General features: G+C 41.8%; 2 protein-coding genes across 2 annotated transcripts; one reads left to right on the forward strand and one right to left on the reverse strand.

The window, feature by feature from the left end:
- The first annotated feature begins 14,972 nt into the window (after window positions 1–14,972).
- On the forward strand, window positions 14,973–95,474 carry LOC308610777 (uncharacterized protein). Its single transcript, XM_081259785.1, has 4 exons — window positions 14,973–15,481; window positions 16,487–16,551; window positions 86,519–86,664; window positions 95,399–95,474. The coding sequence occupies exon 1, from the start codon at window positions 15,011–15,013 to the stop codon at window positions 15,464–15,466; it is 456 nt and encodes a 151-aa protein (XP_081115911.1). The 5' UTR covers window positions 14,973–15,010; the 3' UTR covers window positions 15,467–15,481; window positions 16,487–16,551; window positions 86,519–86,664; window positions 95,399–95,474.
- LOC308610767 (NUT family member 2G-like) lies at window positions 72,624–78,326 on the reverse strand (the record flags this gene model as incomplete). Its single annotated transcript, XM_081259780.1, has 6 exons — window positions 72,624–73,593; window positions 74,114–74,230; window positions 74,625–74,894; window positions 75,411–75,543; window positions 76,584–76,712; window positions 77,671–78,326. 6 exons carry the CDS (start codon window positions 78,324–78,326, stop codon window positions 72,802–72,804), a joined length of 2,097 nt encoding a protein of 698 aa, XP_081115906.1. The 3' UTR covers window positions 72,624–72,801.
- Window positions 95,475–143,107: the final 47,633 nt, after the last annotated feature.

A 143,107-nucleotide genomic window follows, 5' to 3' on the forward strand; every position in this document is an offset into this window, starting at 1 on the left:
AGGAGAGAGGTCACATCCTGGAAGAGGAGAAAGAGTGGGAGGGAGAAGGGAGCAGGGGACGAGGAATGGGTGGTGCCACTTGGAGGAGAGACCCCCGTGTGGGGTGAGCCTGATTATTTGGGGAAGGGGAGAGGACAGAAGGTCAGAGTTGGCGGCGCTCCAAGGGTGGGAGGCTGTGGGATTGAGGGCGTGGACTTAGGGCCGCGGGCACAGGACGGTGTTCGATGAACCGGAGCCAAGGTGAGTCCCCAGGATCTGAGAGGAGAGGGGACTTAGGCAGCAACCACCAAAGGGGCACTCCTGGGGCTCAGATCCCAGAGGGGACCTCGAGGCCCCTGGAGGGAAGTGTTGACAAGGCATGAGGTTAGGAGGGGAGTGGAAACGTGGGTGTAGAAAGCACCCAGCGCGCCCACCTAGAACAGGTGCTGGAGCAGGAATCCATCTCAGTGGGTGACTTACCTTGTCAGATACTTCCAGGTTTTTGTCCCAGGCGAGGAATTTCTTAACGATGGGATCCTCTGTGAAAAAAGGGCAGATGTTGCCAGTGGGAACAGGGCTGTCGTGGGAGCATTCCAGAGCCAAGAGGGTGAACCGCGCCCCCCTGGGGAAATGCCAAGATGTGGCCCAGGGTGAAGCTGACGGAAAGAGGGGAGGGAAGACCATTCACTGTGGGAGGAAAGGGGGTGACTCCCCTTCTGGGGGGGCCGAGTGACAGGGAGTGATGCCCCTTCATCATGCATTCACGTACCTGCAGAGGGCATCAAGATACTCTCAGCCAATGTCTCAATTGACAGTCATGTCAGGGGGTGAAGATGGCTTGTCAGCCCCTCCTCCCTCCACCCTGAACATGCCAGTAAGATTCAAAAGGCCAGTAAGAGCTAGAGTCTCGGGTACAGTTGAAACCAAGGGAACCTAATCCTGTATCATTTCTAAATCTAACCTAGTCTTGTATCATTTCTAAGTCTAACCTCATCCTGTATCTTTTATGTGTCTCCCGTATCCTTTATCCGTAGACAGTCCGCCAGGGACGGAGATCGCACCAAGTAGCAGGGAATTCTTTTCCACTGGGAAAGTGTAGTCATGGGAAGTTTTGGTTTGTTTGTTTTTCAAGTATAGGATTGGAGGTTGCTGGGCAGGGCGGTGGGTCCTTACCAAGCATCCACTTGAAGACCTCGTGGTGCTCAGGCAGCACTGAAGACACCCGCTGTCGCTTGAGCTTCATCTTGAGCCCACTGAACGACTCCATGACCCAGGTGTCGGCCTCGTGGTGCTCAGGCAGCACTGAAGACACCCGCTCTCGCTTCAGCTTCATCTTGAGCCCACTGAACGACTCCATGACCCAGGTGTCGGCCTCGTGGTGCTCAGGCAGCACTGAAGACACCCGCTGTTGCTTGAGCTTCATCTTGAGCCCACTGAACGACTCCACGACCCAGGTGTCCTGGGCCTCAGCGGCCGTGTTGCCCTCCACCTCCGCTCTGAACGCCACTGACCTCTTCCTCTTACAGCCGGGGCGCTGAAGCGGGGGGCTGCAACCAGCCCAGGGAGCTGACGAAGGAGAAGAGACTGCAGTATGACGCTCTCGTCTTGGGAATCCAGCCACTGGTGACCACCCAACCCCACCCCGACTCCGCCTCCCCCCCCGAAGCACCTCCGTGCTTTCCAGTCTCACAGACCGCTGACCTTGCCCCAAGTCATCTTTCCATCTTTCTCTGTCCATATCTACCTATCCCTCCCCTGACTCTTTTTGTCATTTGTCCAGCTTCCCGTTCTCAAAACTCTTTCTCATGGTAGATAATTTCTCCCACCAGGAATAAAAAAAAAGAACCCTCCCCTTGTTTCCTCTCTCCTCTTCTCTCATCCTTGGATCTCATCTCCTAACCCTGTTTCTTGCTCCCCAGGTGTTCCCGTGTCCCCAGCTCCTGTGCTCTCCTCCCTCAATCCCTGGCTCTCTGAATGTCTCCTTTCTTTCATAGGCACCTTATGCAGGTGCTCCTTCCCGACCTCTGTACCCTTTCCTCCTTACTGGTCAAATCTCTGAAATTCCTTCTCATGCCAGCTCCCTCACCTGATGGTCCTGGGCTTTCTTCATAGACAGTCAACTCCATGGGGTACCCTGAAGAGCTGGACTGGGAGTTCAGCTCCTCAGCCTGGGAAGTCGGTTGACAATTGTCCCTGATGTCTCCCAGACTCTTCCCTTCCTCGAAGCCTAGACTCTGCTTTGTCCCAACTCTTCTTCTGGACTTGGGCTAAACACAAGTGGTCGTCCCTTCTCCAAGCTGCGGGGCAACTGTCAGTGGAGAGAAGCTCTGGCGAGATTCTGTTGTCTACTACTGCTGCCAAGCACCAAGGAGTCTGGTCCATCCAATCGGGAAGGTCGGAAGCCTCTGATGTCATCATCAGAGTTTGAAGGAAACAAGTTTGAAGGAAAACACAAGTAACTGTCAGACCTATGCGTGCACTTGTCCCAGGGATCGGGGTAAATGGTATCTCCTGCCACTGACCCAACCTCTGCCCGTCCTCCAAAACCCCCCTCAAGGTATCCGGACCCCTCTTTTTTATTGTCATAAATGGCAAAATTTTATTCTTTTTTTTTTCTTCATCTTTATTTTTTTATTATTTTTGCTTTATAACAAATTTAATCAGTTATACATATGTTCCCATATCCCCTCCCTTTTGCGTCTCCCTCCCACCCTCCCTATCCCACCCCTCCAGGCGGTCCCAAAGCACCAAGCTGATCTCCCTGTGCTACGCGGCTGCTTCCCACTAGCTATCTACCTTACGTTTGGTAGTGTATATATGTCCATGCCGCTCTTTCACTTTGTCACAGCTTAGCCATCCGCCTCCCCATATCTTCAAGTCCATTCTCTAGTAGGTCTGTGTCTTTATTCCTGTCTTACCCCTATGTTCTTCATGACATTTTTTTTTCTTAAATTCCATATATATGTGTCAGCATACAGTATTTGTCTTTCTCTTTCTGACTTACTTCGCTCTGTATGACAGGCTCTAGGTCCATCCACCTCATTACAAATAGCTCAATTTCGTTTCTTTTTATGGCTGAGTAATATTCCATTGTATATATGTGCCACATCTTCTTTACCCATTCATCCGATGATGGACACTTAGGTTGTTTCCATCTCCGGGCTATTGTAAATAGGGCTGCTATGAACATTTTGGTACATGTCTCTTTTTGAATTATGGTTTTCTCAGGGTATATGCCCAGTAGTGGGATTGCTAGGTCATATGGTAGTTCTATTTGTAGTTTTTTAACGAACCTCCATACCGTTCTCCATAGTGGCTGTACCAATTCACATTCCCACCAGCAGTGCAAGAGTGTTCCCTTTTTTCCACACCCTCTCCAGCATTTATTGTTTCTAGATTTTTTGATGATGGCCATTCTGACTGGTGTGAGATGATATCTCATTGTAGTTTTGATTTGCATTTCTCTACTGAGTAAAGATGTTGAGCATCCTTTCATGTGTTTGTTGGCAGTCTGTATACCTTCTGTGGAGAAATGTCTGTTTAGGTCTTCTGCCCATTTTTGGATTTTGTTTGTTTTTTTGTTATTGAGCTGCATGAGCTGCTTATAAATTTTGGAGATTAATCCTTTGTCAGTTGCTTCATTTGCAAATATTTTCTCCCATTCTGAGGGTTGTCTTTTGGTCTTGTTTATGGTTTCCTTTGCTGTGCAAAAGCTTTTAAGTTTCATTAGGTCCCATTTGTTTATTTTTGTTTTGATTTCCATTTCTCTAGGAGGAGGGTCAAAAAGGATCTTGCTGTGATTTATGTCATAGAGTGTTCTGCCTATGTTTTCCTCTAAGAGTTTGATAGTTTCTGGCCTTACATTTAGGTCTTTAATCCATTTTGAGCTTATTTTTGTGTATGGTGTTAGGGAGTGATCGAATCTCATACTTTTACATGTCCCTATCCAGTTTTCCCAGCACCACTTATTGAAGAGACTGTCCTTTCTCCACTGTACATTCCTGCCTCCTTTATCAAAGATAAGGTGACCATATGTGCGTGGGTTTATCTCTGGGCTTTCTATCCTGTTCCATTGATCTATCTTTCTGTTTTTGTGCCAGTACCATGCTGTCTTGATTACTGTAGCTTTGTAGTATAGTCTGAAGTCAGGGAGCCTGATTCCTCCAGCTCCATTTTTCGTCCTCAAGATTGCTTTGGCTATTCGGGGTCTTTTGTGTTTCCATACAAATTTTGAAATTTTTTGTTCTAGTTCTGTGAAAAATGTCAGTGGTAGTTTGATAGGGATTGCATTGAATCTGTAGATTGCTTTGGGTAGTAGAGTCATTTTCACAATGTTGATTCTTCCAATCCAAGAACATGGTACATCTCTCCATCTATTTGTATCATCTTTAATTTCTTTCATCAGGGTCTTATAATTTTCTGCATACAGGTCTTTTGTCTCCTTAGGTAGGTTTATTCCTAGATATTTTATTCTTTTTGTTGCAATGGTAAATGGGAGTGTTTCCTTGATTTCACTTTCAGATTTTTCATCATTAGTATATAGGAATGCCAGAGATTTCTTTGCATTAATTTTGTATCCTGCAACTTTACCAAATTCATTGATTAGCTCTAGTAGTTTTCTGGCAGCATCTTTGGGATTCTCTATGTATAGTATCATGTCATCTGCAAACAGTGACAGCTTTACTTCTTCTTTTCTGATTTGGATTCCTTTTATTTCCTTTTCTTCTCTGATTGCTGTGGCTAAAACTTCCAAAACTAGGTTGAATAAGAGTGGTGAGAGTGGGCAACCTTGTCTTGGTCCTGATCTTAGTGGAAATGGTTTCAGTTTTTCACCATTGAGGACGATGCTGGCTGTGGGTTTGTCATATATGGCCTTTATTATGTTGAGGAAAGTTCCCTCTATGCCTACTTTCTGCAGGGTTTTTATCATAAATGGGTGTTGAATTTTGTCGAAAGCTTTCTCTGCATCTATTGAGATGATCATATGGTTTTTCTCCTTCAATTTGTTAATATGGTGTATCACGTTGATTGATTTGCGTATATTGAAGAATCCTTGCATTCCTGGAATAAACCTCACTTGATCATGGTGTAAGATCCTTTTAATGTGCTGTTGGATTCTGTTTGCTAGTATTTTGTTGAGGATTTTTGCATCTATGTTCATCAGTGATATTGGCCTGTAGTTTTCTTTCTTTGTGACATCCTTGTCTGGTTTTGGTATCAAGGTGATGGTGGCCTTGTAGAATGAGTTTGGGAGTGTTCCTCCCTCTGCTATATTTTGGAAGAGTTTGAGAAGGATAGGTGTTAGCTCTTCTCTAAATGCTTGATAGAATTCGCCTGTGAAGCCATCTGGTCCTGGGCTTTTGTTTGTTGGAAGATTTTTTATCACAGTTTCAATTTCAGTGCTTGTGATTGGTCTGTTCATATTTTCTATTTCTTCCTGATTCAGTCTTGGCAGGTTGTGCATTTCTAAGAATTTGTCCATTTCTTCCAGGTTGTCCATTTTATTGGCATAGAGTTGCTTGTAGTAATCTCTCCTGATCTTTTGTATTTCTGCAGTGTCAGTTGTTACTTCTCCTTTTTCATTTCTAATTCTATTGATTTGAGTCTTCTCCCTTTTTTTCTTGATGAGTCTGGCTAATGGTTTATCAATTTTGTTTATCTTCTCAAAGAACCAGCTTTTAGTTTTATTGATCTTTGCTATCGTTTCCTTCATTTCTTTTTCATTTATTTCTGATCTGATTTTTATGATTTCTTTCCTTCTGCTAACTTTGGGATGTTTTTGTTCTTCTTTCTCTAATTGCTTTAGGTGCAAGATTAGGTTATTTATTCGAGATGTTTCCTGTTTCTTAAGGTGGGATTGTATTGCTATAAACTTCCCTCTTAGAACTGCTTTTGCTGCATCCCATAGGTTTTGGGTCGTCGTGTCTCCATTGTCATTTGTTTCTAGGTATTTTTTAATTTCCTCTTTGATTTCTTCAGTGATCACTTCGTTATTGAGTAGTGTATTCTTTAGCCTCCATGTGTTTGTATTTTTTTACAGCTCTTTTCCTGTAATTGATGTCTAGTCTCATAGCATTGTGGTCGGAAAAGATACTTGATACAATTTCAATTCAAACAAAATTTTTTTTTAGCTAAGTAGTATTCCATTGTGTGTATATATATCACATCTTCCTTACCCATTCATCTCTTAAGAAACACTTAGCTTGCTTCCATATGTTGTCAATTGTAAATAATGCTGCCATGAACATTAGGGTGCATATATCTTTTCAAATTAATGTTTTTTGGTTTTATTTTTTCGATATATATCCAGGAATGAAAATGCTGTGTCATATGGTAGTTCTAATTTTTTTTATGAGTTTATTGGAGTACAGTTGATTCACAATGGCGTATTAGTTTCTGCTTTATAACAAAGCGAATCAGTTATACATATACACCTGTTCCCATATCCCCTCCCTCTTGTGTCTCCCTCCCTCCCACCCTGGACCCCTCTTTACCGCTTCCCAGCAGGTGCACTGTCCTCTCCCTGCTGGACTCTCCCTCTCCCTCCCATTCCTCTTCCACGGCCTGGTGGGAGAGTGGGGAGAGGGACAAGGAAACTTAGGGGAAGCAGCAACGTTTCAGCCTTATAAGAGTGAGATAATGGCTTCCGTGGTGGTGCAGTGGTTGAGAGTCCACCTGCCGATGCAGGGGACACGGGTTGGTACCCCGGTTCGGGAAGATCCCACATGCCGCGGAGTGGCTGGGCCCATGAGCCATGGCCGCTGAGCCTGCACGTCCGGAGCCTGTGCTCCGCAACAGGAGAGGCCACAACCGTGAGCGGCCCGCGTACCCCCCCCCCAAAAAAAATAAATAAAGAGTGAGATAAGTATGTAAAAAAAGATCCCAGGTACATCGACTCAGTGGATTAAAAAGTTACGTTAAAACACGCAATTTGGCAAAGCTCTTTGGCTGAATGTTTACTGACACTGCGTTCAGAATTCTGTACTGGGGGAGTACACGTCCACTCCCCTCAGGCACCTTTGAGTCCAAGAGCCATTTGGAGAAGCTAAAATCATAGAAAACTACAGGTGCTCACGACCCTTCAAAGGGTGTCTACAAACACACACACACACACACACACACACACACACACACACAAAAAGGGCACCTTTGGATGTCACAAAGTCCATGGATTGTCCAAAGCCTGCCCCTTGATTCCAGTTAAGAAGTTCTAGTCTACTTATCAAAATCTTGAGAATGTGGTATCACTGTTGACCCAGAGATTTCACTACCTGAATAAAAATGTCACATGTACAAAATACTAAATGGAAAAAACTCCAGTTCAACACAGATTATTTTTCTGAATAAAAATGTCACATGCACAAAAAGACTAAATGGAAAAATTTCCAATTCCAGACAGGTTATTTTTCTATGAGGGTAGGAAGTATATGGTAGCCGAGATGCAGAGAAGAAAATAGCCAACTCAGGGTCATGCAGTGTCACTGGAAGCTTCTTCTGAACCTCCCAACTCGTACTTCCACTCCTCCCCTTGGGGTCTGAGTCTTGCTTTTTTTCTTGGGTTTCCCTGGTGGCACAGTGGTCAAGAATCCGCCTGCCGATGCAGGGGACACAGGTTCGAGCCCTGGTCCGGGAAGATCCCACATACCGCGGAGCACCTAACGCCCGTGCGCCACAACTACTGAGCCTGCAAGCCATAACTCCTCAGCCCGCGAGCCACAACTACTGAGCCCACGCGCCTAGGGCCCATGCTCTGCCGCAAAGAGAAGCCACCTCAATGAGAAGCCTGCACACTGCACCGAAGAGTAGCCCCCGCTCGCTGCGACTAGAGAAAGCCTGCGCCCAGCAAGGAAGACCCAACGCAGCCAAAAATAAGTAAAACAAAAATCTTAAGGAAGGAAAACAAGAATTCTCATTGTTGTGCAACCATCCCGACCATCCATCTCCAGAATGTTTTCATCCTGTCCAAGTGAAACTCTGTCCCCATTAAACACTGACTCCCCACCCCCCTCCCAGCCCCTGACACCCACCACTCCACTTTCTGTCTCTATGAATTTGACCCATCTGGGGACCTCACAGAAGTGGAATCATGTAACATTTGTCCATTTGTATCTGACTTATCCACTTAGCTTAATGTCTTCGCGTGTCATCTGTGTGGTAGCCTGTGTCAAAATTTCCTTCCTAGACCCCAAAGCCAGTGTGGACAGTACACAGTGAGTGAGAAGGAAATAAAACCGTGGGTCTGAAGAAGTTCAGATGTTTGCCAAGTGCAGTGGGAAAGCAGTGAATGAGAGGTGTCCTGATCCAGTTTGCACTGAAAGAGGAACAATTGATTTTGGCTGCTGCATAAATGGATGGGGTGGGGATTCAGTAAGAGTGGAAGTTGGGAGACCCACATAAGGTTAGGAATTTGCCGTGGTAGTCCAGGAAGACGATGTCTGAGAAGATGGAGAGAAGTAAACAGGTTCTCTATATTTGGAGGGAGAATCAGCAGGGCTCATCGGGGGATCAGATTGCGGGGAGGTAGCGGGGCGCTATTCTGTTTACTCTGTGTGCACGTGTGTGCTTATGCCTCTACTGCTGAGACTTAATTGTTTCTACAAAGAAACACTAACCTTTCCTCTTAAAAGTGGAATTGTTAAATTTTCACTGTTCATACAAAGAAATGTCAATCTTTGAAAAATACATAAATGGTCTTTGTATCAATTAGAAACTTTCCTTCCTGTTTGTGGGTGAATAATATCTGTTGTGTGAATATACACACTACATTTTCTTGATCCATTCATCTGTCAGTGAACACTTGGTTTGTTTCCACAGTTTGGCTCTGAATCTTGCTTTTGAATTATTGTTTGGACTTTGATGAGAAGTATCTCTGTTGTTCAGGATGTGCCCAGAGGTTTATTCTGTCTTCTGATCACTTCCATATTTCTAATTAGCCCAAGCAATGCATACGTAGAGTCAAATCAGTTCATCCAAGGTGCAGGGACTGAGTGTCTCTTTGGTTTGCACTCGTGGACTTTCTGAGATGTTCTAGGTCTCAGAGGCCGTGCAAAGAGTGTCTGAGGTCCTCCAGAGCTGCCACAGCCTGGCTCTCCTCAGGGTCTGCACTGCTGGGAAAAGCACTGCTGCTTGAGGACCTGTGTCCCTCTGCTGTAGACGTTGCATTGTTAGGAGGCAAATGAATTCAGATTTGCGTTCATCATGCTTTCAACCATCACAGCTGATTGGGTCCTTGTATAACAAAACAGAAGTTCACTCTCCCTCTTGGCTAACAGGCTTTCAAATATTAGAAGGTTGGTATTCTGTCCCCATGAAAATTTCTCTTGTATACTGTGAAATACGCTGATTGCTTTATCTAGTCTTCAGATCTGGATTTGCATAATCCCACCCCACTGCACCTTGTCCAAATGTGCAACAGTCGGGTGGGACCCATCTTAAGATGTGTTGGTATGTTGTCCAAAAATGGCGTAAGCAGCCCAGATTGAATGTGATGTTGTAAGTGAGCAGGACCTTGTGGGGCCTTCCTGGGACGGATTCTCCCCATGTCTTCTGCCTGCTTCTTGTCTTTAGAAAATTTTAGCCTCCTAGCCTTCCGTGAGTTGGAAACAAACAATTTAATCAGAGAAGGGAGAAAGTGCCAAAAGAAAGGAAAAGAGTCCCAGAAGACCAAATAATACTAGTGTAGCCATTAAACAAAGTCAAGGACCTTTAGTTCCTCCTCAAGGGCTGTAGATACTGTTCTGAGCCACGTCCTTGGAGCTGTTTTGCAGAGACTGAAGCCCCCAGCAGGGGGGAGGAAGGTAACTGCATGCTGCCCACAAGCATGTAGACCCCAGACCAGCTGGAACCAGCCGGTTGATGATGTTGACCTCAGATTACCTCACCACCAACCAATCGGAAGAATGTCCACAAGCTGACCACACACCCCTCAACCTCCTCTCCCTCACCCCACTCGTTTGTAATTCACTTTAAACATTTTTTAAATTTTATATTGGGAGTATAGTTGATTTACAGTGTTGTGTTAGTTTCCGGTGTACAGCAAAGTGATTCAGTTATATGGACACAGATATCTATTCTTTTTCAGATTGTTTTCCCATTTAGGTTATTACCGAATTTTGCTTTTTTTTCGTGGTGCTGTGTGGCTTGTAGGATCTCAGTTCCCTGACCAGGGATTGAACCCGGGCCACGGCCGTGAAAGACCAGAATCCTAACCTCTGGGCCACCAGGGAACTCCCTAGGTTACTACAGAATATTGAGTAGAGATCCCTGTGCTCTACAGGAGGTCCTTGTTGATGTCCTGTTTTATATATAGTTGTGTGCACATGTTAGCCCCAACCTCCTGATCTATCCCTCTCCCCCACCTTTTCCCTTTGGTAAACATAAGTTTTTTTTCTATGTCTGTGAGTCTGTTTCCGTTCTGTTCAGAAGTTCATTCGTATCACTGTTTTAGATTCCACATAGGAGTGGTAGCGTATGTTATTTGTCTTTGTCTGACATCCTTCACTTAGTCTGATAATCTCTAGGTCCATCCATGTTGCTGCTCATGGCATAATCTCATTCTTTTTTATGGCTGAGTAGTATTCCATCACACATATGTACCACATCTTCCCTATCCATTCCTCTGGCGATGGACATTTAAGTTGCTTCCATGTCTTGGCTATTGTAAATCGTACTGCTATACATATTGGGGTGCGTGTGTCTTCTTGAATTATGGTTTTCTCTGGGTATATGCCCAGGAGTGGGATTGCTGGGTCCTACGGTAGCTCTAGCTTTAGTGTTTTGAGGAACCTCCACACTGTTCTGCATAGCGGCAGCACCAGTGTACATTCCCACCAACAGCCTCACCCCATCTGTAAACACCTTTCCCTGAAAGCCACGGGGGAGTGGGGGCCTTTTGAGCCCTAGATACCTGGACCCCTTGCTTGTTGCCCTGCCGTAAACGCGGCACTTTCCTTCACCGTGACCCGTGTCCGTAGATGGGCTTTAGTGCGTGCGGGCGAGTGGACCCAAGTGTGGTTCCGTAACAGCGTGTTTGGAGATCAGCAGAACTGTCGCCTCTCCTCCTCTCTCTTCCTCCTGTGGATGCAGTTTAATATAACAACGGCTGTAGCTCTAGTGCAGAAATATCAGTGGGGTGAGGCAGAAGGGCTTTGTCAATACAGTCCTTTGGGCATGAGAGTCACGTGGAGAAAATATTCCAACACAGATGCCTGGACCCAGCCTCACAGATTCTAATTCCACAGCACTGAGCCAGGGCCTAATTTTAACCTTCTCAATGGACATGCTTCTGATGTGGAAATGACTGGGTGGGATGTGCCACCCAGGCTGGTGCAGTAGGGGGTCTTCAAGGCATCGTTGAATGCAATAAGCAGGAGGGAGGTGAACCGTGACCTGGATTTCAACCAGGCAGCCTCTGGCAGGGCTGTGGCCGGGCCATGGGTCCACAGCTGAGCAGACGTCTGTGTCAGCCTGCAGTCCTCCTGCCAACGGGTCCGTGACAAGCCCTCCAGCGGCCTGGTGCTGCTGCGGATGAGCAGCCCTGGGATCGGAGTTCAGCCCAGGCACCTACCTGCTACATACATAGTGCATGTGCTTGTGAGGAAACCGCCCTCTCCACCAGGAAGCCTGGAGCACATCCTCCCGTACAGCCCTCAGAGGGGACCAACCCTGCTGACACCTTGATCTCAGACTTGCAGCCTGCGTAAATGTCGGACAGTGCATTTGTGTTGCTTAAGCCCGCCAGTGTGTCGTATTTTGTGACGCAGCCCAAGTAAACTGCTACGACCTGTATTTTGAATAAGAAGGAATTCACATGAGACGGTCACTTTCCTGCTTCCCCTGCCTTTATTTTTTTATTTTTATTTGTAAAAAATTATTTATCTCTCTTAGGCTGCATCGTGTCTAATTGCAGCACGCGGGCTTAATTGCCCCGTGGCGTGTGGGATCTTAGCTCCCGGACCAGTGTTCCCAGGCTTTGAACCCACGTACCCTGTATTAGAAGGCGAATTCTTTACCACTGGAACACCAGGGAAGTCCCTCCCCTGCCTTTAAATTAAGACGTGTCGCTGAGCTTCAAAGAAGAGCCTGTCCTTTTCTGTTAGATTACAAACTTGAGTTTTCTTCTTAAACAGTGCGTTTCCTGGTTGTGGTAGATGTGTTAGTGTTGAAAAAAATGGTTGAGAGACTTTAAGAGGAAAATGATTTTACAAATCCTGAAGATGGGTGCCAGTTATCTTGATAAAATTGGTATGTTAAGAGACCCAAAATAAACAGGAGAAAACACAGGCAACTACTTAGGAAATGCAGGATGGGAAAGGCTTCTTCAAGTACAGTGTCCAAGCTGATGAAAAGTATGAAGTGAAAGTGAAAGATTTGAACACAAAATATCTTTTTAAGTGTCTGTATAACAGAATGTGAGAGTAAAAAATTAAGTTAAAAAGAGAAAGAACAGGGATTGACAGATACACACTTTTATATGTAAAATAGATAAACAGTAAGGACCTACTGTATAGCCCAGGGAACTATGTTCAATATCTTGTAATAACCCATAATGGAAAAAAGAACCTGAAAAAGAATACATATATTCTTACATAAATACATGTAACTGAGTCACTTTGCTGTACACCTGAAATATTGTAAACGAAGTATACTTCAATAAAAATAGATAAGTGACAAAGTAGGGAAAATATCTGTATTTAATAGAAATGCAGATACAAAAAGAGAAAGCTTTATATTGTAAATCTCCATATATATGAAGAGATCTTAATGAAAGCAAACTAAAAGGTGGCCATTGCTGCTTCTGGTCAAGGTGAAATCGCAGGGTCCAGGTTTACCCTCCTAGCTTCAACAACTTTAAAAAGGGGGAAATGTATGAAATGACAGTTTTTCGCCTTTTGGAGAGAGGGGTGAGTCGTGAGAGACATCAGCTCACTGCTGGACATCCTGTTCATTGGAATGACTCCGTACTTATTATTCCCTTTTTTAGAGCATTTCCTCAAGACAGCTTGTAATAGAAAGACTTCCAGAGAGTGTCCAGGGCAGGGGGCTGGGGAGCCCAGCATGTCTCTGGGCTGGAGGGATAGAGTGAGGTGTTGAGGTGGGCACAGCAGCTGGGGTTCACAGGCCACCCCAGTCTTCTGCTGAGACACGGTCAGCGCATGTGGGTGAGGTGAGAACTGGAGGCCTGGTGGCGTGCTCATGGGCGCACTGCCCTTCCAAGGCGCTTCCCAGCAAGGTACTCCGTGTAGCTGATGTCCTTACGTGGTGAACTTGGAAAATGCGAGAAATGCGCCCTGGAGGTTTGCCAGGCTCAGGCTCAGAGGAGGTGTGGTCGCTGTCATTCCCACACAAGCAGCATTTCATCGGTGAGAATTCAGGCAGAGGCCACAGTCAGCAGCAGCAAGAACTGGAAAAGACCATTCGTGGCTCTAAGCAGCCACTTCCAAGAGCAGTTTTGGAGAAGCACACATTTTGTGCAGGATTCATTTAATGTGGCAGTTCAGCTGGGAAATCAGGAATGGGTTAGGTGCTTATTCATTTGCATGAATCATCACTTCTTATTTCCGTTTTTAGAGGATTTCCTCAAGACGCTTGTAATAGAAATACTTCCTCTGTCCCTTTCGTAAGTATCTAAATCTTTTTAAAAGCTAAATCAGTCTCTTGCCAGCATTACAACCCAGGAATGTTTATGTTAAGGACCTGAGAGCTATCTTCTTTATCTCTCTGTCACCAGGGGAGTTTAGGCTAGGTGTTAGGCACTTTCCTCTGAGCTATAAGTACGTGCTTGTCCTAGAGATAGGAGAAGTTGTCTTTCTCCTTTGGATAAAGGGTATTAACTAGCATGGACAACCACCGAGATGACCAGGTGAATTTAGGATGTACTCTGAAAGAATGTATGCCATTTTTATGGTGGTGTCAAGTCTATTCCCATGAGGCAAGTTCCCGTTTATCTTGAGAACTTGTATGCAACAGATTTTATCTGCTGAGCTATAAATAAAAAAGGTGAGGTTGATTTCATTTGCACAAACATTAGTGGTTCACCTGTGGGTGCACAGCACAGTCTGGTTTAATGGTTATTCAACAGTAAAACCGTTTTCCTTATCTCTACATTTGTGGAGAGGATTTTCTCGGTTGGCGAGAGATTTTTTATTTTTATTTTGTGTGTTCGTTAATTAATTAATTAATGAGACTGTGCTGCACAGCATGCGGGATCTTAGTTCCCCAACCAGGAGTCAAACACGTGCCCCCTGCAGTGGAAACTAGGAGTCTTCACCACTGGACCACCAGGGAAGTCCCTGGAGATTTTATTTTTACCTTTTCCCCTAGCAGCTTTTAAGGAACAGTTGGCCAAGAACACAGTTATATTATTTCACCCCCAGTGATAAATAGTGATAAATCATTACCCTTCTGATTCCATTTTTGAAAAATGATATTTTTACCTAACATAAACAGTATCCTGTATAAGAGGTAAGATCCCAGGTATCTGTTTTCTGTTTTCGGTTTGTGTGTACGTTCTGATTTTCGTACAGTTTTTAATGCGTTGGTTGTGTAATCTAAACAGCTACAGTTTCTATTTTCTTTTCCTTCCGTGGGCAATATTAGTTTGTGTCATGGCTGGGCATTTATTGTATTCTAGGATTTGAATGAAAGTTGTAGCGTTTCAGTTAAGCGAACATGATACCCTCCTTCCCCTCTCCTGGTGGTGGGGGAATCTCAGATGTAACCCGAAATGTCCCAGGGCCGGGAAAGGACCAGGGACCCTGGAGACCATCACACAGCCCCCACTTGAGGCCACACCTTTCCTTGATCCCTAACAGGAGTGAAGACAAATGGGCAATGGAGTCCCTGGTCCAGGCGGCACACCCTCGCAGCACAGCAGCACTTGAGCGCCAGATGAGAAGGAGACATTTCATACGTTCACTATCTTGACGGCACGGAGACTTCGGGGAGGCTTCTGGAGTCCGGGTACTTGTCCCGTGCTCCTGGCGGGCTTTGGCAGGCGGACTTCGGGCGTCCGCCTGCGCAGGTGCGCCTCATGATTTGTGCGTGTTGGCGCACGCGCACCGTCGCCGCCCCGCCCTCGCTTCCTGTGCGGGCCCAGGTCGTCGCTGGCCGTCGTTCCCCCGTCTTGGCCTCTTGCGGGCGAGCATTTCGGGGCCTGCGGGGCGGTACGCTGTCCGGGCCGGCCGGCAGCCCGCGGGAGCGGGCTGTGCGGGCGAGGGTTCGCGTGGGCCGGGTGGAGGCTGGAACTGTGACCTCCGAGCTCGAGCCGCGGAGCCCGCGTTTGGGCCGGAGTGGCCGGGCGGCCGGCAGCGGTGCAGTGCCCGACCATGTGCAGCGCGGGGCCAAGCGAGGTCCCGGGAGGGACGTGGGCCCTGAGCCGGCTCCTCTGGCCCAGTGGTCTCGGGAGGCGGAGCGGAGGGACCCCGAGAGAGGAGCGCGCCCGAGGAGCAGCCCCCGGACCGGAGCCTCGGGAGCCCGGGGCCGGTGAGCGAGTCCCGACGGGGTAGGTGTTGCGTCTGCAGGCCTGTAGTTGGTTGTGGAGCCTGCGGCCCTTGAAGAGCAGGGCTTGGGGTAGCCCGCCCCGGGCCCCGCGGTAGAGCCACCTGGAGGGTTTGACCGCTTCCCGGAGGTGGAGGGGCCGGGCTGGAGGACAGGGCTGGCTGCTCCGGATGGGGCTCCCCTGGGACTTGTGAGCTCTGGGTGTCCTGGGGGAGCAGGGTCCACAGGCTCGGCCGGGACGTGCCGCGTCCTCCCCTCCGTCCAACCCCGATCCTCCTCCTCCTCCTCCCCCTCCTGTCTCCGTCTCGGCATCTCGCACGTGTGTCTCAAGGCGCGTCAGCACCTTGGTTGTGTAATGTAAGCGTCCGCCGCCCCCCTGGGTTGTGCCCTGTGGAGTCGCACAGTGTAATCGGTGCAGGATGAGTCTGCAGGGCTTCTGTCCTGCTGCCTCGGGTGAGGAAGGAAGCGATGGGGCCTGAGAAGGGAGATGACTTGTCCTAGACCCTCACCGGGTGTGCACGTGGGGTCGCTCACAGGACTCCAAACTCCTAGGGCAGGTGTTCTGTCCACTTAAAGTCAGCTTTAATAAAAGATGTTTTCGAGCGTCGCACTTAAGTTTGTAAAGTTTGTATAAATCATTGCAAGACTGAAACGCACCTGAGTGTGTCCCTTTATTCTGGGTATCCTGTGGATGTTCTGATCTAAGTTGTTAACAGACTGAGAAGAGATAAACTATAAGCGTTTTTTAATTTCATATTTAATGACGGAGGTTTATTTTAATAGGATTCAATGTACACTCGCTACGGAAAAATAAAGTATCCCCTCAGGTACCAGAGTCACGTGGGAGTTACAGACCTGAGGGTGGTTGCTCCCTCCTTATTCTCACAGGCCCTTCTGAAGGTGAAAGGACGGGTCTCCCACAGGTGTCTCTTGTGGAGCGTGGGGCGGGTGCTCGTGCACCCCGAGCCGCTTCAGTCGTAGCTTCACTGCCTGCGTTTTCCTTCTCCAGGTCCGCCTCCACTGTCACAGTCCTGCACGTTGTTCCAAGAGCAGCGGAAAATGAGTCAGCCTCTGGTGAGTTTTGCTGTTTACGTATTTACCTGCTGCTGTTCTTTTGTGATAACACCTTGGGAGGCGAATAGTTCAAAAGTTAAAATGGGAAAGTAGGAGTAGGTAAAAGATGTGGTTAGACAAAGTGTAGAGGAGCAGGTCAGCACCAAGTGTTTCTGGCAAGTTCTACGTGTAGATCCCAGGATCCTCTTAGAGCCACAGTACAAGCCTCGTGTTCTTGACATTTGTGTCAGAACACCATCCCTTGCTTGACTTATATGGTCCTGCCAAATCACTTTTGTTCTCGAGCGTTAAAAGGTTTCCCTGAGGATCCCGCTGTAGGCCGCGAGCCTTCCTGAGAGACAGCCCCTAACGTGTTGACATTGGTGCCTTCCTTGTGCTTCCTGTAAGCCGAGAGCGTGCTGTCCAGGGAGCACTCAGTGCATATAAGTTGTCTGTTCAGTAGAACACCGTTGTCACATAGGTACATTGTTTTCAGTGCTCAGTCGAGGGATTCAATGAGGATCATCTGGAAGAACAGCCTTGTCACCCTTCCAGTAAACTGCGCTCTTTGTCTCTTACAATCTCAGAGGGTCGCGCTACACACCATGCAGTGAGGTCTCTGGCAAAGATTCTTGTTTCCCAGCTGAATTGTCTCGTGCAGCCTGCGGTCTTGGTTCTGCCCCTCCACGGAACCTGATCCGGTTGAGGTGACCTGGCATCCAGCATACAAAGCGGTGGAGATTTGCCAGTCGTCACCTCAGACCACTGTCGCCTTGCCATCCGCAGAGTCTGCTCTGTTGGTTTCTGTGACAGATCTCTCCTTGCTGTCTTCCTGACTGACTCTGTCTTCCGCCCTCTGTGTGTGTTGTCGTTTCACCCTTGGTCCATGACTCTCCACCCCGTCTGATCTCACCCTCTGGTGCTTTTCACCTCCAGCTCTGTCAGTTCTCCCACCTGGACCCGACAGATGCCTCTGTCCAGCCACTTGCCAGCATCTCTATGGCGTTTGTCCAAAGGGCACCTCGGATGACTAGATCCAGTAGATCCAGAAATGATTATTTACAGCTCCCCTGCCCCTTGCCTTGTCCTGTTGTCTCTGGCGGCTCATCGTTGCATCATCCAGCCTGTCACCTGCCCAGAAAAATGAGTTCATTCTAAAGGCCTTCTCCATCCTCTGTTACCACGTTGTAGTGTGAGGCTTGTTAATGTCGTCTTCTGGATGGTTTTTATTCGTTCTCCTTCATCCCATACTTGCTACCATTAAAACAGCTTATCTGTTCATTTCTGTAGTTACAGAAACTTCTTTTCTGTGCCGCTACCTCTTTCCTCCAGCAGCTCAAGTGTATTCTCCACGCTGAGTATTTCTCCTAAAATATTAATCACAGCGTTTTGTCTGCATGTGGGAAGCACTTTAGAGGTTCCCTGGGTGACTGGACAAACGAGGTTGCCGTTCCGCGGAGCCATTAACCATCGAGCCCAGCACTGCGGGGAGGTCCTAACTCGCCGATGATGCGTTTGGATGGATCTGTGGGGTAAAATCCTGATCGGAGAGGCTTAGGAGAGATAGGGAGAACTGGGTTTGTTCTGGTCCCAACTTTTTCAAGACATTTTGCTGTGACGGGGAAAATAGCAACTGGACAGTAGCTGGGGTAGGAGCTGAGGTCCGGGGAGGATGTTGTGTTGTGTTGTGTTGTGTTGTGATGGGAGAAATAACAGTGGGAATGATCCAGTAGATGCGTGTGGGGGAGGGGAGAGCTGCTGCCCGTGGTCCTGGAGTGGGGAGGGGATGGCAGAGCTGGGTTGCAGGTGGGGAAGCCCTCCGATGGCTTCTGTGTTCTCAGGGAAGCAGCTCCTCAGCTGAGGGTGAGGGTGAGGTTGGGGGGTTGAGGGGAGAGCAGAGCTCTGGGGCCCAGCTCCATCGTGACCATCAGCACACACAGTGCATCCAGCTGGGAAGACTGTACTTGCCTTCCCTGCCTGAAAAGCCATCTCCTTTCTTAAATGTGGGAATAATTACTCTTTGGGGAGCCTATGTAATTACACGGGTGCTGCTCAGCTCAAAGCGAATTGAGTGCCAGTTCTGGCCACGGACATTTTCTTCTCTGCTGATGGAAGGGTCCCCAGAGGAAGTGTCCTGCTTGCCTGGCTCTTGGCCTCGAGGACCCTTCACACCATCTAGTGTTGTGTCTTTTATCTTTGACATAAGCATCAAATGTCTTCAGGTTGTGCATGTGATCTTAAGAAGCAATTCCCTGCTTCCAGGAGCTTCTGTTGTCCTCGGGAAAGGCACTTCACAGACGTAATTACGGGAGAGGACGGGAATCCTGCCCGTCGATACGTAGGGAACTCCAGAGTGCTGACAAAGCAGAGCCTGCTTTCATTTATTTATTTATTTATTCATTTATTCATTTAAATTTTTTATTTGTTTACTATTTAACTTATTCAGTTTCAGCTGCGTTGGGTCTCTGTTGCTGCGCGCGGGCTTTGTTCTCTAGTTGCGGTGAGCGGGGGCTACTCTTCGTGGCAGTGCGCGGGCTTCTCATTGCGGTGGCTTCTCTTATTGTGGAGCACAGCTTATAGGCATGCGGGCCTCAGTAGTTGCGGGTCGTGGGCTCAGTAGTTGTGGCACGCAGGCTCTAGAGTGCAGGCTCAGTAGTTGTGGTGCACGGGCTTAGTTGCTCCGCAGCATGTGGCATCTTCCCAGACCAGTGTTCGAACCCGTGTGCCCACCATTGGCAGGTGGATTGTTAACCAGTGTGCGACCAGGGAAGTCCGAGAGCCTGGTTTTAAATGCATTGTCAGAGCACGTGGCTCAGTGACTCGGGGAAGGGGGACGGCCCTCAAGTGCCCAGGACTTGGGTAGCTGCAGAGGTTGGCGAGGCTCTCAGAGCAGCGTGAGGTGGACTGGATGAGGCTCCTGAGGTGCTGGTAAGGACCTCCCTCCTTAGGATGTGGGCCTCCCGTCAGGAAGAGCGGGACGTGAAGGCAGGCAGACCCTGAGTTTGACTGAAGAGCCTCCCCTCTGTGCTGGTTTTGGTTTCTTCCTGTGGAGAAACTGAAACCTTGTAATTGGGACAGTGAGTCATCTGATCAAAAGATGTCATGTGTAGAGACTGTGGACGGCATGAAACGCGGGGTGGGGTGCAGTGGGTCAAGTCAGGGGGACTCTGGGCTCCAGCGCGATGCCCGACAGGAAGGGGCGAGGCCGCGGCGTGTTCCCGCTCATCCTAGGCCCCGGTAAGCAGTATGGACGTTCCCTTGGAGTTTTTCTGAATCGTGAATGAGGTTGAGAGTATTGTCACGTGCTTAGAAGCCGTTTCTTCTTTTTAATTGGTGGACAGTCTTTAGCGCAGCTTTAGGGTTACAGGAGACTCAGAATCGAGCAGACAGCGCTTTCCTATACCCGTCCCTCTGGGTTCCCCCCATTGGTAACGTCTCTGGCCTGTGTGGCGCGTCCTCTCAGTGATGGATCGGCATTGACACCTAATTCTCCCCTGGAGTCTGTAGTTTATATTAAGGCTCACTCTCTGTGTCCTACTGTTCAGGTTTGGACAGGTGTGATGACCTGCAGCCACCACTGCAGTGCCACCCAGAACCATTTCACTGCCCGAAACATCCCTGGGGGCCACCTGTTCACCCGCCCAGTGCCCCCAGGCCCCCGACAGCTGCTGGTCTTGTTACTGTCTGTGTATTTTTGCCCTTTTGAGAATGTCACGTAGTTGGACTCCTTCATTCTGTGGTCTTTTCAGACTGGTGTCTTTCTGTTTTTGTATGAAGGGCCTGTTCATGTCCACTGCCCGTCTTACTGCCCCAATGCTTTCCTGTGTTGTTTTTTTTTTTTCTGTGTGCGCGCCTCTCACTGTTGTCTCCTCTCCTGCTTCGGAGCTCAGGCTCCGGACGTGCAGGCTCAGCAGCCATGGCTGAAGGGCCCAGCTGATCCGCGGCATGTGGGATCCTCCCGGTCCGGGGCACGAACCCGTGTCCCCTGCATCATTTGGCACTGGAAGGCTTCCAGAAGCCTCCCCCTTCCATTGCAGCTGAGGAAGCAGCTCCTCAGCTGAAGGTGTGGGTGAGGTTGGGGGTTTGAGAATAGGCAGGTGGAAGAACTCCTCAGTCTGGAAGACACGATGTGGGAGGGAATCTGAGTAGCTCATGTAACGTGTGTATAGATTATTCACTAAATCTTGAGTTAGCTCTTAAGATTGAGAAGCAGCAGCATTAGGGAATAATAAGCGAGCTGTCCTCCACATCCTAAGACACGGTACCAACTGAGACTATAAATCTGCAGGTCCAGATTCATTCACAGATGGTAGGCTGATGGGAAGCTGTTAGCCAGAGTTAGGGGGTTAGGGAGCAAATCCCCAACTTAGATTCTGTAGAGGGTAACAACCTGCCTCTCTCATGCAGGGGGAGATGGAATTCTCAGCTCAATGCCTCAGGACTCCGGTCCATTATCATGGCTGTTGTAATCTGTTTCTGAAGTGGTCTTTTCTACAACATTGAAAAAAGTGACTGCATTATCCTGAACATTTTTATCAAGTAACAAATCAGCTGATATAAATGCATAAAGTTGGCTGAAAGCAGGCCAGGATTTCAAAGCCCCTTCGGCATGTCTAGGTTGGGCACACGTCATGGAGCCTAAGAGTTTATTTAGATGGGGAATCTTAAAAAGCTGCGACTAAAAGTGACCATGAAATCATCAAACTTTTAAGTTTGAAAAAGGCTCATTCTTTTTCATATGTAAAAAATCATTAACTGAGTCATTAAAAGAGCTTTTTAAAAAGCCTCCTGTCAAGAGAGTGACAGATACAGAACTTTAAACCCATGCCTCTGGGGCCAGTGCTCTTTCTGTCATAAAATGTTTCTCCCTAACATTTGATGAATCAACACACACACACACACACACACACACATACACACACACACACACACACAATGTTAAGACCCAGTGTTCACTCTTCAACTTGCTTTCAACCATATGGAAACTTTATGGATTGAGTCTTTCAGATATTATTTCAGAGCAGATAAGCCAAACGCTTTCTCTCACCTGGCTCCAAGCACTGTTTAGTCTTCTCCAACTGGGTGTAATTATTCACTAGGGATCTCGCCTGTTGTTCAACACTCAAACTTGTGATGGCCATGCTGTGGACTCCATTGTCTTGAGAGGAAAGTTTACACACCAAAACATTTGGGTGGGTGAAAGGAACACAGGAGAGGAGACTAGAGGAAAGGTATCGGTGAATATGTAGTGAGTTGTTGCTCTTCTACCTTGATTATGCCTGACTGGCTATTTTTATTAACATGAGCTTGTGCTACATGCTTGATGCATGACACACGCAGACTCCCTTAACTTAGAACATAATTGTGGCACATGTATCTCCAGCTACAAATATAGATACCAAAGAGCCTAAGGAGCTCTGAGAGTCACATACCTTCATTTATTTTTTTGACTTTTTCTTTTTTTGTGAGAATTGAATAGAAATAAAAGCTAAAAAGTATCCCTTATTCACCTAGCAATTTCTTCTCATCTTCCTTTTCTCAGGTAACATCTCTAGGAATCCTCCCATACCCAGGAAAAGATAGTTTCTCCTGCTCTTTACAATCAAAACCCCCTGGGCAACCCTTTCTCATACCTTTTATAGTAGAGTGTTGAATTGTGGATTTACTTGTCTGAATCTTCTTGAACCTGTGAGAAAATTGAGTGCAGGGTCTGAATCTTCCAACAGTGTATCTTCCAGTGCCAAGCACGAAAGAGTCAACTAACATGTAGCTTTAAAAAAAAAGTATCTTGTACATATTGTAAGTGTTCAATACATTTGTACATCAAATACATGAAATAACCAAGGCTGAGAAATATGATAGGAAAAAATTAATATTAAGGAGGATTTATAAATGAGTAGAAAGGGGATTTTAGAGAAGAAATCATGATTTAAGATTATTGTTTTTTTTTAACCTGGTATATGTTGCGGATTGCTATAGAAGAAAAGGCAGTTCAATACTTTGAAAATGTGTGAAGTCTATATTCATTAGTTCATCAGCTAAAATAAGGTGGTATGCCCATAGCTGCTCATCTTTAAAAAATTCTCATAAATGTCAACTTGTTGAAAATATTTATGAAACTAATTTTTCTTTACCTTTTAAATTCTCTTGGAATTAAACATGGTGATTTACCACTAAGACCTTCAAGATGTATTAACTTATTTAGGCCACCATAATAAATTTGAGAGAGTCTTTGTACAGAGATGCATTTTAAAAAACACAGTTAATCACCCAAAAGTAATTTATAAAGGAATTCAAATTTTAACCATTACTCATAAAAAAAGGTGAAAAAAGGAATTAAATTCATAAAAAGTTGAACATTCCTACATCTTCATCCCCCTACTCAATTTTCTTGTAGTTCACAGTGCTGCAGAATTCCTAATGCAGAAATCCTCAATTATATCCAGCACTTTTTGGCTTTTCCCTTTTCTTTACAAACCCTCCATTATTTTCTTTTTCTTTTTTTTAAATATCTTTTTTGGAGTATAATTGCTTTACAATGGTGTGTTAGTTTCTGCTGTATAACAGAGTGAATCAGCTATATGTATACATATATCCCCATATCCCCTCCCTCTTGCGTCTCCCTCCCACCCTCCCTATCCCAGCCCTCCAGGCGGTCACCAAGCACCGAGCTGATCTCCCTGTGCTATGCGGCCGCTTCCCACTAGCTCTCTATTACTCTGTGTTTGGTAGTGTATATATGTCCATGCTACTCTCTCACAGCGTCCCAGCCTAACCTTCCCCCTTCCTTGTGTCCTCAAGTCCATTCTCCACATCTGTGTGTTTATTCCTGTCCTGCTCCTTGGTTTATCGGAACCTTTCTCTTTTTTTTTAGATTCCATATATATGTGTTAGCATACAGTATTTGTTTTTCTCTTCCTGACTTCCTTCACTCTGTATGACAGACTCTAGGTCCATCCACCTCACTACAAATAACTCAATTTCGTTTCTTTCTGTGGCTGAGTAATATTCCATTGTATATATGTGCCACATCTTCTTTATCCATTCATCTGTTGATGGACACTTAGGTTGCTTCCATGTCGTGGTTATTGTAAATACAGCTGCAATGAACATTGTGGTCCATGACTCTTTTTGAATTATGGCTTTCTCAGTGTATATGCCCAGTAGTGAGATTGCTGGGTCGTATGGTAGTTCTCTTTTTTAGTTTTTTAAGGAACCTCCATACTGTTCTCCATAGTGGCTATACCAATTTACAGTCCCACCAACAGTGTAGGAGGGTTCCCTTTTCTCCACACCCTCTCCAGCGTTTATTGTCTGTAGATTTTTTGATGATGGCCATTCTGACCGGTGTGAGGTGATACCTCATTGTAGCTTTGATTTGCATTTCTCTAATGATTAGTGATGCTGAGCATCGTTTCATGTGTTTGTTGGCAATCTGTATGTCTTCTTTGGAGAAATGTCTATTTAGGCCTTACGCCCATTTTTGGATTAGTTTGTTTGTTTTTTTGATATTGAGCTGTGTGAGCTGCTTGCAAATTTTAGAGATTAATCCTTTGTCAGTTGCTTCATTTGCACATATTTTCTCCCATTCTGAGGGTTGTTTTTTCGTCTTGTTTATGGTTTCCATTGCTGTGCAAAAGCCCCATAGCAGTATTGTGAGTGTCACTGAAGCAGACTTGGGTCCACTTATCCACGTGCAATAAACCCAATGTACTGACACTGGGTTGTGGTGAAATAAAGTGCCGTGTTTTATTGTAAGGCACCATACAAAGAGTCCGGACAGCTAGTACTCAAAAAGCCTCATTTTCCTGATGGGTTTCAGCAAAGTGTTTTTAAAGGCACGGTGAGGGAGGGGAGTCCCAGGGTATGTGATCAGCTTGTGCACAGTTCTCTGTTTGGTTGATGGTGAGGTTTCAGGACAGTGTCACAGGGGTTAACGTCATCAATTCTTTGGCTCCAGTAGGCCTGGGGGCTATGTGCTCATGGTCATTAAGTAGTTAACCTTCCATTTGGTGGGAGTTTTAGCATCTGTAAAGCAGGAAATGTGCATCAAATACTGTTATCTATGTACTTCAGAGAGGAGCTAAAGTAGAGGATATGGGGGAGGGGTCTATCCTAGGAAGGCCCCATAGGGTCCTCCTCTGTTATATGAGCCCTGATGTTCTTTCCAAAATCCTCTTGAAGTTGAAGACAGACAGATTGGGTTTCCATTTTTTTGCTACCAAAAGCATCCTAACTTATACACTTGGCATAAAAATACTCTACTAATTTGGTACCTGCTCAGAGGTCTTGCTCAGGGCTGTACACAACTCCAGCTTGTGTCATTCACATTGACATTATTATGAATGGTACCCACTGGAGTTGTGCAGTCCCCAACTTTCATAGTTGTAAAAGGCTGTGCTGCTTTGTATCTGCTCATCTTTCCAGCTCCCCTTCAGTTGTCTTACATATGTGAGCTACAGTTGAGTCAGTTCCAACTACTTTTGCTCTCCAGAGGAACCATGGTATTACTTGGGGTTTTTGTGATCACTTTGTTCCCAATGCCAAATACAGATTCTTCACAGTTTGTTCATCTGACAGAGTCGTGTTTATTCTTTGATGGTCTTCTCAGATATCACCTTTACTCTAAAACTTTTCTGGTCACATCATTTTCCTGCCATAGACCCTAGGCACTCATAGTAAATGACTTTATCAAATGTAAACATAGCACTTTGTGTACATTTCTATCAATGCATCTCATGATGGTTTTTTTTTTTTTTTTTGCGGTACGCGGGCCTCGCACTGTTGTGGCCTCTCCCGTTGCGGAGCACAGGCTCCAGACACACAGACTCAGTGGTCACGGCTCATGGGCCCAGCCGCTCCGCGGCATGTGGGATCCTCCCAGACCGGGACACGAACCCGCGTCCCCTGCATCGGCAGGCGGACTCTTAATCACTGCGCCACCAGGGAAGCCCTCATGATGGTTTTTTATGTTAGTCTTCTGTACTGACCTATGTGCTTTTTGAGCAAACAGATTTTTCTAATTGTGGCCTAGTAGAGGAAACCCTAGCACACAGCAGATGCTTAAAGGACTCTCTCTTTGTGGACTGTTTAATGTATTCATTAACACTCATAATTCACTGAATGAACCAAATCATTTAATATTTACAGTTTTCCACAGCAAGATCTTTTTCGACCCACCGCCTAGAGTAATGAAAATAAAAACAAAAATAAATAAATGGGACCTAATGAAACTTAGAAGCTTTTGCACAGCAAAGGAAACCATAAACAAACTGAAAAGACAACCCTCAGAATGGGAGAAAATATTTTCAAACAAAGCAACTGACAAGGGATTAATCTCCAAAATACACAAACAGCTCATTCAGCTCAATATCAAAAAGACAAACAACCCAATCAAAAAATGGGTGGAAGACCTAAATAGACATTTCTCCAAAGAAGACATACAGGTGGCCAAGAAACACATGAAAAGATGCTCAACATCACTAATCATTAGAGAAATGCAAATCAAAATGACAGTGAAGTATCACCTCATACCAGTCAGAATGGCCATCATCAAAAAATCTACAGACAATAAATGCTGGAGAGGGTGTGGAGAAAAGGGTACCCTCCAACACTGTTGGTGAAACTGTAAATTGGTACAGCCACTATGGAGAACAGTATGGAGATTCCTTAAAAAACTAAAGATAGACCTACCATATGACCTAGCAATCCCACTCCTAGGCATATATCCAAAGAAAACCATAATTCGAAAGGATGAATGCACCCCAATGTTCACTGCAGCACTATTTATAATAGCCAGCACGTGGAAGGAACCTAAATGTCCATCAACAGAAGAATGGATAAAGAAGATGTGGTACATATATACAATGGAATATTCCTCAGCCATAAAAAGGAATGAAATAGTGCCATTTGCAGAGATGTGGTTGGAGCTAGAGATTGTCATACAGAGTGAAGTAAGTCAGACAGAGAAAGACAAATATTGTATAGTACCATTTATGTGTGGAATCTAGAAAAATGGTAGAGATGAACTTACTTGCAAAGCAGAAATAGAGTCACAGATGTAGAGAACAACCTTACGGTTACCAAGGGGGGAAGGGGTGGGTGGGATGAATTGGGAGATTGGGACTGACATATATAACTACTATGTATAAAATAGGTAACTAATGAGAACCTACTGTATATCACAGGGAACTCTACTCAGTGCTCTGTGGTGACCTAACTGGGAAGGAAATCTAAAAAAGAGCAGATATATGTATATGTATGACTGATTCACTTTGCTGTACAGCAAGAAACTAACACAACATTGTAAAAGAACTATACTCCAATAAAAATCAAATAAAAATTTTAGAGTTTTCAATCTCCCATTACCACACATATCCAGATGCAGCAATATTTACTTCTTCCATCAGTTGCCAATGTCAACTAAAAAAACCCAAACAATAGCAGCGTAGTAAGGAGAAACTTTACTCAAAAGGGTAAGTGCGAGGAGGGGCCTATTGCAATTGGGGGAGGAGAACTATCGCATTAGGGAGAATGCTGTGACCCTAAGATCTGCAAGCCTCTCAGTGGTTAGTCAAAAGGGGTTTTTCTTCTCTTGAGAGGAAGTAACAAGGGTATTAAGGGTAGGGTGTGGGCAAATGGGATAAAAGAGTAGCTTGAGTGGATGGTAGATCCGAGAATATTTTACCCTGAGGTCAGCCTGTTCTTAGGAGAGATTATCTGTTGACTCAGTCTGACAGTGAGTCCGAGTTCTGGAGCCTGGAGGAAGGAGTGAAACTTTACAGTTTGATTAATAAGCAGTTTGTTCCAATTGATTAGTAGGAATAAACACTTCAGATGATAATTTATGAGACAAAAAAATGGCAATTTGGAATATCTTTGTCTGGCATTGCCATAGGTAAACAAGAGGAGGCATCTGTGGTGGTTCTTAGGAATAAGCTGTTTTCCACAACACAAAGGGCAGAGGGATATCTTAACTTTTGCTGTTTTCCAGGATTCGAGGGCTCAGGTAAAATTCCACATTGTCACTAATAATAGTTTTCAGTATCGAAGGACACAATTAGACTATATAAAACTTTATTTTATTTTCCAGTGGTCATCACACAGCCAAGCAAATGTATCCACTTGTTAAATTTAATTACCTTTTATCTTAGAGAGTTCCCCCAAATTAAATAGGTCGGAAATTTTTATAAAGAATCAAATATTGCTTTCCTGTCTGAAAATTGTGGACTGAGTATCAGAGACTTATCAGACTCCTTTCAAGCTAAAGTCACCTTCATTCACTTGATAAGACTGTAGAGGGCACAGTTGGACTGAAACAAAGCTTGAGTGAAAGAGTGTGAGAACTTCATTACACCCAGCTAATACCCAACTGTGTGCTGTCAGTGATTCATATCTGCCTTTCAGAGCAAAGGTCTTTTAAAAAATCTTTTTGAAAGAGGGTTTTCTTATTTGTCACTTTACTTTCTTTTTAATTAATCCTGACAACATTTCATGTGAGAAAGTGTGTTTGAAGAGATAGAATTATAAATGAGTCCAGCATTATTGTTATAGTCCCTGTATTAAAATGTTACTGTAAGCTAAGGCAAGGAAGTCAAAGATAGTAGATTAAGAGAAAACTGCTGGGGAAATGAGCAAGCATTATTAAAAACAAGTGACAGGTTTGTATTACTCTATTGGAAGGAGCATATAGTAGTGGAAAGACTAAGGAATTAGTTGGGCTATCTGTAAGCTATTTGAAGCACAGCTTTTCCAAAGGTAAGTAAAGTTTTCTCTAATCATCAGCTAATTTGTGGTTTCAAAATCCTGTAGTGTTCTTGATGCAGTTACCACCAAAATGAAGCATGCCCTTCTTCCTAATGGTCTACTCCTCCCCTTCCTTGTACTATATGTGCAAAACAAATGACATATACGAACTCTTTATGTTCTCTTTTCACCCTGCTTTCATTCCACATTGCACCAAGATTTCATTTTCCACATCAGTAATGGCTTTATAATTTCCAAATTCAAAGGTTTTTCTTCTGTCTCATTTACCTTAAAATCTCAATTGCCTTTGATTTTTTGCTCCTCACAGATGACTCTTATCTTTTTGCTGTAATTGTGTTGACTATGTACTACCTGTTACTCTTTTCACATATTTAGCAAATCAGTTTGTTAGTTGGAGTGCTTCTTTTTGATTTTTCCCATTCCATTATTTTGGGAATTCACCATACTTCTGTATTTTGTGTGCTGGTTCTCCTCTATCAGACTATTGATTGAATTTTATGTTTCCAGCTAAAACCTGCCATTGGATTGGCTATTACCTCAGTGGGAAATGGCTATGGTATCCATGTAATGTACTCTCACTAAAGCCCCAACTTTGTATTGCTAATTGCCTTCTAAATATTCATAAATGGATGTCTTGCTGTTCCTTGAAAGATAGCTATTCAAAATCATTTTTCTCTCCAAACCTAGTCCCTCTTTCTGATTTTCTCATTCTTCTATCTCTGCCATAGCCTTTAGATAGAAAAAAATTCGACTGTTTTTTCAACTAACACTCTGTAGGCTCCTTGCTATCCTCCTAGGCCAGGTCTTTGGGCCAAGGTAACTAGTGTCTGGATCCATTAGAAAGTCCAAGGGGGCAGAATTTTCTTTATGCTTTGTTCATTAATGTAGCCTAATCACAAAGGATGATAACTAGCTCAATTAATATTCATTAATAAATGAATGAGCCCAAATACCCAAAGTTAGGTTCTCCTATTATTTATTTTACATTAATTACCAGATGAATATTTTTAATACCACTTTTGTATTGCTGCTTTTCTGATCAGAAACTTCATTGAGTCTATTTTGTCTCTTTTTTTCTGACTTTTAAGATTGTCCATTTTTCTATTCTAAGGAGGTCCTAAGAAAGTGAATTAATGTTGTGGGTAAGAGTGAACGTACTGGAGTTAAACAGCCTGAGTTTGATTATTGTTCTTTCATTTACTAACTGGGACAGGTATTTAATTTTTCTGTGCCTCGGTTTCTACGTCTTTAAAATTGAGATAATGATCAGTGGATTGATGTTAGGATGAAATAAGTTAGTGTGTCTTAAGCACTCAAACAGTGCCTGGTATTTAATGAATGCTCAATATGCATTATTATTATTATTATTATTATAAACCTCTACATTTGAAAAGCGTCTGTACAGTCAGTGACATCCAGATGTTTAATAGAACATATCCCATCTTTCAAACAAAATTTTACATGTAATCCCAATAACTTTATGAAATACAAAATAAGTGTGGCTTTGATTATTTGTACCCTCCGCTCTTTCATAAACTCATAAATGTCCTTGACAAAATCCCCAAACTCCAAGAACTACAATTTAAAAACCCCTGGTCTCAGTAACTTTTTTTCTTTTTTTTTAATATTTATTTTTTTGGCTGCACTGGGTCTTAGTTGTGGCATGCAGACTTCTTAGTTGTGGCATGCGGAATCTTAGTTGCAGAATGTGGACTCTTAGTTGCAGCATGCATGCGGGATCTAGTTCCCTGACCAGGGATCAAACCCGGGCCCCCTGCATTGGGAGCACAGGGTCTTACCCAGTGGACCACCAGAGAAGTCCCTGGTCTCAGTAACTTTTGATGTAAGTATTTACTGATTGACTAAGTCATGTTGAAAACCATTAGATTGTAGAAAGAGCAGGCATTTTAATAATACATCTATTATATTGCCTGTCTCAAGTGAGGGTATTGTAAGACAAGGAAGTTACATTTGAAAATATTATGTAACACAGACAATTTATATCTATTTTAGTAAATTTAGATCAAAGGAATAAACTTTTTTTTATAATAAATGAGGGGTAAGTTTGAATTACAAATCATACTTAAGGAATCAAAGTGTTGTGTTATTATAATTGTCATATATAGAATAAATTATTTGCCCTTTGAGCATTTGGAGATGACTTAAAACATTATTTGTTTCTGAACTAAACCTAAAAGATGTAAAAAGCATTTTCTAAATGATAATATTGATATTAACAATACTTATCCTTTTACTTTCAACTCTGTAAGCTTAGTAAAACTTCAGTCTTTATTGATATCCCCATATCTAAAAGATATTTATCTCTACTGCTTAACTGGAAATTTTTGAGAAAAAATTAATTGATGTTATTAAAAGAAAGGTGTCATCTAAAATTATACTGTCTTATTCTTAGAAAGAATTTGCTGAGTGATCCAATGAACATCTGACTAAGAGTCATGTACTCTTAAAGGGGTTGAGAACAGGTTCATGAGATATTTGAGTCCCTTCATTTTACAAATGAGAAAAATATGAGCCTGCTTAGCTAAGGAATTTACCAAAGATAGATGATTGCATATTAAGAAGTATTAAAATCTCTGTTCTCAATCCAGTACTCTTTCCACCATTTGGAAAATTAATCATAGAGTCTCAAACATCAAAATATTTTTTCCTGTATCCAAAAGAGAACAGAATGTCATGTTTTAGAATCCAGATGTCATATCAACTTAAAAAGCAACATAAAAAACAATTGTAAAGTAAAACTTTGGATTAAGCAGATGATGACTGCTTGATTGGTAGTGGCTTATACTGGAATATAAAGTAAATCAGTAAGCAGAAATACTGCAGTCATCTGTTTTTCTGAATGTCAATCAACAGAGCTGTTCTAAGAAGGATTGAGAAATAGCAAAAGGCTGGTCTTTCTCCAATCTGTGGTTGTCTTTATTGAACTCATTTTCTTTTTTCCTTGCCCTTTTTGGTGCCTCTTATCTCTGTTCTCTCCTTCTCCTACCAAAACTTCTTCTAGGAAACTTGTATCAAACTTGTACTGAAATGTAAATGGCTTACAAGCCTTAAGGTGCTGCCTCTCCCAGGGAAGTGTGAGGAGTGAGATTTAAGAGGGGCAAAGAAAGGTAAAGTTATAGAATGTATATCTAAATATGAAATTTTAAGCATCAGTGAGGAAGAGAATAGCAGTTTTAAATTGTAGGAGGACACACTTCCCAGTGATTTTAAAACCATTGTTAATCTCCCCAAAGAAATAAAAACCAAACAGACAAACAAATATGCAACAAATATAACAGCCAAACACAAAAACAAAAATAAAAAACCCCAAATTAATGGGACTTGACTATGTTGAAACTGAGATTAATATGTGGAGTATTGATTTCTCTAATAAGTTGAGTCCCTCAGTCCATGAACATGGTATATCCCTTTATCTAGGTATTCTTTAATTTTTCTCAGTACTGCTTCATAATTTTGCATATAGAAGTCTTCGTATCTCTCATTAGATTTATTTTTATGTGTTTCACTTTTTAGATATTACCATCAAGAGCATCGTTTTCTGAATATCCTATTTGCTGTTGGTCTGTACAAATACAATTGATTTTTAAAACTATTGACCTTGGATTCAGCAACCTTGTTAAATTATCTTATTCAAATGGCTTACCTGTAGAATTTGTTTCAAATACCATAAGGATTAAAAGATCAGTTCTCTAAAACAATGTAATAAATCTAAGATTTCATACAAACGGTAATGTTTTTAAAAATTCATACAGCAAAACTTGACAGGAAAAGAAGAATAAATATGTAAATCCACAATCATCGTGGGAGATTTTAACACAACTCCCTCAGTAGTAGGTAGAACAACCAGCCAAAAGTCCATGGAAGATTTTTAACACAAATATCAAACTTGATCAATTTGAAATATATAAAACGCTCTATGCAACAATGATGGAAATCACACTTTTCACAAGTATATATAGACTATATTACAAAATTACTTATATGGTTGTACATAAAGCAAGTCTCAGCATATTTCAAAGACTGAAATACAATAAAATATGCTTTCTGACCATTGAGATGTTGAGTTAGAAATCAGTAACAAAAATTATTTTAAAATAGATCCAAATGTTCAGGAATTAAGCATTTTACTTTAATAATCCACAAAGAAGAAATCACAATTAGCATAAGAAAAGCAAAATTTTAGCTATACTCCCATGGTTTATTACATATGTGTGTACTCTAACACCATCACAGTTTCCCCCACAAGCATATGCACTAACAGAGTTTGTATCCTATCTATCTAGTTTCCTTTAGGGTCTGATAAGGCCAGTTGAAGATGCTTACTAAATGCTAATTGGGTGTATCGGCAGAACTCTTGGTTTTAAGCAACATGATATGACTTAGATAACTTTAAGAAAATGAATTTATTACAGTGATACAGAGTAGCTCACAGAATGGTTTGGAGAGTCAGAGAACCGTGGGTCTAAACGATCAGCCAGGAGAAATGTCTAAACTTATTTCATGGTCTGATGTGGTGAAGGCGAGATTGCCGCTACTGCTGGATTACTTGATTACTCTGCAGATTGTAATGCTGAGCTCACAAACACAGAATTTAGATGCTGCTGGAAAGAGGGTATTGCTTCCACTAGGGTTCTTTTGTGTGACCAGTATAGACTCTACAATTACTGTTTTCCACTCACTCACTGGCAGCTTTTAATTGCAAATCTGGGGCATATGCATCCAACTGATAGAATTCCGTTTTTGTGCTAATGCCCTAGTTTCAAAGGAGGCTGAGAAAACAAGTACTTGAGATGTTTAGCTTCTATGGTGAAAGGTGGATTTGCCTCATAAAGGGGGAGATTCCTAAATCATAGGGAATGGACAAGGTTCATGCAATTTATCTATGACTTTCAGGCAGACATGGGTCTTGCCAAGACACTTTGGATAGTCTATTTACTGATCTGTAGGTTCTCTGAGCATGATGTCATTAAAATAGAGGATAAGTGTGATGTCAGAAGGTCAAGGTCTCTATGAACTAAGCTGTGATGTAGAATGAAAAAGTTGAGACAATACAGTGAAATTAATACTGCTGCCTTGTGATTTGCAAGCAAATTGTTCTGATGTTCTCAGCTTTTTAGAGTAAAGGAATAAAAGCATGTGCCTAATCAATAACTACTGATTACTTAGAAAGCAAAGCAGGTCCCTTAGAACCTTACTGATTTGTTCTAGTGAAGAGACCACATATAGAACAATGGTCTCAATTTGCTGTCTCTAGCTGATCAAATTTATAACAATCTTCTGTTTTACTCCTGAATACTCTGACTTCTACACTAGACAAATTGAAATTTTAAAAGGGAATATGATAGAAATCACCAACCCTGAATTTGTAAAATCTTCAGTAGTGAAACTAATCACTGTGATTCTCTTAGGGATTTAATCATGCTTTTGACATATTATTATAATAAACAGAGGAAGCTCTTGGGGCTTTTATTGAGCTCTTCCTAATAAAAATATTATTCCCTGAGACATGCAGCCAAGATGGTGATTCTGCTTGTGGCTGAGTGTACTACTTTAATGATATACTAAGAAACTAGTGAAATATTTATGGAATTTTGGGGCATCCTAGTAGTCCTACTGGGAGGCAGACTTAAGTCAAACTGCCATTTATCATTTCATCTTCATGTCTCCACCCTGACTAGTGGAGAATAGTGGTATCGAAGGTACCAAGAATCAATACAGGGAAGGGTAAAGAGGTTGGGATGGGAAAAATTGACTTCCATTTTCTAGGTAACTCTTCTTGGCTAAGTCATTACATGTCTCCAATCATGGCGAAAAAAATGTTACTATATGTCGTAAAATTGACTTCTCTTTAGAAAGATGGCAAGTGAGGGTTGGAGAGTCCTTTCTTTATTGGAATCTACCATTATATCCTCATCCCACTACAAAGAAGTCCAGTTCTTTTTCAGTCAGTGCCCCATTCCAAGATGCCAATTAAACTCTCATAATAAAGCAGTCATCAGAATTAAATGTTTAGTGTTATTCTATCTCAACCTGTGGATGCAAGAAGTAAGACTTTTATCACATTCACAGAAAGTTAATGATATTTGGCATTATCTTGAGCTGGGAATTTAAGACTGGAATATTACATTCTTATTACATTGATTTATCCTGTTGTCTTTATTTTTAATTTATTTTATTAATGTATGAAAAGAAATTTTATTGTGGTAAGAAAACAATATGTGATCTACTCTCACATTTTTAAGTGTATAATACATCCCAGACCGGGGCTCGCACCCGTGTCATTCTATTCTTTGTTTCTACGAGTTTGACTATTTTAGATATCTCATATAAGTGGAATCATGCAGTATTTGTTCTTCTGTGACTGGCATATTTCACTTAGCATAACATCTTCAGATATATCTATGTTACTGCACATGGCAGATTTTCCTTCTTTTTTAAGGCTGGACAATATTCTATTGTATGTATATATCACATTTTAAAAATGTATTCATCCATCAATGGATATGTACGTTTTGTCCATATCTTGGCTATCATGAATAATGCTACAGTGAGCATGGTAGTGCAGAAATATCTTTTAGATCTTGATTTCAAATCTTTAGACTATCTACAGAGAAGTGACGTTGCTGGGTCACGTGATAATTCTATTTTTAAGGTTTTCAAGACCCTCCATACTATTTCATAGCAACTGTACCATTTTACATTCTTACCAACAGTACCCAGTAGTTCCAATTTCTCCACATCCTTACCAATACTTTACTTTATTTATTTTTATAATAGCCATCCTAACAGGTTCAGGATGATACCTCATTGTGTGTTTTCTTTTGTTGTTTTTTGGGGGTTGTTTTGGTCTGTGCTGTGCGGCATGTGGGATCTTAGTTCCCTGACCAGGGATTGAACCTGCACCCTCAGCAGTGAAAGCACAGAGTCTTAACCACTGGACCACCAGGGAATTCCCTCATTGTGGTTTTGATTTACATTTTCCTGATGGTTAGTGATGTCGAGCACCTTTTCATATATCTGTTGACCATTTATATATCTTCTTTGGAAAAATGTCTGTTCAAGCCCATCATTGCCCATTTTTAAATTGGGTTATTTGGGGGGTTTTTTGCTATTAAGTCATAGGAGTTTCTTATAAATTTTGAATATTAAGCCCTTATCTGATACAGGGTTTGCAAGTATTTTCTTCTCTTCCATAGGCTGCCTTTTCATTTTGTTGATTGTTTCCTTTGCTGTTCAGAAGGTTTTTAGTTTGATGTAGTTCTACTTGCCCATTTTTGCTTTGTTGCCTGTGCTTTTGGTGTCATATAGTTAGGACATCATTGCCAAAATTAGTGTCAAGGATCTTTTCCCCTATGTTTTCTTCTAGGAGTTTTACAGTTTCAGATCTTATGTTTAAGTCTTTAATCCATTTAGAGTTGATTTTTGTGTATAATACAAGAGTCCAGTTTCATTCTTTTGCATGTGGATATCCAATTTCACCAACACCATTTGTCAGTTCTGAGAAAGAACAAAGTTGGAGGCATAAGAGTTTCTGATTTCAAAAAATATATTACAAACCTACAGTACTCAGAACAGCATGGTACTGGCAAAAAGACAGACGAATGGAACAGAATAGAGAGACTAGAAATAAACATATGCATATACAGCCAACTGATCTTTGACAAAGGAGCTAAGAATAGAATTGGGAAAGGATGCTCTCCCAGTGCCCTTAGAAGTAACCATGACACTCTACAGATTTGGAATATTCAGGGCCTCCATACTTTTTTAAAAGATAAATTTATTTATTTATTTTTGGCTCCATGGGGTCTTCGTTGCTGTGCACGGACGGGCTTTCTCTAGTTGTGGCGAGTGAGGGCTACTCTTCATTGCAGTGTGCGGGCTTCTCATTGCGGTGGCTTCTCTTGTTGCAGAGCACAGGCTCTAGGCTCATAGGCTTCAGTAGTTGTGGCACACAGGCTCAGTAGTTGTGGCTCGTGGGCTTAGTTGCTTCCCGGACCAGGGCTCAAACCCGTGTCCCTTGCACTGTCAGGTGGATTCCTAACGACTGCACCACCAGGGAAGTCCCAGGACCTTCATCCTTTTACATGTGAGTTACTACTTGATTTTCCCTAGTCAGGTCACTAGTAGGCTTTAAGTTCCAGGAGACTCTAAGGTTAATTTTTCTCAATTTGTTTCTTATTGCCAACTAGGGATTTACTGTCTTCAGTGCCAAGCAGGCTAGATAACTGATGGCAGTTTCCCCTATATCCTCAATGATCTGTTGTCTCTGTTCTCTCCTGGTATCAATTTTTATGTTAGAGCAATAGATGACTTACTCTGGGTTAATTAAGTAGAAAATAAACTACTAAAAAGATATTGGACAGTTTATGGAATCTCTAAATAAAAGATTCAAGAACCAGCATTGGTGTTTGGAAGTTTAAACTTATGCCTAGGAATCATGCTGTAGAATTGGTCCAGGGAACAACCTAGTGCAAGAGTCACTGGGCAGAGACACTTCAGCTAGAACTACAAAGATCAATGATAGGGGATGCTAAATACAGTAATATGAATCACTGATACATTTGTTCTGGATACTGAAAACTGTGTGTGCTTTCCACTTCCAGAATATATTCTAAGCAGTCTTTTCTTCTTGTCAGTAGCTTCTAGTCCAGTCTCCAGAATGGATATAACTGATTGTCAGAGCTAAGGTCATATGCTAGCCTATGGCCCTAAAGGTTACTCAGAGATTAAGTAGCTGGCATTTTCAATCTCAATAACGAGAGACAGATTCTTCCTCATAAGATGGGGATTTCCATAACTTATATATGGGTTCATACACTGGACAAAAACGAAGAGTAGAACTCTCCATTAGAGTTCATTCATGAATAAATACCACATAAGTCATAATTTTCTTTACAATAATATTTTGGAAACAAGAATAAGGAAGTTTTATATATATATATATATATATATACACACACACACACACATATATATACACAGACACACACACACACATACACACATATGTATATATGGGTGTGTGTGTTTATAAATTCTGACTTTATATAAAGTAGGCCTTTGTTTTTTACTGTTACTGTTCTGAATGCAGAATGGGGATTCTTTTAGTTACAAAGAGGAAAATGAAAACTTTTTTCTGAACTAAACTACATGAAGTGTGAACATGAAGATTAACATCGTCTCTGAGGCAGGAACCTCAAAATTATACTCCTTCTCAATCAATGTTATTGTCAGTTCTTAGTTTTATTAATTATTAAAGGAAAATATATATCCAAGACATTACTGCAAATAAATATTTTAGAATATGTCTGGCTTTTCCTGTACAGTGAAAACATTTTTATAATATGAAATGTAAGAACAGATATTTTTCCAACGTAAGTTCTCGTTGCACATTCTCACATATTATAACCATATGTAATTACTGTTAAGTGAAAAGCCTGAATTAGATGAGTAAATTGTTAGAGCCAGTGGTAAGAAAATTATTATATATATTTTTAGCACAGTATTTAAATTTTATATTTAAGAAACTTTTGAGGGACTTTTCATCTAGCTAGTAAGTGAGTTAATTAAAAACAGAGGAACGTTGTGAAGAGTGACACCATGGTGTTTTTAGAATCAGAGGGGTATGAATTCCAAGTATTCAATGATAATTTTTGAGATCCTACCACAGCCAGGTACATGGCTTTTACATTTTCTCTAGGAATTTCATTTTCATCATCTAAACAATAGATATAAAACATTTAACTAATGAAGTTTTTGAGAGCAGAACAAATCTTCAAGGCAAGACACAAAAAGGTGAAAACCTTTCCAAGTAACTTGACTATGTTCCAGAGCAAAACTCAATAATATTTATAGAAATACAAAAATATTCATCACTACTACAAGGCAAAATTAATAAGTTATGGCATCCAACCAAAGATTACCAGGCATACAAAGGGTCAGGGAAAGATGAACTATAATAAGAATAATCACTTGAGAGTGACCCAAAACTGGCACAGATGTTAGAATGAGAAGATAAGGAAGTCAAAATAGCTTTTATAATTGTACCACCCATGTTAAAAAAAGTTATGTCGAAATATAGAAGATATAAAAAAGAACCCAATTTAACTTCTAGAGATGAAAGCTACAGTTATTGAGATCAAAACAAAGCAAACAAATCATTTGATAGGTTTTGTGTGTTTGAAACTTTGTTGTTTGAAAATTTGTTTCATTTGTTCTACCAGTTAGACCTGGTAGAAGAAACAGTGTTTCTGGGTAAGAGATGATAAAAATACCAGTCCTCCAGTTAGTTCACTGTCACTCTCAGAGAGCTTAAAAGAGAACTCAGTGTGGTTGAACAGTAGCCCAGAGAATAAGTTGGAGGGGGTTATTGCTGGAAGTGACAAAAGTAAGACACGGCTTCCACTTTGGGGTGTCTTCTGTTGTAAAAGAGGCAAGAATGAGGATGAACCATAAACTCTTCCCATGCTGAAGCCACAGAGTGAACCCATCCCATGTTATTAGAGGCCACTGATAGCAGAGGCAGAAGACCAGGATCATAACTGCTAATGGACAGCTAATTGTGCTGTAGTCAGAGGAGGGTCTCCCTCTTTTCCCCTTTTTCTTCTTAATTCTAAACTCAGGGTTATAATTAAACAAAACAGGAATTTAGAGAAGAGCATGTGGGAAGCTTTTTGGCTATTTGGAGTTGTTGCTTTGAACAAATATCCCCCCAATAAAAATAATAACATAATAATAGTAGTACATGAAATGTCCATATATTGACTTAAATGAATTCTTTAAAATTAGATGTAGTTTTTGGTCTAGACTGCAAAAGCATTAAATTTCCCTTGTAGCAGTTACTGAAAAAAAAATAAACATTTAAATTTCTTTACTTCATCAAGATTGAATTTCTCAATCAAACCACATATGATTAACCTGGTTTTCCAATGTATCTTTTATAACAGACACATAATCTGATAATAAACATGGCATTGCTTTCTAAATTATTTTTAATGACATACATGATAGAACATGAGAGGATCTTGGCCCATTTAGCAACCCCCATACTTTTATTTTAATGGAACATATAGTTTAGGTAGAAAATATAGCCTAGTGGATTTAAAAAAATTATCTTTGGAAATGAAAAATAATGGGACTGAAAGATTAAGTATAAATTAGAGACTATAAGGATTTGATTTATTTGAAGTACAGAGTCCTTAAATTGTGCTTCTGGTTAATAAACTGGCTTTAGACATTGGACAAAGGTCTGTAATTTCTTCTACTACAGTCTGGTATTTCAAGAGCTACCAAGAAAACACTGCTGAATGGCTTTAGGTCTCAGAAGTTAAGACACAAGAGAAGTCAGATATCACCACTATGGTGGTAAATTCCCTCTATGCAAAACAATTTTAAAAAATTCCACTTCTCTCATTAGAATACCACAGTGCAGAACTTGCGTGGTGGCGCAGTGGTTAAGAATCCGCCTGCCAAGGCAGGGGACATGGGTGCGAGCCCTGGTCCAGGAAGATCCCACATGCCCAGAGCAACTAAGCCAGTGTGCCATAACTACTGAGCCTGCATGGCACAACTACTGAAGCCCACATGTCTAGAGCCCGTGCTCCACAACAAGCGAAGACACCGCAATGAAGAGTAACCCCCACTCGCCGCCACTAGAGAAAGCCCACGCGCAGCAATGAAGACCCAACGCAGCCAAAAATAAATAAAAATTAATTAATTAAAGAAGAAAAAAGAATACCACAGTGCAATGTCATCATCTCCTCAAGAAAAAGTGCCATATAATTCTGTTCTCTGTCTTCAGTGTTATGCAGTAAGACAAGATTTGTTTTCTCCAAGTCCCCCCTCCCTTTTTTTGGTCATTTCCCCCTCCTAGAAGAGAGCCTTAGCTTAGATGAGAAAATAAAGTTTCCATTATCATAACACCAAATAAAGGCTATCAACATTTGCAAGGGAAATTTTGATTGTAGATGTTTAACTGAAAGATTAAAACATATTTCCGTAGGACCTTCAAGGTACCTGACCTCTCCCACAGCGTATCTTGCTGAGAAGATGAAAGGAGCCTATTGACTGCTAATCAAGCCTTGCAGAGTAAGAAGAAAGCTGAAAAAACCAAGGTCATGGTGAAGAGGAGAAAAGTTAGGGAGAACCTACAGAGATGCAGCTTTAAGCTGAAACCGGTATAGACTTTAAATGGAAAAGAGGAAAACACTATCCGTGCTCTCCACTGTTCTCTATGTGTTTTGTATTGTAAAGTAGGCTTTTCTTCTAGTAACAGACCCACTTTCATGCTCTTCCAGATATTCAAGTCTACATAAATAAGGATTTATATACTTGTGGTCTTGTCTGAGATTACTGTACTGTGACATAACATATGGCTGTGCCTCCATCTAAGACTACCATAGAAATGAGCCAAGAAATACTCCACCGTTTATCTAAACTACCAGATTGTTGCTGAGGAAGGGGAGTGCTCACAGCTTTTGTAAATTGATGTAATGAATACTCTTTCAGCAGGGGAGTAACTTGAGAAAAGTAGTAATCTTGGCCTGGAAGCACTGGCGGAGAGAATGCATGGTTTAACATGAATGCCTAGGTTAATGCTTTCTTGTGAGTTTATTAGTTTCCCATAGGAAAATTTCACAAGCTGTTATCAGGCTATGAAGAGAGGGAAGAAGTCTGGGGAAGGTCATATGTGTGTCTGCATCATCCAAAATGGCTGATAGAAGGGAAATTAGATTGTTTATGAAGGCGGAGGAAAAGTCCCTGAATGATATGGCAATATTGATGGGGGCAATGCAGTTGATAGAGTATTTGGCTCCAGCTACATTTGAAAGAGGGCTTGAAACTAGTGAAAAGACAGCCAGTAGGTACGTGAGAAGAAGAATGCATTATTTAGGAATTCATGATTCTCTGCCATTCTCAAATAATTCATTGAATAATTAATTGAGAGGATGGGTAAGGGAAATTGATTAAGCTTTAGAGAAACTGATAAAAATTATTTAGTGGACAGTGTATGTTATGGTTGATTTAAGAGATTTTCAAGGGTAATTTTGACTTTACTCCCTTAAACAATATTTTCCACTGATTTTAGCACCTAATCAAATATCAGAGTAATATTTGACTCCAATTTATGGACAGATTTGAATATACAAAATCTTAAGTAACCTAAGAATGGAAGGCAAGTTTAAAGAGAAGTTATAAGGTATGGATACAAATTTTTCCTCTCAATAAGCAGTGCAAAAGGAGAACTACAGCTGTAGAACCCTAGAGTTTGTAGAGCTTTTCAGTGTGATTGAGCCATCAGAGATCAATGTTTTATGGTACCATAGTAGGAAATCCTATATTATGATATCGTAGTATCGAAGTTAGTGATCTTATTCAATTGTGATGGTATTTTAAAAGACTAAGAAAATTAGGATGTGTGTGTGTTTGTACTAAAGGAAGTTGAAGAAGAAACTATTAATCATTAATTTACTGTATCCCAAATTCAGAATTCAGAAGTTGGCATGGTATAGATTCAGGAATTTTTTTGTCTGTGTTAGATTTAAGGAAGGAGTGAATATTATTTGATACCCATAGGAAGACTAAACCTAAAGAGAATATAAATACTTTTTTCTAGGGAGATTTTTTTTCCTTTGAAAAAATGCTTCAGGGTAACACTAGAGTCTAAACTCTTTGGGGACAGTGGCTATTGGTGAGAGTATTTGGAAGTGTAGGTCTAGTTAAATAATAAACTTGATTCTTGGAGTTAAGGACTCTGAAAAAGCAAGAAAAGTTACTTCTCTAAGGGCAGGATCACCTTAAGGAAGTTAATTTGAAAATGTCATTTAACAGGTGTGAGTTTTGACACACTTCAGTGAATATGTGCACCATGTTGTTCATTGACAAGGGGAAAAAGAATTACTATGTCATTAACAAGACCACTTCTTACCAATCTGAAAGAACTAAAGATATTTGGAGAGTTCAGATGGTATTATAATTGATTCATCCAAGATTACTCCTAGAGTGAAATAAGTGGATTGGCATTCAGCATCTATTTGATCTATAGTCATTTCCCTTTATTCGAGGTTTCATTTTCTACTGTTTCAGTTACCCACGGTCAACCGAAGTCCAAAAATATTAAGTAGAAACTTTGAGAAATAAACAATTCATAAATTTCTGAGTAGCGTGATGAAATCTTGTATCATCCATCCACCCACCGGGATATGGACCATCCCTTTGTCTGGCATATCTCACCCCTTAGTTACTTAGTAGCCATCTTGGTTATAGAACTGACTCTCAGTATCACAGTGCTTGTGTCCAAGTCACCCTTATTTTACTTAATAATGGCCCCAAAGCAAAAGAGGAGTGATGCTGGCAATTTGGATATGCCAAAGAGAAGCTGTAAAGTAGTGTCTTTAGGTGAAAAGGTGAAAGTTCTTGGTTTAATAAGGAAAGAAAAAATCATTTGCTGAGGTTGCTAAGATCTATGGTAAGAATGAATCTTCTGTATGTGAAATTGTGAAGAAGGAAAAATAAATTCATGCTAGTTTTGCGGTCACACCTCAAATTGCAAAAGTTATGGCCACAGTGCATGATAAGTGCTTAGTTAAGATGGAAAAGGCATGAAATTTGTACAATAAGATATTTTGAGAGAGGAAGGGACCACATTCAGATAACTTTTATTATAGTATATTGCTATAATTTTTACATTTTATTATTAGTTATTGTTAACCTCTTACTGTGCCTATCTTATAAATTTTATCATAGGTATGTAAGTATAGGAAAAAAACACAGTATATATAGGATTCGGTGCTATCTGCTGTTTCATGCAACCACTGGGGTCTTGGAATGTATACCCTGAGGATAAGGGGGCTACTGCATTTTCTAGTATACCTTCCTAAGGCAGAGGTTAGAAGTTAAGAAAAAAAAATCCCAAACCCTCTTTCAGCTTGGGATCTTTATGTAAAAGAAATTCCACAAACTCAGTGCATTTACGTGAGACTTGGAATTTGAAAATAAGGAAAGGCAGTTATCCTGGTGCTTTAGCTTTTGTGGCCAGCAAGCATCGCTGTGGAGACATAAGTATTCATCTGTAGCATCATTCCTGTGTACTTAACTCCCTAGGTAGTAAGCACAATAGCTGTTTCTCTTTGTGAGTTTAGATGGAAAATCTATAGACTCTATGTACATTTAATGAAAATTATGAAGCAGTAACAATTGTTACAATCACACGGGTCAAGAAATGGAACATTGGCAACAACCAAGAATCCCCTCCATGCCTTGCATCATCACAAAACCCTCCCATAGCACAAACAATAACCACTTACCTAACTTTTATGTTAACCCATTCATTGTTTTTCTTTGTAGATTTATTACTTATGTGCACATTCCTGTAATACTGTTGATAGATATTTGTGTTGTTTTCTATTTATGGCTGTCATGAACAATGCTGAACAAGATACATGTTTATATATGTATCCTAGTAGACAGGAGAACACGTTTCTCTAGGGAGTGAACTACTGGGTTACAGGGAAGTTTCAGGAATGAGATGCTGAGTCACAGAGAAAATATGTCCTTAAACCACAAGATAATGACAAGTGGTCAAATCAACTTACACTTCCAACAGTGGTGGTGACTCATATTTAAATTCCTTGACATTAGTTGTTATCATTTATTTTAATATTTCCTATCTAATCTGTGTGTAGTGGTACCTCATTATGGTGTGAATTTTAGTTTTCATGATTACTATTGAAAATATAAATATTTTACAGTTTTAAATATAGTTATTGGCTTTTGGGATTTGCTGTTTTTTGCAGGGTCTATTGAATTTTTGGCCTACTTTTCTATTGGGTTATTTGCCTTTTTATTCTTGCTTTTAATAGTTTATTTCATTTTTTAGTTGAAGTATAGTTGATTTACAATATTATATTACTTTCAGATGTAGAACATAGTGATTCAATATTTTTATAGATTATACTCCATTTAAAGTTATTATAAAATATTGGCCATATTTCCTGAACTGTAAATATATCTTTGTAGCTGATTTATTTTACACATTTTATACCTCTTTATCCCCTACCCCTATCTTGCCCCTTCCTCCTTCTCTTTCCCCACTGGTAACCACTAGTCTGTTCTCTATAACTGTGAGTCTATTTCAGTTTTGTTATAGTCATTCATTTTATTTTTTAGATTCCACATATAAATGATAACATACAGTATTTGTCTTTCTCTGTCTGACTTATTTCACTAATCATAATACCCTCCATGTCCATCCATGTTGTTGCAAATGGCAGGATTTCTTTCTTTTTCATGGCTGAGTAATATTTCTCTCTGTGTGTGTGTGTGTGTGTGCGTGCGTGTGTGTGTATCATACCACATGTTATTTATTCATTTGGCTGTTAGCAGGCACTTAGGTTTCTTCCATATCTTGGCTATTGTAAATAATGTACATAATGCTGCTGTGAACATTGGGTGCATTCATCTTTTTGGATTAGTATTTTCGTTTTCTTTGGATATATACCCAGGAGTGGAATTGCTGGATCTTGTGGTAGTTCTGATTTTAGTTTTTGAGAAACCTTCATACTGTTTTCCATAGTGGCTGCACCAATTCATATTCGTACCAACAGTGTACTAGGGTTCCCTTTTCTCCACATCCTTGTCAACATTTGTTATTTGTAGTCTTTTTGATGATAGCCATTCTGACAGGTATGAAGTGATACCTCATTGTGGTTTTGATTTGTATTTCTTTGTTGATTAGTGATGTGCATCTTTTCATGTGCCTATTGGCCACCTGTATGTATTCTTTGGAAACATGTCTATTCAGGTCTTCTGCCCATTTTTAATTGTTTTTTTAATATTGAGTTTTATGCGATGTTCATGTATTTTAGATATTAACCTCTTATAGGTCATATCATTTGCAAATATTTTCTGCCCTTTAGTAGGTTGTCTTTTCATGTTGTCAGTGGTTTCCTTTTCAGTGCAAAAGCTTTAAAGTTGATTTAGGTCCCATTTGTTTATTTTTTCTTTGGTTTCCTTTGTCTTAGGAGACAGATCCAAAATAATATTGCTATTATTTATGTCAGAGTGTTTTGCCTATGTTTTCTTCAAGGAGTTTTATGGTTTCTGATCTTGTATTTAGGTCTTTAATCCATTTTGAATTTATTTTTGTATATGATGTGAGAAAGTGTTCTAATTTAATTGTTTCACAAGTAGCTGTCCAGTTTTCCCAGCACCACTTACTGAAGAGACCTTTTTCCTATTGAACATTCTTGCCTCCTTTGTCTTAGATTAATTGACCATAAGTGTATATAGGTTTATTTCTGGTCTCTCTATTCTGTTCCATATGTCTGTTTTGGTGTCAGTACCATACTGTTTTGTTTACTGTAGGTCTGTACTAGAGTCTGAAGTCAGGGCGTGAGATACCTCCAGCTTTATTCTTTTTAAGTTCTTTTCATATTTTGAATAGTAGTCTCTCTATTGGTTTTATATGTTGCAATGATCTTTTCAGGTCTGTGGCATGAGCTCTCTTTTAACTATCTTTGTGTTTTCTTTTGTTGGAAAATATTTCTTAATTTAATGTGGGTAAATACATCAATCTTTTCCTTTAAAGCTTATACTTTTTTCCATCTTTCTACTTTGTGGCTTAAAGATAGCCTCCTATATTGTCTTTTAAAATATATTTGGTACCATTTCACATGTAGGTCATTAATCCATCTGGAAATAATTTTGTTTACAATATGATACAATTTTAATTATTTTTTCTTTATGGATACCCTAGTGCTCAGCATTTTTTAATCGAAAAGTTTGTTATGTCTTTGTTGAGGTGCTGTGATACCTCTGTTATACAGAGGTGCCATATGTATGTGTGTGTGTGTGTGTGTACATATATATACATATGATTTTGTTTTAACAATATATGTTTTGGTTTGTTTTTCTGTGTCTCTATTAAGTCTTCTTTTGGTTCATTTGTTTGTCTCTATATCAGAACTGCACCCTCTTTGTTACTAGAGCTTTATAAGAACACTAAATATTCAGTAGAACAAGTTTTCCCACATTTATATTATTCTTCAAGTGTGTGGTGGGCTTTTGTAATCCGTATAAATTTTTAAAGAAGTTTTTCAGGTCCAAAACAAAATCTTTGGCATTTTCACTTAGATTTTTCTTACCCTATAACTTAATTTTTAGAGACTTAACATCTTTTCACTATTAAGATATCCAACTTATAAACACAAAATATATCTCTATTCATTTCTGATTTCTTCAAGGTCTTTGAAAAACTATTATAATGTTGTCTGTAAAGGCTTTGTATATCTTATTGGATTTATTGCTACTTCAGCTTTTTGGTGCTATCTAAAAGGATTTCTTTCCTTTTACTATCACTTTCTGTTTGATGCTATTATATAAAAACACAATTTATTTTTATTGATTTTTATCTAGAAATCTTAAGAAGCTCTCTTACAAATCCTAGCAATTTCCTGTACATTATTTTGTATTTTCTCTGTACACAACAATATCATATCTAAATAGAACAAGTTGTGTGTTTTCTTTTCTAATCCTTAGACATTTTAGTTCTTTTTCTTGACTTTCTCCACTGGCTAAACTCTCAAGTACAATACTGAATAGAGTGGTGACAGGGGGCATCCTTGTCTTCTTCCTGATCTTTAAATCTTTAATCATCTCACCTGTATCTATAATGTTACTCTATGGTAGATAGCTAATTTTCATTTAAGAAAGTTTCTGTTTCTAGTTTGATAAGATTAGCTGCAGGTTTTTGTAAAATCATACATGACTGCTGAAATTATAAGAAACTTTGGATTTAATTTTTTGTATCTTTAATTTTATTAATTTTGTTATGTAAAATAATTTTGGTTATCTGTCATGAAATTAGCTTTTTATGTTGGACTCAGTTTGCTTATATTATATTTATCATCTGTTTTCCTGGGTAAGGTCACCTCTAATTATCCTTTCTTATACTGTCCTTTCCTGTCTTGAAATGAAGAAAATATTAAAAAGTAGTTGAATAGTGTTCCCTCTTTCTATTCTCAAAGAGTTTGTGTACTACTGGAATTCTTCCTTTCTTTAGAACACACTAGTGAAAAATCTTGGATTTCAGCTTTCTTCATGGTGAGAGTAGTGAGTGCTGATTCAGTGTCTGTAATGTATAAATGTATGTATAAATTTCTATTTCTGTTTGAATCTATTTTGATATTATATTTTTCTAGGGGACTGTGATTTTTATAAAATTTAAAATTTATTTGAAAACACTTTGTTCATTTTTTCCTTTGTAAAGTCTGTAACATGTATGTGATATATGACCCTTTTACCTTTCTGATATTGGCTTCTTGTCCTTTCTATCTTTTTTTTTCTTTTTTGGTCTTGAGAAGACTCTCAAGTAGATAGCCATTTTTATTAGTATTTTCAAAGAGCCAAATGTTAGCTTTTGAATTTGTATTGTTTATTTTCTATGTCATTAATTTCTGCTCTTGCATTTATTATTTACTTCTTCCACTTTCTTTGGGTATGTCTCTTGAAGATAGCACATAGTTACATGTAATTTTATACAATCTGACACGTATTTTCTTTTCATTTGGAGCAGCCAATCCATTTGCATTAAATGTAGTTACTAATTTGGTTTAAATCTTCCTTTTTTTCCTACTTGTCTAAATTCTTTCATATTTTTCTTCTGGAATCGTGAAATATTTATAGCAGTCTACTTTGACTCTATTAAGTTTGAAACTGTAAGCTCTATTTTATTATTTAATGACAATTTCTGTCAGAATTTACTAAATATTTATAAAAATATTTTTATTTTTATAAATATTTTTATAACAAACCTTGCTGGGAACCTGTAAATCAGTACTTGTAATCTGTGTCACACACACACACACACACACATATTTGAAAGGAAACTTATTAGAAATTAATTAAGTTTGCAACATAAGAATTAAATAGATTGTGCCATAGAAGAAGAGATAATAAAACAAGTAGGACAAACAGAAAACAAACTATAGAGGGTATCAATAATCTCCAATTTGTAGGAGGACTCACACTTCACACTATTTAAAACAATAGTGGTAGGACAGTAAAATGGCGTCACTCAATTGAAAACCATCTAAGCAGTTCCTCCAACAATTAAACATGAAATTACCATATGACCCAGCAATTCTACTCCTAGATGTATACCCAAGAGAAATGAAAACATATGTTCACACCAATTAAACAAGAATGTTTATAGCAACATTTTTCATAGTAGCAAACAAGTGGAAACAGCCAAAATGTCCATCAACTGATAAATGGATGAACAGAATTGGTATGTCCATACAATGAAATATTACTTCACTATAAAAAGGAATGAAATACCGATGCATGCTATCACCTAGATGAACCTTCAAAATATTATGCTAAGTAAAAAAGTCAGTCACAAAAGACCTTATATTGTATGATTCTCTTTCTATGAAATGTCCAGAATAGTGAAATCTACAGAGACAGAAGATAGATTAGTGGTTGCTTAGAGCTTGTGGGAAGTAGGGTGGGAATATAAGGAGGTGATGCCTAAAGAATATTAGATTTGTTTTTTTAAGTGATAAAAATGTTCAAAATTGACTGTAATGATGGTTGCACTTATATGTGAATATACTCAAAATCACTGAAATATATAAATAGGTGAATGCTATGGTATGTGAATTATATGTCAGTAAAAAATGGGACCTAAATAGACAATAGAGAGGATCAGTAAACTTCAATTTTGTTTCTTTGAAAATATAAAGAATGGTATTTTTATATGTTCATAGAAGAGGAAGGCACAAACAAAACTATGAAAGAATAGGAGTTTTACTTATATATATTTGGAGTTTTACTAATTATAGGAATAAAGTAAAGAGTATTATGCCATTAATATGAAAATTTATAAAAACTTGAATTAAAAAATAAAATTAGCAAAATTGTCTTAAGAGGAAATAGAGAAACATAGTATACTAACAACTTTTACATGAATAGGCTAGTCTGGTCAAATGTCTAGAAATCAGCAAACAAAAACACCAGGACCAGACATTTTTAAAGTGCTTTGCAAATCCTTCAGGGATCAAATTAACTTTTATCTTATATAAAATTTTTCAGAGAGTGAAACAAGAGGGTATACTCACTTTTTCAATGTACACTAGCCAAACCAAAATAAATAAATAAATAAAATATACAACACATCCATTTATAGAGATCAATAAAACTATTCCAAATAAAATATTAACACAAGATTAATTTATATGTACAGAAGCAAAAGCCAGTGGAAAATATATTTGAAAACAAAAAAAGAGGTGGAAAATGTCTGCATACAAAATACAAGAAAATCTGTAATCTCTGAACTTGCTGGATACAAGACTGACGTACAAAAACCAATAAGAATTTAAAATATTAGCAACAACCAGTAAGAAAATGTACTATTAGTAAATACTATTCCATTAATACTTTTCCTATTAAGTAAAAATATCATTCACAATAAAATAATAAATATCAGGTATTTGAGAATAAATATCATAACGTGAGTCAAATATTCATGGAGAAAATGATGCTTTCTTAAAGGACGTAAAAAATTAAATGGAACACTTTGTAATATTCTTTGAAAACATGAATCAATATCTTATAATTGACCATGCCACTAACTTGTGTATGCATTGCTATCACAATGAAAATTGCAATAGATATTTTCATAAGCCATGACAAGCTAAATCTAAAGTTTATATGGGAGAGAAGTGTATTAGGCAGAGTTCTCCAGAGAACCAGAAGCAGAGCCAATAGGAGATGTGTATGTGCAAAACATCTGCAGGGCAGGGCAACAGGCTGGAGACCCAGGGAAGAGCTGATATTGCAGTGTGAGTCCAAAGGCAGTCTGCTGGCAGAATTCCCTCTTTTTGAGGGGACGTCAGTCTTTTTTCTATTAAGACTTTCAACTGATTGGGTGAAATGTTAATCTCATCTAAAAAAATTCTTCACACAAGTATCATGAATCATGTTTGACCAAATGTCTGGTTACCGTGTCTTAGCCAAGGTGACCATTACGTATAAGTAGGGAGTTGAAAGTAGCCAAAAAATTCTGAAGAAGATATGAAAACATTAAGAAACATGAAGAAAGGGCAACCTGTGCTGCCTGATATAAACATTGAAAGTCATATTAATTAGAACAGTGTGGTACTGGCACAGCAAAGGTATAGACAAACAAAATTGAACAGAATATAGGGCCCAGGAACATAGATAGATTAAAAAAAAGACTAATGTGGTAACATTACAGATTTGTGGAGAAAGGATGAACCTTTTAATAAATGGTGTTGAGATGATTGGAAATTCATATGGACAAAGGATTAGACCCCTATCTTAAAGAAATGAGAAAATAAATTCCAGTTCAAATCAAAAATTAAATATGAAAGAAAAAACATGAATACTTTAAGAGCAAAATATGGATATAGCTTTATGAAATCAGGTTAGGTAAAGGTTTCTTAAACACAACATTTAAAGAATCACAAAGTATGAAGAAAAGCTGAACAGATTATATGACATTCATATTGAAACATTTCCACAGCAGTATAGACAAATGGACAAATAAAAACACAAAAGAATAAATCTGGGTGGCCACGAAACTTATAAAAGAAAGGTCAGCCTCTCTATCATTAAGGAAATTCTTATTTATCTACATTAGAAGCTAGGTGCATTGGAATCTTAATGTAGTGCTGTTTATAATAAGGTGGATGTTACCTAAATTCCCTTCTTTTTTTTTTTTTTTTTTTTTTTTTTTTTTTTTTTTTGTGGTATGCGGGCCCCTCACTGTTGTGGCCTCTCCCGTTGCGGAGCACAGGCTCCGGACGCGCAGGCCCAGCGGCCACGGCTCACGGGCCCAGCCGCTCCGCGGCATATGGGATCCTCCCAGACCGGGGCACGAACCCGTATCCCCTGCATCGGCAGGCGGACTCCCAACCACTGCGCCACCAGGGAGGCCCTAAATTCCCTTCTTAAAGGTAATAAATAAATTATGGTTTGTTCTCAAAAGTAATATTATACAATAGGTAAATTGAATGAAATGTTTTTGTGTGTATTAACATGGGTGGATCGTAATAACATAATGTGAATTTAAAAAATAAATTGCAGTTACAAAAAGAGTATGTAGGTTTACAAATATATGAACTGAAGGGATGGGTGTGTGTGTGTTTGTGTATGTGAGAGAGAGAGCGAGAGACAGTGTGTGCATGAGTTTGTGTGTGTGTTAAATAAGAACATATATGTAGTCAGATATGGCAACATGAACATAGAAGATTCACATACCTTTTGGATAGAGATCTCTCTAATGATTGGGGATGATCTGAAGCGAAATGCAGGAATCAGATCTTTGGAAATACCCGTCAGGCTCCACGTGAAGTTTTGAAAAATTTACCACTTTAAGTAAACATTTTCTTCTCTGAGTCTGTTAAGATTTATTGCAAGTTCGATCTAATGAGCTGTATAGTAGAATGAAGTTTTCAAAGTATGCTTGGTGAGGGATAGATTTCAAATCATTGATTGTTCCCCTAAAGACTAAGGCTATTTGGTGAGGAGGCTCCAAAACAAGGATTTTGTCGATATATAAATCTGTTTTCTTGAAGAGCTAATTATTTGTAGTTATGGCAGTATAATTTATTGAAGCTTTAATTTGTGTTTGTTTTCCCCAATAACTCTATGACCACCACTTCAAGATGGTAGTCAACATTTGCTGTTAATTACTTCAGGGGAGATTTGTGTTAGGGTGAAAAGCTGGTGTTTCCTGGAATTGACCGATTTTCCTTTGTTCTTTGAAAAGCACAAATACTTTGAAAGAATAATGTTAGGTGAGAGAGAGAGAGAGGAAAGAGAGGAGAGCCATTGAGACTCCAAAGGAAGAGGGATAGATGTCCCCGAGGCTGGAGAGAGGGACATATCTTCATGTAGCAGAAAACTTAAACATTCACTATGGCAATGTGAAAATAGGGCATGTCTCCAGAGATACAGAAAGATTTCAGAAACAGTGGTTATGCACTTCATGCAAGTAATATGGGTTCAGGCACCAACTTTCCTGTTATTCCAGTTTATCAGTGAAGCAGTAGAGTCAGCAGATTTAAAGCCACCATGAAAGTTCAACAAGATGTATCTTTTGTTTAAGGCCCAAATACAGAGCCTCTACCACACTTTCTAGGGTTATTTTAAGCCTCTAGAATGTTCATGTGACCTAACGAAAGAAATGGATTCTTGAATGATGACAAATGGTAGAGTTTCTTCTTTGCCTGATGGGATGAGGGCTTACATTATTATTAAATTTGACATAAAAGAAGTAAATGAGCCTCTTCTTTTTTTTTTTTTCTTTTTTTTAAGATGTTGGGGGTAGGAGTTTAGTAATTTATTTATTTATTTTTGCTGTGTTAGGTCTTCGTTTCTGTGCAAGGGCTTTCTCTAGTTGTGGCAAGCGGGGGCCACTCTTCATCGCGGTGCGCGGGCCTCTCACTATCGCGGCCTCTCGTTGCGGAGCACAGGCTCCAGATGCGCAGGCTCAGTAGTTGTGGCTCATGGGCCTAGTTGCTCCGTGGCATGTGGGATCCTCCCAGACCAGGGCTCAAACCCGTGTCCCCTGCATTAGTAGGCAGATTCTCAACCACTGCACCACCAGGGAAGCCCGAGCCTCTTCTTGACGAAACACTTGAAATTCACTTTAATGAGAATACCAATATGGTGTTGTAGAATGACAAAATCTCATGCAAGAAGGGAGCCTAGTGATCACTCCATCCAGCCTACCATTTTGTAAATAAGGAACCTGAAATTGATCAGATGTGGACAACTTGCCTGAACTTAATATTCTGGTAATTAATCAAGCTGTGATTCAAACTCAGGTCTTTTGATTCCAGGTCTAGTTTATTTTTCCCATTATATTAGGCTTTGTTTAAATAAATATAATTTTAAAAGTACATGATACCTTTACTCACTGTGGGACAGTATTCCAACATGAAGGTTTTATTTCTATTTGCCTTTCCTTGAACCTAGGACAGTTGAGGAACACACACACACACACACACACACACACTCAGTAAATCTTCATTGCTTGGACTATCAATCCATTGGTATTTTAGCATTTCCTTCAGAGATATGATGCATCCTAAGAAGCTATATTTTCAAATAGCATATTTCAGATGAATTATCTAAATGTGTGGGGGTTAGTTCCTGAAAATCTATTTCTCAGGTAATTGCTAGTTAATGTTTTTCTATTTTTACCACCTTAATCTGCTGTCCCGTTACCTGGACTCTTAAAAAGGGCCTTCTAAAGTTTCTTCTTGAATCCTTGTTTACTTGTCTATAGGAAACTCCCCATAGATAATCTTTTTTTCTTTTTTTTTTTTTTTGTGGTACACGGGCCTCTCACTGCTGTGGCCTCTCCCGTTGCAGAGCACAGGCTCCGGACGCGCAGGCTCAGCGGCCATGGCTTGCGGGCCCAGCCGCTCCGCGGCATGTGGGATCTTCCCGGACCGGGACACGAACCCGTGTCCCCTGCATCGGCAGGTGGACTCTCAACCACTGTGCCACCAGGGAAGCCCTCCCCCCATAGATAATCTTTAAAAATTAAATTAGATCATTTTTCTCCCATGTTTAAGCCTCCAAACCCAACTCTGCATTGCACTATCCTATTGTAATTGAATAAAATCAATATTTCTCACCATTGACTAAAAAGCTTACATGATATGGCATCTCCCAAATACTCCTTTGTTTGGTCTGCTATGACAAAAATACCATAGACTGTCTTTTTCTGTCTTATATCACTTATATATGGAATCTAAAAAAGCCAAAGTCATAAAAGCAAAGAGTAGAATGGTGGTTTCCAGGGTCTGGGGGTGGGGAAATTGGAAAAATGTTGGTCAAATGATATAAACTTGCAACTGGTATTGATAGATAAATAAGCCGTGGAGATTTAATGCACAACATAGTGATTACAGTCAACAATACTGTACTATAAACTTCAAAGTTGCTAAGAGACTAGATCATAATTATTCTCACCACAAAAAAAGAAATGATAATTGTGTGACATGATAGAGGTGTTAGCTAATGGTACTGGTGGTAATCATACTGCAATATACAAATGTACCAAACCAACAAGTGTACACCTTGCACTTACATAATGTTATATTTCAACTATATCTCAATAAAAAATACTATAGGCTGGGTGGCTTAAACACAAATATTTGTTTCTTATAATTCTGAAGTAGTATTTCCCCCAAATACTACTTCACTATGGAGTTGTAAGATCATCTTACATATCCTGGATGCCAGTCTATGTTATGTATATATCTATATCTATATCTATATCTCATGAATATTTTCTCCAGTCTGTGTGGCTTGCCCTTTCATTTTCTAATGGTGTCTTTAAAAGTGCAGAAATTTAAAATTTTAATGTAGTTATAATTTTTTTTATAATTATCCAAATGCTATTTTTAAAATTCTGAGGTAACATGGTTTTAATTATAAATTGAAAAGCAGATAGTATAGGTATGTGATTTTGTATCTCATGCAGAATTTGGCAGTCTGGTAGCTTGTGAATATTTTCTATTTGTACTATTATTGCATGTATGAATTTATTTACAATAAATATACTTATGTGATACATAGAGAATATTTAAATTATCAGGATTTGCTATTTCTCCATAACCTTTCTCCTGTCAATACTCTGAAGACTTGAAATGTTTACTTTCTTAATTGGTACAAGGCCTTTGTTGAGGTGGGGGGTGGACGGGAGAGAGATATAAAGAATGTAAAGAATACAAATAATAGCCCAGGCTGTTCTCTATGAGGAAGAATGAAAGAGGGCAGAGGGGTAAGAAGGATAGGGAACAATAAAGGAAGGGTGAGGACAGGAGAGAAGAGGTAAAAGGAAAGAGCAGTCACTATCAGGAATGGGATTTAGGAAAGGGAGTGTGTAACAAATCTTTCGGAATCCTAGCTGTGTGCTGCCTGCATCTTTAAAACAAATCAACATGACCTTCAGTGCTTTCTGGAGGTTGGTTTCTGTTTGTGTGCATTATCATACTTAGGCTGTGATGTATTTGACATCCTAAATTTTCATGGAGTTTATTTCCCACTCTTTGACATCTATGTATCTTACTGACACAACTTGAGTACTCCCTACTTTTTCTCATGTCCAATCACCATAAACTCATCAATACAGTGGACTATCATAATGCTTTTGTGATATCCAGATGACTAATCTCCCTATGGACTATAATATTATAGACATCGGGAGACTTGGCATAGCACTCAAGTAAGACAGAGTTTGAGTGTACTTCTGTCTCTGTCAGATAGAAGTGAACTGCTCCATTACCTTTGCTGTTTGATGTGGAGACAGCTGTTCGCCAGATCAATAGCTGTGTATCAGGAGTTAGAGATGTTTTGATTTGTTCCAGGAAAAAAAGGCCCATAAAATCCAGCAGCTTTGATTAGAATTAGTACCTCATTATCTTATGATAATCAACAATCATTGTCCATGACTTATTTGCCTTTTTTACAGGCCAAAGAGATTATTTAAATGGGGCAGGTGATGGAGATTCCCATCTGCATGGTTATTTTAGTCTCTGCCAATTCCCCAGATATGTGCTATTGCTATTTTTGGGTATCGTTTTCATGTAGGGACAGTTCCAGGAGTTTCCACTTGGCCCTTCCTATGTATTTTTTTCCAGTTGTGGCAAAATATGCATGACATAAAAGTGACCATCTTAACCATGTGTAGGTGTACCATTTAGTGGCATTAAGTACATTCACGTTGTTGTGCAACCATCATTACCATTCATCTCCAGGACTTTTTTCATCTTCCCAAACTGAAACTCTGTACCCATGAAACAACACCTCTCCATTCATCACTGCACCCAGACCCTGGCAATCACCATTCTATTATCTGTCTATATAAATTTGACTACTGTAGTACCTCATATGACTGGAATCACAGTATTTGTGTTTTCGGTTCTGGCTTATTTCATTTAGCATACTGTCTTCAAAGTTCATCTGTATTGTAGTGTGTGTCAGAACTTTTTACCTTTTTAGGGTCATTAATATTCCATTGTATGTATATACTACATTTTGTTTATCCATTCCTCTGTTGATGGACATTTAGGTTGTTTCCATCTTTTGGCTATTGTGAATAATGCTGCTAAGAAGGTGAAATTACAAACATCTGTTCAAGTCCCTGCTTTTAATTCCTTTGGATATATGCTCTGAAGTAGAATAGCTAGATCGTATGGTAGTTCTGTTTAATTTTTTGAGGAACTGCAATGTAGAAGGGTTCAGATTTCTACACATCCATGCGAATACTTGTTCTTTATTATTGTTTTTAATAATAGCTATCCTAATGGATGTCAGGCAGTAGCCGTTCTTAATAGCACTGACCTTGGTTGAGAGTTCTGTCATTTTCCAAGTATGTGTACTCCAAAAATACATTCAGATATGGGGAAATATAGTGTAGGTCACTGCACAAGATTTCTAGTGAGGTGAACTTGTGTCAAAATTCCAATTATCACATGGCTTCCATAAGCCCTATTATGACCTGAAGACCACAGTGATGTTTTGGAACCTCAGGTGTGTAAATTTATCTTAATAATCTCTGAAAAATTCTGAGTTTTCCACTTTTCTTTCTAAACATTCCCCCTGGAAAACTGTAAACCCCTTTGAGGTAGACCTGGAGGAAAAAAATAATCACACTCTATACTTTTGACAGTGTTGCAGCAAAGTTCCTGAAGCTATTGTAGCCACCTGATCTCTGGTTTAGGTCTGGGCGAGGCTGTAATTTTCATTCCTGGAAAATCAATGCAGGTTTCTGCTCATTGTGCTTGAATTTTATTTTCATTTATACAGTTCAAGCCTGCTCATCAATGTAATTCCCAGTGTAAATGTGATTAATCTGTTACTGCTGGAAGTCACTTTGGGTCAAAATACTGCCACTCTGCCCTGCTGACCTTTATGATAATTGCACTCACCTTGTTTCTCATGTTAAATGCTACCACTTAACCTCTGCTACTTTGTAACCCAATGTTCCTGTTAAAAAGCACGGGGGCCATTTCATTGGTGCTATCCCACATTGTCATCTTTAGCCCACAGAAGACAGATGCCACAGAGGTTTAAAAGGATGCTTGTATTTCTCTCATCAAAGAATGTCTTAATGTCTTGAAGAAGAATGTTATCGGTGACCTCTGAGGGGGCATAACTATGGGATAGTTGAGTGGGTTTTACATAATTAATCCACTCCAACATTCTCATTTTAAGTACATGGATTCCTTTGTCTACATTCTGTCAGATAAATTATGGCATCTTGCCCTCTTTGAATGTTGCTGACTATTGAATCTATGTTTCAGTCAGCCAAACAAGCCAACGATTAGAGCCAATTCTATCAGCTAGAGCTAACACTTTGAATCTCAGGTAACGTCTTTATAATAAATTCAACCCCTTGCAACTTTATATTCGATCTTTCTCAGTCTAACACTTATAAAATATATGCCAGGGCTTCCCTGGTGGCACAGTGGTTGAGAGTCCACCTGCCAATGCAGGGGACACGGATTCGTGCCCCGGTCCAGGAGGATCCCACATGCCGTGGAGCGGCTGGGCCCGTGAGCCATGGCCACTGAGCCTGCGCGTCCGGAGCCTGTGCTCCACAACGGGAGAGGCCACAACAGTGAGAGGCCCGTGTACCGCAAAAAAACAAACAAAAAAACCCCAAAAAAAACATATGCCACACACACATTCTACAGGTTTCTGCTGATACACGTTAGCAGGATATAGCATTTCTTTTGATGTATATGCTAACTCCTACCAGGGTGGACATTATACTTGCCTACTGGGGCCTGGTAGAATCTGACTGTAGTTATTAGGATGCAATAAGTGCTGATGTGGGTGGGTCTTGAGAAAAGTAGAAATTTCCTTGAAAACTAACCTATTTAGATGAGGTCTTTAGAGATATGTTAAGTAAGTAAGGGAAGGTTAGTTTCCTCAAATGGGGAGGAAGGAGGGTGGCTTCCTTTGGCGAGGAAACCACAGGAAGATTTGGGTTAAAAATTTTCATATGAATCTGAGTCTGCCTACCTGCACTTATCCTAAATACTCAATATATCCTTATCTTAATACCCAACTCTTCCTGATCAATGTCCTGATATTAATCTGTGAGGCTTAGCACAGATGTACGTTGAACTTGCATTTTAATTCTGCAACCCACACTTTTAGATTTGAAACTTGATCCTCAGCCATGTCTGCTGTGTGGCTCTAAGACATGAGAAAATTTTAAGGCCCTCAGTGTGGCTCTCTGTGTCTTCCCATGCCTCGATCTGAGAGCTTAAACACCTAACACCTTTTAACATTAAGTGTAAACATTTTCATTTTGTAAGCTCTCTGGTGCTATAAGAAGCAGCTAATGGTCCCCATGGTGCTTGTAGGTATTACTGCTGTAATAGACAAAATCCTCTGCCGCTTGAGATGTAAAAGTATTGTCTTCAACTGGCAATATGTTCAAAGCAAATATTGCTGGTAATTTATTTATTGCTTCCACTACTCGGAAGAAGCACTTGTCTTTGCATTGGCAATGGAGTCACTATTACATTCAAGCTCAAAACCTTATTCCAGAGCCCCATCTTGAGCATCTTTTTCCTGGGATTACTCATGCAGGACAGGAAATCTGCTTCAGGAAGTTTAGAAAGTAGATTTTAATAAAAGGAGCTTGTTTCAAAAGTTATAAAAGCTGGAGTCAAATGAAATAGGAAGGCAACCTAGAGTTTGGAAAGACTGAATCCCCTAAGCAGAACTGGAATGAATGTAGAGACTGCTGGTGGGTGCTGGGAACATGGAGGGAGAAGCCCTTGAGCAGGAATTGGACGCATGAGGGAGACGAAGCCTCAGTTGTATGTACAACTCAAAGAAAGAGGGCATTCTGGGTTCTCCCCTATCCCCTTCCTCCAAACTCTCACCAGTCCTTCCTTTACTCAAAATTAATTGGAAGCTAGTTGTCAGTGAATCCTGGGAAACCGAGTTTTCAGGAGTCAGTCCTCTAAAATAAAAATCAGAGCTGGAAAAAGAGAAATAGTCTTTAAAAATTATTCACACAAATATGCCATCCCTTTACAATAACTTCTCACATTCCAGTTCACTTGTTCAAATACCCCACCACTATGATAGTACTTTGACGCAAGTCTGTTTACTCCCTTGCTTTCTCCTGATACTGCCTTTGTATCTCCCCTTACTCTCTTACATTCCAATGTCCATTATCTAATAGTGTGTTTGTCCCTAGCCCTGTTCCAGTGTCTTTTAATTATGCTGGATCAACCCAAACCATTGCTTTCTCTTTTCTTGATCTCCAGCTTTCAAAGTCTTCCCAAGTAAAGTGTATAATAGTTTAGATTGTTTCCTTTATAAATTCATGATCACTAACCTAAAAGGTCCTTTAATATTGCCCTTTAATTCTGCTACATTAATCTGGACCCATCATTTCCCACTCTTTACACTTTGTTCTCTCTTTCTGCACTATTCTTTTTTTTTTAAATCTTTATTGGAGTATAATTGCGTTACAATGTTGTGTTAGTTTCTGCTGTATAACAAAGTGATTCAGCTATTGCACTATTCTTAAATGGCATGTCCCCACCATTTGCTATAATATCAGGAGATAATCTCTTAATTCACAGAAAAGAAAAGAAAAAACATTAGAACTTTCCTGTTAATTAACATAATAGTGTTACTACATCTGCTGCCATCTTTATCTCCTTTGGTAATTTAACAGAACAGAAGCTCTATTCCTACTAAACCCAATTCCCTTACTCCTGATTTGGATTGCATCACCTTGCGCTCTCTAAGGATCCTTATTTTGTTCAATACCTTCTCTAATCTGGATCTTTTCCACTATCTTTTTTAAACATTCTAAAATCTTCCAAATTGGGAAAAATAATAAAGAAGAGTAAAGCAAAAAAGAAAAGCAAAACCAAACTCACCTTTCTCCACCTGACTTCTGTTATAATTACCACACTATCTCTTCTTCAAAGGCACAGTTTTTAAAATAATTCTTGAAAATGTTTTTCTATATCTTGGCAATTGTGAATAATGCTTCAATGAACATGAGAGTGCAATCTTTTTGAGATCCTGATTTCAGTTCTCTTATACATATATATATACAGACACACACACACATATATATACATATATATATACATATATCCATTCAGAAGTGGGATTGCTAAATCATATGATAGTTCTATTTTTAATTTTTCGAGAAGCCTCCATACTGTTTTCCATAGTGACTATATACCATTTTGTATTCCCACCAACAGTGTACAAGAGATCCAATTTCTCCATATTCTCCCCAGTACTTGTTACCTTTATATTTTTGAAACTAAGCATCCTAACAGGTGTGAGGTGATATCTCTTTGTGATTTTGATTTGCATTGCCCTGATGATTAGCGATGCTGAGTACCTTTTCATATACATTTTGGCCGTTCATATGTGTTCTTTGGAAAATGTATATTCAAGTTCTTTGCCCATTTCTTGATGGAGTTATTGGGTTTATTTGCTACTTAGTTGTGGGAATTCCTTATAAATTTTGGATATTTACCCCTTACCAGATATATGATTTGCAAATATTTTCTCCCATTCCATTGGTTACCTTTCCATTCTGTTGGTTGTTTCCTTTGCTGTGCAGGAGCTTTTTATTTTGATGTAGTTCTACTTGTCTATTTTTGCTTCTGTGGTCTGTGCTTTTGGTGTCATAGCCAATAAATCATTGCCAAGATCAGTGTCAAGAAGCTTTTCCCAAAATGTTCATCAACAGATGAATGGTTCAAAGCATGTAGTATATATTTACAATGGAATATTTTCAACTTTAAAAGAAGAAGGGGGTTCTACCATTGTGGCAACAGGGATGAACCTGGAGGACAATACGCTAAGTAAATAAGCCAGTCACAGAAGGACAAATACTGCATAATTCCATTTATATGAGGTATCTAAAATAATCAGACTCATGGAAGCAGAGAATAGAATGTTGGTTGCCAGGGGCTGGGGAAAGGGAGAAATGGGGAGCTGTTGTTCAACAGGTATGAATTTTCAGTTATACAAGATGAATAAATTTGAGAAATCTGCTGTACAAATAGTGTCTATAGTTAACAATAGTGTTAAGCACTTAAAATTAATTAAGAGGGTCAATTTCATGTTAAGTGTTCTTACCACACACAGAAAAAATGGGACACAAGGAAGCTTTTGGAGGGGACAGATATGTCTATTACCTTGATTGTGTTAATTGTCTCATGGGTTTATGCATATGTCCAAACTCATCAAATAGTATACATTAAGCATGTGCCATTTTTTGTGCATCAGTTATACCTCCATAAAGCTGTTTAAAAATGTTTATCTATATTTGATATCTTCACTTTATGCCTTCCTTCTCATGCTTCAACCCACTCCCAATAGAATCCATCTTTTATTACTCCAATAAAAAGGTACTTCATAAACTATTTCCAAATCCATGGATGCGATGTGAAAATTTTATCTCCTAGTTACTTGACCTGTAAGTAGGATTTGCTTCTGTCTTTGAGACTTGATTTTCCTTGACCCAAAAACTCCTCTGGTTTTCTTCTCATCTCTGTGGCAGTTCATTCTCTATCTTCTTTGCAGGTACGTATCCTTCTCCTCAGACATTAAATGTTGAAATTCTTCAAAATTCAGTTTTAGGCCATTATGTCCTCTCACTCTGGAACTCATAATATGATTTCACAGAAACACACAGCTTCAGTTACCAACTCCATCAAGTTTGGACATTTGTGTACCTGAGACCTCTAATCTGAATTCTGTAAATCCAGTTGCCTAATTAACATCTAAATCTGTTCATTTAAAATATACATAAAGCTAAATACTCATGGTCTCCCTAAACTGCCGAATCTCTCCTCCTTCATTTTCATTTGTCTTAGTGTGTAGTGACACCATTCACCCAGTTGTATAAACCAGGCACCTAACAATAATCCTTGAGTTCAACCTCTCGCATCAGCCACTATATCCTATCCATTATCAATCTTATCCATTTTACCTCCTAGATACTTCCTTAATCTATCTAATGTCCTCTATCTACTCATCGTTGTAAGTGGTAAATTAATGCATGAATATATATTTCCCTGATTGCTTTGCTTGGTACCTATAGTTTTTATGGCAGAAAAATTTATATTAAGAAAAATCCGTTCATCTTCCGTATATCTTCCCTTCTGTTCCTCCATCCTTCTGTCCCCATTTCAAGCAAGTATACAGGACTCCCTAGAAACCTCTTCCTCAGGAAATATGCCATTTCTAAGCCTCAAGGTGTGAAGGAGGAGATTACAAGGCAGTTGGAGGATTAAAAGCCAGTGAGTACAACAAGCACTGCCTGACACTACCTTGTTACTGGATAGAGCCTTGGAGCTGCACCAACTCATTAGAGGGATGTAGTTGAGAGAGATATAGGGAAGGCATGTAATAGGCATGAGGTATCTATCTCATCAAATATTTCAGCATCCCAAACATTATAGAGGAGCATTTATAAATGGGACATAAAGGTACAGGTGTCCCGGTCTCAGAAGACCAGAAGGACCTCCACAACACTTTCATGTTACAGGGTTTTTATACCACTTTGGTTGTATAAGGTACCTCTAATAATGGCTGAGTCTAAATTCTCTACTTGCTCAGTTATTTAAAGAATTAAATTCATTTAAATCAAGTAAAGAAACAGTAGGTTTATAGCAGCTCATAACTGCTTACTTTTTTTAAAAAAATTTATTTATTTATTATTTTTGGCTCTGTGTTGGGTCTTCGTTGCTGCACGCGAGCTTTCTCTAGTTGCGGAGAGTGGGGGCTACTCTTTGTTGCAGTGTGCGGGCTTCTCATCACGGTGGCTTCTCGTTGCGGAGCATGGGCTCTAGGTGTGCGGGCTTCAGTAGTGGTGGCGCATGGGCTCTGGAGCGCAGGCTCAATAGTTGTGGCACACGGACTCTAGAGCGCAGGCTCAGTAGTTGCAGCACATGGGCTTAGTTGCTCCGCGGCATGTGGGATCTTCGGGAACCAGGGCTGGAACCCGTGTCCCCTGCATTGGCAGGTGGATTCTTAACCACTGCGCCACCAGGGAAGCCCCTTAACTGCTTACTTTATGTAGAAAAGCTGCCACCAATATATGGCAAGAACTTTGCTTGTATAATTTACACTAACTGGTATAATACACCTTCTACAAGAAAACTGAACAAGAATGAACTAGGGAGCAAAACATTTTTATCCTTTGAGCCATTCTGTTTTTAAGGGTTCTTGTAAGCTCTGATGTTTTGTCTCTGAGAGAAAGAAAAAAAAGTTTTTTAATTGGAAATTTAGAGATTTTTTTTTAAAACTTAAAATGGAAGATCTTGGTAGTAATTGAGTGTATAGTATTGTGTCATATGTTTTATTATTCATTTTATAGAACTAATTGCCCATGTGTTCCTATAATAGGGGAGGAAAAAATAACGGTTTTAGTCCCAGTATAGATATTGCATGATAAAAGGAGAATGATGACCATCTCCATTTCCAAAGGGAGAACAGGAATTCAAAACATGCTATGCCATAAATCGTTTAATTCAGCATTTTAAAATATTTTGAGCATTTTGAACTCAATGTTTTGTAACTTCTAAAAAAGTATAATGTATATACATAATTTCCACACATTTAAAATGACTTGTTAAATTGTTAAGACCTGACTTCTTTCTCAAAATTAAGGTATGCTAGTCGGACCTGAGAATAGCCTCCAGAGGGCGACCGCAAGTTTCATCCCTGCAAACAACTGCATCAAAATGTAACATTGCTTCCAACAAAAGCAAGGACTTTCTAAAGTTAAAATTTGAAAAGCCAGTGATAATAGTTAATCCTTGAAAAAATACCATGACGCAAAGTCTGAATAGCTCTGCAAATATTGGTTGTTTCAGAAGGAGACCACCTCTAATTTGATGGTTTAGTAGAGCAAGGGCCTTTGAATCTAGACAAATCTCACAAAGCTACTAGATCAGCAAAACTTGTCATCAGTTCACGCATGCTCTGATTTTCCTGCTCACTGAAGTCTACCTCTTCTAAGCACCTTGTATTAGCAGGGTTTGGCTCTTGCATTTCCACAGACGTAAGGCCTTAAATTCAAGGGTCAGCTCTACAAATGGTTGATATATTACTTTGTAAACAGAGTTTCATCTATGGAATGGGATAAATATCTTCCTTATGTCTCATTGTTTTGTGAGTATTAAATTAGATAAATATATGAAAACACTTGACACAATGACTGGTTGGTAAACTTACTTTCTGCCCATTTCTTTTGCCCTCCCTTTTTTTCTCCTTAAATTGAGAAAGATAGGATCTTATTATGTCATTCACTTCAATGTTTTAGTGCTATATCACTCTTCCATTACTTTTCCCCAAAGTATATTTTTAAAAATCTCACAGAAATAAAGTAGTGATTAAGTTTAAATAATTGATATTTCTCAATCCCTAGACAGAAGTATATCTAATAAAAGTAGGTTTGTTAATCCTTGACTGATAATGACTAGAAAATAAAGAAGTATTTCTAATTGGGCAGTCCATCCAATTGGCTCTCACCGTGTACCAATGGATTATTTTTTTTCTACTTATTTCATCTTTATTAAAGCTACAACACAGAGAACATTAGTTGAGTTTACTTTGTAACTGCCCTTTCTCATTATTCCTGACCTGTATCTAACTAGCAGACAGTTACTTTTGATTCTTCTGAGAAAGTTCCTAAAGCATTGCTTTTCTTTATAAAATAACCTTCCTGAAGGTAATGCTAATTTTAACTACTGATCAAGATGGCCTTAATGTGTCCCTCAGTTTGGCTAAACTTCAGACAGGATTTTTCTTTACCATAGGCCCCTAACCTCCCTTTTCTGAAAACATTTACTTTAAGAAGCTTGAAATTATAAATTCTTTCCCTGCCCCTTTGAGATGTAAATTTTCTCCTAGTCACTTGATAATTTTCCAACCCAGAAATGTCTTTCTCAAGGACCTGGGAGTCAGCTCTTTGAAATATAACCTTCAAGAAAGGTATTGCCCCTAGTTCCCAGTCTCTGTGGGGAGTATAGGAGCCTAACTTTGATAAGAGCCAAAGCAAACAGAGATGGTCTAATTATATTGACCAACCTCTTCCCCAGCATCCTCTACTATTTTTCCTACAGCTCATCCTGACATCTAAAAACTTCCATGCCTTTTGTTTCAGCAGAACGGAGTTCAGTCTCTCTCCCCTATTACAGAATCATCTTGAGTAAAGTACTCCTTGCCTGTTTAACCATCTGGTGCAATTTTTCTTTGACATCACTCCATCACATACTCCAAACTGCCTACCACTTTCAGATTAATCTTATAAAACTTTGTATATGTGCTGCTGAAGTGAGCACAATCTTTATAGAACTTTGAATCACTCCCTATTTCCTGTGGCATGAAGCCCACCATTCAAACTTCTCCACAGTCTTATACCTTCCAAACTCATTAGTGTTATCTTCCAATTCCTGAATTCTCTCCTCCAATAATATTAGTACATTTTCTTCCTAAACGTGGCTAACATTTCCCCATTTTGAGATTTCATGTGTCTTCTAATTTTTTTAATATTTGGAAATTTTATTAGACTGTATTTGCCCATAACAAATAAAATAGAAATTGTTTCAAGTCTTTGCAAATAAATTTAATACAGGGTATTAAGAACACCAGTGATGAAACTTCTGAGAAGTAAAGAAGGGCCACCTAGATAATGGAGTGATTAGTAGGAATAGGAATTTACTTGTACCCCTATGCTGGAAAGGCAAAGTTAAGGAGAGGGTTGTAAAGGCGTCCAGGGCCAGGTTAAATGATCATCAATGTCAGACCATACCAGTTCTGTCTCATTGGAGTTGGAGCCGTGGAAGTTACACAGTTGCTGCTGGAGAATCTTCACAAAGTAGAGGAAGAAAGGGAGAAATCTCATAGCTTATCCCTAAACTTCCATATACCATCAGTTGCTTCTTTTTGGCTGCGCCTGATCAGAAGTAAGCTGCCTGTATGAGTCTGCTATCATGTGATACAAAACAGATTCAGGAAGGAACAATGACTAAATTCAAGAAAAAGCAGTCCCAAACTAGTATTTTTGCTTGAATGTTATGCAACAGTCTGTTTTCTGTATTTTTTCTAACTTTATTGAGATGTAATTGACATATAGCATTGTGTAAGTTTAAGGTGTACAACCTGTTGGTATGTTACATGTTGTGAAATGATTACCACAGTGGAGCTAGTTAACACACCTCCGTTACCTCGCATAAATACCATTTTTTTTGGTGAGAACATTTAAGATCTCTCTTAGCAACTTTCAAGTATATAATACAGTTCTGTTAACTGCAATCACCATGCTGTAGATTAGATTCCCAGAAATTCATGTGCTAACTGGATATTTTACCCTTTGGTCAACATCTCCCCATTTCCCCCAACCCCAACCCCTAGCAACAACCATTCTATTGTCTGTTTCTCTGGGTTTGGCTGTTTTAGAGTCTACAATTTAGTTATATCATACAGTATTTATTTTTCTCTCTCTGACTTATTTCACTCATCATAATGCCCCAAGGATCCATAAATGTTGTTGCAAGTGGCAGGATTTTCTTCTTTTTCATGGCTGAATAATATTCCATCTATGTACATACCACATCTTCTATATCCATTTATCCATGTATGGACACTTTGGTTGTTTGCATCTCTCGGCAATTGTGAATAATGCTGCAATGAACGTGCGAGTGCAGATATCTCTTTGAAATAGTGATTTCATTTTCTTTGGATATATATATACCCAAAGCAGGATTGCTAATGTATGGTAGTTTTCTTTTTAATTTTTTGAGGAGACTCCATATTGTTTACCATAGCGGCTGTACCAATTTACATTCCCACCAACAGTGCACAAGGGTTTCCTTTTCTGCATCCTTGTCAACATTTGTTACCTCTTAGTCTCTTTGAGGTGATATCTCGTTGTAGTTTTGATTTGCATTTCCCTGGTGATTAGTGATGTAGAGCATCTTTTCATGAACCTGTTGGTGATCTGGATGTCTTCATTGGAAAATTTTTTATTCAGTTCTTCTGCCCAAGTTTTAATTGAATTGTTTGAAAATCTATATCTATCTATATCTATATATCTATATGTAGATATATAGATATAGCCATTGTATGAGTTCCTTATATATTTTGGATATTAACACCTTATCACGTACATGATTTGCAAATATTTTCTCCCATTCTGTAGCTTGCCCTTTCATTTTGTTGATTGTTTATTTTTCTGTGTAGAAGCTTTTTAGGTTGATGTTATATAACAAGTTGTATAACAAGTTGTATATAACAAGTTATATAACAAGTTGTATTTCTCTTGGTGATTTTAAGATTCCCTTGTTATCTTTAACGTTGACATTTTAATTTTAATATTTCTTGGTATGGATCTCTTTAAGTTGATCTGCTTTGGAGCTCTCTGGGCTTCCTGTATCTGGATGTCTGTTTCTTTCCCCAGGTTAGGAAAAGTTTTCAGATATTATTTCTACAAATGTTTTCTGCCCCCTTTTCTCTTCTCCTTCTGGAGTTCCTATAAGGTGAATTTTATTCCATTTGATGTGCCATAAATCCCTTAAGCTATATTCATTATTTTCATTCTTTTTTCTTCCTTATTCTCTGATTGGATGAGTTCCTCTGACCTGTCTTTGAGTTCACCTATTCTTTCTTGTGCTTCATCTACTGTATTTCTAAGTTCAGTTATTGCATTCTCCAGTTCCGTGACTTCTATTTGGAACTTTCTTATATCTTCTATTTCTTCGTTGAAGTTCTCACTGTTTTCATCCATTTTCCTTCTGAGTTCAGTGAGCATTTTTATGACCATAACTTTGAACTCTTTATCAAGTAAATTACTTATGTTCATTTCATTAAGATTTTTTCCTGAGGTTTTATTTTGTTCTTTTTTTGGAGTATAGTCCTCCCTTTCTTCATTTTGCTTGACTCTCTGTGTTGGTTTCTATGCATTAAGTGAAATAGCCACATCTCCCAGTCTTGAAGAGCTGTGTGACAGATGAACCTTGTCATTTAACCCTGTCTACTCTTGGTTGCCTCTCAAACCTTTGTGATTGTCTAAGCAGTTTATTTTTAATAGACCTGGCACACCATCCCAGCGGTTGAGGGTGTGCCAAGACAAATGAGCAACCCAAAGTGGAGGATCTCAGGCAGCACCGAGATTCAGGTTGATAGGAAGCCAGAAAACTTGGTAACAGCTTTTAAAGAATGCAAATGTACTTAGTCTTGTGAGATTGCAAGTGGAAGCCCTGCTGCGCCCCAGAAGCAAGCAATCTGAAGGTGTTCCCTGGGGAGCAGTCACAAGAAAACAGTGCTTCAGATAAGTGTACAAGCTCCATTCTGGGAGATACCAGTGGACTGTAGTAAGGCAGAGTGAGGGTGGAGAGATGGCACCCCCAGCCTACCTTCCCTGAGAGCACATCCGTAGCCTCTAGATGTGTGCTGAACCTGAAGCCTGCTCTTAAGTCTTGTCCCTACTAGCAAATAGGCCTTTTTCATGTAAAGGCTGGGGCTGTGTCACAGTCTGATGTGTAGTGGTACATCCTGGGGGTGGTATCCTGCCAAGAACTGTCTCTCCAATTGTTACAGTCCCATGGGACCCAGAAAAGAAATCCCTCCTGGCCTCCAGAGCCAGGTGATCAAGGAGCATCCCCTGAGTGGAGGCCACAAAAATGGGATCTCCTGTCTTGGAGATTCTGGCTCTCTGGAGCACATCAGAAGGAAAGTGTGAAGATGATGCTTACTGGCTGAGTGAGGCGGTGGGAAGAGTGCAAAGATGACACCATTTGAATAAAGGGAAAGAGGGAAAAGAAAAAAAGAAAAGAAGAAAAAAAAAATATATATATATATAGCAAGACAGAGGAAGAGCAGGGAAGAAGGAGCCAGCTGGCTGGAGCACAAAGGTGTCACCTGCAGGAAAGGAAAAAGGGGAAAAAGGATGGCACCTTTCAGTTTTATCAAGGCAAAGAGAGAGCAGGAAGATGGCACCCGCCAGCCTCTGTCCCTGGGGAGTATTCCAGCAGGCCCCTGTTCCTCAGATTAATGCTTTAAAATTGGGAAGTGAGTCTCTTTCCCAAAAAGTCAGAGTGCTTTTCAAAGGGCTGCTTCTACACTTGGCCCTGGGACAGGTGAGTCTGTGCACAGGCCCTTTAAGAGCTGTTCCTGAGTTCACCACAGCCCTGTGGGTCTCATGGAATGTGGCTTGTTGGTCTTCAAAGTCAGATGTTTTGAGGGTCTATCTCTCAGGTGCCAGCCTTAAAATTTGGAGTGCCCAATGTGGGGTCCATACCCTTCACCTCTCAGGAAGAAGCTCCAGGTTTTGAGTTCCTTCCTAATTGTGTGTCTCCACACCAAGGATGGGGTTTATGGCAAAATTGTGTCTCAGCCTTTCCTACCTGTTTTGATGTGGTTTCCCTCTGGTTTTCCTGATGTGAAGGGGTTGCTCCACCATCTTTTAGTTTTCTTCAGAGGAAATTTTTCCATATGTAGCTGTAGATTTGGTGTGTTTGTGGGAGGAGGTGGGTTCAGGATCTTCCTATGTTGCCATCTTGAACTGGAACCTATTTAATATGTTTTAAATTTTGGTTTTCAGTCGTTCAGTTTGTTACTAGTATATGGAAATCTGATCAATGTTGTGTATTAATGTGTATGTATTGATTTTATATTCTGAGATCCTGCTAAAGCAAGCTATTATAATTTATTATGAGTCTACTTATACCTTCCTTGGAATTTTCTATGTAGACAATTATGTCATCTGTAAAGAATGACAGTTATATTTCTTCTTTTCTAATATGTATGCCTCTTTTTTCCTTTTCTTGCTGTACTACACTAACTAGAATCTAAAGTACTAAGTTGAAAACTAAGATAAGAGTGGACCTTCTAACCTTGTTTTGAACTCAGGGAAAAGCATTCATTCTTTCACCATTTCATGTGATGTTAGAAGTAGGTTTTCTGTGGAGGTTCTTTATTCGGTTGAGGTAGTGACCTTCTATTCCTAGTTTCCTGAGCACTTTTAATATGAAGGGGCGTTGACTCTCGTTCAGTGCCTGTTCTGTGTTAACTGGTGTAACAGCACGTGTTTCCTCTTTAGACTCAATCTGGTAGATTACACTGGTGAGTGGTTACCATTGAACAAGGCTTGCGTCCCTGGAATAAACTCCACTTGGTCATAGTCTGTTATTCACGTGGATGCTGATGGTAGGTATTCTTGTGGATTCCTTCTAGTAGGGTAAATTGTGGTTCCCCCAAAACGTCCGTGTTTAACCCCTCCTATGACAATATGTGCACGTTACCTTGTATGGAAAAATGGACTTTGCAGCTGTGACTAAGTAAAAAATCTTGAGATGAAGAGATTATCCTAAATTTTCTGGGTGGGCTATATATAAACACAAAGAGCTGTGTAGGAGGGACACAGGAAGAGTCAGAGTTGGAGAGACCATGTGATGAGGGAAGCAGAGATTAAAGTGATGCACTTTGAAGATGGAAGAAGGGACTAATTCCAAGGAATGCAGGCAGCCTCTAGAAGACAGAAAGGGAGAGGAAACAGATTCTCCTGTAGGGCTTCAAAAGGAACAAGCCCTGAGACACCTTGCCTAATATCAGACTACTAAGCTGCAAAAACTTTCTTTCACAAAGGGTCAAGGAGGGCTGGGAGCACATATGTGCTGCCCACCTGGACAGAGGGGGACCTGTGAGGCTGACCTACAGATTCTGTGGAGGTGGAGAGACATGAGCCCCTTTCTTCTCCAAGCTCTTTGCAGGGTCCAGCAGAGAGTCATGCCACCTGTGGAAGCCTGCGGCCCCAGTTTTGCATGCTGGTGGTGTAGGGGTCATGTTCAGGGAATCTCTGTTGTCCTAACACCTGCCTGGGTCCTGGGGAAGGAATCAGAAGTCAGAAGCAGGAGAAGAGCCTTTGGCCAGCAGGGAAGGGGGGGTGAGGCCCAGGGCAGGTCCATAAAAGATCAGAGCATCTCAGTGCTTTAGGAGGAAGGGGCTTCAGAGGTGGGCCAGCACAGGCTGTGACAGAGGCTAAGCGGACTGGGAGGGGAGGCACTTCTGGGAGACAGCGGGGGTCTACCCCCTGCCCCTCATTGTTTGCTCATCTCACTCTAATGAGGGGGTCAGTTCCCCTGCTCTGATGATTCGAAGCCTCTGCCGACACCCACAGGACGGTGACTGAGGCCTCCACACTCCTCAGCATGGATCCCAGCTCCCACTCAGATCTGGGGCCACAGACACCTCTCCCACCCACTGCCGCCCCTGTGAGCAAGCTGTTCTTGTGAAACGTGGTCATAGTTTGTTAGGAGGACCTGTTTCCTATGGGGATACAAACCAGTGTTGATACCAGTACACACACATGTCCAGCCATGGGTGCAAAGGGAAGGGACAGTAGCTCTGGGGTGTCTTTGCAGACCCGGAGGCCCCGGACGCCAGTCCCCACGGCCACAGCCACGTGGGTCCTCCTCCCTCAGTTGAACGAGATGCTGCTGCACAGAAATCCCACAAGTTCCACAAAGGGGCCCGACTGTCCTTTCCCTTATACACACCTTTAACGGGTGCCCCATGAATCTCCCCACACCCATTCCCCTTGTTGCATCCTCATTGGGATGAAGACGTAGCTGCCTCCACCACTCTCCACATTGCAATAATCCCAGTGGAACTAGAGGATGCTCCCGCTATGATGAGGCAGACAGTCCCGTCCCCATGGCCAAGACTTTTCGTCTCTGGTCAGGCCACCCACACAGGAAACCCTGGATGAGCGGAGGGTCATCCCAGCGCCGTCGTCTGGCCACATGAGGAAAGCAGAGAGAAGCTCCATAATGACAAGGGCTGTCTCCAGGCTCCATCCTAGAAACTGGTGAGTGTCCAGAGGGCTGAAAGGCACAAGAGCAGCTCTGCCTCCCCAGAAGGTTCAGGGATGCAGAAGACGGTACAGATGCCCCAGAAGGGCCCTAGCCAAGCAGGCGTTAGAGAAGGGGCTGATGAGGGGGTCCCTGGGGAAAGTGAGAGCTGTGCGTTCCCAGGGGCAGCCTGAGGAGTCCTTGTCTATGTGGAGGAAAGGTGTGGCCACCTGTAGACCCAGAGCTCCTGTGACCTCCCTCATCCTTCCTTCCTCTCAGGATCGCTCTCTGTGGAGCAGCTCAACACCAACAAGGTGACAGTGGCCTGAGAGCATTTCCCACGAAAACGATCTTTGTTCACAATTTACATACATCACTCCAAAGGTCCTCCTCCCACACCCACCTCCCCCACCTCCCTAACCCCCCACAATCCTGCTCCCCCTCCCCACCCTGGTGGTCCTGCCCCCCTCCCTTCCCCCCACATCATCCAGGATCAGCACTGGGAGGAGGAGGAGCCCCTAGGCTCCCCAGGGGGCTGCCCTGGGGCCTCGCCCTGGAGGGCCGGCCCAGCTGTTCCCTACTGGCTGCAGTGCTTCTTCCTCCTCTTCCCACGCTTCTTTGTGTCAAACGGGTCACGCTTTCTCTTTCTCAGCTGTGAGGGGCGAGCCAGCCCCAGAGCCAAGGCTGGCCTCCCAGAGACGCCGAGGCCAGCCCCGGGGATGGGCAGCTTCTCAGCAGCGGCTGGGCGTCCACACAGAGCCCGCTTCCTCGACTTGGGAGCGGCTGGTGGAGCTGGGCTGAGGCCTCTTCTCTGAGAGGAGGGGGACTGGGGAGCACTCTGGGCCCCCCAACCTCCAGAGGAAGCCAGGGCTGAGACATGTGCAGGACTGAGGGACATCCCGAAAGGCACCAGTATATGCTGAGAGTCTACGATGAAGACGCTTTGGAGCACCTCCTCGTTCTCACTGGACCCGTCCCTGGGCACTCGGGCCTCCCGAAGAGGAGAGGCCTTTCTGAGAACAGACGCATCCCTGGATCTCAGTAGAGGGCCAGTGCGCCTTTGACCCTGGGGAGGGGAGAGCCGTACGGGCCGGAATATAGAGAACTCCTGATGTCCTCCAGAGGGAACAAAGACTTTGGGCCTGCACAGGGCAGTGTCTGTTTGGATGAGCCTATGAAGAGCCTGAGAATCAATCTCTGGTGGGCAGGCTTCATCACTGACCCCTAGATGGGGGTCTTGGTCGTGCCTCTGGGCACCTTGGCCGGCGTCGGACTCAGAAGGACTTGAGGCCATTCCGGGTGCACTGTGACTCGGGGCTGCCCGCACACCGTCGTCCTCTTTCAAGGCCAGGAGTCGTTTCTGCACCAGCTGGTAGGAGGGAGGAGGACAGTGACGGCTCCACACACACGTGTGAGAGGAGGAGCACTGGGCAGTGGGACAATGGCCCTGTGGGGGAGGAGGGGACGGGCGACCCCAGGACTCGAATCCAAATACAGACACTGTGGCAGTCCTGCCATCCTCCTGCAACTGATTCCGAGCTTTGTGACCTTTTCTCCCCTCCCGGCTCCCCATCCTCTCCTTCCTTTCACCCTGCACTGCACCCACCCCAGAACGGGCCCTTCCCCATGCCAGGTGTCCCAGGCAGGGGAGGGATGGACAGCGCTATGTGGCCCTCCTGTTCTGGGGCCCTACCTCTCCCCTGTTCACTGGGGTCCCTCTGTGCCCTGGTCTTCCTGAGTGTCCCTTGTGTCCCCTGTTCTACCGGGGATCCCTCCCTCCTCTGGCTCCCCTGGGTCATCTGGATTCCCCTGTCCCCTGGATCACCTGGGGTCCCCCTCCCGTGGGGTCCCCTGGCTCCCTGAGTGTCCCTCTCCCTCCCCTGTCTCACTTCTTCGGGGGTGAGCCCTTCCTCCTGCTCCAGCTCCTTCTCTAGGGCCAAGAGATCCAGCTGTGGGTCTGGGGAAAGCAAATCTGCCAGGAATCCAGGGTGAATGACTGCCTCCACCTAGAACAGAAAGAAGAGGCTGTGAGCATCCTCGGCCAGGAGTGGCCTGTGAGACAAGAAGGCCAGGAGGGAAAGTGAAAAGCAGAGACCCACCCCACTCTCCTCCACAAGGCGGGGATGGTCAGCGCGCACACACACACACACGCAAACATGCACATACACAGTCACACACAAAAGAGCACATATACAGAGGCACAGACACAGACACAAAGGCATACACACAGATAGACACAAACATGTACACACAAACATCTGCGTAAACCTCCCCTAACACCAGGCTCAGGAACAAGGAGCTGAGCTTAAGTCCCAACGGCCTGAGCAGAACCCAGATCTTGGGTGCTGAGAGTTCCATGCCCTGGCATCTTGCAGACCCCAGTCTCCAGGCCTAGCCTACTTTGGTGACAAAGTCCTCCTGGGAACACAGCTTGTCGATATAGCTTAAGAGATCCGGGTCCGAGTAGGTGCCGTCCTCTTCCTGCTGCAGCTCATTTCCGTCCTCTCCCCATTCTGCATCTGAGTCGCCTGTGGCTGAGTGGACGGGCCCCACCAGCGCCTCCATGATGTCCATATACTCCCTCACAGCCTCAGGTGGAATGTCCTCGGGTGCCTTGGGCTCCGGGGGTCGCTGGGACCCGTGTGGCTTCGGGCGGGAGGGCTGGGCCCTGGGGCCGGACATCCTGGGAGCACAGGCTGCGGCAGAGCAGGAGGAAGGGAAGGAAGGTGAGGGGCTCCCGGTCCACCTCCTGACCACCGAGCGCACGCTGGTGAGGGCACTGTTGGGGGACATTGATGTGGGTGTGGGGGGGTCAGGACCACCTGGAGCTTCATGCACAGTTGGAGGGGGGAGGTAAGGGGGCATCTAAGAGAGTCACATATAAGGAAGTGGGGAACCTCCAATTTTCCAGGGGTGTCCCCATCAAGCCCACTTCTTAGGCAGACTTTGTGTGCAGTCCTTTGACAGGGAGGCGTGAGAGAAGTTACAAGATTGACCAAGTCAGTACCCCGTAGTAACAAAGGGCATCTGAGACCCCACCCCCCACCCCCCCGCCTCGGTGGCTGTTTTGCTTGAAAGACCAATGCCCCTGTCTTGAAGGAAAATGATCCACATGGGAAGAGTGGCCAACCCTGGGCCCCTGTTACCTGTGCGTTCAACTCCAGTGGGAACCTGGCTGGCTGGCTGAAGGCCCACTTTCGGGGCTGGGGGCCCCCGAGGATCCAGCTTCGGTGGGGCTGGAGGAGGCAGGCCCTGCGCGCACTGCATCCACCGCAACTGCTGGATCTGCATCTCCTCCTCTGCCTCAAATTGCATGAATCTGGGGTGTGACGGAGGCACAGGCCATCCTGAGAAAATGGCCTGGGTTCTGGAGCCCAACAAAGGCAGCCAAGAATGAGGGATTGGGAGAGGATGTGCCTTGGGGCTGTCAAGGCCCTGTGAGGTGCTGTCCACAGCAGAGAGCTGCTCCTGGAACTGATACAAGATATGGGACCCTTCCTGCCTCACCAGCACTGGAGAGCATTCAACAGCATAGAGCCAGGTCGCTGCATTGAACCAGGTCAACGGGACACGTGGCTGACCCAGGGGGCACCCTCCCCATGCCCCCCATCCAGAGCCACATGAAGGGCTGACAGCCAGAGGCTGGAACAGGCATGTGTTCCCCACAGGGGTCCTTGCCCAAATCCAGGACCCTGGGTTGGGACTGAGAGTTCTGGAACGTAGACCTGGAGACAGGGCTCAGGAGAGGCTGGACGATGTGGATGCTGAGCTTAGAGGACAGGCCTTCCTTTCCTCTGAGAGGTGCTTGTTTGTTTGGTTTTGTTTCTTAAACCGAGGGGATTACCGTGGAGCAAACACTGGAAGGGCCAGAGACCCTTGGGCTGATGACAGCTGGCTTCCCCAGCCTCTTGAGGGATGTCAGGGTACCCACTCAGGCCACTTTTCGTGAGGAGAGGGGGTCCCAAATCTATGTCAGTGGCCGCCAGCCAGCCACCACTAAGGAAGCAGCAGGCTGGCGGGTGGAGCTCTTTCCCCAGCCCAGCCCATATGGCCGGAGTTGGACCCCTACTGGACTCACAGCTTCACCCTGCCCCGTCCTGAGACCTTCATGTGAGGGCAAGGGTAGGTCAAACTCAGTGGAGGGCAGAGCTCGTGGTGGAGGAAGGACAGAAGACCCAAACTCTCAAGGTGAGGGAGGGGTTTCTGGAGGACTGTAGGGCCTCTGGGCTGCGGGCCCCCCGTTCCGAGCGACAGCCCTTCTCCTTTGTCCTCTCTGATGAGCACCCCCACGGCCAGACCCTGCCCTCACCCACTCGCCTCACCCTCCACGCAGCCCCTGGGCCCAGGACGCTGACTCACTTTTGCGCCATCTCGTAGTAGATCATACGGTCAGAGTTGCTAATGTGCTGCCATTCCTGCACGGCCCTGCACAGTCCCTCTTCCAGTGTCATGGTGGGCTTCAGGCGGGCCAGGGATCGAAGCGCTGGGCTGTAAGCACTCGGGGTCAGTCTCTGTGCCCAGCCCAGCCCCCACCTGCCTGACCTCACCCACCAATGTGGACCACACATCACTCAACACAGCATGACTGAGCAACAGGAGAGTGAGAGGCAGGTGTCTGGGAGAGCAGAGACAAGGCTTCCCGGCTACGGCTGTCACCGCCTCACACTCACTCGAGGATGACCATCCACTCCCAGGCTAGAGCTGGGACACTGTGCCTTGAGGAGCTCTTTTCCTCTTCAAGGCTGCCTTTTCATAATAAAAATCACCATCATCAATGAGGCGTGGCATGTGCCAGGCAATCTGCTCACACTTCATAGATTAGCCCAAGGAGTCTTCTGCATGGTCCTCTGAAGGTGAAGTGTGATTGTCCCTTTTTACGAGGGACCGCAGGTTTAGGATGGAAATGCCTGCCAGGCTCACAACTCTAGTGGGAGAGAGCCCATGCCCTTAGGAGAGCTCTACCATCACCCTGTTCCTAGTGGAATTCTCCACATCAACAAAGTCGAGGCGTGCATGAAGCGCTCTCCTGGGCCCCGCGCTCCTCCCCCTTCTCCGAAGCGACCTCCCCCGGCCACGTACACTCAAGTGCTGTATGAAAGGAGACGTCAGCACAGGAGAGTGTGGCATCCACTCCTTGGCTCCTCAACTTACACCACGACCCTCTCTGACTGCAAGTCTTCAGGCCATATTACCAGGAGAATCATGGAAGAGCAAGCTGGCTAGACTCACAGGGGGGTGGGGTCAGTTGAGATAAGGCACATTTCAGTCATGATGTCATGGACTAGCAGGCTCGCCCGTATGACCGACAGTGTGCCTTTTCGTGGCGTGGACATCGCCTTCACACCTTGCTTCCAGTATCCCTAGAAACCTAACCTGCGAGTCCATCCCCAGTTCCTCTTTATCTAAGAGCTCCGATAAGCTCATGACCCCCTGAGCGTTCACTCACATGAGAAAGCAGGAAAGAGCTTCTGCATCAGGACTCTGGGGAAGGTGTCTCCGGGCCAGTGGCTTGAGGCGCTGCCACCGTCGGAAGTTACTGTACACGCTCTGGTGGTTAGAGCAGTCCTCCTGCGAGGCATAGGGCTGGTTGGTGTCCAGGCTGCCCTCCCTGGAAGTGCCATGTGGCCATGGCCCAGAGTTCACTGGGCGAATGTTAGGGGCCATCTGGGCAGCTGGTGGTGGAGCTTGAGGAGGAAAGCCTGGGGTCCAGCTTCCCTTGCCAGCCTGAGTAACTCCAACAGCTGGAGCAGTCACAATGGTCTCCATCGCAGGGGTTGCTAAGAATATGGGTGCAGGACATGCAGCACTCCCGCTGAGGGCCCCTGGAGCGCTCCAGTTGAGGGGGCCCTGAGGAACGATAAAGGTCTGAGTCTGGGGGGCCTGCACTGGCCTCCCTTGTGACCTGACTTGTACAGTGAAGTTGCAAGCCCCAGGGGCACTGGGGCCACAGCCACCATTAGCCACCAAAGGCATCCTGGGGAAAGCTGGCAGCCGCAGGCTGCTGCCAGGAGGGAGTGCGGGGGTGATGAGAGGTGGCAGGTGCTGCTCCCAGGGTGGCCAGTGCTGGGCGCCAGGAATGGGTGGAGGAAAGGACACTGCCATGAAAGTAGACAAGGAGGCACCGGGGTTCATGGTGACATCCGTTCCCAGCACTGCAGATGCTGTTGAGGCAAAGGAAAGGAGTGAATGGAGGAGGAGAATGGGCAAGTGGGACTGAGGCTTTCTGCGGCATCAGAGTGTAAATCTCCACAGATGAGAGACTCTTGGACAAGGGAAACTGCAGCGTGCAAATGTCTTCAAGTGATTTTCATGCCCTGACCTCCAGTTGAGAATTATTCCACTGGTGACCCCACGCCCATCCACCAAGCTCCCTGACCCCTGCCTGCCGAGAAGAAATTGCCTCAGCAAGCACTCACTTGGAGAGCCTCCCTAAGGCACACCCTGGCACCTAAGCCTCACAGGCTGTCTCCCAAGACCTGGAGCTGTGTGGACATCTGCTCTGTGAGAAATGCCCCTCAGCCGGCGTACTAGCAGGTGGGGCCTTCTGCAAGGTAAGTTCTAGGCCCCCAAAGGCCCTTTGTGGACAGGCACTGTGTAAAATATTAGGGCCCCACCTCCTCCTCAGTCCTCCTTTTCCTGATGCTCAGTATAAATCCCCTCTTTCTTTCCTAGCCTCACAAAACAAAACAAAATGCTGGAAAATATCTCTAATGGAATCCTGATACAAACCCATGACACTGGCCCAGAAAGCACCTGCATCTCCGAACAACCCACAGCAGATACGTAACATGGGCCAGGTCCTGCCACCCCTTCCCCAGTGCCCAGAGTCACTGTCATCAGTCAGGAGTTCTGTTCCTAGGGGCTTGGGGTGGTCTGAGAAGTAGGCGCGTGTCCCTTAGATTCTGTCATTTCACAGCCAGTGATGGCTGCAGAGGATTAAACAAGGGCCAGGGAATTGTCATGTTACATTGGTCGTGGGAGTATAGACTGCCTGTGGTCCTTCCCCTTCCAGCTCCCAATAACGGAGAGACAATCTGAGATGCAGGCATAAGCCAGATGCCATGGCGATCAAGTTGTCTGAAACACATCCCTGTTCAGGAGAACAAGGTACACACCACGGTGCACCTAACTCACCAGAACAGATGTCATAGGACGTTTAATAGTAACACAGAAGATCATCTTCCTGATCCTGGGCTACACTCCTTCCCCCTTTAAAAGAGGAAGCAGGCTTCATAGACATTCCACCCGAAACAACCCCACTCCACCTCTGTTCCCTGTCCATGAAGGAGTGACCTGAAATAGGAACAAACTCTTCCTCTCAAGGCAGCCTGAGGGTCCACCATGAGATACTGGACAAGATGAAGTAGGTCTGAAGTACTGCCATTCCACAAAAGGAAGAACAATTCAGAGCAACTCAGGAACCTGAGCCCTCTCTTGGCTGAAGTTACTCGTAATGGTTGCCCATCCCCTGTTGAATCCAAGGCAACAGTTACCTGAACTGACAAGTGAGCTCTGGGCTGGGAGGAGTGGACGAGGTGTGGGCTGCGGCAGTTAGAGTAACCCCCTGCCTAGCTCTCGGAGAGGACACTTCACTGCAGGTGTGGCCACACACAGCCCCATTGAATAGTTTTCTCACCAAGACCATCTCTCCCCACGGCCCCCTGAGATACAGTATGCTCCTGTTCAAACCCCTTTGAAAGATATGGTGAGGCAAGCTTCAGGTGCCTGAGGAACACAATACAGCTCTAGGCTTTCCTCATGACCCTCCCTGTGTCACCACCAGGACATCACACACATCCTTACACACACGTTTCAAAGTGGCTTGTCTCCCTTCTAGAAAGAATCAGACTGTCTGCTGCCATCCTTTCTCCATAGCCAGGGCAATTCCTCTGGATCCACCTCCAACGACCCCTCCTCCCCAGGGCAGTCTCAGGTTTCTTCAGGCTCCCCAGTCTCCCCAGGTGAAATGTCCTTGTGCGTCCAGTGCTCTCTTCTCCCTCTACTTCAGTCCAACTATGTGCCCACAGTTAAGTGTAACGTGTGAACCTGAAGGATGTGAGGATGGCAGGGTCTCTGAGAACACACCCCCAGCCTATAGGCTTACCTCCTATTGAAGCCATCCTGCAGGCTTGGGCACGGACTACTGCTGCCTGGTAGCCTCAATGAGAAAAGTCAAGACCAGGAGCCAGAGAGCGACCTGCTTCAGCAAACGCTCGGGATCCAAGTCAACGAGGGACACGTTTGAAAGTAAACAGGAAAATGCGGGCTGAACCGTTCTGCGGTGGGGGAGGGGCAGAGGGCACGTGGGTCGGGGTGGCGTGCGCTGGGGGGACATTCCACGAGGGCTCTGGCAGGTAGGCAAGAACCGGAAGTTCCTTCCACCTCCCACAGTGGCAACACAATTGGCGTGTGCCTCTTTAGGCAGTTTATAAACTGTTGTTTTGATTCACGGCACCGAGGTTGAGCATGACAGTCCCTTCCTTTCACGTCTTTATCCATCAACCTAGGTGTTTTGTTTTTGTTTTTGTTTTTTTTTTGCGGTACGCGGGCCTCTCACTGTTGTGGCCTCTCCCGTTGCGGAGCACAGGCTCCGGGCGCGCAGGCTCAGCGGCCATGGCTCACGGTCCCAGCTGCTCCGCGGCATGGGGGATCTTCCCAGACCGGGGCACGAACCCGTGTCCCCTGCATCGGCAGGCGGACTCTCAACCACTGCGCCACCAGGGAAGCCCTGGAGCTTTTATAATGAAGGAAAACTTGTATGATTTGCAACCAATAACTTCATACTAGAGGAATGGTGAGGCAAAATATTGTACCCAGGCACTCGAGAAAGGCAGGCTTCCTTGTTGCTTCCTCCCTTTGTTCAGTCATTCAACCAATTATTTACAAGATTCTCACTCATAATTCTGATACAGTATTTGAAGGACTCTTCTCAAGGCCACTGATACAAAAATTGCACTGTGCAAAAATTAGCCAGTCCCAATACTGCAATCACTTTTGTAATACTTCAAAATCCTACACCCCACAGACAGAGATAATCAAATTAGCCCAAATGTAACTTGGGAAGACCAGTCACAGAAGGGAGTATCTAAAAGTCCTTTGGATCATGATCTCTGACTATTCCTGCACAGAAGGTGGGGGCGGGCATTGACTACTGAGAAAAAACATCTCTGGACATGCATCACAAGCCTCAGAAGACAGTTCATCTTCCACTCAATCACGAAACATTAAAGAAACGAAGAGATACCATGTTTGTGTCTTGTGGAGTTTTCAAGTCTGCACTTGGAGGCGCTTAGTGCTGTTACATGTGAGGGGTCTTCAGAGGCATCCTGTTGAGTGAGAAATGCTCTAATCTTGCATTTGACCAGAAAGCGGATCTGATGATTGAAGTTTCTTTGGGAAGTATTACAAAGTCAGGTCAGTAAGTTGATCCCGCTACTATTTTTGTTGTTGTTGTTTTATTGTCAACTGAAATTCTGCAAGATATTATAAAAAAGGAGGGAGGGAAAATAAAATTGTTCCCATACTACCTGTTGAAATTGGCCCAGATTGTCAACTCTTTCTCAAAATTATTTTTAAAAAAACCCCAAAACCGTACAAAGGAAACACCTGTGAACACGGAGAAAAAATATTCTAGTAGAGTAAATGCGTTGGAAAAACTCTAGGAACGGAGTCAGGAGACAGTATCTTAAGAGTGTTTCCCAGGTCTGAAATTCTTTGCTAGCATTGTTCTTTAACGGAAACTTCAGGTGTGCTAGGAAAAAGGACCTACTGTTTTTTGAAAGGCATTAACAAGAACCAAGGAACGGCAGTCCAAAGGGCATGAAAGTACTTGCCCCAATTTGAGGCTACTGTGCTTACAGCGGAGCTCTCCAGAACTCTTTGTAGCTAAGTGCATGGGTTTCACGAGTGCAATATAAAACTCACGAGTGCACATTTCCCAAGAGCTGGTTTTAAGAAGAGACCGTCACGAAGGTTCCCAGCGAGGAGCGTCGCCAGAGAAGTTCCGCAGCTTGCCCGACCCTCCATTTCTGTCCTCTCCTGCAGAGACCTCCTAGGCCCGCGCACCCCGCGCCTGCACGCCCGCGCACGCCTGTGCACGCCCACTGGGGCGGGTCTCTCGGGCACGGCGGACCGCCGTCCTCCAACAGCTCCCGGCGTCTGCTGGGGCAGTTTGCTCCGGAAGACAGGAGCGCATGCGGGAGCGCGGAGGGTGGGGCCCCAATGGCTGTCCGGCGGGGGAGGGGCCTGTCATGGCGGCCTGTAGAGTCAATTCTAGGAATCCTGAGGTAAGGGGTACGGGGACTTTTCACCCCTCAGGTGTCACCGCTCTGCACTGTTGTTCACCCTGTGGGTTATTTGTGCCCTTGTCCATGTAAGGAGACTCCCCACAATGTGGATTCACGCCCCCATAGAGCTCGATTCCCTTGAGATGTTTACCCCAGGATTATCGGCACCACTGGGGAGCCGGCTGCATGAAGGGTTCAGTGATTGCGGGGCCTACAGTGGGGGCTAAATAGTGTGTGCGAGCTATTAAACAGGTGCCGTTCTAGTCTGCACGTTGTGAAGAGTACAAAAGCTAGAGGGAAGTTCTTGCGAGTTGAAAACCCTCATCTGGTTCCGAAGGTGTAGCTCAGGTGATTGGAAAATGAGTGAAGATGGAAGGAACACACTCATCGTTTCACTAGTGTCTTCCTTCTTATCATAAAAACATCAGTCAACGCTTAGGTTCAAACTGCATTCTTTTGTCGGTGATGCGAGCAACTTTGCTGAATGTGGTAATAAACATGTATTTGTAGTCTGGTGTCAAATCATGATTGATTTGCAAGCATAGATGGGGTCTGTACATACTTAATTGGTTGGTGGGAATCTGATAGGTAGTCAAATGTGTGGGTTGGTTTTGTCCGTGGATATTTGTGTTTGAAGGGAGGTCATGCCTGTGTTTTTGTGAGAGTGTGTAAGAGTGAGCGTTGTATTTGGAGGGTGTTGAGATGTGACGCAGGCATACTCAAGGAGTTGGTGGTTAGGTGTTTGTAATTTGGTGTTTGGGGAATATGTTTACATGTGTTTTTTTCACCCCTGAATTTGGGGATTTGTGTGTGTGTAATGGTGGATTTGGAAGGATTATCTGCATATGCGTAAGGGCCATGTCAGGAAAAGTAGTGGTGTATATTACTTTGGGTGTCCAGTCTGTTAATTTTGTATATTTGGGGAATGTAGGCTGATCATTTGTGTATTCAGGGCATGTTGTATGGTTATGGGGTGTTTGTGGGTGTGCATTTTCAGGAGCTGTGTATGTATATTTGGATGTGTAGAGGGCAAGTCTGTGACTATTTTATGGGGCTGGTGGATGTTGAATGTGTAGGTATGTTGTGTTTGTATGATCCTGTATTCTGCAAGATGGCAGAGTTCATTCTGTGTGAGAGGTTGGGAATATGGGGTTATGTATACGCCAGTAGTGTGGTACTGTATGTGTATTTGGAACAAAGGGCGTATAGGGTGACATTATTGTCTATTTGTAGTGTACTGGGTAATCGTGGTTCTATTTGGGACTTGTGGAGAGTTGTGTGTTAAATGAGTTTGTGTGTGTATTCAAGGGGCATGGCCACTTGGAGGAATATTTGCTGAGGCTGTGCATTTGTAATTTTCAGTAGGAGCCTCTTAGGCTTATGTATTTTGGGAAGTGAGTATATGTGTATCTGATAGAGAGGTGGGGTTCTATGTTTCTACAGGGAAGATGGACAATTGCATTTGTATGTATTAGAAATATGTGATACGGGTATTTGTTAGTACTTGCATATGTGTGAGCTGGCTCCTGATAGCTAGGGATAATTTGATATATGGAAGTTGTTTCATAAATGGTTTGCTGGAGATATTTCCATGTATCTTACTTGTGTATTCTAATCCGTGTGCGTGTCCATCATCAGGTGCATGCATTATCAGAGTTTGTTCATAAGGTATGGAGTTGTTAGGAGTATTCAAAGTGTATTTCTTTGGAGAACGCTAGGGTGTTTATACATGTGTTTGGTAGGAGTAAGAGGTGGTCTGTCTATATATTCAGGGTGAGGGTAGAAATGTATATACACACACACACACACACATATACAGTTTGTATGTTGGAGTAGTGGTGGGGAGCTTGTATTCTGGAGAGGTAGCATAATGTATAGTGTTTGGGAGGGGATCCATATGTTCAGGGGTTAGGAATATTTGCATGTGTGTGTCCATAGGTGTGTGAGAATTGTGTATGTATATTAGTAAGACTGCAGAGGTTGTCGGTGTTTTTCTGTTTTGAGTGTGTCTGAGCATTTGGGGTGTATACTCATGAGTAGTTTGTGGATGTGTGTATTTGTGATTTGTGAGTGTAGCAGGAGGCTTCGAGTCCTCTATGTGTGTATTTCAAAATGTAATGCCTGAAGAATTTAGTGGTGTTGCTTGTATGTGTGTTCTCAGTATTAGTGAGGTGGACTTATATGTACAGTTCACCCTTGAACAACATGGGTTTGAACCACACGGGTCCACTTATAGTGGATTTCTTTTTCAGTAACTACTACAGGACTACTACAGGATCCATGGATGCAGAGCCACTGCATGGAGGGTTGGCGCCCTAACCCCCAAGCTGTTCAAGGGTCAGCTGTCTTTGATAAGTATAGATTATTTGTGTCTGTGTGTGTTTTGGGGGTTTCCTGGGGCTTCTGGGGTATGTATTCTGTGGGACGTGAGAGTTTAGTTTGTGTGTTTGGAAACCAGTAGGCTGTGTGGGTTCTGTGTGTGTGCAGGAGTCCTGCAGTCTATGTATTTTAGGGCTGTGGGATTGCATATGGGTCTTTTTTCGGGTTGCACATGAGACAGTTGTGTACTTGGTGACCCTGTGTGCTTAGGTACTCAGTGTGTACATCTGGATGGCATATTGGTTGCACATGTTTGTTTTCAGGCCCATGTTGTGTGTGTATATATAGTTGTGAGAGTGGAATGTGAATATTCAGGGTGAGTAAGGTTTCATCTGTAAAAATTTAGGTAGTAAGAGGTGGTCTGTTTGTGTATTTATTCAGGGTGAGGGTGTGTGTTCAGGAGATATATATATATATATATATATATATCTATGTACAAACACAAATGTGTATGTGGTGTCCTTTTGGTTATATATCTGTGGTGGGAGTTGAGAGTTCTCCTTGGGGTGTAAGTGGATTCTGTGCACATATTCACAGGAAAAGTTATGGAATGTGCTGGAACTGGTTCATACTGTCTTGGGAGAGTCAATGGTGCATATCTCTTCCCAGCTGTGTGTTTAGTGATGTCAGGTGGGTAGCTTGAAATTGGTCCTGCTGGGAATGTTTATACCATGTAGATACCATAAGTGAAGTCTTTCCCGCCTTTCTCGGAGAGCTTTTTATCAAGCACTTAGCAGCGTACCACTGATGTGCGTGTTTGGATTGTGTATGTATGAAGCAAGAATATTTGGGCATCGGTGGGTACGTATGGGACCCTCATGTGAATTATGAGTGGGGCATCTGGGGCTATGGGCCCTTGTATATGTGCATTGACCCTGGTAATTGTGAATCATTGCATTGCTCCTATCAGGTTGGTCTGTTCTTTAGGGCCAGAGAATCCCCACAAATGTTGTTGATTCCCAGTAGAAATCATGCAGATGGATACAGGGGTGTCTGTACCTTAGGCAGGTGGACACTCCTTCAGCATTTGTGTGGTCCTAGCATCTGGGTCCCTAGAAGGGGGCGCCTGGCAGACAGATGGCCATGCAGAGCAGAACCTTCACAGGTGTGTTGTTGGCATGACAGGCAGCAATCAGAAAGTCATGGGGCTTCCTGGATAGGAGGTCAGATGACCAAGGGCTCTCCCAGGAAAACCCCCTGAGAATCAGTTGGACAGCTACAGGCGTTCCTGGCTCTTCTGTGGCACAGCGGACGTGCAAGGACACCCTCCACATGGGGTCCAGAGCCATGTGTCCCTGAGCCCAACTGTCCCAGGGTGGTGGGAACTGTTGCATATCAGGCTGGTCAACTGTATCACTAGGTCTCAACCAACCTGTCTCATGGAAACCTAAGTCCTCACGGATAGGCAGGACCTCTAGGGATCACTGAGCTGACAAGGACAGAGGTAGGGAGGCTTTGTCACTGAGGGAGAGTTGGGGACTGAGACCTGGAGAGCCTGGGGAGTCCCACTCTGAGGAGATGTGGCTCTGATGTTCCCAAACCCTTTAGACATGTTCTCTGTTCTTTTCTGAAGGCTCAAGATGCTTCTAGCAGTGGGAAGCTTATCTCAGTTTCATGTTTCTCTGATAGGATGAACTGACCCTTTTATTCACTCTTCCACATCGAGCTGCAAACCCATCAGAGGGAACCATGTGATCGTTGTAGCCACCAGCTGACCCCACAGCCACCTTGTGCCTCCCTTGGACCCACCCAAGCATTTCTGAGCCTCCTTTATGGTGAGTCTTGTGGCCTTTTCTCCCTCATTGTGACTCCTCCTGCCAATAAAACATGCTCTGAATGTTAACAAAAGGAAACCTGCACTAGAATTGGAGTCTGGAAGGCCCGTAGAGGGAGCTCTCATGCCGTGCCACTCATCATCAATTACCCCAACAGGAAGAGGTCATTTACTGACCCCAAAGAGGAAGTGCAACCACTTTACTACCCCAGCTGGAGGAGGGAAGACTTCCTTCCTGGCCAGCAACAAGAAATAGAAAATAGAAATAGCTAATAGAAAATTCCGCAGTTTAGGCAATGAGACGCCGTTGTCACCTGAAGTTTTACTTTCCTCCAGTGAACTTTCATTTTTTCCCTTGATGATGACTTTCTTTCCTTGTCCCACCCTCCTTACTATACAAGTCTTCTGGGATTTCCCTGGTGGTCCAGCAGCCAAGACTCCACGCTTCCAATGCACGGGGCATGGGTTCGATCCCTGGTCGGGGAACTAAGATTTCCACATGCCATGTGGCATGGCCAAAAAAAAAGAAAGCCTTCCATGTTGTGTAACCCGTTGGAGTATCTCCCTTTCTATCAGATGAGATGCTGCCTGATTCATGAATCGTTTAATAAGGCCAATTTATTCAAAATTCAAAGTAAATCTTCCAATTTACTCCGTTAAATTTTGTTTTTTAATACATTGGGGGCATGCAGAGGTGGCCACTAACAGTTTAATATGTATCCCTCCAGAAATGTTCTGTATAAAAATATGTATGTGCAGTTTTCTAAAATCCACTCTTATGATTGCTACTGCTAACAAGATGATTTTATGATTAAATGCTTATCTTTTTAAAAAGAAAAAGGTAAATATATTGGTGGCAGTGATGGGATCTGAAGCAAATTTCTGATAACATTTGGGACAAGGAGGAACAGGTGTGGTGCCCACAACTCCTTTGAGTTCACTGTCTTTCTTGCCATTCCTGAAGGTTGTTGGTAAGCTCCTCTTGGTTTGAGCTCCATTCTCTTTGCGTTTGTGCTCCCAATCTAACTGGCTTTCCTCTACAGGGCAGGTCAGTTTGGCTGGTAGAGGATTCTCCTTGAGGCCAAACCCCTAGCCTTTCAGATGGAAATTCCCAGGACACAGTAACATCTCTTGGTTATTGCCAGTATATTTTTTGAGTGGTAAACCATAGCCCCTAATTTTGTTCCCTGGATTCCACACTGGGCACTGCTGACAGTGTAGTCTGCACTTGCCCATCTGTTTGGAATCAGCCCCCAGTTTCCATGCTTGGAGCTGTTGGTGGTGGCTATAGTTCTCCATTTTGTTTGGAATCAGTTTGCAGTCCCCCTTCCTTGGGATTTGCCGTTTGGATCTTTTTCCTCAGTCCAAGGATCCCTGGGAATCGGTGGTGGTGCATACCAGGCCTTCTTTTGTCCAGGACATAGTAACATCTCTTTGTTACTGCTGATATATTAAGGCGCAGGTTTTTTGTGTGTTCTTTTGGGTTGACAAAGGCTAGCTAAGGAAATGAGATCCTTTATCGCCCAAGAGTTGAGAATGCCAGCTTCTGGCACACCTGCTTATTTTATATTTAAGAACTATGGTCCTGGAGGTTGTAGATATTTAGAAAGATGGAAAAATTATACTAATATTGATCTAGAATTACAGTGGTCATTGTGGGGCATGTTCCAGTTAGACAAGATTGTACATTTAAGGAAACCACTAGAGAGCAAGGGTTCACAGATTGCACAGGGAGAATGAGATGCCTGCTTTACTTGGTATGTAAAAGTTTACAGACGGTTTCAAGATTCCAAAATAGCTTCGTTTAGAGACTTAGAACAAAAAGCTAATGAAAAATTAAAGGGACAAAAGGTACCTGAGACAAAAGACCGTAGGACGGATGTGACTGCAGACGCACCTCCTACTGTCCCCCCCTTTCCGTTGTCACCCGAGGACTCTTGTGTTACTCACTTCCGGTCTGAAATACTTCTCTATTCCAAAAAGAATATTTAACAATTGCCATTTAAAGTAAAACTACCTGAGGTTGCAGGTGAGCCCCCTCAGGTGTCCTTTACCCCTTGGTCAAAGACTGAACTGAGAGCTGTAGTCAAAGAATTCTCTAAACCTTGGAGGAACCCCCAACATTTTTTAAAGAACTTAGAGTCACTGTCAGGGCGTATGTCCCCAAACTGCTAGATCTTTATCCACTTGTACACATGTTGGTAGGACTGGGGGGAAGCCCCAGAATGGATGTGGGAAGCAAAATGACATAATCCCTAGGATGGTATTCAAGATCCTCAACCTAAAAAGGCTTGCAGAATAACAACTAACCTTTTATAAGCTATTCCTAAAATCTTCCCTGCTCACACTTCGTCTGTTATTAATTGGCCTAATGATTGCTCTATTATTCACTCATATAAACAAAAGAGGGGTGAATCTGTGGAAGACTTTACAGCCAGTTTGGAGGCTCTCTTTTTACAGCAGTTGGTGTTCCAAGGAATAAAAAGGCCACTCAGCCTGCTTTAACTGCCCTCTTTGTAAGTGGATTATCTTCTGAGATGAGTGGATTGATAAAAGGGCAGAAAAGAGGGTGGGAGGCTATAGGCCTGACTGAACTCGTGACTATAGCTGAGCATTTTGAAAGGACCTTGGAGCAAGACCACAAACAGAAATCCACCAAGCTCATAGCCTTACAGTTACAACAGCTCTAAGGCAAGGAACACAAAATGACACCTGGGCCTCCCCCATTACAACCTCCTAGGGGTCCATAATCAATTTGATGACCCAAAGTTGATGTTTCATTTGTAATCAGGGAGGACACTGGAAAAAGAGGTGTCCTCAAAAGTCCTATGCAAACTCTTCACAAATGCTCTCGTATCTGTCTCAAAGGGAGGGCCCCCCGTGACCCTCTCCCCTAGTTGGCAGAACTCCAGAGGTTCTCTGGTAAACTATTAGCAGCAATGACCTTAAACAGCCCAGAGGAAAATATAATGAAAAACGGCCAAATTTTAGTTGATACTGGAGCTATGCTTTCTACTTTAAACCCCACTCTCATATTTTACTTTGAAATCTACATTAAACTCTAACCCTAACTGTAAACATAATTACCTAACCCTTTAACACCCTACCCCTAGCCCTAACCAGAGCTGTGCTTTCTACTCTAAATCCCACCCTCAAAGAACAACAGGTGCCTCTGAGTAAAGAGGATGTTTCCATAGTGGGAGTACCTAATACAGTTCAGAGAGAATTTTTATCTCAACCAAGATTCCTTTCTGCTATGCAGTATAACCCCAGTTAATCTATTCAGTAGAGATCTCTTTTCTAACTTCAAAGGGCCAGTACATTTTGCCTCCAGTGGAGATCTCACCTTAAAATTTCCTGATCAACGTGAACCTGATCAGTTATGTTCCTTACAATCTGTCCTGGACCTAAAAGCGGAAGTTCAACAAAAGTTCCCTAATTGGATGGAGATGCCTGCAAATTTGGGGGCTACTTCTGACAGTGTTAACATGAGAAGAATAAAAAAATGCAAACCTATAAAGATTCAGATAGATGTAGCTAAACCTCTCCCTAGGTTTCCTCAACAGCTATTAAAGCCTGCGGTCATACAAGGTCCCATAGCTATTGTAGAAGACCTAATTGCCCAGGAGGTAATCATTCGTGTACTCGTCCCTGCAGCATGCCAATCTTGCCTGGTTGGAAACCTGGCAGGATGGCGATTTGTCCAGGACTTGGGAGCTGTTAATAAAAATAGTTTTTCCCTGTTTTCCTGTTGTTCCAAACCTAGCCACCCTTGTGTCACAAGCTTGAACTGACTTGAAATGGTTTACAGTTGGAGACCTTTGTTCACCTTTCTTCAGCATCCTGGAGACCCAACAGCCAATATCTACATGGCTTTACTTGGAACAATCAACAATATACCTGCACTTTTATGCCTCAAGGGTTCACTGGGACTCCTTCTTTTTTCCTCCCAAGTACTTCACCAAGATTTAAGTACCCTCTAGTTCCCTGAGAAATCAGCCTTTTTACCATATGGAGATAACCTCCTGCTGTACTCAGCTACTGTAAAGGTTCCATAAGGCATTCATAAAAGATTTCATTTATTTGCTGCAACAGTTAGCTGAGAAAGAACAAAGGAAAAATTACAATTATCCGTAGACGCTGTTCATTACCTAGGACGTAATCTAAGCACTGAAGGAATTCAGCTATCTCCAGAGAGAATTAGGCTGATACAGGAACTTCCTAGACTCACAACTAAGTGCTAGCATTGTGGATTTCTAGGTTTAGCTGGTTATTGCAAGCTCTAGGTTCCAAATTTTTCTGTTACCTCTTCCACTCTGTGAACTTATTAAAGATTTAGTTCCTGAATCCTTTGCTTGGGAAGATAAACACAAGCAGGTTTTTATAAGGCTAAAACAAGCACTGCAAGAGCTGCCTGCCTTAGGGTTACCCAAATGATCAGGTTCAGGTTGATCCGTAAACTTTTTTTTTTTTTTGCGGTACGCGGGCCTCTCACTGTTGTGGCCTCTCCCGTTGCGGAGCACAGGCTCCGGACACGCAGGCTCAGCGGCCATGGCTCACGGGCCCAGCCGCTCTGCGGCATGTGGGATCTTCCCGGATCGGGGCACGAACCCGTGTCCCCTGCATCGGCAGGTGAACTGTCAACCACTGCGCCACCAGGGAAGCCCGATCCAGATACTTTAAGGTGAGATCTCCACTGGAGGCAAAGTATATTAGCCCTTTTAAGTTCGAAAAGAGATCTCTACTTAATAGATTAACTTTAGGTTATTCAAAACCTTTTCCTTTATTTGTGCATGAAAGGCATAATCAGGCCGCGCAGAACTCTGTGAGCATGGTAGTAAACACAGGCCTATTGCCTGTTATAGCATACAACTTGATTCAGTTGCTTTTGCCTGTCTCAGGTGTCTTAAGGTTATAGCCACAACTGCAAATTTAGTGGAAGCCTTGGCAGATTTGACTCTAGGAAATGAAGTTTATTTGCAAACTCCACACCTTGTCCACAGTCTTCTTAACGCGGAATTGACATTTCTCTGCAAGTATCACTGGATTAACTTCCTGTGAAATCCTGCTTTCACCACCTAATCTTTAAACGTCACACCGTTCTCAGTCCTGCTACACTACTACCTCTGCCTCACAAAGGTGAGGGCCGTGACTGCCAGGTAACAGTGTCCCATGGGAATTCCCTGGGAGTCCATTGGTTAGGACTCCGAGCTTCCACTGCAGGGAGTGCGGGTTGGATCTCTGGTCGAGGAACTACGATCCCACAAGCCACATGGCACGGCCCAAAACAAAAACAAAACAAACAGAAAACAGTGTCCCACTTTGTGACACCGTGTCCTGAGTAAAGATGTTACCAAGTCCAAGGTTGCTCTGCTTGCCGCACGACAGGCCATAAATCGGAGATGAGGTGTTGAGGCAAGGAATATGACCTTATTCAGAAAGCCAGCAGACCGAGAAGATGGCAGAGTAAAGTCTCAAAATAACCATCTTATCGGGGTTTGGGTGCCAGTTTCTTTTATAATACAGAGATGGGGAGGAGATGAGGAGGTAAAGTAAGAAGGCCATAAGTTGTGCGAATAGCCCCTGGAATGGCCAGCCTCGGGGAGGAGATGTGTTAATTTCTTCTTAATTGTAGCCATCCACAGGTGGAAGGAGTCCATATGTTTCCCTGAACAAAGGCACTTTGGTTTAACATTCAGACAGAGGGACAGGGTTCCCCGAGGCAGGCCATTATGTACAGGTACAGACAGTATCCTTGTAGTGAACAAAAGCAGCAGAAGGCAAAGGTTAAAGTAAAAGGAACAGATCCCATGTGGAGTCCGATTTGGCTCTTCCCTGTTACAATTCCCTACTGTCAATGTCCATTCCACAGTCTTGTGGATAAAAGGGGGTGACGGCCCTTCTAATTGCTTCATCAGATGGATCTTTCCGGGAGTGTCCACCATTGGTGCCGGTGTTCCAAACGTTGGGTTTTTGGTTTTTTTGTTCCTCTCTGGAAAGTGTGTCCTTTACACCTGTAGCCTTAAAAAAATATTCTCAGCCTAAAAGTTGAGAGTTACGACCTCTTTGATGGGAATTTTGAGGGCTTCAAGCCTGGGAGGCAGCATCTCAAGTTAAGGAATTCAGCACTTTTCCATGTACGGGAAGATGCAAGGGTCTGGGCTCACTGAAATCAGTCATTTGATATGTACCTCAGCTGTCTGGGGCCTGTGTCCTATATTCTCATATCCTGAGTTTCGTCAGGGCTCACCGGCTCACGTTGGGGGGCTGCAGTCGCTAATGACTGATGTGTCAGGAAATATTCCATTTCTCAGATCCTCTCCTCTTGGTCAGGATTTTGACCCATATTTGGGAGACGTTTCAGGATCAAATTTTGTCCCACGGCGCTGGGAGGCTCATCCCAGGTCAGGGGAGAATTCTTGATATGCCACTCCAGGTGCTAGTTTTTGGATTAGGCCCTATTGCTAATTAAAGATCTTCTGGATCCTCTATCTAATTATGATCCAGGAGACATTTTCCCTTGTTGCTTCCTCCTGTACCTAGAATCACACTATTACAATTATTTCATGTTATAAATGTGGTCTATTTTCTCAAGATGTTTAGCCATTGAAGTATTGTTGGAGGCCTGGTTCCATACTGGGTACTGTAAGAGACGCCAGTCTTATAAAGTAGACAGGATATAAGTAATGCAGCTAGTAACGTTAACAAAGACACAGTACAGCAGGGAGACACAAAGAGCAAACAATCTGGAAACAAAGAACAATGATCAGTATAACTACTTGTAATCCAATTGCAATAGCGAGCGACCAGAGGTACCATAACTGATTTAGTGAGCCATCCGCTGTTTCAGTGTACCAGCGGTGCGTACTTAGACGTGCATGGCTTAATCTTTGGGACAAGCATATGCTACTGGCAGGATCACCCAGGTAGAGAGAAAAAGATAAATGTTTCAATTCTGCTTACAAGGGTATAATTTAACAAATGACTGTAAATCATAATGAGTTTAAGGGGAGCGTTTTGCTTACACCTGGAAAACACAGAGTTAAAACAGTCATTTTTCAGATAGAAACCATAAAAATTATAACCATAATTATAACCAAAATTATAACCATAAGTATAACCCTTTTACCCAGGCATGTGCAACTAATCGTTTTTGTTAACAGCTTTATGAAGCCATCAGGTTTCCCATTAGAATTCTTCAAGTTCTTACCCAGTTCACCTTTATGGTTTGAAAATCAGAAACTTGTATTTATGCAAAGGTCCTTTCTATAAATCTTCTTGAAGAGGAAGCATTTTTGCAAAGGCATCAGAGTGAAACCATGACTGTGTACAATGGTGAAAGACTTAAGAAGGCACGTTTCAATCTGATTACAGTGCAATTGAGAAAGTAACGTGGTTACTGCGGTGACATGCAACACTTTCAGATAATAAAGAGAATTCTGACTGGTAACATTTTACCAGGACATACCAGATTTTAGAAACTCCATATAATCTGTACAATACCTGTGTCATTTGGCATACAATAGAACCTAAGAAGATTTATTGCTTATTTGACAACACTTCCTGTGTCATTCAACCTAATTAGTTAATATCTCTCTTTGGGGTGTTTCAGGGGCCCTTTGAAGCACCCCAAAGTTAGCTAGAGGTCAAAGGAACTTCATTATAATTTGATTTGGGAAGTTTTGTCAAAAAAATAAGAAAAGGGTTTAAAACAGATAGGATCCCATGTCACTGTGAAACAATAGTTATTCACTTAGCCAAAGTAACAATAAAAGATTTCAAAGGCAAGTACAGAACAGATCTCTTAAAAGGTAGAAAAACTTAAAATCTGGTATCAAAGGCAGTCCAAAATCTTAAGAAACCTTGTCTTCTTAACAGAGAGAAAAGCGAAATTCAAGTTGTGCACCAGCTTACTTTTAAAACGTATTTACTCAATTAAACTTATTTTAAACTTAGTCCTGACCACGTACAGAACTCTTTTTTTCAGGGTCCACTTTCCATAAACCTTCTGTCACTTACTTTAGCACAATTCTGACTTTCAAGTGGTCAAATATCTGGAGAGATTAATTTTAGATAGACCTTCCTAAAAGATAAGTATTTTAAAAAGTTCACCTAAAGCTCTTACCTCATTTGCCTTTTCTTTCCTTAAAAGTTTCTTCACATCAAGTTATTTCCTTGCTGACAAATTTGCAACAGATATAACAAGATTTTATTTAGCTTATATTAAACGTAGGCACAATAAAAGTATTATACTTAATGTTGATGACTCTAACAGCATGTCTATATTAATTAGATCAACAAACGAACGTTAATACCAGGTCTTAATTAATACTGAATATTTCCCAGTTCACATGAACCTGAAGCTCATTTAGCTCAGTTTCTCTTGTATTTAGAATAGTTTGGTGTGTAAGTGCTTACTTTTCTTTAAGCCAATTAAACAGAGCTCATCCACAAATCAACCTCAGCAATGTTATCCAAAGACAAAGACACATACAAGGACACAAACATACAGAGACGTCATGGTTGTCATTTCAGAATTTCAGCACTGAGTCAGGTACAGCCATGTGAAGCCCATCAGTTTAGAAAAAGAGGTTGGATTCAAATTAGGTTTCTGGCAGATGGAACAAATCCAACTCACTTGTCTAGATGGCTGAATTTTTACAGAAAAGACACTTAGGTTTTTGATTTATCCTTGATAAGTCAGTTTCTAAATTACTTTACCCTCTTTCAAAAAGGTGCATTTTAGAAAGATGGCAGAGATGAGAGTTCCTGAGAAGACCAGAAAGGACATTTGCATCTCAAAGATACAGGCAAGTTTTTCCTAGGATGACTTTGTTTCCCCTTTGTTTAATATTTACAAGCCTCTTAAGATAAACAGGGAGGGTTTGGGGAGTGGTATCTATTGGAGAGTCAATCAACTCGTTCCCCACTGTCAAAGTTCCCTGGGGCTCCTGTGGGGAAATTAGAATCGGACGCCTCAAGTCCAAGGGAGTCCCCTGGCCTCTTATAGGATGTCCGCACAAGGGAACTTGCCCTGCTGTGGATGTGGCTCCCAGTCCAAATTGGGTGGCTTGTGGAGTCTTAGATGGTGATACTAAATCAGGCTCCTGTCCTCTGGGGGTTAACACAGAAACTTCTATTTGATCCCCGTGGGTAGGGGAAACAGGAGGTGGTGAATATGATGGCGGCATGGGGGGAGGGTGGGCAGGTGGAACAACTGCCGGTGCAGCTTGCTGTTTTGCAAAACACTTCTAACTGCGAGATCCTATAAAAATTGAGTGAGCCATTTAGGGGCTACCGCCCTTGTGATCCTATATTTTGGGTCCACACCCTATTACAATAGTATACATGTCTTTCTTAGTCATAGGCTCAGGGCTATGTTACACCCATTTATCTACTATAGGCCCCAAAGGGCTCTCCTTCAGGGTTGATGGAGTATTTCCCATTTTGTACACCCAAACGCAAAAGACGCAAACAAATTCTGGCATCAGTGCACACAAAACCAAGACCAAAACCAAGGAACCAGTTCCTAAATCGGTTCTGAGGGGGTGTAGTGGTGTAGAGAGCAGCCGTCTGGTGCAGAAGCCCACAGGCAGCTAGGAGGAACTGTGTTAGTCCAAAGGGTCCGGGACACATAGTCCATTCTCAGCCCAGAAGGAGCAGCCAGGGGGAACCAGTGGGAGGGCTTGACTAATTGAGCTTTGTGCCTGCTATAAAGCTTATTGTTTAGCTCTTGGCCAGTAAACTATGGAGGGTTTGTACGTGGCTGCATAAATGGGTCTAAGAATGATGGACAAGTGTGGTATTCGTTGCCTCCAAAGTGTGGAGAGACCTAAGTAAGATGTGTTGGGCTTGCTATAGTGTGTTGGGGGGCTGAATAGTTAACAGCTGAGGTTTAGCTGCAAAAGGAATTTCCTGGCTTTTAGAGGATCAGTTAATGCCCAGAAATTTAATAGTTGTGGACAGCCCTTGAATTTTATGTGGGGCAATAAATAGCCCACCTGTATGTTATAGATGGGTCACCAACCATGTTAGGGCCTTGTGCACCAGTCTCCTGAGGGGCTCTGGATTAGAACCTCAGTATAGTGCCAGACGGTGCAAGGGGACCCCAGGTCTTGCCAGCAAAGACTGTGGGCAATAGCTGGGCTGTTAAGATAGCCAGTAGGCAGACAGGTTAAAACATACTGGGTGCCTTCTGAAGTAAAAGTAGACTGCAGCTGGGACTCCTTAATAACTGGTACTGAATAGAACATAACAGCTAGATTGTCACAGCAAAGTAATTCCCTGGAGCCCTTTGGATATCCTTAATGAACTGGACAATGTTGGAAATGGGAGCCTTAATAGTGGGGAGCATCACTTATATTTCAGTAGTTGATTATAAGTCACCACTCATTAATAGCAGGCTTTAATAGCAGCCAAATGGGGAAATTGAAAAGGAGAAATGGTGTGTTTAATGACTTCTTCTTTTCATAAATTCTGAATTATGGGCTGCAATCCCACAGCCCCCTGTCATACATGTTATTGGGGGATATTTACTGTCTTAGGTGGCAGTCTTATGGGCTCCCAGTTTCAGCTTCCACCAGGAAGGCCAGGAATTTGGGTTTGTTCCAAATGGCGTTGCAGTACATCAAGGCATCCATAGCTGTAACAGGAAAGGGTAGGGCCAAAGGGGCTACCACCCCTAAAAGATTTTTAATAAAGATTGTTTCAATAGTGACATTCAATGGAAGTTGAATGCTTTCTACTCCCCTGACTACTATGCCTTGTAATCTAAAGTGTGGCCCTTGCTTATAATTGGAGGGGTTCCCAGGAGGCACTGTAATTTGAGCTCCCGTGGTCAATGAGAGCCATAAGAAAATTTGTTTATGTGTGTCCCAAGGAAAATTAGAGAAGTATATGGGCAAGTGTCCCAGAGGAAGGCCACGCTCCAGGGATCTGCCAGGTCCCTAAGGCAGAGGCGTTGGCAGAGGTCAGGGTACAGGATTCGGAGAGGTGACGGCTACCCATCACTCCAGTCTCCGGAAGAGTCTGCAGCGCCTGAGCAAAAATTTCTAACTTGTGCTTGGGCGGTCTCAAGTTGACATCATTAGGGACCCCCGATCTCCAGAGCTGCCAATACAGGGAGGTCTGTTAGTCATCTCATGAAGGATGGAGCTGTGTGATGGCACCACCCCTTGGTGGAGCTCAGTAAGGGTCCCAGAAGTCCGTATATCCCTTAAGGGTCCTCTGCTGGGTTCCTGGCCAATGGGGCAGCGGGGCCCATGTGCCTTTACTGGCAAGCGAGATTTGGGGCTTCCGAAAACTTATCTTTTTCATATCCAGCTACAACATGGATGCAGTCCCACGCCTGTTGGACTGTATCTGACGTTTCTTTGAATCGTAACCGCGTGGCTCTACAATTAGGGGGAGCACCCTTCTCCCCCTTCCCTTGGACAAATGTTTTCTAGAAAAATTTGCCTTTCAACCATGGTATAGTTACATGTCTCTGTTTCTTGTTCATGCTGGTCATCTGATGTTTTGGTGCAATGGATGGTGACAGGGAACACCTGGAATGGAGTTTCCTCTTCCTGACTCATACGCTGCCACTTCCTGTTTAGGGTGTCCCAGTCAGCCTGGGTGGGGTCAAGGGATGATTTGCAACAGCAGCAAGAAATGCAGCAACATAGGAGCACTTACCTCAGCGGCATTTGCCCGTTCAGGGTACCGTGATGCCCCCGGTACAGCTTCCTCTATCATCGGTTAGGGCTGTGTGGGGAACTCTTGGATGTATGTTTAGGGCATAGGATGGTTTGGGGTAATAGTAAAGCTGTGTAGAGACTGTGTATGTGTGATCTGGGGAGAGATGAGGGGCATGAGTGCCTTTGTGAGTGTACGGTTGGTGTAGCATGGTGTGGCTGGGTGGTGGGCTGCTTCTGGCTGTTTTGAGGCTATGTGTGCAGGCATTTGAGAAGAGGTAGGGGTATGCATTTTAATGCTCTGTGTGTTGGATCTGTGTGTATTCAGAGTGAAGGGGTTATACACATGCTCATCCTGTAGGGTAAGAGTCCAGGGAGTGTATTTTTGATGTGGAGGAATTTGCAGAGATTGGGGTTGTCAGTGTAAACTGGGGCCGCTAGCTGTGTGTGTATCATCAGGGGATGTGTCAGAGGCTGTTTATAGTATCTCAAGAGGGAGATGGGTGTATGTTTGTATTGGGGGTGTGAGGTCATGATGTGTTCTGGGGGGAGTATGTAGGAGAAGGTTGGAAACATTGTGTCTCTCTGATGGTATTTTGTGTTTGTCTCAGCTTCTGAGGCATTGTACATACGTGGATGTTGACAGCTGTGTGCAGACTGTATGTGTTCTACTTGGATTTGGGGGGTTGTGTCCTCTATTAAGAAGTCTGTGAGTTTGGTTTGAATATATTTGGCTATTGTTGAAGGGTTTGTGTGTTTGCATTGAGGGGTTATATGGGGTTGGGTGGATTTTTGTGGGGTATGAGGATTTAGGTGTTTGATTATCAGGGGCTGTTGGGGGTGTGATTTTGTATTCAAGACTGTGGCTGTGGTTTTATTGGGGTTTGTAGTGCATGTATATTGGAGCAGGAGGGTTCTGGGCACACAGTCAGGCATTTGCTTATAAGTAGGGAGTTTGTGTGTTTGAGGATGTTTGGAGCTCTTTGGGGCTCTGTGATCGTGGCACAGGTGACTGTGGGCAGGTGGAGTGTGTGTTGGGCTGGAAGGGAAACTCGAGGGCCTGTTGGGGACTGTGAGGCACCCATGTGAACTCCCACGTGGACTGACCTTTGTTCCTTCTGATCTTCTATGGCTTGTCCGCATCCTGATCTGTGGCATCTACTCCCCTGGAATGGTCAGCGATCCTCTGCTCATTCTTAGCCAGATGAGTCAGGAAATGTCACTTCCTCTGGCAGCTGGATGTGCCTCTTGCAAGTGAGTGGTCCTGGAGTCCAGGGTGCAGGACTGGTGGACAGATGCAGAGTGAAGCTGATTCCCCCATGAGCCCTCTCCTCAGTGAGGTGGCCAGGAGGTCAGGGCTGTATCTCCAGAAGGTCAGACCTGGCCAGTCCTCTCTAGAATGTGCTGGAGAGGCCAACTCGTTGAACGCACCCTGCCAGGAGATAAACAGACCCTGAGGACAATTCCTAAGGGAGAAGTCTATACCTACCCATCTTCCACTTTCTCCTTTGGATGGCCTCTACCACAAGGTAAAAGCTAAGCCCCCTCACACGGCCTTTCTTGGCCTGGTCTTACTGAGCGGCCAGTCTCTCCCTACATCCTGGCTCACTATGGGCCCTCTGGTGATACCAGCAAGAGGGCTCCCTGCATGTCAGTTCTCACCTCCTTCCCTTGGCCCATGCTGCCCTTGCTGTTTGTCCTGCTCTTACTCTCCCAAGGCTGTTAAGTCACCCTGTCCAGGTGGGACGGATCCACTGAAAATGCACATTTGAATAATTACTGCATCACCTGAGTCTCTAGCATGTACCAGGCACTATGACGCTTGCCAAATCCCTAAAAACCCCACAAAGCGGATATGCTATTAGTTGAACTTTGCAGGTGATGAAGCTGAGGTTCAGAGGTGAGCAACCATGACCAAGTACCCTGTATGTACCAGAATATCAATCAGACTGGTCAACGTATCCAATAAAGCCAAACATTAGTCTGATCAGTACGCCTAGATGCAAGGCTGTAAAGGCGCAAAATATGTCCCAGCACGAGAAAGAGCAGTGCCAAGTACCCCAGCAAAGAAGCAGTGTTCATATCTTGCTTTCTTAATCAAAATAACTGCACATCAACCCACAATTTCCTACTCTGTTAATAGGAGAAAAATACCAATGTGCGTTGTCCTGTAAAACTACCTTAAAAGAATATGTATGATCCTGAGTGCTTTAGTAATGACCCCAAATCAGCATCATGAAGTTGCGATACTTCTTAAAACACTGCAAGTCTTACACACTGGCATATAGAATCTGTAAAGTCAGTTCTTTGGGTAATGATGGTAGATAGAAGTGGCCCAGAAGGACAGAAGACAGAAAATAGAGCAGAAACGATTTGTCCAGAGGTGACAATGGGTCATAGCCAAGGTTCAAGCATTACGAGGGAGGTGGTGAAAATAGTAATGGGCATAGAGTGTAATAAGTCAAGGATATCTAATGTAGTTTCTAATGAATGTTTGTGAAAGACATATAACTAAAAAGATAATAGGCTGGGAGGTGAAATAATACAAAACATTTGATATATTTTTTACAAGGATAAAAGAAGATAGAAATGAACATTAAAGAAGTAGGTCTTTAGAAATAGAAATAGAATATAGAAAAACTATAAGATGGTTAATAACCTCACAATACGATGAGGCAACTTAGATTTATTTTGTTTAAATAAATTGGTAGACTATATTTACAGTAGTTTTAAGTTTAAAGAGAATTTTTGAGCAGAGTATTGAGTTCCCATACACCCCCTCACATCTATTCCCCAAACCACACTTTCCCCTATTATTAACGTCTTGCATTAGTGTGGGGCATTTTTTTACAATTGATGAGCCAATGTTCATACATTATTATTAACTAATATCCATAGTTTACATTACAGTTTACTCTGTTGTATATCCTATGGGTTTTGACGAATGTATGACAAGCATTGACCATTACAGTGTCATACAGAATAGCTTAAGTGCCCTCCGTTTTCAAGGATGTCCTATAGCTGAAATCATACAGCATGTATCCATTTCAGTTTGGCATCTTTCATTTAGCAATATGCGTTTAGGGTTCCTCCATGTCTCTTCCATTTAGTACTCTTATAGCTCAAGCTGCCATAACATAATACTATAGGCTTAGTGACTTTAACAACTCACAGTTCTAGAGGCTTGGAAGTCTAAGATCACGGTGCTGGCCAATTCAGTGCCTGGTGAGGGCTCTCTTGCTGGCTTGCAGACAACTGTCTTTTCACTGTGTCCTCACATGTTGGAGAGAGACAGAAAAAATTCTCTGGTTTCTTCTTATAGGGGCACTAATAGAGCCTAATCCTCATGACATCATTTAATCTAATTACCTGCCAAAGGCCCCATCTCCAAATACCATCACTTTCTTAGAGCTTGAATATATGAATTTTGGGGGAACAGAATTCAGTTGACAGTCTCATTCTTCTAACAGTATAAAATATGACTAATAAAGCTCATCATTAAATTATCTCTTTCCTAGCAATACATAGATATTTACGTGCTGTTTTAAACCATTTATATATTTTTTACATCTTTATTGGAATATAATTGCTTTACAATGGTGTGTTAGTTTCTGATTTATAACAAAGCGAATCAGTCATACATACACACATGTTCCCAATCTCTTCCCTCTTGCATCTCCCTCCCTCCCACCCTCCCTATCCCACCCCTCTAGGTGGTCACAGAGCACCGAGCTGATGTCTCTGTGCCACGTGGCTGCTTCCCACTAGCTATCTATTTTACGTTTGGTAGTGTATATATGTCCATGTCACTTTCTCGCTTTGTCACAGCTTTCCCTTCCCCTTCCCCATATCCTCAAGTCCATTCTCGAGTAGGTCTGTGTCTTTATTCCTGTCTTACCCCTAGGTTCTTCATGACATTTTTTTACATATTAATTGGAGTATAATTGCTTTACAATGGTGTGTTAGTTTCTGTTTTATAACAAAGTGAATCAGTTATACATAAACATATGTTCCCATATCTCTTCCCTCTTGCGTCTCCCTCCCTCCCACCCTCCCTATCCCACCCCTCCAGGTGGTCACAAAGCCCCGAGCTGATCTCCCTGTGCTATGCGGCTGCTTCCCACTAGCTAGCGACCTTATATTTGGTAGTGTATCACAGCTTACCCTTCCCCCTCCCCATATCCTCAAGTCCATTCTCTAGAAGGTCTGTGTCTTTTTTTTTTTTTTTTTTGCAGTATGCGGGACTCTCACTGTCGTGGCCTCTCGTGTTGCGGAGCACAGGCTCCGGACGCGCCGGCTCAGCCGCCATGGCTCACGGTCCCAGCCGCTCCACGGCATGTGGGATCTTCCTAGACCTGGGCACGAGCCCGTGTCCCCTTCATCGGCAGGCAGACTCTCAACCACTGCGCCACCAGGGAAGCCCCAGGTCTGTGTCTTTATTCCTGTCTTACCTCTAGGTTCTTCATCACATTTTTTTTCTTAAATTCTATATATATGTGTTAGCATACGGTATTTGTCTTTCTCTTTCTGACTTACTTCACTCTGTATGACAGACTCTAGGTCCATCCACCTCACTACAAATAACTCAATTTCATTTCTTTTTATGGCTGAGTAATATTCCATTGTATATATGTGCCACATCTTCTTTTTCCATTCATCTGATGATAGACACTTAGCTTGTTTCCATCTCCGGGCTATTGTAAATAGAGCTGCAATGAACATTTTGGTACATCACTCTTTTTGAATTATGGTTTTTTCAGGGTATATACCCAGTAATGGGATTGCTGGGTCATATGGTAGTTCTATTTGTAGTTTTTTAAGGAACCTCCATATTGTTCTCCATAGTGGCTGTACCAATTCACATTCCCACCAGCAGTGCAAGAGTGTTCCCTTTTCTCCACACCCTCTCCAGCATTTATTGTTTCTAGATTTCTTAATGATGGCCATTCTGACTGGTGTGAGATGATATCTCATTGTAGTTTTGAGTTGCATTTCTCTAATGATTAATGATGTTGAGCATTCTTTCATGTGTTTGTTGGCAGTCTGTATATCTTCTGTGGAGAAATGTCTATTTAGGTCTTCTGCCCATTTTTGGATTGGGTTGTTTGTTTTTTTGTTATTGAGCTGCATGAGCTGCTTATAAATTTTGGAGATTAATCCTTTGTCCATTGCTTCATTTGCAAATATTTTCTCCCATTCTGTGGGTTGTCTTTTGGTCTTGTTTATGGTTTCCTTTGCTGTGCAAAAGCTTTGAAGTTTCATTAGGTCCCATTTGTTTATTTTTGTTTTGATTTCCATTTCTCTAGGAGGTGGGTCAAAAAGGATCTTGCTGTGATTTATGTCATGGAGTGTTCTGCCTATGTTTTCCTCTAAGAGTTTGATAGTTTCTGGCCTTACATTTAGATCTTTAATCCATTTTGAGCTTACTATTATGTATGGTGTTAGGGAGGGATCGAATCTCATACTTTTACATGTCCCTGTCCAGTTTTCCCAGCACCACTTATTGAAGAGGCTGTCCTTTCTCCACTGTACATTCCTGCCTCCTTTATCAAAGATAAGGTGACCATATGTGTGTGGGTTTATCTCTGGGCTTTCTATCCTGTTCCATTGATCTATCTTTCTGTTTTTCTGCCAGTACCATACTGTCTTGATTACTGTAGCTTTGTAGTATAGTCTGAAGTCAGGGAGCCTGATTCCTCCAGCTCCGTTTTACGTTCTCAAGATTGCCTTGGCTATTCGGGGTCTTTTGTGTTTCCATACAAATGGTGATATTTGTTGCTCTAGTTCTGTGAAAAATGCCAGTGGTAGTTTGATAGGGATTGCATTGAATCTGTAGATTGCTTTGGGTAGTAGAGTCATTTTCACAATGTTGATTCTTGCCATCCAAGAACATGGTATATCTCTCCATCTATTTGTATCATCTTTAATTTCTTTCATCAGTGTCTTATAATTTTCTGCATACAGGTCTTTTGTCTCCTTAGGTAGGTTTATTCCTAGAAATTTTATTCTTTTTGTTGCAGTGGTAAATGGGAGTGTTTTCTTGATTTCACTTTCAGATTTTTCATCATTAGTGTATAGGAATGCCAGAGATTTCTGTGCATTAATTTTGTATCCTGCTACTTTACCAAATTCATTGATTAGCTCTAGTAGTTTTCTGGTAGCATCTTTAGGATTCTCTATGTATAGTATCATGTCATCTGCAAACAGTAACAGCTTTACTTCTTCTTTTCCGATTTGGATTCCTTTTATTTCCTTTTCTTCTCTGATTACTGTGGCTAAAACTTTCAAAACTATGTTGAATTAGATTGGTGAGAGTGGGCAACCTTGTTTTGTTCCTGATCTTATTGGAAATGCTTTCAGTTTTTCACCATTGAGGACGATGTTGGCTGTGGGTTTGTCATATATGGCCTTTATTATGTTAAGGAAAGTTCCCTCTATGCCTACTTTCTGCAGGGTTTTTATCATAAATGGTTGTTGAATTTTGTCAAAAGCTTTCTCTGCATCTATTGAGATGATCATATGGTTTTTCTCCTTCCATTTGTTAATATGGTATATCACGTTGATTGATTTGCGTATATTGAAGAATGCTTGCATTCCTGGAATAAACCCCACTTGATCATGGTGTATGATCCTTTTAATGTGCTGTTGGATTCTGTTTGCTAGTATTTTGTTGAGGATTTTTGCATCTATGTTCATCAGTGTTATTGGCCTGTAGTTTTCTTTCTTTGTGACATCCTTGTCTGGTTTTGGTATCAGGGTGATGGTGGCCTTGTAGAATGAGTTTGGGAGTGTTCCTCCTTCTGTTATATTTTGGAAGAGTTTGAGAAGGATAGGTGTTAGCTCTTCTCTAAATGTTTGATAGAATTCACCTGTGAAGCCATCTGGTCCTGGGTTTTTGTTTGTTGGAAGATTTTTAATCACAGTTTCAATTTCAGTGCTTGTGATTGGTCTGTTCATATTTTCTATTTCTTCCTGATTCAGTCTTGGCAGGTTGTGCATTTCTAAGAATTTGTCCATTTCTTCCAGGTTGTCCATTTTATTGGCATAGAGTTGCTTGTAGTAATCTCTCCTGATCTTTTGTATTTCTGCAGTGTCAGTGGTTACTTTTCCTTTTTCATTTCTAATTCTATTGATTTGAGTCTTCTCCCTTTTTTCTTGATGAGTCTGGCTAATGGTTTATCAATTTTGTTTATCTTCTCAAAGAACCAGCTTTTAGTTTTATTGATCTTTGCTATCGTTTCCTTCATTTCTTTTTCATTTATTTCTGATCTGATTTTTATGATTTCTTTCCTTCTGCTAACTTTGGGTTTTTTTTGTTGTTCTTCTTCTTCTTTCTCTAATTGCTTTAGGTGCAAGTTTAGGTTGTTTATTCGACATGTTTCCTGTTTCTTAAGGTAGGATTGTATTGCTATAAACTTCCCTCTTAGAACTGCTTTTGCTGCCTCTCCTAGGTTTTGGGTTGTGGTGTCTCCATTGTCATTTGTTTCTAGGTATTTTTTGATTTCCTCTTTGATTTCTTCAATGATCACTTCATTATTAAGTAGTGTATTGTTTAGCCTCCATGTGTTTGTATTTTTTACAGATCTTTTCCTGTAATTGATATCTAGTCTCATAGCGTTGTGGTCAGAAAAGATACTTGATACAATTTCAATTTTCTTAAATTTACCAAGGCTTGATTTGTGACCCAAGATATGATCTATCCTGCAGAATGTTCCATGAGCACTTGAGAAAAATGTGTATTCTGTTGTTTTTGGATGGAATGTCCTATAAATATCAATTAAGTCCATCTTGTTTAATGTATCATTTAAAGCTTGTGTTTCCTTATTTATTTTCATTTTGGATGATCTGTCCATTAGTGAAAGTGGGGTGTTAAAGTTCCCTACTATGAATGTGTTACTGTCGATTTCCCCTTTTATGGCTGTTAGTATTTGCCTTGAGGTGCTCCTATGTTGGGTGCCTAAATATTTACAATTGTTATATCTCCTTCTTGGATCGATCCCTTGATCATTAGGTAGTGTCCTTCTTTGTGTCTTCTAATAGTCTTTATTTTAAAGTCTATTTTGACTGATATGAGAACTGCTACTCCAGCTTTCTTTTGATTTCGATTTGCATGGAATATCTTTTTCCATCCCCTTACTTTCAGTCTGTATGTGTCTCTAGGTCTGAAGTGGGTCTCTTGTAGACATCATATATATGGGTCTTGTTTTTGTATCCATTCAGCCAATCTGTGTCTTTTGGTGGGAGCATTTAGTCCATTTACATTTAAGGTAATTATCGATATGTGTGTTCCTATTCCCATTTTCTTAATTGTTTTGGGTTCGTTATTGTAGTTCTTTTCCTTCTCTTGTGTTTCTTGCCTAGAGAAATTCCTTTAGCATTTGTTGTAAAGCTGGTTTGGTGGTGCTGAACCCTCTCAGCTTTTGCTTGTCTGTAAAGGTTTTAATTTCTCCATCAAATCTGAATGAGCTCCTTGCTGGGTAGAGTAATCTTAGTTGTAGGTTTTTCTCCTTCATCATTTTAAATATGTCCTGCCAGTCCCCTCTTGCTTGCAGAGTTTCTGCTGAGAGATCAGCTGTTAACGTTATGGGGATTCCCTTGTGTGTTATTTGTTGTTTTTCCCTTGCTGCTTTTAATAGGTTTTCTTTGTATTTAATTTTTGACAGTTTGATTAATATGTGTCTTGACGTGTTTCTCCTTGGACTTTTCCTGTATGGGACGCTCTGTGCGTCCTGGACTTGATTAACTATTTCCTTTCCCATATTAGGGAAGTTTTCAACTATAATCTCTTCAAATATTTTCTCAGTCCCTTTCTTTTTCTCTTCTTCTTCTGGAACCCCTATAATTCGAATGTTGGTGCGTTTAGTGTTGTCCCAGGGGTCTCTGAGACTGTCCTCAGTTCTTTTCATTCTTTTTTCTTTCTTCTGCTCTGCAGTAGTTATTTCCACTATTTTATCTTCCAGGTCACTTATCCGTTCTTCTGCCTCAGTTATTCTGCTATTGATCCAATCTAGAGTATTTTTCATTTCACTTATTGTGTTGTTCAAAAAGAGGAAAAGAGGAGAAAATCATAAATCTTGCTCTCAAAGTCCACCTCCTCAAGTTGGGATGATTCCTTGTCTATTCATGTATTCCACAGATGCAGGATACAAGTTGATTGTGGAGCTTTAATCCGCTGCTTCTGAGGCTGCTGGGAGGGATTTTCCTTTCTCTTCTTTCTTCGCACAGCTCCCGGGGCTCAGCTTTGGATTTGGCCCCGCCTCTGCATGTAGGTCGCCGGAGGGCATCTGTTCTTCGCTCAGACAGGATGGGGTTAAAGGAACAGCTGCTTCGGGGACTCTGACTCACTCAGGCCTGGGGGAGGGAGGGGTACGGAGTGCGGGGCGAGGCTGCGGCGGCAGAGGCCGGCGTGATGTTGCACCAGCCCGAGGTGTGCCGTGCACTCTCCCGGGGAAGCTGTCCCTGGATCCCGGGACCCCGGCAGTGGCGGGCTGCACAGCCTCCCCGGAAAGGGAGTGTGGACAGTGACCTGCGCTCGCACACAGGCCTCTTGGCGGTGGCAGCAGCAGCCCCAGCATCCCACGCCCGCCTCTGGGGTCCGCGCTTTTAGCCGCGGCTCGCGCCCGTCTCTGGAGCTCCTTTAAGCAGCGCTCTTAATCCCCTCTCCTCGCGCACCAGGAAACAAAGAGGGAAGAAAAAGTCTCTTGCCTCTTCGGCAGGTCCAGACTTTTTCCCGGACTCCCTCCCGGCCAGCCGTGGTGCACTTACCCCTTCAGGCTGTGTTCAGGCTGCCAACCCCAGTCCTCTCCCTGTGCTCCCGACAGAAACCTGAAACCCGAGCCTCAGCTCACAGCCCCGCCCGCGCCGGTGGCCGAGCAGACAAGCCTCCGGCTGGTGAGTGCCGGTCGGCACCCATCCTCTGTGCGGGAATCTCTCCGCTTTGCCCTCCGCACCCCTGTTGCTGTGCTCTCCTCCGCTACTCCCAAGCTTTCCCCCTCTGCCACCTGCAGTCTCTGCCCTCGAAGGGGCTTCCTAGTGTGTGGAAACCTTTCCTGCCTCACAGCTCCCTCCCACTGGTGCAGGTCCCGTCCCTATCCTTTTGTCTCTGTTTATTCTTTTTTCTTTTGCCCTACCCAGAGTGCATGGGGAGTTTCTTGCCTTTTGGGGGGTCTGAGGTCTTCTGCCAGCGTTCAGAATGTGGTCTGTAGGAGCTGTTCCACGTGTAGATGTATTTCTGGTGTATCTGTGGGGAGGAAGGTGATCTCCGTGTCTTACTCTTCCGCCATCTTCCCCCAGGCCCCTAAGGAGTTTTATTAGCAAGTAATCAAGATGTTTTTTCACAAGGCTCCCGATTAGCTGTTGGTATACTAAGAGTGAATCAGAGTTAGCGTAGTTTCTGATTTCTTTACATTGTCTATGTGGATGATCATATTTTTACTGCTGGGGGTGGCGGTGGTGGGGAGTGAGGGAATGTTGCTTTCCTGCTCCTGATGTTTCAGTCCTGTCAAGAGAGCTCGTAGGGTCCTATCAGCGCTGCTTCTTTACTGACTCTGCCCCAGGGTGATCAAGTGACTTATATAGAAAGCTTGAAAAGAATTAAGTGAGCATGCTTGCCTTGACTAATTCTGTTCTCTCCCTTGAGAGTGTGAGTGTCTTCTGTTTCTCTCATTCTGTGTATTACTAGTTAGTAAATCTGCCCAATTCTGCGGTTCAGTTATGTGATCATTTCATTCAAACTGGATTCTCAAGCCAGGGTTATCAAGAGTAACAGGAATATTCGGCCCTCCATCTTTTCTCTTTTCTCTTATTTCCTAATTTATTCCAAACCAAATGGAATTAAGGCATTGTACTTGCTGAAAGGTAATTAGAAGTTCCTGACACTTGGTGCATTACCTGGGAACACTGAGAAATAAAAAGAAAGGAGCAGACATTTTGGAGAGGAAAATGTCCATGTGGAAAATCTTTTGTTACTGCCAAGGAAGGTAGTCTACTGCCTTGGTCTTTAATGTATGGTGGGATGTTGAAACCTTTGACTGTTTGAAAATATTTAGGTTTGTGCAGTAAACTGCTGCAGCTTAGAAAACGTTTAATGCATGCTGTATAAATGTGCCGTGCTTGCTGGGAGACTAATAAACTTGGAGGCTGAACACAATAGAAATTTACGATCTCACAGTTGTAGAGGCCAGAAGTGTGCTGTCAAGGTGTCAGCAAGGCTGCTCTCCCTACTGATGCTCTAGGGGAGATTCTGTCCCTTGCCTCTTTCAGCTTCTGGTGGTTGCCAGCTTCCTTGGCTTGAGGCCACGTCACTCAGTTTTGGTCTGTGTCTTCACATCACCCCCTTTCTGTGTCTGTATCTTCTCTTTTGTGTGTCTCAAATATCCCTCTGCCCTTCTTGTATATTAAGGACAATTGTCATTCTATTTAGGACCCATCCAGCTAATATAGGATGGAAATCCCATCTCAAGATCCTTAATGACGTTTGCAAAAACCTTTTTTTTTCAAATGAGGTAACAGTCAAGGCTTAGGACATGGATATATCCTTTTGGGGGCCACCATCCAACCCACTACACCAGCCATAAGATACTTTGATTTTGGCTGATGGCTGCAGCTTATGGTGTGGGAGAGTGGCTGTTTCTTTCGAGCCACTTAAGTAAAGGTCTGATATAAAGAAAAGGGGCATTAGGGAGTTGCAGGTGACTGAGCAATACCTGGAGCGGAATGAATAAGGCACCTGGAGGGTCTTTAGTATACAGAGACCTTTACCTGGCACTTGACTTGAGAGTGTGCAGGAGTTTACAGGGCAGGAAAGTCTCAGGCAGCCGTCCACCTTGCCTTACTCTTCAGGTACAGTTTTTCCCAAGCAGGCTTGACTGAGACAAAGACTCAATTATAAGGAAAACATGTTTTATAGAACTTGTCGGCACTGACACATATGGTCTACCGTAGGCTCAAGTGACGCCCTTCACATGTGGACCCAAGCTGACACTGGATTTGTCAATTATATTGGAGAAAGAAATGTTGTCCTAAAGGCAGCCGCCTTTGGTCTATGTAGTTCCATAGCAGGAGGCAGTGAAAATGGCCATGGCGGCATAGGACTGTCAAATCTACGCCTCAGACCTGGAGGTGTAATGTCACTCGACAGAACCCATAAACAGCTCAGTACTGCAGTGTAAACAACAAGGTCATCAAAGAGGAAGGATAACGCAAGAGTCCATGTGTGACAGATGCTCAGGGCTGTGCACTGCACATGGCAAATTCATAGTGACAAATCAATGTCAAGCTAAAAGTTTCCTCCTGGTTCGAAGTTCGCAGGTCGGAAATTTCAGTTAAATGGCATAGACTAATGGACATTCTAGTGAGGCTAAAACCAAAGAGACTTTCTCTTTCTCTCAAATGCCATTGAGTTTCCGCTATGTTCTTTGATCAAAGTCTTTACTGGATTCCGGGAACAAAAATGTGCCTAGTTTCACTCTTCTAAGAGTGGGGGATTGGCTTGCTTTTGAGACTGTTTTCAAATGTTGGGGATAGTGCTGTAAAATCAAATTGTATCTTAGTAACTCTTTAGACTCTTTAAAAGCATGGTTCATGAGAGGGTTGATAAACTGATAAAACAGCCAAGGCCCTGAGAGACCCACACCCGTGTCAGTGACAGAAGTCCAAACTACAGATACTGAAGGAGCCCTCAGTCCCATTCAGGCAATGAAAGCCCTGTCACTGAGAATGAACCAAATGTACATTTGGGAGGATTGTTTATGGACATTTAGGACTTTGGATTTTTAACCCACAGTAACAAGGAAACTTGATTTCAAAATTGGGATTTAATACTTTGGAACCTTAATTCATAAGAGCGTGTCATGTGTGCCCTTTTAATTTGTCTGTGAAGAATTTGATACTGGCAAAGGTGTACTTACAAATTTGCAACATTTCTATGATTTCTGAATTGTATTACTGGATGCTTTTCTGTATTTAATCTTAGTTTGTCATTTGACCTCATCAAATGTCTATGGTTAGCTATGTTGTGGATGGCTGGTAGAACAAAAAGTTGTTTCTGATCATTGGATATGAGTAGCCTTGGAGTTCATTTGAATTAATGCAATTTCTCACCCATATCAGAGACTTCTGGGATGAAACTCTAAGGCATCCACCAGCAGTTCCTGGAGGCCACTCAAACGAGTAGCCCCATAAAAGTGTGAGCAGGGCTGTCCTGATAAAGGTCTATTCTTTCCTGAAGGGAGAGCCATATTCCATTAATTATAGGCTTAAAAGCATCGTTGAGTGGGTTAAGAGATTGAAAACACCAGGGGAGCATTAGTGACAGTTTCCCTTCTCATTCTTACGGGTACCAGCATGTGAAGGGAATTTGATTAGTGTAACTTTTAACCTCCCTGCTCTTATGTTCACTGACACTGGCTAGGTGAGGTGACCTACCTGACGGGCAAAGTTGGGAAGAATAACTGGCCATGCTTTGCTAAGCTCTTCTTTCCTTCATCTTGGGAGTGAGTCTGGTGATAGAGAGACAGAAGTTCTCTGCTCCACTGTGGACATGCCCCTCTCACCTGGCTTTGCCTGGAACCAACTTGCTGCAACAAAGTGGGTAAGTCTGGATAACTCTAGAATTCAGTTGACAGACTCACTTGGCTATGTCATGAAGCCCCATTTTCCAACATGGGCTCTAACGGTAACAAGTGACATAATGTGTGGGCTCCAGTGCAAAATGAAAATATAGTGCCTCTTGTTCAAACTGCAAAGAAAAAGTCTTGTTGAAAGTATTTGCACTGGGGTGCATAGTGTCCTCCCCAAATTCATGTTCACCTGGAACCTGTGAATGTGCCCAAGTAAATTCTTCTTTCAGATAGAATCGAGATAAGATGACATCATACTAGATTAGGATGAGTTCTAAATGGGTTCTGTGGGTTGTTCTCTCTTCTCTTTTTCATACATGTCATCTTTTTCAGCAGACTGTTTGGCTAATATTGGGAAGTAACACGAGTAAGAAAGGATATGATAAGATTCCTTGGACATTCTTGTTTCTTAAAAAACAACACTTTCTTTCTGTGTTAGAAGTAAGTTCAGATTCAAATGGAAAGCATGGCCTCCACATCTGTTAACACCTTCACTTAGTCTTGGATGTGACCAGTAGCACAGAATTCTGGTGGAACACAGCAAGACTCCAAATGGGTACCAAATAAGCATGTCATGGAAAGCACACCATAAGCAGGGTGAAAACTAGATGTGAATGGGGCAGCAGGAATGGTGGCAGACACACATATTGCACACGTCTCCTCTGCTCATGCGTATATTTTATTGTCCCATAAACTTTACTTACAGAACGTAAGTTCAAAGATAAAATCATTAAGAATATTAAGACAGCAATATCAGAGCATGAAACCAAGCAAGTGTGGGGCCCTTCTGAGCATGGTTCATCTGGGACTTGATAAACTGGTAAAAACAGCCAAGGCTGTGAGATACCCACACCATGTCAGTGACAGGAGCCCAAGCTACAGATATTGAAGGGGCCCTCAATACCACTCAGGCACTGAAAGCCCTGTCACTGAGAATGAACCAAAATATAAATTTAGGAGGATAATTTATGGACACTTAGGACTGGATTTTTAACCCACAATAACAAGAAAACTTCATTTCAAAAGAAAGTGTGAGGTCTTCAAGTTTGCTTTCGTTATTGAGGGTCCTTTGTGGTTACATATCAATTTTGGAGTGGTTTCTTCTATTTCTGCAAAAACAGGGGATTTTGATAGGCATTGCATTAAATCTGTAGATAGCTTTGTGTAACATGGACATTTTAACAATAGTTGATGAACATGGGATGTCTTTCTATTTATTTATGTCTTCCTTAATTTCTCTCAATACTGCTGTAGTTTTCAGTGTACAAGTGTTTCATGTCTTTGGTTAAGCTTATTGCTAAGTATTTTATCCTTTTAGATGGTATTGTAAATGGAATTGTTCTCCTAATTTCTTTTTCAGATTGTTCATTGTTAATGTACAGAAATGCAAGTGATGTGTGTATGTTGATTTCATATTCTGCAAACAAACTTTGCTAAGTTTATTCTAATACATTTTTTGTTCTAATAATTTTTTGTGAAATATTTAGCACTTTCTACATCTTTTTCAATCGTTTCCCTTTCAGCCTAAATGTATCCTTAAATCTAGGGGACATTTTGACCTCCATCTTAGGCTTTCATCTTATTTCTCAACTTATTCAGTCTTAGTTATTGAGTGTTCTCCTTATTGTTTGCCACTTTGGAGAATCCAACAAAATGTTCTACTCAAGGTGAGACGTCTTTTCTCTTCCGCCTCTGAACCTGAATATCACTTATTACTTACTTCATTCTCTTAGCACTTAGCATTCGAAGTTTCACGGGTGATCTTTCTTAAAGGAGGCCAATATGCTCACCGAATTCAAGACCTCTGGTGAGTTGTGTCAAGTGTATAGGAATCATATTAACTTGTTGGCTGTTAGCACCCCTGGAAACATTTCTAAAGTGGCCTTTGACATTGATATTCAGGTATATTGAGCACCACATTAAAGAGTTTAACAGAATAAGAGTAGGCTGGTCTTTCCTAAAGCAGAGTTTATTCAAGGGTGACCTTTTCGTAACCTGCATCAGGCTCATCCGCATTGAGTCATTGAGTGCCCTCAACCCCCCTAAACTGTAAACTTTTTTTTTTCTTTTTCTTTTTTGTGGTACACGGGCCTCTCACTGTTGTGGCCTCTCCTGTTGCGGAGCACAGGCTCCAGACGCGCAGCACAGGTTCCAGACATGCAGGCTCAGCGGCCATGGCTCGCGGGCCCAGCCGCTCCGCGGCATGTGGGATCCTCCCGGACCGGGGCACAAACCCGTGTCCCCTGCATCAGCAGGCGGACTCTCAACCACTGTGCCACCAGGGAAGCCCCTGTAAACTTCTTATGCACAAGAATTATGTTTTATAGCTCTTGTTCCCCTTCCCTATACCTAAACATACCTGGAATAGAAGGTGCCTCTACGAACAGGTGTTGCTTTAGTTTAAACTACATTAAGTACATGTATATGTTCATTTCCCTCTGGGAAAGGAGGCTACTTTCCACAGGATTCAAATATCAAGCCTTTAAACTTCCTTGAACCCATAGATATATAAATAGTTGCATAACTATCCTCCCTCTATACAACTCTAAGATGATCATATCAAAGTATGGTCATTAATTGTTTTTAATTGCAAACAGATAATAAGCAAAGTGTAAGGAATTTCTTCCACCAAAGTAAAGGCCAAAGTTCAAAAAGTCAAATTAATATGGGATTTGTTACTATTCTAAATAGTAAAGAACACTGACAAGAAATAGCACAGTGCTGGTTGCTATTATCATCTTTTCATTTTCCATGACTGTTGTTTATATTATCTTCATGGGATTTCACTGAAATTATCAAGGTTTTTTAATAGTCACTAAAAAACAAAATGCCTTGAAATGCCAATACAAAGAAAAATGAGTCAGAACATGAAAAAGTGTTTTAGACAAGTTGACGACATATATTCTTTGCTCATTTCTCTTTTTGAGACAACTTCCATCTTCTTCACACCCACATGTACAATACACTGAATAAAATACAAGCCCATCACTGGATGGTGATAAGAAAAGGAAAGATAAGCCGGTTCCAGAAAATCCCTCTATTCCTAGTATCTTGTTGCATCTGGCAAAAAAGAGCATTTTGAAATATTGTCTAAAGTTTTGTATTTTATTTTATAATAATTTACTTATTTATCTCAATGTAAATATTAAAAACGCATGAGAAATATGTTAACATTCGGCATTTGACTATTCTTATCTACTTCCTTAATGTTTCCTTTGCCTCCTATGATGATCTTTTGGGATAGACAGCACATACCACTCTCATACTCCCCAGACTCTACAGCCCCATACACATGCAAAATAGCTTGTGTGGGGATGTGTTAACATACACTTGGTTGAGGCAGGAAGGCTGTAGAGTACATCGTTTTTACACCTCAACATTTTAAGAGTTTTTGGAAAGTAACCCTAGTTTGAGTGCAAGTTCCATCGATTTATCAAATGCATTTCAGGTATATCTAGGTATGTCCAGTCATATGGTAAGGCTATATCACTGGGAGACTATTTACATGAGCAAGTGAAAAGAAATCAGTGAAAGAATATATTATAACCAAGAGTCAGATATAATAGGTCAATCAAATAGAATGTAGATCCCAGGAACATATCCACACATATAAGGACAATTGATTTTTCAACAGAGGTGCAAAGCCAATTTTGAAGAGAAAGGATAGTCTTCTTGACAAATGGTGCTGGAAGCATGTCGTACATGGATATAGTGCCTAGTTCACCATATGCAAAAGTATGACCTTTGATCCCTACTTCACACCATATAAAGAATTAACTAGGGGCCTCCCTGGTGGCGCAGTGGTTGAGAGTCCGCCTGCCGATGCAGGGGATACGGGTTCGTGCCCCGGTCTGGGAGGATCCCATATGCCGCGGAGCGGCTGGGCCCGTGAGCCATGGCCGCTGGGCCTGCGCATCCGGAGCCTGTGCTCCGCAACGGGAGAGGCCACAACAGTGAGAGGCCCGCATACCGCAAAAAAAAAAAAAAAAAAAAAAAAAAAAAAAAAAAAAGAATTAACTAAATGTAGATCAAAACATAAATCTCTAAAACTTGGACACAATCTTTTTGACCTTGGGGTAAGCAAAGATTTCCTAGAGATGACACCAAAAACAAGATCCATAAAAGAAAAAAAGTAATAAATTGGGTTTCATCTTTGGAAGCCATTATTAATAAAAGAAAAGTCACAGGTTGGAAGAAAATATTTACAAATTATACACCTGAAAAGACTTGTGCCTCTAACACGTAGAGAACTCTCAAAACTCAGTAATTAGAAAAAAAATTTTAAATTAACAATATGGGTAAGAATATTTAAAAAGAGATCCTGCCAAGGAGGTGTACGGACGCAAATAAGCACATGACGTTGCTCAATGTAATCCATTATTAGCTCTATGGAAATGAACGCCCCAGGAGATACCACTACACACCTACTGAATGGCTAAACTTAGAAAAGTCCAACCACACCAAGTACTGGTGAGGCAGTGTAGGAACTGCGCGGCTTTTACATGCTAGTGGGAGGGCAAGAGTGCAGTCACTTCAGTCCGCAGTTCGGCCGTTTCTTCATAAGGTGAACGTACACCTACCGTATGACCCAGCCTTTCTGCACCCGGATATTTACGCAAGAAAAATGAAAGCATATGTTCACACAAAGACTTGTACATGGATCATCATAGCATCTTTATTTATAATAGACAGAATTGAAACAACCTCGAGCACCCATCAACAAGAGAATGAAGAAATATACTGTGGTATACCCATACAGTGAAACACTATTCAGCAAAACAAAGTGATAAACTATTGACACCCACCAGAATATGAATTACTCTCCAAATAATTACATTGAGTGAAAGAAGCCAGATAAAAGAGTCCTCAGTGTGTGAATCCCTTTATCTAAATTTCTAGAAAAATGCAAACACGTCTCTAATGAAAGAAAGCATATCAGTGCTCACTTGGGGATGTGGAGGGCTGGAATGTGAGGGGAAAAAAGGGGCTTTATGAATGAGGCATAAACACTTGCAAGTGATGGATATGTTCCTTTTCTTGATTGTGTTGGCAGTTCCATGGGTATATGCATATTTCAGAATTTAAATTGTGTTTTTAAGTATGTGCAGTGTACTGTGTCCGTTCTATTTAACAGAGCCATTAAAAAAAGGCTAAGAACAGACGTTTGTCTCAACGAATAAATGTAACAAAGAACAGAAAAGTCAACTACAGTATGATCTCTGTCAGTTGAATTTTCCTGTAGTTTATTTCCTCAAAAAATATATCCCAGTTCTTAAAAGAGATGGGACTCTTAATAAGTGGTTAAAAAAACCCAGCAAAGCCATCAGCAGGGTGAGCTCCGGCTACTTTTCAATTGTGAGACACTAGGTGCACAGTGCAGACATGCTAGGGTGTTTGTTCTTCCTGCCCAATATTTTAGAGAGGATATGAAACACCCCCGTTAAATGCCTGCAAGTGATGCCCAGAGTGGAGTTTGGAGAATGATGGCTGTGATCTTTAATATGGTTGTGCCTTTGTAAAGAATCTCACTCAGAATTTCCAGGGTAATTTTGGAGTCCATTTTTTTTGTGTTTTTTGGATGATATATATGTAACTCACCTGAAGAATATACCCACGTAGACTTGAAGTTAGGGACCAGCTGGTGTAAATCTGTGTGGTTATCTCCTGACCTAACCTTTTAGCTTCTTTTTGCTCCTTGATTGTACTTAAGCTTCATCTTGCCTCAGGGACTTTGTATTCGCTGTTCCCATGTTTTGGAAATATTATTTCCAGAAAAAATTTCCATAACTGATTCCTTTCTATTCTTTGGCACTCATCTCTTAAAGATATTTTTTCCTTGATTGTCCTACGAGCCTAACTCAGTCCCAATTTAACAGATTACCTTACTTCTTTCACAGAATAATAATCAAACCAAATATTATCTTTGGTGTCTCTTTGTATTTAGATGAACTTCTTCCCAAAGAACTCAAGCCCCCCAGTGACAGAGGTTGTTACCTTTCTTATCCCTTATCCTGGGTCTTAGAACTGTGTCTGGCATGTAGTAATCACTCGAGGTCTGTTGACTGTGTAAAGAATATGTGAGTAGATGAAGAGATTTGGAGTTATTTGAGGTCGCTCTTAATGATGGCTGGTGTTGGTGATTAAAGTTGTAGGTTTTAGAGTTGGAAGTGATCTTGCTGAGTCTCACAGTTATGGCAAATCTCTCCCTACTGTAGCATCCCTGACAGATGATCAAGTCTGAGCTTGAATAACTGTATATGAAAGACCCTAACCAGGGCACCCTCCTAGCTCTGCCAGGTCAGATAGAATTTTGGACTATTCTCTTTCTCTCTCTTGTAGACAGCCACTGTCATTTGGTAAGCCATAAGCCTTCCTTTGCTTTGACTGTGGTTAGTGTGTTTGCTGGATTTCTAAAATATATTTTTAGTGTTTACTTGTTTAGATTGAAAAGATTGGGCTATATTTTTAAAAGTTGATCCCTCCATTTTGGAAGGCCTTTTAAGTTGAGATATTGCATGCAAGAGAGCTAAGGGAATTCTGGACTCCATATTTTCGTTTTTACCTTTTTTTTTTTCTCAGACTTTGAACTAACAATGGCTAAGAATGAGAGGCACTCAGACCCGAATATTTTTTCCCTTGTCAAGCACAGAGAATATGGGAAAGAATGAAATTGGGAAATTGTTTTGCTCCTCTTCCTTTCCTCCTTTTTGGTCAGTTACCTTAGTCGTCCACCTCACTTTGTATTTCTAGCCTGGCTTCAGAAGACCTGAATTTGATGAACTACACACTGATGGAGTAGTAGATTGCTAGAAGGAACGGCGGCTTCACAGAATTATTTTCAAGAAGGATGGTCCAGCCAATTTCCTCACTTCCACTGTGAAAGGAGTTCCCTATTCCTAAGAAAATGGACCTATGTCCGACTGACACAGAAGATGGAGATTTATCCCAGTGCATGTATATATGTATATCTATTAAATTTATGTATATATATATAATGCCTAATGGAAACATCTCAGATGTTCTCTTTGGTATTTTTCTTTAATTTTACTTATAAAATTGTGACCACTTTTTAATTCAAAAGAGGAGAACCTTAAAAATTAATTAAGAAGACATCCTCAGTAGTCTAAGGTTCAGAGTGACTTGGCAGAGAAAATTGCTGAATGGTTAGATAATAGTGCTGGTATGCTTGGCTATTGTAACACTTTACATTTGAGTTTCTCTTCCTTGAAATTACAAGAACTATATGACTCAAGAGAAAGATTGATAATTAGGAATATTCTGCTTGCTTTATTTTATTTATTTTGTTGTTGTCGTTGTTGCGGTACGCGGGCCTCTCACTGCTGCGGCCTCTCCCGTTGCGGAGCACAGGCTCCGGACGCACAGGCCCAGCGGCCATGGCTCACGGGCCCAGCCGCTCCGCGGCATGTGGGATCCTCCTGGGCACGAACCCGTCTCCCCTGCATCGGCAGGCAGACTCCCAACCACTGTGCCACCAGGGAAGCCCCTCTGCTTGCTTTTTATATAGTGTATTGAAGAACATTTTAATTATTTGGAGGTCATAGGAAGGAACCTTCATGATCTAAGTTTTGAACAAGTAGTGTTGCAACACAAAGCTATGACTTAAAAAGGAAATTTGAAATGACCTATTTCTTTTGGCATCTCAATCCAGATATCTGTCAGTAAAATGAGTCACTTTTCAGTCAAATGGGTGGTCAGCAATATAATTTTTTATTGGGAAGCTGAAAGACACCATTGCCAAGCAGAGCACCTGCAGTGTTAACATCTATATTTGAGCATCTTTCGTTTTCCCAAGGGGTGCAAGTGAAGAGAAGGCAGGCAGAGAAATGGCACTTGAATAAAGTTTTTCAAGATGGATAGAACAGAGAGCATTCCCAGAGGCAGGTCAAGTCCAACCCAAGAACAACTCTCTCAGTGCTTTCACAACTAGGTAAAATACAAGACCAGTAGTAACTCAGCTCTCAAATCAGTGCTGAAATCCAGTGGAAGGTTGTTAATATTGATACGGTTAACATACATCAAATAGGATTACTGAATTTTCTGAATCCAACTGAACTCCCAGGATTGTTTGGTTTCATAGGCTGTTGGGCTCAAGACGCATTTGGTTTTAAATAATCCTTCCTAAAATGTTCAGCTTTCAGTCTAATATGATTGAAACCCAGCTTGAGTGTGTCTTATAATACACTGGACTGGAAAGACTATGGGCATTGAATTATTCAAAACATGGCAGGCGAAGGAGTGATATGTGGGGAGGATGTGATCATAGAAATGAGTGAGACTTGATATGTCTTGTTATCTCATTTGATTTACCTGTTAGAACTCTTCCAAATATTAGAGGAAAGAAATCAATATCAATTTTCACCTGTCACGTTCCACACTTCAATGATGAATGAATGTCAAATTTGACCACAGTTTTCTGTACCACCTGCTCTGAAATAATATTTCTGGGCCTTTATTAAAAAGGTAAGATTTTCATTGAATTTCCAAATATGATTCTGCAGTGGCTAATTCAGCTTGTTTTATTAGTAAGCAAGTTCTGATGAGTAATACTAATTTAATAAGCCTGCATGTGAGGTTAAAGTGTCAACTGTTCCTGCCGAAGGTGATGAGATATGACTGTGATGAGGTGGTAGGACACTCACCTTCCTGAACGAACCCTGCGAGCACACAGTTCTTGGGAGAAACCAGTACTGCATATAGTAGCAAATCTGATATCATTTTGCATGTCTCCTGTAGCAGTGGAATGCGCACACACACATACAAACATGATCATGGGTGAAAAAACACACATGCGCACCTTAGAGGCTTACATTAATTTCTGAATATAGTTCTCCGGAAAGAAAAAGCTTTACTGATGATTTGTATTTTTATAGTTTATTGTTTTATCCATACTAAAACACTTCATGAAATCACTTCCTGTTTTGTTGTCCATGGAATCCTTTCCATTTTGAGATGCTAAATATAAATCGAAATAATGATTATAGTCCTTGGCCATGAAAGACTAAGTTACAGAGAACCCGGTGACTGGAGGTCAGAGCTGCCACGGAATTATTCTCTGCTCCAGAGACCATCAGAATATCACTGTGTACCCACTTAAGGATAGAATGCTGCTATTGAGAAACGAGCTCTCTTTTATTTCTACTAAAAGGAGAGAACAGTAGGGGACCTTGGCTGCGCGAGTGTATGAGACTTTCTCTGTTTTGTACAATAAGCCAAAAACAATACATGAAATAGCCTCACGCCTTTTGTCTTTTGTACCCAGCTCCTTCCTGTATTGCTCCTGATCCATTACACTTAAATCAACAAGAGTTGCTTGAACATTTTGACAGTTATGTTCCCCATACCCTGAAGCCTTTTTAAAGGGTTACTGAGATAAAGCTATTTCAAAAATACTCCCTCCAAATTTTTTCAGGGTGGCATCAATGAAAGTAACTTAGAGGAAAAAAACTTGAGTTCCTGGCCTACCCCTCTAAGGCCAGGCAAGCATAAACCTTCATAGCAAAACCTAAGTTTGCTCCCAGTTGAGAATTTGGTTTCCACGGTCTTATATAAAAAGTATATGGAGACTTTAATTCCCTATAAGCCCTTTCCAAAGAGTGAATACAGTTCATCATTCGTAAGAGATGATGAAAGTTACAATTTTGTTGAATAGGTGGAATATATATTACATATAATATACATATTTATTTTTAATATATATATATATAATACATATAAAGTTACTATTCAGAGTCCTAAAACGTGGATTTTTCTTACTTACCAAGAATGAACAGTAACTTGATCTCTAAACAATAAAGCACCTGGTCATAACAGAATCATAACAAATATTTGATATCAGAATGAATTCACTGTTCAGGTGTAAAGAGGGAATAGCTTCAGTTTTCCTCTTTCGTGCACCCCATTATTGCATCCTGGACAGAGGGGATTTTCTTGATTTTAATCTAAAGGAGAAATGGTCACTTTTGTTGAGATGGAAATTGACCACCTCAGTAGGCAGAGGCACTGTTTTTATTTGGCTGAATTCATGTTTCTAGTGATAATTCAAGGTGTAATAGGGTTTTCTCAGCCACTCCAAAATCTGAAAATGATAAGCATCTCACCAGAGTTTCAGGATGGCCCATTACCTATTCTGTGGAAAGGATATTCAAAATACCATGCTTCATCAATGTCTTCTTTGACTTGTTAATGAATGGACAACTACTGAGTTAAGACAGTGTCTTATCCTTGCTTCAAAAAAATAAAAACAGAAAACCCCCACAAACACAAAAAAACTGTTAACAATGAAAACTTATTATGCCAGGCCTTAGTATGGCCTGACTTGGAAATTTAGTTTCAGAGGCTTTTGTGAATATACCAAGGAAAGAGGACCTAGGTGTATCTTATTCCCACAGGCCGCCAATAAATATTTGCTTAACGGACAAAATATGAATATATAGTGTAGGAGAGAACCTGACAGATGCTTCACATTATTGAGTGATAGCAATGCCCAAACTCATCTGTGATCAAACACTATGAAAGTATCCTCCTAAGGATAAACTTATTACAAATAAGAAGTGAAAATTCAATTATGCAGATACTTTCAGTGTCAGCTCTGATATGCAAAAAGCATGGAAGTTGTCACTGTATCTTGTCCTTACAAGATAATGCTGTACAAAATGAAAATCAGTGACTTTTCTCAGACATGATTAATAAAACATGTAACTATGAAAGAATTTTCAAACGGTAATTATGTATGTGTATATATGTGTCTCTGAAAAATCTGTGTCAAAGAACACTGAGGCTATCAGTATAAACTTCTTTAACTTCTATCTCTTCTTACCTTTATTTCCTCCCAAACTTACCAGTATCCATCCAGCTCGAAGGATACAAGTGATTTTTATATACTGTGCAAGGTGTTTTTCTTATTCATATGTCCGTGTTTCCCCAATTCTCTAAATTATTATCCACATCTTCAGGATCTCCTTTATTGGTTCCTTCATTTCAACATGTAAAATAGAAGTCCTTCTCATTCTAAAAAATTCTTTTTTGCTAATTATTTTCTCTTTTCATCCAAACTCCTTGAGAGCAGCCTCTTCCCACTGTCCTCACTAGCCCCGCCTGGCCCCGACAGGCAGCCCTACACCCTCAGTTTGTTGCCATCTGGCTTTTTGTCCACCACTTCCCTGCACTGCTCTAAGGTCACTGGGGACCTAACTGCCCGAATCCAATGGGCACTCACAGTCTCTGAAGGACGACGCTGGCATCTCCTTCCTCCTTCTTGAATCTCTAGCACCTCTCTCCTTCCCAGAATTCTTTCTCTGCTTATCACTTAAACGTTGTCAGGACTCACAATTCTCTGACATCTCATCCATTTTCATGATTTTAATGACTGCTGATATGTGCTGAGGACATTCAAATTTTTATCTTTCCATGTCTTCACGTGCATGTCCAGTTATCTACCAGTTTGTCTTCTGAATTCTACAGGTGCTTCAAAATTCTACATGTCCAGAACTAAAGTCTTTTCCCCACTTCAGTTCTTTATCCCCTATTTCCAAACTCAATGATACCACCACCCAACCTTAGTCACACAGATGGGGGTTCAGCCTCCGCCTCCTACTTCTTCCTTACTTCCCAAGGTCAAGTCTTGCTGGTAATTTCCTAAATACAATTAGAACTTATTTCCTCCCTTCATTTATACCTTATTTCAGACCCCTTTCTTCTTGCTATTACCTGGTCTAGAAGTTACGAAATTGCTCTTCGGTGGAACCAGTTGTTAGACATTCTATTAAAAAAGGACTCTAGGGTCAAATAGCTTTGAGGATGGCTGTGTACCATACGCCTGCTGTGACGATCCAGAATGAACATTAGCCTACAGCAGCCCCGAGAAGCTGTACAGTAAAGAAACCTGATTAACTCTACTTAAGCCAGGTTCTCCCTTCTGCCGGCCTATAAACCTTTCAGTAGGGACAGGAGAGGAGGTGGCAGCGTGAAAATCCCACTTGAAAATATAAAGCACTGCTCCTCAGAAGAGTGGGGCATAATTATCTCCAGGCTTCTTCAGATTCCTCATCCATACTGACGTCAGTGGTCTAAAATGCCACCCGAACTTGTCCTTTCCATTCTTAGCTATTTTCTGAGGAAACCAGCTCCACGCACATGGTTGGTGAAGACATGCTCTCCTCCTCCTCGCTGCCTCCTTTAGGGGCACTTGCCGCTGCCTGGGGACACTGCACTGATCCTCCAGAGCCTGTGCCTGTGGCTCTGTAACACACCCCTCGCACACTCACGGCTCTGGACTTCCGCTGTCCACTCTGCCTTGAGTATCCTTGCCTTTCACCGGCTGACTCACCAGTTTCTCACGAGTCCTTTAAGACTTAGCTTAGGGACTGCCCCTTTTGATGACTTTTCTTTGCCTCACGGCTCCCCCTCCTCTTCCACAAACACTGACTAAACGCCCTGAATATGCCCGTCACAGCAGGTCACGTGCAGGATGAGACATCTGCTGTGCGTCTTCCCCTCTCACTCCACTGCTAGAGGGCCAACACTACATCTTGCTCATTGTTTCACTCCTCTAACACTCAACCCATGACTAATGAACTAACTAGTACTGTAGTAGCCCTCTTAGTAACAATCAGGCAGGACCTTCTACAAGAAATCTGACACTCCAGCTTTTCTCTGATCTCACCTTTCACTCTGATTGAACTAAAGACTTACGTGTACATGTTTTACCAGGGAGACATAATTTAATCCAGAGATGTGTCATCACATACTCTTACATACTCTGCCATTTAAAAATTCTGCTCGGGCTTCCCTGGTGGCGCAGTGGTTGGGAGTCCGCCTGCCGATGCAGGGGACACGGGTTCGTGCCCCGGTCTGGGAGGATCCCACATGCCGCGGAGCGGCTGGGCCCGTGAGCCATGGCCGCTGGGCCTGTGCGTCCGGAGCCTGTGCTCTGCAAGGGGAGAGGCCACAGCAGTGAGAGGCCCGCCTACCGCAAAAAAAAAAAAAAAAAAAAAAAAAAAAATTCTGCTCACGATGGGGGAAGGAGACAGGTGTGCTTTCTGACAGCCCCACTGTTTTTGCACTTCTAGTGGTCACTGGCTTCTCTCTCAGTGCCTTCCTTAAACCCTTCTTAACAAGGGAACAGGATAACAAAGTAATTAAGAGCCTGGTTACAGCCTTTGTGTGAACAGAAACATAAACAGGGACATAGAGAATAGACTGGCGGTTGCCAAGGAGGAGGGGGTGGGAGAGGGTTGGATTGGGAGTTTGGGATTAGCAGATGCAAACTGGTGTATATACAGGATGGATAAACAAAAAGGTCCTATATGGGACTTCCCTGGTGGCGCAGTGGTTAAGAATACGCCTGCCAATGCAGGGGACATGGGTTCAAGCCCTGGTCCGGGAAGATCCCACATGCCAGAGAGCAACTAAGCCGGATGTCACAACTACTGAAGTCCAGGCACCTAGAGCCCGTGCTCTGCAACAAGAGAAGCCACCACAATGAGAAGCATGTGCACCTCAACTAGAGGAAGCCCGCGTGCAGCAACAAAGGCCAAACACAGCCAAAAATACATACATACATGCATTTATTTTTAAAAAGTGCATGTATTTAAAAAAAACCATAAAAGTTCCTACTGTAGAGCACAGGGAACTATATTCTATATCCTGTGATAAACCGTAATGGAAAAGAATATGAAAAAGAATGTACATAAATGTGTAACTGGGTCACTTTCCTGTACAGCAGTAATTAACACAACACTGTAATTCAAGTGTATGTCAATAAAAAATAAAATATAAAAAAATTGCCAGAAAAATAGTCACATAAGGGGAACTTCCCTGGTGGTCCAGTGGTTAAGACTCTGCCTTCCAGTGGAGGGGGTGAGGGTTCAATCCCTGGTCGGGGAGCTAAGATCCCACATGCCTTGAGGCCAAAAAACCAAAATATAAAACAGAAGCAATACTGTAACAAATGCAATAAACACTTTAAAAATGGTTGACATCAGAAAAAATCTTTAAAGAAAAAATTCACATAAATCAGAAACAAATGAAAGATAATAAAGTCCATACATTAAAAAAAAAAATAAAGAGCATGGGTTCGGGTCACATTGCAACTTCCCACTTACTTATAGCTGTGTAATTCTGGGCAACTCACATAATGTCTCCTCAGACTGTTCATCTATAAAATGGGGATGGTAAGAGTTCCCTACCTCAGAGCGTTGCTGTAATCCATAAACATGGTTAAGTGCCTTGGTAAATGTTTGAGGCTCTCTGGTTATTATGAATTAAAATATGTCAATGGCTTCTGGCCGTGTGATTTATATAATAGTTTGATGTTTAACCAAATGGTAAAACTATTCCATTTATTATTCCCATCTCTTTTTAACCCTTAGCCTGCTTTGTTGTTTATGTTTTCTGCCACCACAGAGTGCTAGTTCCAGGAGAGTAAAGGCTTTATTTTGTTCACTGCTGAAAGCAACAGCACCCAGAAAAGTACTGTACATATGAAGCCCTCAGTAAACACTAGCTGAATGAATGGTGCAAAGTGTTACAAGGAAAAGTACACCCAAACTTTCATTATAATAAAAAAGCATAGATAAAAAAATCTTTCTCTAATGGCTTCCAGTCAAGTAACTGAAAACACCATATGCTATAATAATAACATAAGTAATTTATGAAAATTTGAAGGCAAAAACATAATTTTAAAAGATTTAGACCTATGTTAGGCGTGATAGAGTATGGATGCTTTCTTGAAATTCACAATCAGATCCAAGAGTATCACTTTCAGACTGTTCTAGTACACTGAGTTTACTTTTAGTTGTCTTTGATGAAACAGTCATTATTCTACTCTCTTTCTTAACAAAAATGTGTTTTTTCGAAGACTCACTTTTAATTGGTTTATTAACCAAAGAATTATTTTGCCCAATTCCTTTGCTTTTCTGCTTTACAGGTGAGTCAGAGCAGGAATGCAGGTCCTTCCCAGGTTGTTTCTTAGCAGAGTAGTTTTTGGTCTATTCACCTGCTTTGCTCATTTTCTCTGAAGAAGACCTGCTATTTCTAGATAATTCTTCTTCTTTTTTTTGACTTCCAGTTCCAGAAATGACATCTGCTGAAGGAGAATATGTTCTAGCAATGAAATTTTCAAAAGACTCCTGCCGCTGCTCTGTGACTGGGACCCCCAGGTTGTCTTTGGAAGTTTCTAAGGCCTCCTGAGTAGACGCTGGGACACGGAAGGAGTCGAGAGGCAAAGGAATCCTAGCATCACCTGTAATTTTCGGAAAGTGGAGGGGAAGACAAAAGACAAGACAAAAATTCAGTGATGAACAAAGCCAACCATTAAAAAGTAGAGTTCAAAACTTCAATGTTACTCTGTAATCTTATTATTAACACAGTCAATTGATTAATCAGAAGATTTCAGAGCCAGTTTTTTTTGTAATTATATCTTGCCAAGTGATTCTCAGCTTAACCTAGCTATATCCAAGGCTATGTCCGCTACGTTTTCAGACTTTGGTGATTGGGGTAGTTATTACCCATTTCCTTTCCCTCACTAAAAATAAAACCCTATTCTGTAGGATAATTAATGTCTTTTCTATCCTCCAGGCACATGTAAACCGTATATAGTTTGTGACCAGACTGTGTTCTCAAGCTGTCAGTTCCCAAGACCACTCTGAGATGGGCTGATGGGGGCTCCAAGTAAGGCTGGAGGAAAAGCTGACAGGTTTTCCCCTCCCATTCCCATAACCAGGTGATTCACTCTAATATGTTACCTATTAGCTATGTCTGGACTACTTATTTTAAAAATTGTATCGGTGTGTGTACCTTCATTAGTGTTCCTTCATTGTAAGCTGACTGCATACAAATAGAAACCTAGATAAAATATGAACAGAATAGACATTTATACAATTTAAAATCTGGAATATTTTCTCTAATGTCTTCTTTCTTCATTAAGGATAGTTTGCTTTAACTCATAAATTTTCTCAAGAACTTCCAGTCTCCTTATTTACAAAAGTACAGTATCATGAAATGGGCCCACATTTACTAATCTCAGATTTCGAAAGGATTCCAGAGTCTTCTAGCTCCCGGGCATGTGAACTATTAGAGACTGATCGTTATTGTTTTCTCCCTGACTTGGTCATTTCCTTTTTGCTAATCACTCTTAGAATCATTAAGTGCTGTTCTGTCCATTTACTTGGCTATTTTGCATTTGTTATGGGGCACCCTGTTTTGATTCTGATTTTCCTTCTTCAAGTGCCTTCTTTTCTTCTTTAGGTGGACTACTAACAGGAGAATTCATCTGGGGACGACCTAGTAAATGAAAATCTGACTGATCTATACCAGCCATTGTGGCCAACTGCCCAAGCCTAGACGAGAGGAGGAAAGGAGAAAAGACAAAGGTTATTATAATCACAGAAGAGCAGTTTAGATTTCCCCAGACTTACAATCATGAAATACTTCTAAAATCTTTTTTTTTTTTTTTTTTTTTTTTTTGCGGTACACGGGCCTCTCACTCCTGTGGCCTCTCCCATTGCGGAGCACAGGCTCCGGACGCGCAGGCTCAGCGGCTATGGTCACGGGCCCAGCCGCTCCGCGCCATGCGGGATCCTCCCAGACCTGGGCACAAACCATAGCCCCTGCATCGGCAGGCGGACTCTCAACCACCCCGCCACCAGGGAAGCCCTACTTCTAAAATCTTAAAAGCTAACATCCTACTCCAGACTACAAGCCTCTCTCTCCCCCAAATCCTCAGCCATTTCCAGATTCATCCTCTAGGAGACATCCCACTGTCTCACTAGAAGCTTCAATATGTTCCATGCACCCTGTCCACTGCCTGGCACACCTCCATTCCTACACTTCTTTACCACCTTTCCTCCAGTTTCCAAGAATGTGTTTGTTCCTTCCTTCCCAACACCAACACCAATTCATTCACTGACAAAACACCACTCCATCAACTATCAATCTCCACTTCCCTCTTTCAGCAAAATTGCTCCCGGTTGAGAACCACTGACCTATATCTCCCCTGCAGATTAATAATCATTTTTATGTCTAAGGCAAAGATAACTTTAATTCAAACTTATCAAACAAGCAAAAGAAGTGAAAGATAGGAAAATTCTTATGCATTCCCGACTATTTTCAATGAAAACTGCCTTTAATTTAGTCTTTACAAAACAACTATACCTACTAATTACTCTGTCTACAGGTTACTCTTTTATAATGGGCTCCCCACTCTACCAAAGCAGGCTTCCCTATTTGCATTTCTTAAAAAATTTAATTCCTCATTTTAAAATGTCAACTATATTACCTATAATTACACTAAATTTGGCTAAATATAGCCACGTAAGTGATGAAAATTGCTCCAGTTCCTCAGCAAACTACCATTAGAGTCGCAAAGAGAAGAATGCCATGAAGAGAAATGAACTAACCCAGCATCTTTAAGGAGAACCAGGAAAGCATGGAACTTCTGAAAAGAATTCTCAGTGCTGCCCCAAACACCTTCATCATCCAGGATCATGCTTGTCAATGAGTGGGCATGAAGGGCTTCAGACAAAGAGAAAGTTGTGTTTCTTAACTGGGCATTTTCATGTTCCAGCTATACAAGAAGACTGAAAACGTCTGACATGATTTTTTCTCATTGTCATCAAAAGTAGTCTTGCCTTGGGCTTCCCTGGTGGCGCAGTGGTTGCGAGTCCGCCTGCCGATGCAGGGGACACGGGTTCGTGCCCCACTCTGGGAAGATCCCACATGCTGCGTAGCGGCTGGGCCCGTGAGCCATGGCCGCTGAGCCTGTGCGTCCGGAGTCTGTGCTCCGCAACGGGAGAGGCCACAACAGTAAGAGGCTCACATACCGCAAAAAAAACCCCAAAAAACAACAAACAAAGAAAAAGTAGTCTTGCCTAGTTTCAAGGAACAAAACTAAAACACTCAAAATGTAATTATTTTATAATTAATGTAACCCTCCGCCAGTAAAGACAGAGACCATATCACATAATAACCAAAGCCCACAGGCACCCAACAAAGTTTCCTATATAACACTTAGGTGGTATATAAATAAACCCAAGTTACCGTTTTATTAATGATCTTTCACAAAAGATCACATTTCTAACTGGTTCAATTCATAATGGAGCCTCATTCCACATTAGAAAATGACCTGCTTTAAGTTTCCCTTAAATTAGAAAGTGAATTATAGAATCTGATTTGAACAAAACATATTACAACTCTGATGAATGTTAAGAATTAACTTTAGTGAGTAAAATATCTAATGCTTACGTTTAAAAGTCCTAAATCATACCCAACCCAATTTATTAAATGTACGATCACCAATATTTTCTTTGGCTTCTTGAACATATTCACCCCCGTGCACTCTTCCCCTTCCGCTCAGCATCTATGCACTTAAAACCCCCTGTAAGCTCAACTCTCGTATTTCTCAGAAAGGCCGTTAATGTTTATGATGCCCCTTTTGCCTTACATGAGCAGGTACTCAACATTTATTGAATGAGTGTCTGCCAATCCACTGGATGCACTTTTAAAAATTCCTCCCTACACTCACCCTGTGATAAATTATATTTAGATAGAACTTTTTAGATTATGCCCTGCTTTCATGCACATTACCTAATGTAATTCTCATAGTATATATTTTTATCTTTCATTGCATTCTTAGAAGTTTTCCAATATCTTAAATTTATTTAAATGATTCACTTTCCTAATTCATTGCCAGGAGAGTCTCATCATGTCTTTTATGTTACTGTATATACAATACATGCACAGAAAGTGCCTTCTTGAATCAAAGAATCATGAACAGGAAATAAGCTAATGTCATATAAAAGCACACACACACACACACATACACAAAACCAGATTTTCACATCTTTAAAAACATGCTTTCTGGAATATAGATCATATGATCACTAAATACCAGTAAATGCAAAAGTCCATATGATACCACCGAGTTGCAACATATTACAGTTTTAAAGCTTACAAAATATGTGTATATGGCTTAAAATCAAATCAAAATAAAACCAAAACACTCTCAAAAGCAGATGAAACGTGTTTACCTCACTGACTCATCTATCAGCCTTCAGTCTTATTACTCTTTCCTCCTTTAACTGCTTTAGGCACTCCTCCAGGGTTTCCTAAACAAACAGAGTCAATATTATAAGTAATTCATAGTATAATATCCAAAAGCCTTTCCAGCTATTGGTCTCATCAGGATTTAGGGGCAGAGCCAGAAGTGAACTCAGATTTTAGTCTGCTACTGGTCATATTATACCATGCCAGTGAAATGAATGATCAAAATCTATCCAATTTGCAAAGATTTATTTAAATTCCACTCTTTCCAACATAAATTTGTGGCAGCCCACCATAAAAGGCATATGCATATAACATAGTAAGTCAGAAATAAGAAGTTACGACCAAGAAAGAAAAATTCTATTTTTATTTGTGGGTCTCTTTATAGCAGGAAGTCCTATTAACGAACCTGCTTAGCATACCTGAATTGCATAATTGCAGATTCAAAAGCATGTTTTAAAAAAGTAATCACTTTTAAAGCAATTTACAGTCAAGCACTGTTCCTGGAGTTCCCTGGGTATTAAATAATCGAATCATCAAAACCCTAAGAGGGGGCTTCCCTACTGGCACAGTGGTTAAGAATCCGCCTGCCAGTGCAGGGGACACGGGTTCGAGCCCTAGTCCAGGAAGAACCCACATGCCGCAGAGCAACTAAGCCTGTGCGTCACGACTACCGAGCCTACGCTCTAGAACCCACGTGCCACAACTCCTGAAGCCTGCGCGCCTAGAGCCTGTGCTCCGCAATAAGAGAAGCCACCGCACCGCAACGAAGAGTAGCCCCCCGCTCGACGCAACTGGAGAAAGCTGGCGAGCAGCAACGAAGACCCAACGCGGCCAAAAATAAATTTATAAAACAAAAAACCCTACGAGGAAAGAACGATCACTAACTCCATGTTATTTTACAGATGAGGGAAACAGAGGCAGAGAAGTAGAGTAAGTAGAGCAGCACAGCCAAGGTCACACCACTAAGTAGCAGAGCCACACTGTGGACTCAGGAAGCTGGCTGCCATTCCTGCTCATGGCGGTGGTAGTCTTCCCTTCACCAAGGTCACTGAAATAAAATGAACACTGATAAACTATCTTAGGAGTTTTAGGAGCTAAGACACTTCGGTCCTTGAAGTGGGGACACTGCTTGCAATAGGCAGAATTCTGACAGAGCCTCCAAGATGACCACTTACTGAAGTACACAAACCTTCCACTTATCCAATCAAACTCTAAATGTAGGTGCTGTAGTGAAGGGATTTTGCACATGGAATTAAGGTTCAAAATCAGTTGATCTTTTAAGATAGGGAGATTACTTTAGGTGGATGTGGCCTACTCAGGCACCCCACGAAAAGGACCTGAACTCTTCCTGAATTGAAGTACAAAATGGACAAGAGGGAGACTCTCCATTGCTGGCTCTGAAGAAGTCCAATGCTGCGGCAGAGAAGGCAAGCGAGAGGCCTCTAGGAGCTGAAACTCTCCCCCGACTGACAGCCAGCAAGGAAATGGGGACCTCTGTCCTGCAACTCCAGAATCTGAATTATGCCAACAAGCCGGAAGAAGCCTGTAGGCATTCTTTCCCAGAGCCTCTGGACGCTAACACAGCCAGACTGACATCTTGATTTCAGCTCTGTGGCCCACACAAACTATGGTGAACATCCAACGTTTGGGGCTCAATATCTTACACTTAAATTTCACGTGCTTTAACACTCTCAGGAGGGAACCCACATGTTCCCGTGTGTATCTGAGCAGGAAGCCCAGTCACGCTGTGCCTGGACTTCTGACCTACAGAACTCTGAGCTAGTCAAATAGGTATTGTTTTCAGTCAGTAAGAGTGTAGTAAAAGAATTAATATTCTACTCAACCTCCAGGTTCGTGAACAAAATAAATGATTGTCATTGTTTTAGGCCACTGTTTTGGGGTGGTTTCTTATGCAGTGATAAACAATCATAATACCTATACTTATGAAAACAGGTATATTTATACATGTTAACTGCTTTGAACAATCACTTAAAGAATGAGGAACTCTATTACCTGCCATCATTGGGAGAGGAGCTGGTATCACTTTCTGGAGAGTAGCTTTTGGTACCTAACAACAATCCTACATCAGGAGTTTACCCTAAGGAAATCAAAGATGTGGGCAAAGATTTATCTACCAACATGATGTCATAAGATTGTTGATAACCAAACCCTAGAAGAAAGCTAAGAGCCTCCGAATTGGGACTGGTTTAAATAAAAAGAGCTCATCGTCTGAAGGAATGCTCTATGAAGCCACTAAGAATGACAAGAGGTCTCAACCAGAGTTCATGAATGGGCTTCAGGAGTGCTACATTCAAAATATATCTGTGCGTTTTTCCTGGGAGATGATGCATAAGCTTAATCAAATTCTCTGATGTAGAAGAGTAGTTAGTGACATGGCAAAATATTTCTGATACTTTTTTAAGACAAAAGAACAGATTAGGTGTGTGTACATGCAGAGGTGGCTTTTATTTCCTTCAAGAAGTTATTCATTGTTTTCAAACATTTGCTCAATGAACATATATTTTTATATTCAGAACATGTTTAAAAAATTGACAGTCTAAGAACTTCAAATTCTTTAATGTTTCATTACTAAAGCCAGTCAAGTTTTCAATGGGGAAAAAGGGGAAAAAATTGCAAAATTCCTCTACTTTTAATATAATGGTTTAGTCAATCTTCTAAAACTGATTTCAAAGAAATTCTAAACAAATAAACAAAAAAACAAAAAACCCTCAGCACGGTCAGAGGAAAGTAGACTAAAATTCCTGACTGGTTCTAAATAGCACATCAAAGTGCAATTACATGCAACAGTTTCTCCCTCTAATGGAGGGAATTAGAACACAGTGTTCAATTTTTGTGAAAAAGTGTACCCTCCTCCTACAAAGTATTCAGAATTCATGTCCCTTACATGGACATATGGAACCAAAAAAGTTAGAAAGTAAAATTGCTTGATATTCTATTACTTAAGTAAGACTAATGATAAGGCTTTGGAATAATTTTCCTTCCTTCCATCTGCTCTCCATTCCACCCTTCTGTACACCGGCTAGGGTGATTTTTCTGGGGCAAAGCTCCCATCATATTGGATATCAAATTTTATGTTCAACTTTTCTCCATTTAACATTGAAATCAATCATTTCTCATATAATCAGGGGATTCATAACCTTGATTTTTTTGTGCGGGCTACAAAATATTCCACTGAGTGGGTTTACTGGTTAACCATTTTACACATTTAAATTCTTTCCAACTTTTCAGTATTATCAGACAAAATAACCGTTTTTATGCATGAAGGCTTTTTTCCATATTGAGAATAACATTCTTACAATAAATCCATAAAAATGAGTTTGAGATCAAAGCAAATGAACATTTTTAAGGCTCTGAGGTACCTATCTCCAGACTTCTTTCCAAACGATTTCTGAGATTTTACACTGCCATCAGCGATGTATCACTTGGTATATAACCTCTACTATAACTGTTGGCTTACTTCCTCACTTAGAGTGCAAGTTATTTGAAGATAGGGGGTGTATTTTATTAAGTGTTTATCCCCAGCACCTGTGCCTAGCACAACGTAGACGGTCAATAAATAATTGCTTAATAAGGAAAATCCCCGCCACACACGTACATATAAGATGTACGTGTGTGAAAGACAGACTGTGTGTTTTTCTCTAACTGGATAGATGAAAACTTGTCATCTTCTTTAATGTGCAATTTTTTTGCTTATAATTAGTCATTAAATTTCTCTTTTAGATTATATTGTAAATATTCAGATTCTCTGAGGCAAATGGGCCTGGCACTACCCATTAGCTACATAACCTTGGACAAGTTGTATAACTCTAGGCCTCAACTTCCTCATCTATAAAATGGAGATAAGCTCCCATATTACAGAGCTCTTGTGAGAATTACATGAGTTAAAACACATATAAAATTAGAAGAGTGCTTGGTACATAGAATATGTGCAATTAATGCTGAATGAATGAACATGCGAATGCAAACAGTAGTGAAGGGCTTCAAATGAAACGGTCTCATCCCACTCCCACATCCAGCACTCAAGAAGCGACCGATTCTTTATGCAGTTTTTAATTGTAAAATACGATATGTGTACTGAGAAGTGCACAGAACAAAACTGTCAATGTGACAAAGAAAAAGAGAATACTTACATAAGCACTACTCGAAGCTGAAAGTATTGATACTTGTCAGCATCGCAAAAACCCCCCATATCCTTTTCTCATCACAAGCTCCTTCCCTCTTCCCGGTTAAACACCAACCTCACTTCTTGACAGTCATTTCCTTTAACCTGCATGCATCCCTAACAAAAGAGTTTAGTTGTGTCAACATCTAACTTTATGTACAGGATCATAGTATATGAAGTCTTTTCTATCTTATTTCTTTCTCTCAACGTTGGTTTAAAAAATTCATCCACATTGCTGCCTGTAGCTCTAGTTCATTCAATTTTATTGCTGGATAGTTTTCCCACTGTACAAATACACATCATTTATTTAATTTTTGACTCTTAATGGACATTTGGTTTGTTTTCAGTTTGTGCTAATGCAAATCATGGACAGGAATCCTGCTGTACCCGTTATTCTGGTGCATTTACACAGGGCGGGGGTGAGGGCTGCTGGCTCACAGGCTATTTATATACCTTCAGTTGATGGAGAGTGCTAAATGCTTTCCAAAGTAGTTGTGTCGATTTATACTCCAGTATAAAGAGGGTAGAAGATTCCCATAGTACTTCAGGTCTACAATACCTGATACTACCAGACTTTTTATTTATGTATTTGTCAATCTGATTGACATGTAGTTTCCTTGGTTTTGACTCACTTTTCACTTATTACTTCATGAAGTCGTACACTTTTCTGTGTTTACTGGCTGTATGGATTTCCTTTTTTATGAGGTTTACATCAAATATTGTTATTTTTTATTATTTTATTATTATTATTTACTTTTGGCTGTATTGGGTCTTCGTTGCTGCGTGCAGGTTTTCTCTAGTTGCGGCGAGTGGGGGCTACTCTTCATTGCGGTGGCTTCTCTTGTTATGAAGCACAGGATCTAGGCGCGCAGGCTTCAGTAGTTGTGGCACATGGGCTCAGTAGTTGTGGCTCACGGGCTCTAGAGCACAGGCTCCGTAGTTCTGGTGCACGGGCTTCGCTGCTCCGTGGCATGTGGGATCTTCCCGGACCAGGGCTCGAACCCGTGTCCCCTGCCTTGGCAGGCAGTTTCTTAACCACTGCGTCATCAGGGAGGTCCAACTATTGTTATTTTGAATTCTTCTCCATGTCCAAGTAATACTCTTCCATGACTATTTTCTCACTAAATTGGAGGCGTTATCAGTTCACTTTCTAACTTACTAATAAGTAAGGGTTTAGTTCCTCTACACTCTTTCCTATGTCCACACTGCTCAGTAAAGTTATGTCATCATGAGTTATTCCACTGCTCATGATCTCTTTGACTTGTAGTCATATACTTAAAAACCTACATTGTTGATCAACTAGAAGCTCTCTCAACATCACGCTTTGTAAAATGAGGACATTCTTACCATCTTCCCTTTTTTCTACCTCCTGTCTACCTTCCAAACCCAGCTGTTACGTTGTCAAAGTTGAAATTTATATTCTGTTCTATGTGCAGTTAAGTCTTCTGTTACTTGAGAGTCAGTACGGAGTAAGGTTTAAGAGAACAGGCAGAGAGCCTAAACTCAAAGCCTCGATCCAACCTTAAATTAGGTACAGCCTGGGCAAGTTCCTTCCCTGACTTAGCTTCCTGCTCTCAAAAGTGGGAATGATATTAGCACCAACCTCATAAGGCTATTCAGAGGATTAAATGAGTTAATATATGCAAAAACACTTAGAGCCTAATATATGCTAAGTACATACTAGTACACAATACATTTCAGTACATACCAAGTTAATACTAATACATACTAAGTATAGTTTACTTTAGTTATTTGTGATTACATGCAAGTTGGCAATAAAAGCTGCAAACCAAGACAGTATTGCCATTATTACAATGAAATTAATATTGCCCACTGCATATGTACTGTGTCTCTGTGTATAGACTATACCTCGTTCCATACTGTGCCAGTGTCACTGCCCTTGTGCAGGGTGACCACATACCCCAAGCCGCCTTGGGCTGTTCCAGTTTATACCTGTTGTCCTGATGTTACAGCATTAGAGTGCCTCCTTACACTATTGAAGTGTAAGGAGTTTGGACAAGTTCCGGTTTGGACAACAAATTAGATAGGTGGTCATTACCCCTGTGTGTCACTGAAAAGGGGGACATCTATAGTGTCAAGTTGAAGTGGATTCTTCCCTTCCTCACCAATAGTAGGTTAAAAATCAACCATAGTTCAGTGTGCTTCAGCTTTATGTCCGTATAGCCTTTTCTCCTCTGGAGTTCAAGTTCCTTCTCCTCTTCCTCTCCCTCCTCCCTTCCAACAGTGCCTAACACCTAGTAAGTACGATATGCCTCAAGGTGTTTCTAAGCTCTCAATCACACAATCAATAGAAGCCTCTCCACTCTAGACTAGCTGCAATCTGTACTGAATCCCCTATTACCTTCCTTCTTGGTTTATTGCCTCATTTTGCTGGATTATGTCTATAAATAGCTTAAGGTGTAGCACTGGAGGTCAATTTTTCAAATTTCTTTGGGTACAAAATATCTTCTTCAGCCTCCACTTATGACTGATAGTTTGGCTGGATACAAACCCCTAGGGTGAAAATTATGTGCCTGAAAGACTTTGGAGGTATCTTTCTAATGCCTTCCAGGATCCATGGTGCTCATGACAAGTATGATAAAGTCAGATTGTAACCTTTTTTTTTAGGTGACCAGTATTTTTCTCTCTGGAATGGATGTATCCTCTCAGTATTTTATTCTATTTTAATTTAGTTTTTTAAGTATTTGAAAGTTTCACAATGAAGGGTGCCTAGGTATGAGTCTATTCTTACTCATCTTGCATAACTATTTTCAATCTGAGGCCTGATGTCTACTTTCAGCTGTGGGGAATTTTGTTGCCCTTTGACAGCTTCCCTCCATTTTTTTTCTGGGTCTGGACTTTCTAATAGTAACATGTGGGATCTCCCAGATGCAGCCTCTCTAACATATTTCTATCACATTTTCCATTGGGTCTTTCTTTTTTATATACTGAGAAATTTTTTAAATTCCTACTGAATTTATTTCAGCAACCATATTTTCATTTCCAGGAGACCTCTCTTGCTTTCTGACCATTCTCCTTTTCATTAATACCCTAGTCTTATTTTATAGTTGCTAGCTCTTTTTAAACCTCTCTCAGGATGCTAATTAGGGTTTTTTCTTAAATTATTCTGTGCCCTAAATTGTCCCTGGTCCTACTAGGATATGTTTGCACTCTTTCCCCCTCTCTCATGTTGTAAGCTTTACTCAACTAACAGGCAAATGACAGTTATTTTCTATTTAAGAATGAGCGCAGAAAGCTCCCTGAAGTCAACGATTGATTGGCTTCTTATGCAGGAAGAAGCGGGGAGTAACTGTAACAGGATCTCCCCCAAAAACAGTTTTCTAGGGTGTAAAAACTCACAGTAGCTGCCCCAGTTCTCGCCAGTTTCACTGTCTTCAAAATGAAATCATCTCATTTCAGGAGGGTTAGGGCGGGGCAGGGAGTCCACTCCTCCAAACACATCCCTTCAATGAGCTCCCCTATTGGTCACACTTTTAACTAACTCCACCCTCTCTCCTACATGCGCACCTGAGCATGGGGCTACTTTTTCAGGTGGGGTCGGAATCCTCCTCAGTTGCACGTGGTCCCTGAGCATATTCTAGGTGATGCTTTTCCTCTGTTCTACTGCTTCAGTTTCACACTCTTCCACCTGTCTTCTTTCAAAACTATGTTGAAATCTCTTGATAGTTGTGTGCATATATACTTAAACACTTTGATACCATCATTGTAGTGTCTTGTCAAAACAGAGAAGAGCTAAAAGGGTTCTCAGTGCATTCTGAATCTGCTATTCTGTGGTCCCAGTGTTTAAACTTCTTGGACTTCCCCACTGTCTATTACTGCTTTTACAAATACAATCTCATGGTCTATTCGTGAAGGAAATGAATACACCACATCTAAAATAACAAGGAATGCGGGTTAGATGCTCTAGGGTCTAGTCATACTCTGCCATTTACTAATAAACCACTTACGTTCTACAAATTGTAGGTGCGCATTTATAAAACGAAAGGGAGTAACTCTACATGAACTATAGATTTCTCCTACTCTAACATTTCATAATTTTCTAAGTTCTTTTCTTAAAATTTCTCTATATTATCATTAATTTTAATTAAAAAATAAAAATCTAACTTTCTCTTTTGAAAATCAAAGAGTAGTTCCCGTAGTCCTACAATAATGGGATAATTAGTTCTGAAACCTGTCAAGTGTCATGTTTCATACGAAGAGAAAATCATATTAAATAATTTTAAAAAATTAAACATGGACTTTGTAGCACAAAGACAAGGTCCCCCCCAAATGGTGTTCCTTTATTTACTAGAAATGTTCAGCTCTGCATTAAAGTTGAAATAAAATAAATATATTAATTTTGAGGTGCAAAAATTTCTTATAAAAATCAATTTTTCTTTTCTGTCCATACAAACAAAAGTATGGAATGACATTAGAGGTCAGGTTTATTTGGCAATAGAATGTAGCTTCTTGATATTTTTGATTTTAGGAAAGGAGAATATCAACATCAAAACTTTTTTCAACTTTACTTTTATTTAAAATGAGGCCATATTTTCCTCTTATAAAAAGAGAGTTCAACTAGAACTGTCTATTTTCTCATCTGTAAAACAAGAGCACTGAATCAGCTGACTGTATTCATTCAGAACTCAATTTCCTTATCTTATGATCACTAAGCTTCTCCCTAAATCTAAAATACTAAGCTTCTAAGCAAAGGAAAATATATTACTAACGACATGTTTTGATTTTAGTTTCTTAGAGTTCAAATGTCCACCATTCACCTTGGTCTAAGCTTAAGGAACCATTCAAGGGGATACAATGCAGGTGGGAGGAGAAAACAGAACCCTCACAAGCTGTGCTGTGTTGCAATCAGCCTTCCGTTTGAAAAATAATCTTCTCTATAGCTTTAAAGTGATAACTTTGTACCTGCAATGCTTCTTGTTTCAAACGGATTTTCTCTGGCTCCTCCTGAACACGTTCTGAGGAATCATCGACCTCTTCGATTTCTGAGGAGGAAGGACTCTCTACTGTCACAGTCACAGGAAATTCTGATGGACCTGAGTGTCACAAGAAGAAGATAGGAAACCACAGAGTTGTTACACTAAAGTGCAAAGAAAGAAGACAAGATTGTATAAAAGACAACACAAGCCAGATACCAAATATCCAAATATTAGAGGACATTTAACAAAAGTGATCTGAGGTATCATTCTTTATAAATGTCTCTCACTGCTCTTTAGTGTAAAACAGGCAATGACTAAGTAAAAGTACAGGAACTTATTTTTGCTATGTTACTGTACAGACCTCTGTTGTACGTGGTTAGGATTAGTAATGGGAATTGCCCATATTATTTTATTAAGTTTCTTTCACAGAAGCCAAGTGAAGATCCAAGGTAAACATTTTTTCTCAGATCAACTTTATACTGCAAATGAAAAATTTATTCTTCACCATCAGACAAAAACAGTCTGGAAGAAAATGTAGTTTTTCAGAGGAAAATACATCAGTAAAGGGACTGATGAATAATCAGGAAGTCAACATATCTAAGCTGTGAATAATAGACATTAGAATTTAAAAAAATAAATCACATACACATACACAACTAAAACTGACCCATCAAAAATTTCATCTTCTCACCACCCTTAAGCCAAAACTAGGGCAACAATTCTCCCAGCAAGCTTCACTGCCACTGCAATGTTGTTCAATAGGACATTTCCAAACATTTAAAAACTGACCTGGCCACAACCCCATAAAAGTCTACAGATCATAAAGAACTGTGCTGGGATTATAAACCACGCAGAAGACAAGTCACTAGGACATCATTTTGACAACAAGCAGCAAACCCTGCAGCATAGGAAAACCCTAACAGGAGAACGAGGTGCACACCCCTCTCTCTGGGAATGCAAGGCCAGGACTGACACCCAAGATGCTCTTCTCTCAACCTCAGCAGTGGTGCCTTTCACAGAGCAACTATGCAGTCTCCCAAGACCACTGGGAAGGAGAGTCTGATACTGACAGTATTCGCTTGCCACGAGGCCATAAGCGAGGGAATGTGTGTGGTCTTGGTGAGAGAGCAGAGGTTTGGGAGATGTTGCTTTATATTGGCTTTCAGATCAGGAATTTGTACATATAGCCCGCAAACAACGTTTCTTGAAAACATGTGAACATTCTTGAGTATGACAGCTCCATGTGAGGGGTCAGAAATGGCAGTCAAGTTCGTTTCACTGGGTAACAGCTGATTTGCGGACTGGAAAACAGGCTTCCTTGTTTACAGACATAACCACAAGGCTGCCAGGTGTGCACTAAATCCACACAAATACACAGTTGCATTGGGAGAGCGACCAAACATGTTTTACATGGATTTATTTCAGAGAGGGAAATGCTTCATGTAAGGCTCTGTCAGTTTAAAAAGCAAGAAGAATGACCATCCACCTTTCCCAATTCAAGCCCTATATATCATAAATATGATAGCTACACACCACCAACTGATTACATACATCACGAGCTTTGATGAATAGAAAGCCCCTAAAAAGATAGCAACAAAACGAAGTTAGATCTTCATGTAAATACATCACCAGTTAAACCCAGTTAATACAACTATTTAGTAGTATGAACAGTATCCATACAGAATTGTGTATAAAAATAAATAAGCTCAAAACAAGGACCTGGAGGGCTCTGCTACGGAGAAAACAGAACAGAATTCAGCCTACTGGCTTGGTAATCACTCTCTGAACTGCTGAGAGGCCCCTTCAGCTCCTATGTTCAGGATGGTTGAGATTTCAGTCTCACTTCTTTAAATGGTGATATTAATCGTTCTCTAATTTACCCCCCTGTGTGAGGAGGATGGACCTGCGATTAAGTGTCTCAGCAAGAAGACAGGAAACCACAGAGCTGTGAAACTCAAGTGCAAACACTGGGGATTCAACACTATAGTTTATGCAACAGCAATTCACATTACCATTTGCAAAAAAGTAGTCGGTTGTCCAGTGGGGATTAGAAACATCCATTTAACATGAGCAACTGAACAGATATTTTACACAGTAACTACTTCAAGTACTATTTAAAATCAATTCTCTTTGTTTTCTTAAGCAATTGTTAATCCCCAATTTCCTGATTACTACCAAGTAAGTCACCTGAAGATCATCTAGAGCCATCTATTTCACTTAGCAAGCCTAAAGCTATAATTCAACCATTTTATTTACTGTTCTGTGACAAAAATTACTATGAACAGCTATCCCCTGGATAAGAAATCAGCTAATGCTAGTTTGACTCACTAAATCTGATTTACTGAGTTAATAAGCCAGTTGATTTAGAATAGGTCTAATGCACATTTTTCATCCATTCTGCATTAAACTATTTCCCATGCCTAAAATGTCTTTTTTCCCATTCATACGTATCCAAATTCCTACTTCTGTGCTGTAGGGCTTCGCTCAACTACACCTGCCTTTAATCAAACTTCTCTCACATGCACAATTGGTGATCATTTTAGTCTCCTCAAGACTCCCACGGAGTTACCTCTGTTGTGACACCTGAGAAACAACTTGAAACTCCCAATTACTTTTAATTTTTCTTCCTTAGAGGGCTCATTAGGCAGAAGCCATGTGTGAGTTACCTTTTTTCCTCTACACAAAATACCAGAGACCACCCACATAATACAAGTTCCAAAATAAAGAACTCTAAATGACTGAAAAAGACAGGGAATGCAAACAGGTTACCTGTTGCTTTTTGCACTTTCTGCAGGACACAATGGCCGGAAACCAGACACTCCAGGTGGTAGCGCTTCAGGAGGGTAACATTCTTTACCAGCAGAGTATTTCCTTCCATTACTTACAGGCTTCTTTGCGGCCAAGACTACGTTTGACAAAGCATGAAAAGAAGGAATCAAGATGCACCAAAGGTCTACAGAGCAAATGT

The sequence above is a fragment of the Mesoplodon bidens genome, assembly GCF_964165515.1.
Source record: "Mesoplodon bidens genome assembly, contig: HAP1_SCAFFOLD_178, whole genome shotgun sequence".
Taxonomy (NCBI): domain Eukaryota; kingdom Metazoa; phylum Chordata; class Mammalia; order Artiodactyla; family Ziphiidae; genus Mesoplodon; species Mesoplodon bidens.

Bases quoted from the DNA above. Each gene is read 5' to 3' on its own strand.
- LOC308610777 (XM_081259785.1), top strand. From the start codon at position 15,011: ATGATTTGTGCGTGTTGGCGCACGCGCACCGTCGCCGCCCCGCCCTCG.